This window comes from Poecilia reticulata, chromosome 17 (genome assembly GCF_904066995.2).
Source record: "Poecilia reticulata chromosome 17, P_reticulata-male-v2, whole genome shotgun sequence".
Taxonomy (NCBI): Eukaryota; Metazoa; Chordata; class Actinopteri; order Cyprinodontiformes; family Poeciliidae; genus Poecilia; species Poecilia reticulata.
In genome coordinates, this window is record NC_088846.1 from 12,032,384 (window position 1) to 12,176,562 (window position 144,179).

General features: G+C 40.2%; 2 protein-coding genes across 2 annotated transcripts; one reads left to right on the forward strand and one right to left on the reverse strand.

Moving 5' to 3' along the window:
* Positions 1 to 7,664: 7,664 nt before the first annotated feature.
* epha4b (eph receptor A4b) lies at positions 7,665 to 106,993 on the reverse strand. The gene is made up of 19 exons (XM_081598710.1): positions 106,451 to 106,993; positions 86,943 to 87,007; positions 78,052 to 78,252; positions 76,853 to 76,960; positions 74,903 to 75,254; positions 53,687 to 53,842; positions 50,876 to 51,211; positions 49,221 to 49,333; positions 47,018 to 47,180; positions 44,569 to 44,677; positions 29,606 to 29,673; positions 28,820 to 28,945; positions 28,076 to 28,261; positions 18,808 to 18,869; positions 16,086 to 16,295; positions 14,283 to 14,432; positions 13,967 to 14,160; positions 12,252 to 12,392; positions 7,665 to 12,098 (listed from the first exon to the last, which is right to left on the reverse strand). Exons 1-19 carry the CDS (start codon positions 106,566 to 106,568, stop codon positions 11,999 to 12,001), a joined length of 2,958 nt encoding a protein of 985 aa, XP_081454836.1. The 5' UTR covers positions 106,569 to 106,993; the 3' UTR covers positions 7,665 to 11,998.
* Positions 106,994 to 132,265: 25,272 nt separating this feature from the next.
* LOC108167082 (uncharacterized) lies at positions 132,266 to 138,382 on the forward strand. Its single transcript, XM_081598711.1, has 5 exons — positions 132,266 to 132,722; positions 132,813 to 132,915; positions 133,234 to 136,569; positions 136,662 to 136,767; positions 137,087 to 138,382. The coding sequence occupies exons 3-5, from the start codon at positions 136,503 to 136,505 to the stop codon at positions 137,922 to 137,924; spliced, it is 1,011 nt and encodes a 336-aa protein (XP_081454837.1). The 5' UTR covers positions 132,266 to 132,722; positions 132,813 to 132,915; positions 133,234 to 136,502; the 3' UTR covers positions 137,925 to 138,382.
* Positions 138,383 to 144,179: the final 5,797 nt, after the last annotated feature.

Here is a 144,179-nt window from a genome sequence, read left to right on the forward strand (position 1 = left end):
GCTGGTACATTCAGGAACGATCCGATTCTTCTGGACGGATCTTTACTGATTGCATTTATTTAAGCTCTACGTATTTAATAACTAGTTTTTTATGGGAAAGTGGATCTTTCAGATCAATTTGAGAAGCAATTTTGATAAGTAAAAGTTAATTTTTTTGTGTCACGTAGCGCGGGGTGCTGGTCTTGACTTGGTCTTGGGTCGGTGACCTTGACTACAACTCTGCTACTGGCTCCTTGGTTGCCTGTCCTCTCCCACCCACCTTCTTTCCATCCCCTTTCTGTTGGATTTCTTTAAAAAATAAAAGCTACTAGTAGCAAAAAAAAGTGAAGTTCATGTTATGTTAGGACAGGAGACAAGATGTTTCCGTCCCTGAAATTATGATGCATAGAATCACATATCTAAGTCTAAACCATGTTACAGAGAGTAAACATAATAAAAATATGCTTTATCTGTGGCATTGTTCATTAAAATGGCACATTTCTAATGTATTAAGAGCAACTGGCAGCTCAGAGTTCCCATGCACCACATACCGGTGAAACACCGTTACTGCACCCATCGTCTTTAACCCCTGTTAATGTTACACCGTCGGAAATGATGGGCCGAGTCACTCCGAGTGTAGCATATTTATTCGGTGTAAACTGTGAAAAGAAAATACAGCGGTTACAGTAGCTCTCCCAACATCCGCTGCCACAAGCTGTCCTCTTGGCAATGGCGGACCCCTCCAACCTGCCAGAGCGTCACCCGCTGCCGCATTTAGTGCTGCAACAAATACACATCATGCTCTCTACTAATACCACTGTACATCTCCATCCAACATACTTTCATTAACTCGAACAATACATCAGTTTCGAACACATTTTACGGCCCTATTTAGCCGACCTACCCAGCCCACATAAGCACTAGCCAAGCACGAGCCATTAGCCTCGCTACTTTAGCCTAGTGCTAACTCCAGCTCTATATCTAACTCGGTAATGCAGCTATACTGAGGCACCTTTGTTGTGTCCTTCCGTACCCATCGGAGGCTACTGGTATTATACGATATACCTTCTAATACTCAGCTTACCTGTGAAAAGAAAATACAGCGGTTACAGTAGCGCTCCCAACATCCGCTGCCACAAGCTGTCCTCTTGGCAATGGCGGACCCCTCCAACCTGCCAGAGTGTCACCCGCTGCCGCATTTAGTGCTGAGCGCCCTCCGATGGCGAACCCAAACATTGTTAAATCTAATAAATTCTAACAGCAGCAGCTAACGTCGAAAACTAGCTGCAAACACTCAATGACATTTCAAACAAAAACAGAAAACTCTACCAGTAAACAAGCAAAATGAAAAATGGGGGGGGCTACTAGTTTCAGGACTCGCTTTCATAGTGCCACACTAACAAGTAAATTATTATTATTATTATTATTATTATTATTATTATTATTATTATCCCATAGACATTTAAATGCTCCTTTTTCACTTTTTTTTCACACACCAGTGGGCATCACAAGAGGTTTGTTTGACTGATAGACCGGCCCAGGTCATGTTGTGGTTCCACTGACATTTGCTCTATGCCTGTTAGGAGATGGAACCCAAATAACAAATAAAAATGGGTGGGCGGTAAGTGGAGGGGCCAATGGTTCCCTGGCCCCTCCTGTTAAGCTGCACAAATCACTGCCAGTTCAGACTTGCAGGAATAATGCATCTAGTGCCCACAGATTAAGTTTTTTTTTCACAGCGCATGCTCACTGCGTGCTATTTTTACCCTTAGCAACAGTTGCCATGCTGCTTACAATGACGTCATCAGCATGACTTCAAATGATGTCTGTGTCATGAGGCCCTTCTGAGGATGACTTTATGATGTCATAGAGTCCATGACATCACCAACTGATCAGTTAATTCTCTGATCAGTTACCACAAATCGGTTAACAAGTCAGTCAACTCGAGATTCATTTGGACGTTTTAGCTCAGCACAATAAAGATGAACGACGAAAGCCCAGAGAGAGAAATGGATGTGAAACCTAAGGTTTCTGTTTGGACGAAAGTGAAAAAGACATTGTCCAGCAAAGTTCATCCTGGTCAAAGAAGCCCAGATTACAAAAAGAGAAACTTTCTCAGTGAACTTCTGTGGGAAGTGATAGAAAAGGCTGCAGATGGACCAACTCTGCATCTTGTCCGACAAGTCTTTGAGGAACAACATAGCAAAATTTTGAAATTGCTTTTGAGAAAAACTGGAGATATAAATGTGAACGTACTCTCGGAGATTTCAGAAGAACTTGGTGAAAGGATTTTCCAGAGTCTTGCGAGAGATGCATTCCACTTTGCCAGTGGACTGCATTTAATCGCACTACTGGATTACCCAGAAGGACACCAAGTCATCGTGGAAAAATTCAAAAAGCATCTGGAGAATCCTGTTCCTAAAGAGAAAATGTTCACGTCTACCAAAAGAAAGATCCGAAAGACTTTTTTTCCAACTGAAGACTTGTACGCAGATGAAAACTGCCTGAGTGAAGATTATACTCAGGCAACCATGGACCCTGAACAATTTTTGAGGGACGCAAACAGGATGGGATTCAGACGTGGAACAGAAGATGAAAGGAGAATTATGGTTCAAAATATTCTATGGAGATTGATTTATAAGTCCAGTTACAGATCTACCTATGGGCATTACAAAAGGAAGCACACCGAACCGGTCCAGAGAAAGCTTGCTCCAAAAATATGGAAAGAAGTCAAGGACATAGATTTTGTCTTTTATGACAAAATGGAAAAAAAAGCCTGCCGAGACATCCTGCAACTTCTGTGGGGCAATGAAGACGCAGTTAGAGAACTGCTCTTCAAAATGATTAAAAGCAACAACCCAATAGTGATTCACAAAGTTGTGGAATGCTTTAAAAGAACCCTTGCACGACCGAGAAAAATCAATCTCAAAGACACCTTTCTCCAAAAGGCATGGGACCTCATCAAAAAGGCTGCGGGTTGTGGAGACAATCCAGATGAAGAAGAGAGGCAAGAGCCCACCAAGAATGGATCAAATGTTGTGTTTAGTCCACACTTAGCTGGGCCTCTAAATTTGGTCAACTCAGAGGTTGGTACTGACTTGGAGGAGTCAGGGCCGAACTCAGAGTCAGGGCCCGCCTCAGAGTCAGATCCCGTCACCGAGTCAGGACAGACGTCTGAGACGGGACCCGTCTCAGAGTCAGGACCCATCCCCGAGTCAGGACCCGTCCCCATCTCCGAGTTAGGATCTGTCTCAGAGTCTGGACCCGCCTCAGCGTCTGGACCCGCCTCAGCGTCTGGACCCGCCTCAGCGTCAGGACCTGCCTCAGAGTCAGGACCCGCCCCAGAGTCAGGACCCGCCCCAGAGTCTGGACCCGCCTCAGCGTCTGGACCCGCCTCAGAGTCTGGACCCGCCTCAGAGTCGTGGCCTGTCACCGAGTCAGGACAGAACTCTGAGACGGGACCGACCTCTGAGACAGGACCGACCTCTGAGACGGGACCGACCTCTGAGACGGGACCGACCTCTGAGACAGGACCTGCCTCTGAGATGGGACCTGCCTCTGAGATGGGACCCGTCTCCGAGTCAGGACCCGTCCCTGGACCCGTCTCCGAGTCAGGATCCGCCTCAGAGTCAGGACCCGCCTCAGCGTCAGGACAGACCTCTGAGACGGGACAGACCTCTGAGACGGGACCTGCCTCTGAGACGGGACCGACCTCTGAGACGGGACCGACCTCTGAGACGGGACCTACCTCTGAGACGGGACCTGCCTCAGAGTCGGGACCCGTCCCCAAGTCAGGACCCGCCTGAGAGACGGGACCTGCCTCAGAGTCGGGACCTGCCACAGAGTTATGACCTGTCTCTGAGTCAGGACCTGTCTCCGACTCACGACAGACCTCTGAGTCCTCATGCCTAATCTCACCAACCTAGTGACACCTTGTCAGAAGTATCAAAACTGTTCCTCAGAAGAACTTCGCATCTTACCAGAGCGGATGATTATGGCCTTAAAGATTGCTTACAAGTTTTCAACCTGAGAATACCGGAAACCATTAGTCATCTGTTGTTACAGTGAGAGAAAGACGGGTAGATTAACCCGAAGAATCAGAATTGGAGGCCGAGGGAACGATGGCCCACTGGGAGGCTAGAAGGGGTTCGAAGAAGAAGGAGAGAAGGTGGGGGGCTGACGTATCGTTAGAGAGGAGGGGGAAGCGAAGGATTGAACGAAGGAGAGACATTGTGGGGGGGCTAGTGTATGATGAGAGGTACACTAGCCCCCCTCAATGTAGAGGTAGATGTGAGTGGTCAAAGAGGGTGGTGCCGGTCTAGCGTACCGTTGAGTGCTGGGGGGCGGATGGACGGCGAATTGCAAGAAGGGGGAGGAGGTTTGGCTGCAGAAGGAGGGGGCGAAGGAGAGACATTGGGGGGCTAGTGTACCATGAGAGGTGCACTAGCCCCCCTTCAATGTACAGGTAGATGTGAGGGGTCGTAGAGGGTGGGGCCAGTCTATCATACCATTGAGTGCTGGGGGGGAGGCCGGGCGGAGAATTGCAAGAAGGGGAGGAGGTTTGGCTGCAGAAGGAGGGGGCGAAGGAGAGACATTGGGGGCTAGTGTACCATGAGAGGTGCACTAGCCCCCCTCAATGCAGAGGTAGATGTGAGGAGTCGAAGAGGGTGGGGCCCGTCAAGCATACCATTGAGTGCTGGGGGGGAAGGGGGGTGGGGGGAGGCCGGACGGCGAATTGCAAGAAGGGGAGGAGGTCTGGCTGTAGAAGGGGGGGTGAAGGAGAGACATTGGGGGGCTAGTGTACCATGAGAGGTGCACTAGCCCCCTTCAATGTAGAGGTAGATGTGAGGGGTCAAAGAGGGTGGGGCCGGTCAAGCGTACCGTTGAGTGCTGGGTGGGGGGGCGGCCGGACAGCAAATTGCAAGAAGGGGGAGGAGGTCTGGCTGTAGAAGGAGGGGGCGAAGGAGAGAATTAATCCCCCCGATCCACCTATAAATGCTATTTTATTTATATAATTAGGGCTATTGTAAACAAATATTTTAGTAATCACGTAATCTATCGATTATTCTTACGATTAATCGAGTAATCATATAAAATAAAATTGACAAAATAAAGTTTTGGTTAATCTGGCATAACAGCAGTATTACTATCGGATATCAATATCAGTCCAATTTTTCATTTTTGAGCTTCCCTAGCAGTTACTTTTTTGTTGTTTAGAAAACTAACCTGTAATAATAACAACTCGTTTTCTAAGTTAATCTGAGAAAAAGTCATACAAAAATCTAAAATTAATTTCAATTTAATAAAAAGAGGCAGGCTCACAAATACGCTTATTAAAAATATCTATGATTCAGCTTTTAGTTTATGTAGTCAGTCAGTAGATGAACTATCACGTTGCCCCATACATGTCAAGCTTTGAGTTTGAGAATATGGGAAATGTCACCTGAAGTGGTGGTGGGCCATAATTTAACAGTTTGTTCATGTTAAATTATTGGGGAAAAAACTGTTAAATTATGGAAAAATTCTGCTGAAATTCCATAAAAAACAAGAAAGTGTACTGGCAGAAATTACCAGGATATTTCCCTATTTTTTCATGGAAAACTTTGAAATAAAATACTGTTAAATTACGGGAAACTTCTGATGGAAATTCTGTAAAAAACACTGAAAATATCATGGCAGAGAATTAACAGGACATTTTCTGTATTTTTTTTTTTTTTCAGAATTTCCATCAAAATATTTTCCTTATTTTAACAGGTTTTTTTTATGTCAAATTTACCAATATTTTGTTAACCCAAAACTGAAATTCTCTCTTTTTACTCTGTTTTTTGTGATGCATTCACAAACTTTTTAAAAAACCTTGGACATTTCCAAATACCATTGAAGTCTGTATTCTATACCATATGTTAATTATAGTGTAAAATATATTACAGTTAATGTATTTAATATATTATTAACATAATTTTGATGGTCCACAGGAAATGTAGTTGTAGAACACAAAACACTTAGTTTGAAAGTATCTCATGCAAAGTGATGTAAAAATGAAACCATTCTACAATCAATTTGCAGACTTTATTTTGCAATTTAAGACCATAAATTGACGTCATCTAGTCTTTATAACTAACCTTTACTATTATATATTAAGAGCTAAACATATTCTTGAGCTTGCTAATGTTTATCTTCTGTACATCACAACTAATTTATTGCATTTTACTATACAAATTTTCAATGTATAAATTAAATGTAAAGCAATCTCGACTCTAGTCTTTGAAGTCAAATAAACAGTTTTGTTAAGTTATTACTATAAGATGGAACATAAAAAAATTGCTTTTGAACATGAAAATCATAGTTGTAAACAGGATCAACATACTTCAAAATAAATGCCGAAAGTCAACCATTATTTTTATAAAATACAGGTATAAATATTTTGTTAAAATCAAATGCTACATAAACCCAGCCGGTAACACTTTACTGAAGGCGGGTGAATAAGACTGACATGACACCGTCATAAACATCTGTCATGGACATGAATAAGTCTTCATAAATATTTATGACTGTTGTCATAAAGCGTCATTCAGTAAATCATGACACTTTTAATACAAAGTTGACATTATTGAAAATGTCTTTGTTTTGACAACTTGACATTAATCTAGACAAAATGATTAATGATTGATTAATAGTATTCAGCAGGTTGTTTTCTAATGTATTAAAATTAAATATGATCGGGACACTTAATGATATTAGCGATTAGGTAATCCATTCAGCAAGCACTTTTACTTTTAATACTTAAGTATTTTTAAAAGCCAGTACTTTTTTACTTTTACTTAAGTACAAATGCTAATGTGGTAGTTTTACTTTTACTTGAGTACATTTTTGTCTGTGTATTTGTACTTTTACTTAAGTACATTTTTTGAGTACTTTCTCCACCACTGCTGAAGACGAATAACTCGCCTTTAAAGAAGCTCTGCTTCTTCCAATGTTCAAGTCCACAAACGTTCTAGAAGCTTCCCACACTTTCCTGTGCACCGCTGAGCTGAAACATTCACTCCAGTAACAAAAATAGTCAAATCCAGTTTACTCAAAATAACGTAGTCATGTACTTTTCTCAGGCCAAACATGTACATTACTCACATTCCTCGAGTTGAATAAACAATTTAGTGAGACTTGAATAAAGCATACAAGCCTAATTTAAGTAAGAATAGGTAAGCCAAGATACTGCGCAGAACCCTCAAGCTCCCAGGCCTCTGGTAGAGGACCGAGCTCAGAGGATGAGAGAGAGAGAGACCAAGAGAGAAGGGATATAGGCATATGCTGCCGCCCCTGAAAAAATCCCTGCCCCCCTCTTACCACCCCATTGATATTTTTCTAGATCCGCCCCTGGGCCCAATGTAGTTTATACCCAGACGAGTCCCCGACTGTTACGGTGGAAAAAGTAGGACGAACTGTATAAATGATGTGTAAACTCGAATCTTTGTGTAGGAGTTTGCAGATACTCAATGAAGAAAAAAAAAAGTTCTCTAAGAGCTCTTATGTCCCTCTCGTATGAAGAGACATTTGAGTTTTATATCACTATGACATTTAAATTACCGTCTGCATTGATAGCTGTTCTAAGTGTTTCTAAGAGAGACAGAAAAAAAAATAGATGAGCAGAGAATTTGTAAAAAGAAAAAGACAGTGCAGGCTGCAGGTGAGAAATTAGAAATATTAGCATATTTATTACAGCAACATGAAGACACAAGAATGCCCACACTCTTTACAACAAGCAATGCAGAGCAAATTGGCATAGGAACAAATAACCTTTATTGGTGGGCAACAAAAGAGAGAAGAGAGATGGCCAAGGGAGGAGAGAGAGAGAGAGAGAGAGATTCGACTGAAAACATCAACTGAGAATCTGATGAACATTTAATAAACGTACAAGGTGAGAAACAGAAACAAACACAGTATTTCAGATCAAGAGAACCAGCCCACGTAGCTTAAATTGGCAAGGTGTGGATTGACAGTGGTGTGGGATTTAAGAAAAGGAGGTGGGTATGGATCGGAAGTGCTGAATAAGAATACAAAAAGCACACTAATGATTTCCTTTAGTTTTTGAGGCATTAATTGAAGACACGATCCTTGTGGAGTTTTCCCATTTTAAAACAATTATGTAATGAAAACTTTTTTTTTTTAAGTCAGCCAATTATTTGAGATATGAAAAAAAAAAAACACTTCCTACTTCTTTCGTTTGCTTTCCAGATTGAAGATTCTCTAATATTATTTTAGAAAACGACTGCTGTTCTCTGCTGAAAGGAATCCAAGGGGGGTGGCTATGTGGAGGTTTCTGCGATGTTACATGAGAAGGGTGCTGATGTGAGGTCACCTTAAGTAATGCAAATAAATACAACCTGTATATACACTTTACTCTTAATATCACCTTTATATGACCATGGAAAGCATATAACTCAGTAAATAAGGCATCTAAAAGGCCAGCAGTCCCAGATAGGCCGCTAGAGTGTAATTATAGAGTTAGGAAGAGTAGAATGAACAGTTTTACTTGATAATATTGTCTAGGACTTTGACTTATGTCGTAAAAGAGATGTGAAAATTGTTTGAAAGGACAGAAAAGTAAATGGAAAATTAGTTTTTGTTTTATTGTTGGAAATTTGGATGAGCAGAAAAAATTGTCACTTCACTGCCCTTGAATCCTCCGTCACGTTACACGCTTAGTTTTTGGGATACAGCTGATGATACACCTTATAATTTCCATCATAAGGAAGACAGAATGAGCCTTTAAATTCAAACTAACAAGCCGAACTTACTTGAAATGTGATATTTATTTTATTTAAGTTAACATTAACTTGGAAAGCTGCATATGATTTTGTTATTTTGTTAATTGTTCTGCTTTCAATATAATCAATAAAGTTACAACTCATTTATTATTTCAGCGATTAATATACTTTTAATACTTGACGTAGCATACTGTGCAATTTGCAGAATTCTAATAATTAGTCAAGTTGTAGAAAAACAAACATGTTCTTCTGAGCTATTTTCTCAAAAATAAGATTGAATTTTCTACTCTATATGTTTTAAGTTTGTTCACAAGGCTTTTCTATGCTTTAAATGTAAAGTTGTACTACCCGTCGTATGCGGGGAGTTTCAGCAATAAATCTAATTAGAAGTTTTCTTTTTTCCTTTTTAATCGCCACGCACTATCAAAAGTGCTGTTTTGTGCAGTAAATTGAATGGAAAGCAGGGAATGCGTAAAGTTTAAAGTGGATATGCAAATAAAACAAGCTCGAAAGTCCATTCTACTCATCCTAACGGCGTTATAAAAACTGCAGGCGCCGTCTCCCGTCTTTCAAAGCCGACGCTTTTCTCCTTTGCTACATTCCGTGTTCAATCTGATGGTTCGCCTCATCCTTCACTTTTCACCTGTGCGAGTCGCCCCCTGAACGTAAACCTCGAAATCTCTTTTTCATATTAAAAGCACATCAAAGTCGTCGTCATTGTTGTCATTACAAACATTCTAATATTGGAAATTAACACTGTACATATTTTACACTATGGTACAATCAAATACTATACTTCATGTCACTGTTGGTCCTATGGATCACCACATGTATTAAAACCGAGTTTTGGAAAACATTAAATCCAGGCTCAGTGCTATTAACGCAACGAACATGAAAAGGGTCCCTTTGAGTCTAATCGTGTAATTAATGTCATGAGCGAAAATATCAACAGACGTATTGGCTTATTCTTGTAAACATTGTACTGTAAATTTGTAAGCGATGGGTAGTGACTGAAAATAAGGATGATATAAACAGCAAATAAGAAAATGCACATCAGACAAAAAAAATAAAGTTTTTTCTCTTTTTTATGCAAGATTTACCCTCTTCTGGTGGCACGTCTGAAATCCAACACTTCACCTCGTCAATAAAGGGACGATTCTATCAAACGATGACGTCGGAAAACAACTCTGTAATCGTGGTGAGAGTGCTGCGTGGCCGTAAGGACAGAGGAAATGAAAGTGCACAGCTAGAATTAAGGTATGTCGTCGAGATGAACTTTTTTCATATTTCTGTACATGGCACAAACCCGTAAAAATCAAGTTAGACGTCCTCAACAGTGTCACTGGCTTTGCATCGCCTTTGCGCCGCACAAAACACTACGACCGTCTAAACACACCTGAAACACTGGAAGGCTTCATCTTCAGATGAGTTATTCCTTTAAAGTATGTTGTGAAACAAATATATTTTGCGCGCCTTTCAAAAGGACTCAGACCCTTTGAATTTTTTTTCACATTTTGCCACATTGCGACCACAAACTGTAATTATCTTCATTGGAATCAGCACAAAGTGTAAAAGAAAATGAACTGCGGTTTTCAATTTTTATTTTCACAAATAGAATATGAAAAGTATTGTGGGAAATTCTGGCAGCTCAAAGTAAAATCCAGTTCATATCTGTGCAACGTATTCTCGGTGTGAATCAGGTCCGAGAACAAAAAGCCTAATGAAGACAAATACGTAAGAGATATTTAGAAATAAGTTGTTGAGAAAGCAGAATAGGACCCAAAGAGATCCACAGCTCATGGAAGAATCCATCTGCAGGACAACTACAAGTCATTCACTCCACAAATCTGGCATTTATGAAAGAGTGGAAGAAGAAAGCTGAAAGAAGTCTAATTTTCAGTCGAGTACAGGAAACGGCAGACATGGAAGAAGGTGCTCACGAAAGATGAGACCAAATTTTTGCTTTTTTGCCTACATGCAAAAGGCTTGGTGCGGTGGATCAATCTCAACGCCGCTAATCAACCTGAACACCGCATTTTCCACTTTTTGTCCAATTTATTTTGAGACCAAATAGGGAACGCCTTCATGTCTACAAGTGTAAGACTGAACGGGACCAACTGAATATGAGTCACAGCTACCATTTTAGCAAGAGTTGATTCCACCGAGTACACACTCAGTGGGGCTGAACACAAATCCAAACAAAACTTTTCATTTTTTGTTTTGAAAAAAATGTAAAAACTTTGTATTCTTTTCCTTACACTTCACTGTTATGCATAAGTTTGCAAAAACTCCCAATGCAAGACACTACACTGTGCTTAATGTGAAAAAATCTGAGGCACGAATCCTTTTCGCGAGGCTCTGTAAACTATGTTTATTTTGTCAAAGATACTGGAAGAGTAACATTTCGTCACGTTCTGTTATTTCTTTGCAATCTGTAACACCGTACAGCACGTGCACGCAAACAGCCGTACGTATATCGGATCTGCTTTCTATGGAAGTTTGTCTGAGAGCGGTCTCTAAGGAAGCCCTTTTCCCAGCCAAATAAACTTATTAAAAACATACTTCCATCCTACACAAGCTAGCGAAATCTACATCCCCCTTATATGTCTACAGGTCCATTTATTTTATCTCCTCACTCCCTTCACATTCATGTCATCCATAATCTCTTAGCTTTCTTTGAGCAGACACCAGTGGAAGAGTTCATACATTTACAACAACTGCTGTTAGCGCTGTGCAACCACAGATACAAACGTTAGGTCCATCTCTAAGCTTGTGGCATACGCCGCCCATATAAACATATATCTACACATGTACACGTCTTATGATCCTTTTTGAAAACCTTCGTTATGAAAACGTAAAACAAACAAAATGACGGTAAAACCAACTGTACACCTGACAAACAGTGACAAGCATTATATTCAGTTTTTTTAGTCATTATGTTAATTTTTTTTTTTTGCTTTTTCTTCATTTATGTTTACATGATGTGAAATGGTCTCTGCGTGCGTCTTTGTTCGTCTCTGTGCTGCCCTGACATGGTGAGCGGTGTTGGCCAAAGGGCACGTCCAGGACGGGAATTATGGGAGGGTGAAGGAGTCAAGCGTCAATGTCGTCTCCATCTTAATGTGCCACAAAAAAAACAAAAAAAAATAATTGGAGACCCAAGCACAAAGTATCCATTACAGCTCCATTTGAATAGCGTGGGGGAGACTCTCCACAGGAGCGTCCAGTTCAACTCTGTCTCTCTGTGGAAACTGTTATACTTGGACGTGTGTACCCTGGGCTTGCAGGCTCTGCACGCTGGACAAAATCTTCTTCTGGTGGCCGGCCAGCGTCACTCCCATCTTAGCCAGTTCACTAGATGAAAGATTTAGGAAGACAAGCAAAGATATTATAATGCTGTAAATTGTAAACACACTGTTATGAACGCTGCATTGTACATCCTCCCCAAAAACACTGGAAACATTGAGACCCAGAATTTTAGCAGGATAAGGCCCCTTGTGTCTGTACCTGACGCTGATATAGAGGATGGAGTCCAAGCTGACATATCCGGCGCTGGAAAAGTTCTCCTTGTATTGGCCCATCTTGATGGTGTCCAACCAATCATCCACAGTGCTCACGCTGAACTCTGGGGTGGGCGGGTCCTCCCTGCTGAAATGGAAAGCACATTTCAATCCAGTGGTAGTTGATGCAGCTCACAATTCATGCCAAAAAAAAAATAAAAATATGCAAGTCAAGTTAATAAAACACCCACATTTCAATTTCTCAGAAAAATTATAATCATAATAAATAAAAGCAAACTTTTAGGATAGAAATGGGATGTTATGACCTGTACATTCATGTCACTTCACTTCTGACTTGAAAGCTGTGCAGCAGAGTCACTGACGCTCTCCACAACAAGGACGCTTATTGCTAAAGAAGCGCAATATCCAAGTTTACCATTAGAAAGTTTAGTGGAAGGAAAATGTTTTGTAGAAAACGATGAAACGTGTAGTAGTACAGAGTAAAAGTTGCTCTTTGTCCATTGAGAAGATTTAAGAAGAGCAAAAAAAAGGCTTGCAGTATGACGTGTCATGTTGCCTTGGTTTGAGGCGTTTGTGTCTGCAGCCGTGTCATTTTTTTATGATTTGTGTGTTTTTATTCCAAAACCAGATTTAAGAAATGAAGATGTATCTGCATTTAAACATAAAGACATACATTGTTTTGATTCTAATGTATTCGTGCTCCCTGTGAAAAACAAAACAAACAAAAAAAAAAATACAAATACATTTTCGTTAATGGATGAATATGATTGTAGTCTTTTGCCCCTTGGAAAGCCTTCTGAGTTTTCCATTTATTATGAAATGCTATAAACTATCTTAGCATTCATTCATTTCCATAAATCCTTACAAAAACATGTATGGAGTGCAAGAATGAGCACATTAACAGAGATTTACACTCATGGTCAAAACAGAAATGGGTTTTAGGTATTTTGGAGGCATCCTGGATTTTTTGGGGGAAAACCTTTTTGTCTGGCTTTGTTTAACATTTAATGACATGCAGAAATCTGGGCTTTTAAGCTTGAGGTTCGATTTATATGATTTTAAAACGCGGCAAAGACCGGATCATAAACAGTAAAAGTTTTTAAATTAGAGTTAGTATTTTTATTTTTTTCATCACATCTGCCCTGAATTACTTCCATCGATGATAATGTAAGACGCGTTTTTGGTCCTGTGGTTTATTCAGCCTCTTCTAGACTCTCTGGGGGTTTAACTGAAGTAATTTTGAGCTTCTGCCGTCTGTTGGTTTGTATTGAGCCTTGTTTTTTTCTTTCCCCCCACTTTCTGTTTAGAGCGTTTGTCTCTGAAAAAAAAAAAAAATTCATTGTATGCTGCACTGATTCTGAACATCAACTAAGCGCCTGAGGTGTAAAATGTAAATGTAAAAATAATGATATTCTCCGGGTGCGGGCAATTCAGCTGGGGATTCGGAAACTCTAAATTGAACAAGGAGAGGGAAGATACACCAGCTCCCCCAAACTTATATTCTTTCATTTTCTACTTTCAGAACTAGTTATTATGTCGGAAAACAGCTTTAAAGAATAGAATATATTTGAAAAATAACATTCCCGGCTTACGGATTTCAAAAGCAGTCTCATATTTTTTTTTTCCCACACGTTAAACCTTCAGACCGTCCCTATACTCTCATCCTACAGTACGTTGGTGAAATCCTTTGTTTCCACTGACCACACTGAGCTGTTGGCCAGCTCTCTGAGGCTGGCCGGGTTTCTGATGAGCTTGTCCAGGATTGTGACAATCTGTCCAAACTTTGGCCGGTCACTGCGCCCCTTCTCCCAGCAGTCCAACATGAGCTGGTGCAACACCACCGGGCAGTCCATAGGAGCAGGAAGACGATAACCCTCATCTATTGCTTTGATCACCTTCGCAGGGAGAGAAATGCAAAAAATCTATCGATCTGGTATTGCTTGAGATTAGTAATAGTTTTTTATTGTTTAGGAATGTCTGAAAAAGTGCAAAAAATGTCTGCAGGTTCGGGACTCACATCCTGGTTGGACATCTCCCAGTACGGTCTCTCTCCGTACGAAATCACCTCCCACATTACAATGCCGTAGCTCCACACGTCGCTGGCTGAGGTGAACTTCCTGTAGGCAATGGCCTCCGGTGCCGTCCATCTGATGGGGATTTTTCCTCCCTGCAAACACACCGCATAGACTTTTGCTGAAATTGTTTGACGAAAGAGAGTCTAAATGCTTTTTTTCCGTTTTGTTCTGATTAGTCGAAATTCGACATGAAGCTGTAAACATGTCAGCATTAAATGGATGACATGTTGTTGCCCTCTGAGAGTGGAGGTACTGTCAGTACACAGATTCGTGAAACAGTTCAGTCCTGTGCTGTAGTGAAGTGCAATTGAGTCTTAAGAAGCAATATCCACTAATAAGCTGTCTACAGCTAAAATGATAACATTTTGAAATTCTGACTAGTTTGCACATTACCTAAAAAGATCCTGGGAAATTTAGTTTGTAAGAATGTATTCTTTTTTGTATTCACAAGTACAACACATTACACAAAGTATTTATACCCCACCCCCCCTTTTTTAAACCACAGATTTTAATATATTTTGAGATTTTAAGGTAATGCAGAAGGAGAAAAAAGAAAACTGCGCACAAATTTATACAACAGCCACACAACAGTTTCCTCCACTATTGGTAGTCTTCTGGCTGTTCTGAGTGTGGAAAAATGCTAACCCTCAATTCTTATAGTCTGTTCTCATTTAATGAGAGAGGTGGCAGGATAAAGAGTGTGTGTATCGGGTTTTTTGGGATGAATTCCCTGAGCTCCCCCTGCCTTTGTTGTTGACACGCAGATCAAAAGGATTCCATACAGCCCCCTGTATGTATAGGCACCCCCACCCTCCCCGGTTCACTGACGCACGCAAGCGTCGCACCTCTATAGGCTCGTCTCGGCTTTTTAACATGCGGAAGATGCCTCTGCACCACCTAGCATTCCCCACCTCTGCTCGGTGAAAGTCAAATGAAAGACAAAGCTGCCAAGTTGCGCAGCACTGTACTTTAGTTTCCCCCACTCCCTTCCTTGTCCACCCCTACCCAACATCATCTTTTTTTTTTTCTTCTCTTAACTGCTCTCATTGGATCACTATTCTTCCCCTCCCGCATCCTCTCTCTCTCTCTCCCCTTTTTTCCTCCCCGGGTCTCTGGCTCCTCCGTCTGTCTCTTCCCCATCTCCGCCTTTGCTCCCCTCCTCCATCAGTGCCTGCAGCTCACTATCTAGGTCTATTGACATCAGTGGGAGTTTGTGTGTGATTGCTATAGAGCTGTCAGCGGCTGATCCGCTCCTCCTAGGGCAATGCTAATGCCACATTAAGAATAACTTCCCTAACTTTTCTTATGAATATGAATAATGCCGTCTCCTTGTGGACATTTTTGATGAGTTACTCCACAGTGGTTTAAGCTCATTGATGTTTGAGTTTCTATAGTTTTACTAAAGGGCTGGGAGAAGATGCCGCAGTCACCAAAGACTGATTTGACTGCATAAATACAAAAGTGTTAGGTTTTTTTTTTTTTTTTTTGCCTTTGTCTTCACTGTGTATATGAATTAGTTTTGTGAACAGTATATCTTCAATATCAATGTTATTATTTAAGTTAATACTCTGTAGAACCGCTACAACAGTGACAACATAAATTTAGTCACAAGGTTTTGTTGGACATCTTTTAGCAACAACTATATTGTGAAAGTGGCTCAACGAAAGCCAATCACGTTCTGTGTCTGATTGGCTGTAATTTAGACAGCGTGTTTCGGTCAGCGGCTAACGGCGAGCGGGTCTTACCCTCGTAGTGTAGGCGGCCTCGGGGTCGTCCTCCAGAACTCGGCTCAGGCCGAAGTCGGACACCTTGCACACCAGGTTGCTGTTGACCAGGATGTTTCGAGCCGCCAGGTCTCTGTGAACGTAGCTCATGTCTGACAGGTACTTCATACCCGAGGCGATGCCGCGCAGCATACCAACCAGCTGGATCACTGTGAACTGCCCGTCGTGTTTCTGAAGCAAAGCAGAAACAAACATGAAACGACGTGCGGAAGTCAAGTGTTTTCTGCTGACACCGACCGGTAACGTGGCGGCGCACCGACAACGGCTCCCGCTGTAACTGGAAGGTTTATGCCAGGATTCGAGTTGCACTGGCAGCATTCCAGAGTCCCCAGAGGTTCCAGAGCATGACGTTGTATCGCTTTCAGCTCCTGCTAACCCTGCGCTCTGACCTCAAACTGAGGGGCTAGTGGGGGCGGGAAAAAAAAAAGAGATGAATTTCTGCTTCCAAGGATCAAAGGGTGGGGGCGAGGGGGGATCATGAGAACCAAAAAGTCTCACTTACAGAGGATTGAACCTGACAAAACTTTCCTCTTTAGCACTAAGCTTGTGTCGGCCCAGCTCTGCTTGGATTTCAGGTTTTGAGCTGTGGTTGGCAAAGACTTTGCAGCCTGTTGATCGATGATGGTCCAGCTCACCTTCCTCTGCCAATTATTCCTGCCCTGGGCCAACGATCTCTGTTAAAGAGCCATTCATGTTATCAGTCATCCTCTCTCCCTCATATCATTTCTCCTTCTTCTGTCCCTTTGTAATCTCCATCCATCTCCTTCTCGTCCCGCTTCTCTGTCGCAGAGAGGGGGAAGAACTCGGCTGCACTTTGATTCAGCCTAAGTCTATCTGTCTCCGTTCATCTTTCTGTGTCCATGCACCCCTCCCCTCCCCGCCTGTCTTCTGTCTTTTTCTTTCTCCCGTCCCTCGGCAGCTGCGGAGTAAGTTAATTAGCCGGTGGTTTTGTGAGATGCTGATTGATTGGACTGTCTAACAAACCTACAGACTTCCTCTATCAATCTGCCCACAGCACTGTACTGCCAGAAAGTAGGAGGCATGGCAGGAAAGGAAGGAGAAAGATAGGTTGGATGGCAAAAGCATCTTTAAAAAAAAAATAAAAAAATAAATTAATAAAATGCATATCTAAAAATAAAAACACTTCATGTGATGATAGATTGTGTTGGACCAAGAAGAGGGAAGCTGGTTTTGTTACTTCAGAGGGATTTCTGCTTAATAAATGCTCATAATTAAAGACAACTGTAAAGATACCACAGCTGAGCTGTTAAAACCATAAAAAGCCAGGCTCTGCAGACACTTTATGACCTTCCTTTCAACACGTAGCATTGTACAAAAAAAAAACAAACATGTATGGGGCATCTTTTTATTGCATGTGAGCGAGTAGGGACGGTTGGGAACAATATTCTTGAGTCGTTTTGCATCTTGTCACTTCACTGTGCTTCAGTGCTGCAGATGGGATCTGCACCCACTTAGAAACGGGCCCATCATCACAGCCTTAATGGCTCAGCAGCAGTGCAGTGATTTTACTGGCTGACAAACAAGGCTGAATATGAATCAGGGGAATGTCGAACATGAGGCGCACCAGGAACCGTGTGCCATCTATCTGGGCCGATGCAAAGATGAGTTTCAAGGTTCCCCAGTTAAATCAGTGCAGCATCTTTGATGATCACAGCTGAAAACATATTTTGAATTTTCAAACACTGCAGAGAGTTGGACAAATTTATTGGCACCCCTAAAAACAATGCATAAAAAGCCTGAAAGTAAATTGATTTTTTCTTTTTTTTTTAATTACAGCTGCATCTTCTCATGCTCATAAGAGTACAACCTTTAATTTGAGTACATTTATTCAGTGAGTGGGAAGAAATAAAAGTTATTAAATCACCTGGAGCATAATAATTGGCATCCCTGCATTAAAAGTTACCAATTCTTGTTTTTTATTTATCCTTTGTTTTTTAAGTTAATAGTTTCTAAATACTTATAATTAGTCGTAAACATCTTATTTCACTTGAGTAGGAAGCAGTTGTGACATATTCAATATCTCAAAAGATCCTGGTCTATTCCTACATTCTCTATGTTGAAATTCAGAAAGCAAAAGTGTCCTGGAAGTTTGTGTAGTCTCTTTCTGATATTACAATCATGTATATTCTCAGAGTCTTCAGAAAGTTTTGTCTAACATTTTATGGTCTTTGGAGACTTCTTTTAGCATAATAAGGTCTGCTTTCAGGTTAAACTCTGATTTAAGCATGTTGGTAGCTGTTTTTAACGTCCCTCCATTGTAAAGCACTTTTTATAAAGTGGAATGGCTGATTTTTAAACATTTTGAGGTCTTTTGCAACAATCTTCTTTCTGAAGGATAGGAACTCAACGTGGTGTCTACTCTTACACATTCAGGAGCACACATAATTAAATATCTGAGGTTTAAACAGAGGAAACCTTGTTCAAAATACAGAGTAACACTGTTTCATTCATATGCCCCCACATGTGAAACAATTGCATGTATATTTTAAGTAGGAACAAAAGTGGTGGTGCCTGAATTTTTTCTTTTTTTTTCTTTTTTCATTTTAACACTTCAAGTCACATTCAATAATAACCTGAAAAACTATCTCGGGGTAAAGAGTCGTGTTGCTGCCATAAGAGAAAATGAAAGTGCGGTACTCTGTCCTGCTGAGACCAGACTCACCTTCAGAAAAGTGTCCAGAGACCCATTTTCCATGAACTCTGTTATGATCATCACGGGCTTACCTAAAAGAGGCACAATATAGGGCGGTCGTTAATAAGCCACAGTTACAAGGGAGAAACGCACAAACTATAAAAAGACGGAAAAGAATCAGAGTCCACAGCTGTGACCGTCCTCCCTCTTTTAGTCTCCGTGCCTCTCTCAGGGGGATAACGTGGTATGTCGTCATCAGTCACACTGACAGCTTCTAATCAGCCCTCTCCATAAACGCCAGGAGATAATTAGAATAGACCAATCCACCACAATATATATGTGCATGCATGAGTGTGTGTGTGTGCATGGGAGCCTCCTGAGATCTCATGAATACTAATCAGCCTCGAGGGAAGTGGGGGGGAGGAATGGGGGGCTTGCGGTTTGATCGCTGTGCACCTGCACGAGTGTGTGTTTGTGTGCAACTTTGCGGGTGATGAAGGGGAGCCTGAGTGACAGACCCCGCACCCTATGATCCTCTGCTTGGCATCTGGTGAGGCTTACAAATGATTAACAAAGTACCTGCAATCACACGTATGCACACGCACACACACACCAAAACAGCAGTTGTCCCTGGTTTACAGCTACCACCCTCCCCGCCACACCTCCACCCAGACCCCCCTCCTGCAGTCAGGCATTGCCAATCACCAAACAAACACTCGGCGTGCAGCTACAAATGACGGAGCATGGCTTGTAAACACACAGGCTATGTCACCGATAATGAATAGTTTGCATTTCCCAAATCAGACCTCTATGATGTGAGGGAGAAAAAAAAATCCTGGGGGAGACAACCTAACATAAGGAGGAAGAAAGAAACGAGATGTCTAGACAGGGAGTGCTGTTGTAAATGGGTCTAAACTAAGACAAAGGATGAGCAGAGCTAAAAATAATTTGACAATAAATGGCCCTAAAAAGATTTTTTTTTTTTTTTTTGTGATGGAACCTCCAAATGCCATTTTTTAACATTTGTGGCCAACTTTTGAGCTCTGGTTTCTGTACAGCTCTAACATGCTGATACCTTTTTCAGTTAATTTCTTTAGATACTCTGTGAAACAGCAACATTATTTTTTTTCCAGCATTCTTGCTGTGAGTGGTCTCTATAATTATTTAGATTAGAAGTAGAGGGAGTATCACACCATGTGTCTGGGAGAGCAGGTTTAGAATAGTGGGCTGGTACTCATTTAAAAGATGAGATTGTTACAGTTAAAATACTTCTGTGGTTTATAAATCACTGAATGACTGAGCACCGAAACACATTACAGACCTGTTATCGTCGTGTTAGCCTTCCACACCTCTCTGCTCCTCTAGGTATAGTCTACCCAGCATTCCCAAGATCAGAACCAAATACGGACAAGCAGCATCCAGTTTCCTGGAAAAACTTCCAGAAAACTGCAAAACAGCTGAAACATAGAGTTCCTTTATATTGAGGCTAAAAATCTACGTGTTTAGGAGTGCCTTTGAATAAAGGATCTGAAACATTGATTAATACAGTTTATGTATATTTGATGATGTTTATTCCTGATGATTGTAATGTTTGTTGTTCGTTTCACAATTGTGCCATGTTTGTTTTATATGTAATTTAAAGCACTTTGAACTTCCTTCCTTCCTGCTGAAATGTGCCATATAAATAAACATAACTTGACTTGACTCTCCAAAAAGGAACGCTCTGATTTTCAATGTGAGTTACTGGGAGGTTTAACCACTTTGGTGACTTCGGGTCTAAAATAAATTTGCTCCATTTCAAAATCTACAACTCTTGAACTTGTAAGTAGTTCTAATTTAATGAAAAAAATAAATAAATAAAAATACTTGTGGAAGACAAGTGTGGAAAATCAAACATTTTCCATACTTGCTTTTTTTTCATTGTAATCCTGACATGGGGATTACAGGTCATTTCTTTTCTGCACTACTAAGTATGAACATCAGCCCCTTTGAGTGAATTCAGACCGTTTTCCCAACTTGGATATTACAAAATTCCAGTAGGCTTCTAATGTCCACACAGTAAATGATAAATTGAGTGAATTTATATGGTGGTTTTTCTTCTCAAAATGACTATTTAATTAAAGTGACTAATTAATCAAAGGTGTATTAAAAACAGTCACACTTCTAAAAGTTTCCAGACACAGGATGGAATCTGACATAAGCTTTACTGTATCTACGAATCACACGTGCATTTACGCTGCATGTCTTTGTTTGAATCAAAAGTGAAAGAAAGTTATGACGACTACATAAGTGAAAATGTAATAGAACACTAAAACACATAAAAAGAATGAGAAATTAAATATGTGGAAAGAAGGTGGCAGTAAAAACATATGAAGGAACAGATAGAAAAAAAAGAGAACAATGAAAAACAAAACAAAAAACAAAACAAGAAGTGGCAAGAAGGGAGAGAGGAGAGCAGACGGACTTGAGGGAGGAGGCCGGTCACACGCCTGTCACAGACGGGCAGCAACAACACCACCAAGGCCTACAGTAAGATTGTAGGTAAAGACAGCAATACATCACTTTAAATGAATTCACTATCTTACTGCAGAAAACAGACACACACACACACACACACACACACACACACACACACACGCGCGCACACACACACACACACACACACACACACACACACACAAACAGAGTCGCATGGTCTCTAGTGGTGGTGTCTTCTTTGACAGTAACATTAGTCTCAGGGATAAAAGTGAAAGAGAATTGGATTTTCTTCTGCTGGGGGTGAGGACTGCTGGTCACATTTATCTCCACACAGAGCCTCTGTGCGTGTGTGTGTGTGTGTGTGTGTATACAGGAAAGAGAGAGCTGGTTTCAGGCCATGGCATGAGGGGACGGATGGTGCTATAATGCCAGGCTGATTTGAGCTCTGTTTAGAGAGGGAGAACATTTGTGTGCTCAGTATGCAAATGCAGCAGTAGCTGGGTCTAGTGCTGACTGAGAGGACAGCCGACTTCTTGCTGCTTTCCTGTTGGTATGTGTAGGTTTATATTGGTTCTTGTTGGCGTTCGGTAAACGTGGATACATGTGTTTTGTATTGCATGCACATGCTACACCGTACAAAGTTAACACCCATGAAATGGGAAAAGAGACGATAAAAAAATACCTTAAAAACCAATTATGTGTGTGAGTGTGTGTTGGGGACCACACATGCAGGTGACGTTGGATATTGCCTTTGGGTTCGAGGTGTTGGATATGGTCAAGAGAGACGGACAATGAAACGCATTCATCCTGCTGTCCGGGCTTAGACAGCTACATGATTTGTGTGTGTTCTCACACACATGCTGTCTGTAGCGATAATCTGGCACAACAGCCTTAAAAGATAGAAGGAGCTGCAGCTATCGGAGGGCTTACATTAGCTTGTTTTGTCTTTTCTGTGTGGTGACTGCACAATCACACCAATGCAGACATTTTGAGAACTTAGTCAATCCCTTTTACATCTGGTATACCTTCAAAGACAAGGCTTTATTTCCAAAAGTCACAAACACAAACAGGACTTTATCCACTTTAGGATGTCAGGGAGCTACAACATAATTTACTGATCACACCGATTTTCATTGTATAACTATTACCTTTCATCCGCTTTGGAAATAATGCATTCCTAAAACGATTCTCTCTGCTTCTAATCTAAATATCTCAAAACTTTTCATAGCAGTAAATCAAGCAGTATTTTGAATGTTGTTTTCCTGTAGAGTAAATGTGATTTTTTTTTTTATTCAAAGGTAGGTCAATGCTCTACAAAAAACTGAGACTTGGAATGGGCCACAAATTTCTGCTTAGTGGATTTCTAGTTGGGGTGTACAGTGGCACAGTTGGTAGAGCTGTTGCCTTGCAGCAAGAAGGTTCTGGGTTTGAGTCCCGGTCCCGGTCTCTCTGCATGGAGTTTGCATGTTCTCCCTGTGCATGCGTGGGTTCTCTCCGGGTACTCTGGTTTCCTCCCACAGTCCAAAAACATGACTGTCAGGTTAATTGGTCTCTTCAAATTGTCCCCAATAGGGACAACAGTGTACAGAGGATGGATGGATGGATGTCTAGTTTTGATGTTTTACCCGTTAGCTTGATATGCAGTGGACATGAAAGAAGCTTTCAGTGTGCCGCAGTCCTTTATCATGAGGGTCGAGAAAAAGGCCGCCGTCCTTTGATAATGGTCTAATCATTTAGGAGTGGCACCTATGTGTGAATGCGTTTATCAGCCTGCAGACTAAGCACGCAGTCCAGTAAATTACATTATGAGAGGAGGTTTTGCTTCGCGTTGGTGTGAGTGTAAACGAAAGCGATAGAGTCTGTATACATCCGGACAATTACATTACGAGTAGATATCTGTGCGCGAGCCACTAGGCCACATTACGGCTTTATTGAATGAGGCGGCCCAAGGTACAAATGAGAAAATGAAATAACTTCTGCATTGATTAATGTTAAGGGCCTGGACTAAATGATACAAAGCTTTTAACACAGGGCAGATCTCTGTTTTGGGAAGTGCCATGTAAGGCTGTGGGGGCTGTGGAGAACACGGACCGACAGAAACTCAATAACCTTATCTCCTCTCCCCTCTTCACCTCTCCTCCTTCGTCTCTCCTCTCATTTCCTCACGTTTGTCTCCTCAGCATCTCCCCTCTTTCTGTGCCACCATCATTTAAGCTCAAGCCTCATCTTCTCTCAACTCCTCGTTCTCTTATCTCATCCATCCATGCCCCCCCGTTCTTCCCGCCGTCCCGCACCCGTCGTCACATTTCCTCCGTCCCGTTTCCTGCCTGTGCTTTGTAATCTTCAAATCTCCATGTGTATTCAAAGCATGAATACTTTAAAACACTGACAGGAAACACTGAGACGCTTATTGTTCGGCGGACAAAGACGCGCAGTTAAATCCAATCACTAGTTTCTTCAAACAGAAGACGCCTGGAAAACACGACTTTGCCAGTTTTAATAGCACCTTTGTAGACCAGCCTTTAATGACTGCGTGCATGCGTGTGTGTGTGCGTGTGTGTGTGTCAGATGAGATTGAGTCCTGTAATTGAGGGTTTTCCAAATGAGCCGATTGTTGCAGTGATTGTACGACACATAAAGGACAGATGGATGAAATGAGGGACTGGGGAGATAAAGGGAAGATAAGAAGAGTGAGGAGAGAGGGGGGACAGGGATGAGCGGATGAGGGCAGATTGCTGCACTTTCGTTATGTGTAAAAAGCCCGATAAAGAAAAGAGGGACTTTTTCTGCATGCAGTGGTCTAATTAGCATAAGAATGGCAACAATCAGGTGACAGACAGCGGAGTAGGTTATTAGAGCTGCACATGGCAGCGGCTGGGGGCTTATGAGGTTTTAAGCAGAAAACATTCACCCACCCACATGCACGCAGACAAGCAGAGCAGCTGGAAGTGGAAAATTCAGTTAAGAAAGAGACTCATGCATATACACAATCCCAGCACAATTACCAAAACTATTGCTCCAATAACTACTACAACTTGGTTATTTCAATCCTTTTACCACAGGCAAAAAAGATTGAAAGGGCTGCATGTAATTTTAAAGCTGCTATTAATACAATAAAATCTAAATGAAAAAGAAAAAAAAATAATAATAATTCTGAACTACCGTTAACAAAACTTCTTATTTAGTATGCTGATTGGGTAAGTGGCCCTACATCCAGCTCAAGAGGCTTTATGAGAACAATACTTTCGGAAAAAACTATGGAAGGTTTTTATATTTTCATAAACATGATAAAGGCTACACAGGATGCAAACTGCATTTAATCAAAATGGAACATTTCTGTCCAGGTTGGATTAGTCCACATATGCCCTGAATTATACCCCTGGCATTTTTAGATTTAAGGTAAACATTTACATTTACCAAGATGTTTCTTCTGACTGGAAGCTTAATTACAAAAGGGAGTCATTGTAGTGAGCTGGTGAGTAAGAAAGCTTTACAAACTAAAAAACCCTTTTAGCTCACCAAAGATAAGTTGTCAAAATTAAAGCGGCAACATGTAAAAAGCTAGTCAGCAATTGTAAGAAAGATCTGAGTGTTCTCATGCTAATAGAGTATTTTCCACTAATTACTAAAAAAGATAAAATTTTTGACATGTAATTTTTATTAAACTGCAAATATTTATAAGTATGTTCCACACTTTAATTAGCCTTACGAGGAGCGATGCTTCATAATAATCATATCAGACTAAGTCCTACTTAAAGTTTTATTGTATTAACAACAAAGCTTTTCATTTTTTTTTTGTTCGCTCAACTTCAATCTCTGCTAGTGAGATCAAAAGTCTACTAACTCCTCCTGCTTGATATCATACCAAGGCTACTTCAGCGGTTTTTTGTTTTTTTTCCCCCCAGATTTTGCTGAACTAGCTTCAACGTAGCTCCTACTCCCACCACAGCAGAAAAGCAATTACTCCCAGTCCAACTTAAACCAATACTACTAGGGAGTCTACTTCTACTCACACCTACACAAACCAATCCAGCACACCTGAGTCCAGAGCAATCAGGTCGCCCTGTCTGATTAGAGTGAGGGCAGTGTGAGAGGACCAGCTGGGGCCAGGGGAAAAGGGGCCTGAAGGAATTATTGACCCATCTCAACTCTCACCCCCTTTTGCTCGCACGTGCACACCCTGAGCCGTGACCTGTGAAATTACTGCTCTGCTAGTGAGATTTGTTTCTGCAGGGCTTTATCAGCTCGTCAATGTGCCGTGAAGGCAGGTGAGAAGGGACACAAAGAGACGCGTGTGGAGAGGAGACAAGCACTCGTTACCCTATGGAGAAACAACGGCGACGCACAAACAGAAAAATAATCGCACTCAAAGAACACTACAGAGAACTTTATTATGCTGAAATAAATTGCTTGTCAAATCATTTTTCAGTTATTTAGCTGTTTCTGCCGTCAACCATGTCATTGCTGTCAAAAAAATCTTCAAGCACTTCGCAGTAATTATTGGATTTATTTTGGTGTTTCAAATTAGACTTGTGAGTTATTCAAGCCATAATTACATGTCTACGTGTTGCGCGCCTCTCTAATATCTCCAAGAAGAGGAAGAAAGGGAGTGAAACAATAGGAAGGAATTAATAAGAAGCTCAGTATGGTGTCATTCATAATACACACGCTGCTGAATATTCATGAGGCTAAAAACACAGCCAATTAACTTTCCCCGAGTATAAATATTCATGGTCGATGCAGGCGTATATCCGTTTGCTCTTTTGTTGTTTGGCCCGGGCGCCGTAGAGCACTTCTGCGTGAAGGACTGAAGATCTGAGCGTGTGTGGCAGCAGGGTTGGGTGACAGAGGAGGTGTGGGGGCAAAAGCGGAGCTTTGTTTGTCTGCCTGCGTGTTCAAAAATCCTGCTTCTTTGTACCGCCTCTTTCCATCCCGCTTTCTTTGTTTGCGTCTAGATCCTCTCGCAAACATCTGCATAACAAGATGTCAGAACAGAAGAATGATGGCGCGGCGCACACCGAGTAACAGGAAGAGCACAGGGATACAGGGAATGTACAGTACTTTAGATCGTTAATCTAAAGAGACCGAATGTGCTCACACAATTCTTTCTGCGTAGTTTTGGGATGTTTTAAGGGAGAATTGCATCATAATAAAGTAAAGATGTAGAACACCCCTTAACATCTTGTTTAATCACTGGAGGCAGATAGGTTCATTTGTTGGCAGCTTTTTCATAGTGCACTTGTTGTACTGTAGTTACAAAACAATCCTTCTTGCAAAATAAAGTTTTTTTTAAAGTTAAATGTTATTCACATTCAGCATTCCTTTAGCAATCTTATATGACTTTACGTGATTAAATACACCATTTTTTTATTAGCAAAATGGAATTTGTTTTGGAAGTTATTTTAATGTTTTACTTTTAAATATTACACAAATGTAATAAATTACTATTACATTTGTGTAATATTTAAATATAATATGTTTTTCTTCATTGTTAAAGTATTATTTACCAATGATGGAAAAATCTTAGCAAAATATTGCCTGGTTTTACATTATAGGCCATTGCCGGTGGTTACAGGTGCAGGAAAGTGTGGAGGGTGCTGCATGTTTCATCACTGGAACTAAAATTAGCACAAGCTAGTGATGTCAGTCAAAATGTGGAAACTTTCTTTGACATTTTTACAGTTTTAAAAAGCTCTCCAAAAGCATTTGTCGTAAAAATAAGTAGAAATTGAAGCTGTGTGTTCAAAGGCTTCGTAGAGAATGGAAAGAATGACTCTGTGGTTTGAAGTGGGGAAGAAAAATAAAATTATATAGTGTGATTTTTTAAACTTTAGTCCTTTAAAGTTGTACTTCAGGAAATGTTCTTTGTTACATTCCAGCCCTGAACACAGAGTGGTGCTGTCTTTTTAGATTTACTACCCAATACGTTTCTCATTTTAACTCCCATGCTTGCTTTTTGCAAAGGCTATCATGTGGGGTGGGTGTAATGGGAGCCACAAAATGACGGCTATAATTTCAGATCTATCATTATTTGCTGCTTTTTTCTTGCTAAGAATCAAACAAAACTTGTATTTCTGCTGTTTCTGATTTCAGTTGGCAGGAATACCGATTTGTAAAACCATATTTTTAGCGTTTTCTTGTAACTGGGCGAGTTGTAGAACCAATATCGAGTATTATGCAAAACAGGACAAGTGCATTTCATATGTTGCCAACTTAGCATGTCTAGATTTGAAAATGCAGAAGAAACAGAACGACAAAGTGAGAATGGGAAAAAAAAATAGATGGAAAGAGACACAGAAAGAGAAAATGAGAGACCGAATGAGACGATTAGATGGACACTGACTGGGGAGAGAAGGCAGGAGTCCGAGATAGCGGCATGAAAGCAGGATGGCTGGAGAGAGCAGCGATAACAAATCAGGCTATCTTGTTGAACCAGGCCTGCGTCTGTCTCACCTGCATCAGCAACACACACGCTCACTCTAATTGCTCAAACACAATCATGTGAAGTAAACAAGTGGCCATTTGAGTGGTGGACAGTTGCATCACGTGCACGCTGCCGTGCCATGCGTCACCGCTGTGTTGCCATGGTAATGGGGCTTTTATCTGATCCAGGGTCAGCTCTTATTCACGTCAATGCCACATCTGCTGTGTTTCAAACAGGTATGTGACAGATAGACAGACACCCACACCCACTCATACGGAGAGGAATTAATTGAGCGCTTTGCATGATTCGACCAAAATCTGGTTACAAAAAAAAAAGCATAATGAAGAAACAGGGATTTTTCTTTTTTTTTTTTTTTTTTTTTACGTGTCCACTCACATTTTGTGACGACACCCTCCAGTCTGATGATGTTCGGATGGTCAAACTGTCCCATGATGGACGCCTCGGACAGGAAGTCCCTCCTCTGTTTGTCAGAGTATCCGGCCTTCAGGCTCTTGATGGCCACGTAGATCTCCCTCTTCCCCTGAACACGCAGGCGGCCGCTGCACACCTCCCCAAACTCTCCTACACAAACACACAAAAGGAAGATCAAATCTCAAAATGAATCGTTTAATATTAAACATATACACAAAGTCCTTAAATGTTTGCTTATGAAAGGACATTTTAGTTTATGGTTGTCCGATAACAACCACAAACATTTGTTTATTGACATTTCAGGCAAATAAATAAATTAAAAACTACACATAGTAAGGCCTAATTGTAGAGATAAAATAGGCAACGGTTTTAAAAATACTTTATAAGACACAATGGTTATTAAACTGCTAAATAAATTGGTATCAACATTTATTAGGGTATGCCCCAACTTGTTTTGCGCATGTAAAGAGTAAAATTTTTGATCATTTTTCTTTGTAAAGCAGCTCAAATCCACTCAGTTTAGATAGAAAGCGTCTGTGTGCAGTAACTCTCATATCCGGGAGCAGATTCTCAGTTGAATTTAGGTCTGGGCAGTGAACAGCTCTGAAAGGGACTGCATGTGCTCACAAAGTAAAAAAGCATGCACATATTGATGGTAATGTTGAACAGATTTCTGAGAAATTCTTCAATGCTTCGGCGCCAACTCACCAGCTCCAATGACTCTTTCTATGCGAATGTTGGAAGCATCTATCTCTTTGGCAAAGTCTCGGACAGCTTGGTTTGGGTCTTCGTAGGTGTGAGGATGGATGTACGTTCTGCTGCCTGGAAGCTTCACTGCATAGGAGGAAAACGAGAGAAAAACATAGACATTACTTACTTCCCAGATAAAAATCATTCGAAGTATAGTTTATAAAACTTCTGATCGATGTTACACACGCAGGAAAAAAGCTTTTTGCTGCTGCAAATCGCAAATCCTTTGTTTTTCAAACAAGGTCGTCCCACTTTGTTGAAACTGGAGCTTTATTGTGGACGCTCTCCATATGATGTAACACATAATAACACAATTAGACAATTCATCAGCAATGGTGCTGAAATGAGTCATAATTTTAATAGGAGCCCATATGGAGCAGCACTCTGCCAGAAGACATTTATATAAGATTCTGTGAAAAACAATGACTTTGATTGAGCTGCGGAGTCTGCGCACTCAGAGATCCGGGGGCTCGTTCTGTAACTCAATTATGATCAGCTACAAGACGAGCAAAAAAAAAAAAAAAAAAAAAGTAGTGCTCTTGTACACAAACAAACAGAGTCAAGTTGTGCTGCACAGCGTTGTCACATCAAGCTTTTCCTCCCTCAGTCAGATGCTTCCAGCTCCACATGCAGCACGGAACTGATTCATCTCAAGTGGGTGTAAAGTCTGGTTTTAAGATGAATGTCACCAAGAAACCATTCCTTCATTTATTCATGAGAGCGCGAACGCATTCGTGTCTTTACCTCGGCCATGTTGGAATTGCATCTTTTCTTCGTCGGGGTCCTGCTTGGCCTTTATGTATCCACAGTGTCTGAAACAGAAATGCATGGTTGCGTTTTCAACCTTGAAGGTAAAGGCAGTTCTCCAGCCAAAAGCAGTTTGACAAGACTGAAAATCCACTTACATGTTTGCAGATGATGCAATACTACATCATGTTTTATATGTGGTAGCATTGCATGATGTAGCTCTTACCCAAAGTATAGATCAAAAAAGACTAACGAATCATGCTTCCTGAATGTACAAATATTTATTCTACAACAGTATTTTCATGTTGTACATACATACGTCTTTGTTCTATTCAGTTTTTAAAACTGAAATAAGACTTCAAGACAGGAAGGTAATTTATGATTGACACCAATTTGAGTTGGGTTTCATTTCAGGTCATGTTGCAGCTAAATCAAAGAATACTCTGTAATGAGTTAGAAGCTAGACAAACCATTTTTGCAAAGGATGGTAAAGTAATGGTTAAAGTCCGAGCTGACTGACAGACATGTATTCTGGATTACATTTTTTTGCTGGTTTTCTCTTCCTATGTGACGCTTTCAGTGTGAATTAGTGCAGAAAAGGCTTCAAACTATTTGTGTTTAGCTGTTTTGGTTTAAAATGAAAAACGGGACTTTTTATGACCGTTTATTTAAAAGAACAAAAATTCCTTGAATCACTCGTTTTACCTTTCCCTGACCTCGTGATGCACTTGTGATGTTAAAAAGAAGGAATGTTTGTGCCACAAATTTGTGTATTAAAAAAAACATCTTTTGTTTTAGTAGTCTAACCACGATCATCAAATACAGACCCACTAGTGTGTGCTGCTCACCTGCTACAGCACAGTCGTGAATGCCTTTGGGCATGGGTCAATCAAAAGATCAATACGGAAATACTGACAAATTGATCAACTAAATCCTGCAGTGCAGCTGTGAGGATGTGTTTAACTTATTCTGTTCTGCAGAGCTCGCAGTGGGGATCCATTGCCAGGATGTGTGTTTGTATGTCTGTTTTCTTTATCTCTGCTTTTTAGCAGCTTCTGTGTCAAACACTGCTAAGACGCATAATCAGCTAGTAAAATAACAACAAGAAATCTCTAAGATTTAGGGATCTGCTTTAAATTCTGAAGAAAGCATGATTGTAAAACATGCACTAGCTTACTGCTGCTTGTCTCGTCCTTTTTATTTAGGGAACAGAAAACAGTTTAAACTAACAATATGACAAAAGAGCAACGAGACAAGAAGGATAATGACTCAAGTTTGGACTCAAGTTGCACTCAAGTCAACGACACAACACAAACAACTGTCTACTATCGCTATATGATCCAGGAGGAGTTAATGCTGCAAGTTGGTGACTCAATGCAATCTGTTGGTTTTCCTTGGATAGAAAACTTAGCCAATGTGAATGATAAGCTAAACTTAAATGTATTGTTTGATAAGTAGAATCCATTTGAAAAGTATTTACAGGACTTTGAATCTGTCTGCATGACTGGATTGAATTGACTTCTTTTGAGATGACGTGTTTTGTGAATTGTCACTATTTAAATAAAGTAAGTAGAAGTAAAAGACGCTTGTTTGCCACTAGTGCTTACTTGGTGGTTTATTCTTTATTTCTAAAAGGTCATTTTGTTTTACGTATCAGCAGACAGCTGGTTTAAGGTTGCAGGTCTCCTGGTACCGGGAGCAAAGCATCTAGTCAGTAAACCCGTCCTTCGAGAAGATAAATTGAATTGGGTTCAGGACCAGGGGTAACTGGGAATCTATGGTACACACAGTATGTGATTTAAGAAATCAGCAGAGAGAAGGACAGAAGCGAAAACCGAGACTGAACGAGACAGAGAGCAAAGATTTGATAAGGAAAAGGAGCGGAGAAATGAGATGAAGATGGACAGAAGAAAAACAGAGGGGACGGAGGAGCCTGCTCTGACTGAGAATGAGATGGCGGAGCAGAAACAGGGAAAATCCGTGGTCTTACTACGCTCAGCGGCACTCACTCATTTGGTGTTTAGTTCTTCTGTTGACTTTACACAGCTGAAGGCCTGCTGTAGCCCTAACATCAATAAGCTGCATTGGGAATACACACACGCACACACGCACGCACGCAGGCACATGTGCATAATGGTGGAGACTGCTGGTTGGTGTCTGAGGATAAAGAGGCAGGGGGAGGGGGGGATAATGTTCTTAAGAAGGGCTCATTTGGTCCCACCTGGTTATCAGCTGAGATCAAGCTAGCCGAACACTAAGGGACTATCATTACCCCCTTGACTTCCACTCTCATATACTCAGTGCTCTGGGCCATGTGTGTTAAAACATATGGGGAATGGGGACATGGGTGACACCTCTGCTCCGACTGTGAGAAACCCAAGGGAGGCAAAGTCATACACAAAAACACACGCACTCGCACACACACGCACACCCACACACCCACATACACTCATATGCGTGCACATGTTCTGCAAAACCTGTCGGAAACAACCCCCCACCTCTACCCTCCGCCACTGCCGGGTGTGTTAATGTGTGTGTGTGTGACTCACTGAGTGCATGGCTGCATATGTATATGTGTGTCTGATGGGAAATGAACACATTTCCATAGTAATTAGAGAGCAGCTCATTCCTCCTCTCCAGTTAGAAGTGTCATGACTCATTAACGCAGCAGTCTTAAACATGGCGCAAAATCTGACACGGACATGCTTTTTTGTTTCCCTCGACAGCTGCGTCTGGGTTTATATGTTCCAAACAGCTATTTAATACTTTTAACTGAATGCAGCTGACCTTTGGTTCATCTGTTAAACGCACCAGAATTGGACTCAGGAGGACGATGCGGCGAGCATTTTCCGCCAATATACGTACTTATTTTCCTATTTCTATTCCTTACTCGCACACAAGGTTTCAGCAAGTTTCAGAACATCCAAATTAAAACTGTGTTCTACTCTTTTAAGCCAGTTCCAATTTACATTTAAGTTACACGACTTACTAAAAATCAGTTCAATGACTTTAATTATTAGCCTCATTAATTGTATTTAGCTTATTTAGTATCTTAAGCTAGCTAAAAATAACTTTGTTAACTTGCATTGACGTTTTTGGCTTTGACATACGAGTCTTTAACTCAGTGTCGTCTTACAGTAGACATAGGGCCTCATGATGGGTTATTAAAGCAGATTTTACCCAGCTATTGAAATGTGCCTGAAGTCAAAATTTTTTATTTCAATTGCACAGACCTGTTTTGTCAGAAGTAGGTTCATTATATGTTTGTGAAATGTAGAAAACAGAACAAGCAGTTAGTTAGGTCAGAGAAGGACTCAAACGTCATCGACTACCACTTTGAACTTTATGCTATAACAACATGATCAAACTTCACTGAACCTCTTCCACAGAATTAAATATAAAAGTAAGTTGGTACAATCATGTTAAAGTGTTGTACTGATTGTGTGTCACACGAGGTAATTAGTTTTTTTCACTGCCGCTAACATTACCCTTTGAGTTGCTAAATATTTAGCTACGCTTACCGTTCGAGCTTTTTACCACATAACTGGTCACTAAGCGTTACACGTCGAAGATTCATTTTGTCTTGAGAATTTGAACTTTTTCTTAATAGAAATCTTAATAAACATTAACCATTTGTTGTAATAATTGTGGGTATTAATCGGTGAAGTTATCCACAACTGCTTCCAAACCACCATTCAGAAGAGTTATTTCAGTGTCGGCATACATACAGTCTTGAATTTCCTCCATTTCTACCCAGCTTTCTCCTGCTGCGTGGTATGAACACCACCATCGATGGGGGGAGAAATTATCGCCAAACTTAGTCATCACCCAGCTTCACAAAAAGTAGCACTCCTCCTCCCCCCAACCACACATGGTATACATCCGACCCTGATGTAAAGCACACACTCTTGCACCGATGAGACAAAAACACACACATTAATGGACCGATGTATCGCTATCAGAACCCCAGCTCTCACCTTCCTCTCTGCCTCTGTTCTACTTCAGCGAGGACAACAGGCTGCCCCTGTCCTCCAAAAGCCACACACTCCACATTTGCATATCAATTTACTTTTTAATATAATACTCTGTCACTTGAGACCCATTTGTCATTCCACTAGCAAGCCCCCATCCATATATTATCGTTACTGTTGCCCCTCCTCCATTTTCCTTTTCTTTTCCATCCTGTCTCACTGCTCTTTATCTCTCTTAAGTTTCCCCCTTTAAGCAAAGTATCCCCTCTTCCAAAAACAAGTCTATTCTCCTTTTATGTCTACTGCAATTTGTTTATCCTCTTTAAAGAGGCTGTATCTGCTGCCCTTTTGCAGCTGTGCGACTGTTTTTCCCTCCTATTTGTTATAAAGAGTGGACATGAGTGGCTGGGAAAAGGGATGAGGAGAGAGAGGGAGACGGAGAAAGAGAGTGATGACAGGCAAGGAACGCGCAATGGGGGTTCGAGGCTGCATACCAACTAACAAGCAATCAGATGGAGGGAGGAGCAAGGAGAGGTGGAGAGGCAGATATAGGAACAGAAACTCCAAGGGTATCATAAGAGATGCAGGCAGAAAGTGAGGCGAGGCTGTGTTTGTGCTGCGACAACAAGAGCTGCAAGTTTAAAGGAAGAGAGGGGGGTGGGGGGAGCGCGAGAGGGAATATAGCACAATAGGAAGAGAAACAAACCAGGGATGTTAAATCTTAATAATAGGGACGGGTGAGACAAAAAAAGATGTAGAAGTCAAATACGAGCCGTGTAAATCGAGTATTAACAAGGACAGAGGGCAAGTACAACATAATCAGTACATAACTCAGCCCTGGGAAGGGAAAGCGAAAAGAGAGAATAAATGAGAGGGAAGAAAAAGTATGGTAAAGAATCGCCTCTCTGAGAAACAGAGCACTTTTCCTGCATCTACTATGTTTTTTGAAAAGGCTATTTATGTTCTTGAATCTGTTTAGCATTTTGTCTCAATATAACCGCAAACATCTCTACATTTTATTATGTGTTCATGTGATGCCCCAACTTGTGGTACTGAATGATTGACTGTAAAGTGGGAGAACTTATACTGAGCCCTCCTGATACAATCTTTTGTTGCAGCTTTCCTTTTGCTATTTTTGTTAGGCTCAGTTAGACTGGATGGAAAGAATAAAAGAACATACATTATCAATGTTTCACATCTGGTTGGATTTGAATCTAGTCTGGACTTTGACTAGGACATTAAAAATAAAAAAAATCTTAATTTGTATTAACCACTATTATGAGATCAGTGCAGGGGACAAAAATGACTCCCAGACCCAATTTGAGTCCCCCAGGTCTTGTTTGCTTTGCAGTTGTACTGTTATAGCCATGTTTGGTTTTTGTCTGTCTGTACTTTGAACATTTCCTTGTTGATTTATTTCAGCTTAGCTCTTCCTCATTAGCTGTTCATTCATACGTTTTGTATTCTTTGTGCATTTTTGAGTTTATTAGTGTGAAGCCCTTTCCATTCAGTGTATACTTCCTCCTCAGCTTCCATTAAAGTTTATCAGCAGAGAACGACCCTCAGCCTGCCTGTTTGCTCCCTGCTCTTACTCCTCACCACTGCAACCAGTTCCAATCAGTCATCTGTTTCTCATCCAGTAAACAGGATTCCCTGTATGAAGCCCCTCTCTCTCTCTCAGTCTTTCTCTGTTGGATCTTACCGTCTCATTTCTTCCCTGTGACTGCTCTGCGCTCGTTTCCCCTCCTGGTGTTTTTGCAAGTCTCCTCGTTTTGATGTTTAATAAACATTCACTACTACAAATTGTCAGTTAGTGGGTTAAACAAAACTCTGTTGCTTTATGTTTAAAGCTTTTCATGTTGTTTCAACTTTTTCCATGATCCTTGGTTTTCATTATGCCGTTTATACTCTTTAATATTACCTAACAAACCTCTTGGGATTTCATATAAACAGGTGACGTCTGATGGCAAGATTTTATTTAGGGGTATCAGAGTAAAAAGGATGAATTCAAATGAACACCATACATTTTTTTTATTTGACTTTGTAAAATTACAAAAAAAAAAGACATATCCTTTTCCTTTCTCTTTACAAGCCTGCTCTACTTTCTACTACATTCAAGTAAAAATATTTCAGTGTTTAGGAACAAAAAGTGAAGGACACTATTACATTTCTAAAGCATTGAAGGTACAGTGCCTTTACCGTCACTGTTGCAAGAAACTGCGGAGGATGAAACAAGCCACTGAACAAGCATTTAAAATTACACCTTCATTAACTCCACCTCATAAAACTGCAACTCTCAGTCCATGTTCCTACCCACTTCCTCCAGTTTAAGATAACAGGAAGCTGCTGGATCTCGTCCCAGTGAGCACTACCCAGAAATCATGGAAGCATCCTGGGCAGTTTGCCAGTCCATCATAAGACGAGCACCAGATTTACTCAAAAGCACAATTGGGATTATTCAGTTAACCTGACACTGGGAAGAAGTCTCGACCCGGTGAGGTCAACCTCGTGAACGCGGAGTAGATAATGAACTTCCGTTTCTGCTGCCAAGTGATGGCTCCATGAACGTCCAGCAATGTTGTCAGCTCTTAAATATCTGAAGAATTAAGACAGTGTGGAGCTTGAGGGGTATTTTCTCATAAGATAAAGATTGTGCTGCTAAATCAGCGGCAGAGCCGTACAAAAGTAAAACAATTTTGTTGCAAAAATCAGGATATTTTTCTGGGATTTTATATGACGGATCGACACAAAGTAGCCAATAATTGTGAAGTGAATGGAAATTATAGACAGCTTAGACATAAAAAGTTAAAAGTGTGGTGCATATCTGTATTAAACTCCCTTGACTTTGATGCTCTTCAATAAAACTTTGTGCAAGCAGTCACCTTTACAAGGCAGCTAGTGAACATTTCAATCTGTGCATGATGTAATTTCAGTAGAAACACGTCTAATCTGTCATTGGACGTTATTGTTTCATCAGATCAGCATAAAATTAACCTTTTGCCTTCATGCGTGGCGGAAAGCTAACGCTGCAAATTGCCCAGGACTCACCACCCCAACATGGTCTGTACTTACATAGCACTTTATTAAGTCCAGAGGACCCCAATGTGCTTCACACTACATGCAGTTTTTCACCCATTCACACATACATTCAAACACTGATGGTGGCAAGTTGCTTGGAAAAAACCCACAACAAAAAGTGACTCTGCTTTACCAGAGCTACAATAGACTGCTTGAGGTCAAAGCATATTTGTGTGCTAGAATGGCCTAGTCCAAGTCCAAACCTAAATCTAATTGAGAACAGAGTTTATGTTGGTTCCTTAAAACCCCAATAAAACACACTGAGGTTTGTGGTTGTAATATGAAGTAGTATAATGCATCTGAATACCTTCGGCAGGATCTCTATGGTATTTGTATTAAATAGTTTAACTAAAGAGAACAGAAACTTATTTAAAATAAAACATTAAATTTGATAAAAAAAATAAAAAAAGTTTAATATATTTCATCCTTCGGTCTGCATGGCTAAAGAAGCACAAGAGACAACGTTGGCCGTTTTTCTCTTTTGCTTGTATTTTTCATTTAAACATCAGCTGACCTCGGGCTCTGAGGCTGATTTTGCTTCCCTCTCAACTTGTCTCCTGCCTAACCTGACAGACATAACACGCCCCAGCTCTGACTTGTGTTGGCTGGCAAATCCTGTGATTATTAAAATCAGAACTCCTCTGTTGTCCTCTTTCTGTCCTTTCCTTCCCTCTCTTCTTCCCACCTCTAAAAATCTGCCCCCCCTCTTTCATTTCCTGTCTGTTTACGTTATTTTCTTGCCGCTAATCAAAATAACTGGGGGAAAAAAAATGAAATCAGTTAATCATTAGTCACCCCTCCAGTACGACACAATGAACTGACACATCTACCCTACTTTCTCCATCGCTCTCGCCTCGCGCTCTCGCACACAAACAAGCCGCTGCGCCCTGCTGGGGGTATCTGCTCTCATCATTACTCATGAAAATGGTTATTCCATTTAATATCAAGCCATTGAATCAAAAATAATTACAAGGAATGAAATCAATGGCTTTAATTCACTCATTATTCCACGGCAAAATTAAGCCTCCTTCATCACCTGAAAAAAACAAAGAGCGTTTGCTGCTCGGGGGCTGAAAAGGCCGAACGTGGAATCCGAGGAGCATTGCAAATAAGAAAAAAAAACAAAAAGGAAAAGTGACAAAAAGTCAGGGTGATGTAAGTGAGCGGATCAGAAGTGAGTGAGCTTTCTTTTCCCGGCCTCCTCCATCTCCGTCCTGGCTCCGGTTCAGCACTCTCTGACCACAGTGTAAAAAGATTTACTCAGCTCAGCCTAATTATTAGGAAGGGGAAATGATTAGCTGGAGACTTATGACTAATAAATCTGTCCATGTTTCATTAACACTCTGTTTGGAAACATTTCATTTGGAAGCCGCTCATTAAAGAGAGTGGTAAAGCTAAGACAGGAGGAAGAGGACCGGGGCCAGGGAAAGGAGCTACGTTGCGGTAATTGGTGTAGCGTAGTAGAAGTTTTAACAACCTGGTTGAAAGGTCAAAATGGCAGGAGACAGACGGAAGCAAGGAGGAGCATGTGATCTGCATCATTAATTGAAGTGTATCTTTATATTTGATCTGCACATGGGAGTCAGTGTGAAACTAATTTACCTAATGATTCTAACGCTACTACACCCACGCATCTTGATTAGGTCAAGTAACGCGTCCGTCTGCATGTCTCTCTGAATGCGTTTACAAGAAGCAGACAAATTACTTTCACTTTTTTTCCCCCTGTGACGTTTGCCGGACATTTGATCCATTTTTCTGCAGCAGCTGCTCATTTGCATAGAGCATGTGTGGAGAAAAAGTTCTGCACCTGCTATTATTGCGCCGTTCCTTAGCTACTTTCAAGGCATTCTGCAGACAAAGCTGTATTTAGCTACACCCTGCAGCTTAGCCGCATTAATTGAAAACACCATCGTTCAAGCAAGCACACACAAAATCTGGCTAATGACATTACATGCACCTTGCCATCATTAAGTAAATGTGCACACGCGCACACACACCTCCACGCACACGCACACACACGCACACACACACACACACACACACACACACACACACACACACACACACACACACACACACACACACACACACACCTCTAAACACTGGCCTGTTTTGTTTTTGAATTTGTAAACATGGGATCTTTTTAGCTGCCAAGTCGTTATTAGTGCTATTATCAGGCAAACACACCAACACCACCTAAAGGGAACAAAATGTATTGGTAAATTTTTACCTTCACCTCCTAACGAATCTCTCTCTCTCTCTTTCTCTCTCTCTCTTCTCAAAGGCATGTTTTCATTAGCAAGCTTCCCCCTTTTCAGTCTGCCTTTCCTTGTTTGTGTCATGAAGTTTTTAAGAATAACCCTGGGCTGTGTGGCAGCTGCTGCTGAGGTAAAAGAGCTTAGACGCGCAAACATACAAGCTCGTGAACAAGACTTGTTAATGTGTAAAGAAACTAGAGCAGTTAACACTCTTTGTTAGAGAGACTGAGAAGTCTGACATTATTATAATCAGCCTTTTGATGACTTACTTTGCTTTGTATGTTTTTCCCTCCGCCGTTTTCATGTTCTCCAATGAAGGAACGTCTCAGTAAGTTTTTATATAATAGATACAGTGGCTTTGCAACCACAACTTTGACGTATTTTATTGCGATTTTATGTAGTACAGCAGGGGAAAAGCTCAGAAGTCAGATGTCATGTTTAGACTCTCCACTGAAGCTTTTTCTTTTTTTAATGCATCCTCTCTTTGGCATTTCAGGCATACCATCTAGAGAAGATGGTTGCCTACGTGTCCCAGGGCAGACTTGTTCTACAAAGGTGTGAAGACGGTATTCTAATTTAGTAAACCAAGACTGCATCCTGCTTCAAAGAGGGCAGGCCACATTGATGAAACAGTAACCTGTGTTTGTCTGACCTTCAGTCATTTAATTATATGCATCAGTGCGTGTGAATTTGTGTGTGTGTGTGTGTGTGTGGGTGTGTGTGCGTGCGTGTGCGTGTGTGTGCGTGTGTGTGTGGTCAGAGTGTATGGTAGAAATGATTACTTTACACAAGCAGCTCCCTACAACAGACCCCAGCCACTCCAATGCTGCCGTCAGAGGCCCCCAGGTCGTCCCCACACCTCTTGGGGCACGAGCAAAAGAGAACCATGACACGTCCAACCCCCTCCGACCTGCTTCCTCTGTCCCACAGTGTTTGCTTGTGTAACTGTGGTAATGTGAAGAATTAGGAAAATTCAGATGTGTGTGTCTAAAGTGCTTTACAACTGGGATTGTGGCTGGGTTGTGTGAGACTCTCTTGGCTGCTGAAAGCAGGGTTTCCCCCACCTTAAAACCCAGAGCCCTACATGGCTAGAGAAGTGGTCCTACAACTTCTGGATGTGTCCCCTTGAATTAAATGTCTAAATTTTTATTTGCAAGAAAAATTCTCTGTGCTTTTGGTTCCACTTCACAATTTTGTGTTACACTGTTTGGATGTATCACATGAAATCCCAGTGAAATACTTTTGCAGTTTGTTATAAAAAAAAAAAAACCTTTGGAAAAGTTCAAGGATGTTATTCTTTTTAAAATGGTACAACATGTGGCTTTAAAAATTGTAATATGAACATGTCTGACAAAAACTAATATCATGAATCAGATTTTGGGCAAATTTTTCTTTTGCACTTCTTTTCATTTCTTGACCCTGCCGAATAATCTGCAGCTCAATCAAAAGCTAAAAGAATTTAGGGAACAAAGTAGATAAACCATTTAAAAAACGTGCTACAGTCAAAGACGGAACAAATTTATGCTGACTTGTCTCCAAAACTCCCACATTAAAAAGATGCAGACAGAAAAACACACAGGAATCTGGCGTGCAACTGAAGCCCGCAGCAAATCAGAAGAGGAGACGTCTGATCGGCCGCAGGATCATTAGATTTCAAACAAAACTACGCCCCAAACCTGAGACACGCCGAGACACACGGCCAAAGACGCTCAGAGGCAGAAGCTGTAAGATGTTCAACAAGGAGTGGGAGAACGTGAAGACCAAAGGGGGAGAATGCTTCTTGAGTGAAAGGCCATCTGCTAAATCCATGGCAGTGCCAGTTTCCTAGCCGCTCCCCATCGTTTGCACCTGCCAGCCTGCCAAGGCAACCTCAGGAGGACAAAAGAGCAAAACTTCACATGCAAGCCACACATGCTTGCAATCGCAGACTCGCCGAGCTGAGCAATAATGGCATGCACACAGCAATAACTGGCGTGATTTGTCAGCAGCGTGCTGCGTCTGAGTAGCTTTGGGTGTTTTTTCATGTTTTCCCTCCCGCTGTAACAATAGCATAACAGCACTTTATTAAATGAGAACAGGAGAGAACAGAATCGCCTGCAAATCAGCTTGTTTATGTGGCAGAGTCGTTCGGTACGCTGCAGGCGAAGGCTGCAGCTGATGGTGAAAGTGTTTGAAGGTGGACATGGGACAGGGAATGACAGTGTCAGAAAGGTGTATTTATTTTTGCAATTCAATTCGAAAAGTTCTATTTTACTATTTAATGTTTACGCCACTTGTTTTTTCTACTTAACTTTCCGTTAAAATGCTTGGACAGCGCACCTTTAGGAAAACTTATCCTCCTTGTCAATAGTGATTGATGGATAGCTGTAGAGGTCGTCTTCTAGATGGTTGTGTGCTCCCATTGCTCCCATACTGTAACATTTCTTTGCTAAAATCCCCCCTTTTAAATTTGTCTTTATTTATGACATTCGCTTTTCCATACAAACTTTAATTTTGATCTGTATTAGTTAGATTTTCTAATAATTAAAACAGAGAAATACACATTTGAAATGTATCACTCCCAGTGTAATCTCTGTCCCTTCTTTGAAGCAATTTATTGGAATGAATTTATATTTGAATGCTTTTCTAATTTCTTGTAATAAACTGTATCCTTCAAATACAGAATTGTTGCTCCAAAAGAACAACAACAACAACAACGAAAAACCCTCAGCACTTTTATTCAGTTTAATGATTATTTAAATAGCTGGCATTTTGGAAGAGACGGGGGTCCTTCAAACGCCTGGTAGAAAAATCAATTAAAACCTGGCCGCCTCTCAATGTCAATTTCAGCCCAATCATTGTTCATATTGAGCCGGTCACAGCGAGTACATGTGATTGTCGATGGATTCATCCAAATGCAAATTCCAAGAACAAAACAGGAAATGAAAGCTGGAGAGTCGGAAAGAGAGAAGAAGGGGAAACATGCCAGAGAGGGTGGAGAGAATTTGAATGACGGATGAGAGGGGAGAGATGAAAAACGGGGAGGAATAGACAACACAAGAGGAGATTAGTTTTAGATATTTCCCTCCTCCACCCCCAATTCCTACCAGCTTCAAGGAAGACAGTCCTATTGCACCTAACAGCGCAATCGCCCACCCATCATCTCCCCTTACCCTTTTCTCTCCCTGTTTCAAACACACTCGCAATCTGCCTTTTCATCTTCTGCTCCTTGCACCTCCGCTTTCTTTCCCCTGGCTCTTCGCTTTCCTCCATCAATTTCCTCCAGGCCTCCACCTCCTTCTCTCTATCTCTCACATCATCTGGAAATGTGGCTCTCCGGCGGCACCATTATGCTTCAGATGTACCTCTCCCTCCCCCCCGGCTGCAATCCGTCAATCCTAGCACCTTTCTAATATGTTTATTCTCCACTTGTGTCTCTCCCTTTCTCTTGCTTCTGTCCATCCTGACCAAATTTCTCTAAGCGCGCACGCACACGCGCACGGCACTCGTCGGCTCTCTCGCGATTTGGCTTTGATCTTTATTCTCAGGTCACAAACAAGGCGCACACTCCCACCTGTGAGCGCACGTATTTCGACAGATGTGCTTTAATAGAAAGCAGCCATCACCGCGTCTTCCTCCTGAGCGTCCAAGCCTCTCATCGGACGGAAGATAGAGACAGAGGGGAGGAGGATGAGGAGGAAGAGGAGGAGGAAGGCCTGAAATTGATGGTACGGCATCGACCTCTCCGTAAAACCTAGTTAACACCTCCCCAGCCTGTGAAATCTGATTAGATGAGTGTGAGTCTGTGTTTGTGTCATCACATGTGTTCATAACGCAAAATGTTTCACAGGTTGTTTTTTGTTTTTTGTGCTTTTTTTGGGGGGGAGGGGGTGAACAAGCCTGTAATCCCTGTCTGATTAAAAACACGTTGATGGGTTCCCGTTCGCGTGCTCTAAGTGCTCTGTGTGTGTGCGTGTAGGTGTGTGCGCATGTACATGTGTGTGTTTCACAGCAGCCAGAACAGTCTCCGCTGATTACATCCCTTCGAGTCAATAGTGAATAGAGCACTCAGCCTGATAAGCAATCACATGAATCAATACTAATGTTTTTAGCGTGTGTACATAAGCATGCGCATGTTTGCCCGTGTGTCATTCCTGAAATGCGGGCAATCTAGTCGGAGCGCAAGGTGGGTAAACATTTGGTTACAGGTGTTGTGGTTTCAGGTCCCCTCTGGTCCGTTACTTCCTCTCCAAAGAGCTTTTTCACCTAACACCTGATGCTTTCATCATGTCACCTCTTAGAGATCGGAGCTCTTTTTATCCACCCCCCCACCGCCCTCCCTCCATCACTCCTCCATTCTTTCCGTCTCATCTATTTCTCCTCTCTGGCCTCCATTGAGGCTGAGCATTAACAAACCGTCTAACCTTCAAAGTGAGTGACCAAAGAAGTCCACGCTTGTCACATTCAGCGGAGCCCAACCTTTAATCAGACTTTTTGGTAAATGTCAGAGATGGACGCCCTCCTTTTTCACACCTATGTGTAATCTCTCCACAGACTGATATTGAGAGGGACAGGAGGGAAAATCAGATTCTAAATAGGTGGATGCAGCTTTATTTTGCCAAGCATGGTCCTGGCAAATGATTGCTTTTAGCAGTAAAACGAAGTGACTCTCGAAAAGCTTCCTGTCAAAATGTGTTACAAAAGTATTCGCTCCTCTCGAACATTTCTACATTTTGTTTGGATTTTTTTTGCCTGGTCAACAGGCTGTTATTACGAAGCTGAAGGAATACTCAATACTTTACAGTTAAATTAAACTGTAATGTATTTAGTGAAAAGAAGACGGTGTTGATGTTAACATTTTTTAAATTTTGTTTTACTGTGGGGGCGGTTTGTTCAGGGTTACATGCAGTGCAAAATAAAAAATAAAAAATTAGAATTTTTAACTCCTACCACCACAAAACCCCATTTCCTTATTGGTGCCGTCTCTTCAAGGGCTTTTGCAAACTACAAACAGGAGTTTTTATGGTTTTCCTTTAACAATGACTTTCTTCAAGCCACTTTTCTTTGAAGACCAGATTCGTGGAGTTCATGACTAATAATTGTCCTTTCAGCATAATGTCTCTGTAGTTGTCCCTTACTGTTCCCAGGTTCAAATGGGAACAGCGCTCAAAACATGCTTTAACTTCTCCACTATTCAGTCCTTGACCTGTTTGGTGATTCTCAGACTTCATGATATTGTTTGGCATCATCATGATGTGTAAAACACTTGATAAATGGCAAATACCCTGAATAAACAGCCAAAGCTGCAATGCGATTGCTGAGATCAAGGCATATTCATGTGTTCGTGTGGCCCTGTCAAAGTTCAGAGCTGAATCCAATTGCAATTGCAAATCTGTGGCGTAACAAATACTACTTAAAGTAAAGAAAAAAAAGAGAAAATCAATTTATAGATGAACAAATCTGTCAAAGACATAAACCAAGAGATGTGCTGCTGTAATCGCAGCGTAAGGTGGTTCCAAAAAGTATCTCACAGAGGTCAAATACAAAACAGCTCCACACTTTTCAGATTTTAGGTTTATAAAACATTACCTGTGTCTCATTTTGCTTGCTGTACTGTTAAATTTTACTTTCATATAAGACTTTGAGTTTTTGGGTGCCCATGTCTTTCCCTTACCTTCCACTAACAACGAAGCAGGTCACCAAGAAGATGAGGAGAACAATCCCTCCTGCAATGGACACAACCAGAATGGTGGACTGGTTTGGGTCCCCAATGGCCAAGACGTCTGCAGAGCCAGGGAAGCAAAAAAAAAAAAAAGAAGAAAGTGAACGTTATAAAAGTTTATTAAAGCAGGTCTTGGCGAGAAACGAATGAAGCCCACGGCATTTTCTGTTGAAGGTAAGGTGAGATTAAGGCAGGCTGGGAGTGAAAAGACAGAAAATGATACCACGGACATGGCGAGGGAAAGAGAGAGCATGAAAAATTATAGTATTAGAAAAGACATAAAAGACAGAGGCAGAAGGGAAGGAGAGAGAGAGAGAGAGAGAGAGAGCAGCAAACAGAGGCACAAGAGAGGAAAGGGAGGTGGATGGAATAGTAAGTAAGGCTCTTGATGAAAAGCTTTCTCCCTCTCGGTATCGCCTGTGAGGGTACAAGAGGAGACATGAAAGCCATTTCTATTCGGCCGCGCTGTCCAAATGGATATGTTAACATTGCACATAACAAGGCTAATGCCAAGAACTTTCTGCAAAGACGCATCGATTTTTACGCCACACCAATCGAGCCATTACTCAAAACAAATACCCCCATTTATCTGGCTTAGCTGAGCGTGAGCAGACATCCATGTCTGCAAGTGTGTGTGTGGCACACATATGCATAATACGGCTGGGCATCTTGAGAAGTCATAATAATCCAGGTATTGATCTCCTGTTACAGTTGGAGGCTCACACACACACGCACCGTCCTGTAATGATCAATGCAGCTGATCTGATTAGATAACTTGCACGTGATTGGTACAAGATCAGCCAATTAACATTTTACGACGCCTTTACTTTGATGTGGACCCGTTGTTGTGAGGAGGCTGTAGACCACAGAGACCCATACAGCATGTTGAGGCATCAAATTAATGATATTTGTTGGAGCGCCGGAGAGGAAGTAAGGCTCTGAAATACTTTTATTGACAACTGAATGATTTATAGGGTAATGCATGCCTTTTCTGTGCTGCACAGTCAATGTACTTTGAAGCGCTACACATTTACTGATTCACTCCACTCTCCCTGCCTGTCTAGGAATCAATGATCGCTTTGAAAGCCACATTAAAGGGAGTAAAAAAAAAAAGAAAAAACCCCCAAAGAGCTCATGATGAAGCAATATTAAAGGTGGCGAAATGGATACGTGACAGGGAGTTTGACAACTATATCGTAGGGATTCCACACAGTGTGCATAGTATGAGGCTTATCTGTTCTGAAATAACAAGGCTTGGGTCAGCCAGCTCTGTGACAGGGAGGGGTTGGATATAAAAAAATACCTAAATCCTTGCTCTCTGACTTCAGTTGGAGAAAACCTGTTGAGTCATTTCACTTTGCTCCAAAAGTCTGTTTGAATTAAGATCTCCAGTCCAATCCCCTATTCACATTTTTCCCTTTCTTGTCAAATTGATTTGTCTTTCGTTTACCGGAAAAAAAAGTACTTCAGCACACTTTGAAGCCACTGGCTCAAATGCGCGCATGGCAACACGCGAGACCGCCAGGGCGTCTCTGCCTCACAGCCAAACCGAGGAAGGAGCTGGGGTGAAAAGCAGGGAACTTTAAAACCACAAAGTGAATTCATTTAGTGAATTGGAAGGAACGACTCATCTGATAATCATCATGGCAGCATGCATGTGTAAATATCTCGTGGCATGAGATCTCGCAGTGTCAAAACATCACGTCGGACTTCACCGAAAAGTGGAGTGTGACTGGAAACGAGTGAATCGATTTCTATCAGCACCGTCTGCTATAAGAGATACTTATAAAAATACACACTGTACAAAATAAACTTAGAGTCTTCATTTCCTCAATGTCGGACGTTACATCAGACTTAACGTTTTAAAACATTGGCAAAATCACCAAAAAATCTCTAATAGCAAAATATCAGAATACAGTAAGATGTAAGGCAGTGTCCTGTTTATCAGTTCAAATAATTATATCTGGATATAAAGACTATCCGGCTATTAGAACATTTAAGAAGGAGGCATTCTGTGCCACAAAGTTAAAAATGATTTGATTTGAAGGTTGAAGGTTTGGTAATCCAAAGTGACCTAAAGCAGTAAAGAAAAAAGAAGTAGCCTTATTGTACATGTCATGAAAAATTAAGAAAAAAATGTTCATTTCTGTAAACTTCACTAAGCTAAAGAGATCCAGAAATGTTACATGTGGCACAGCCTCCTTTTCTGATTTTCTTTTATTGTTCCTTTTGGATCAAAGGCTTTAAAATTATTGAAAATTCTGTTTGAAGAACTAGATTATTACTAGTGTAGGTACAATTTGAAGTTGCTGCCCATAAATCATAGAAAAAACTGTCAGTTCTGAGCAGAAAAGACAATGGAAGGAAAAGACAAAATATCTAATACAAAAAATATATATACCCTCATGGCTGGTTTCCAGTTCAATCTCCCCACCGTACGTCCCGTAGCCCCCATCAGTTCGAGCCCTGACTCTGAACACGTAGGTGGTCCCAGGCTTCAGGCCGTCCACTGTCATCATGTTGGATCGAGTCTTTAAAACCGTGTAGTTCTGTTCCCGCTGGTTCTGAAGAGGAGCATTAACCAACAGGAAATAAAATAAATACTCAAAACAAGGAAGACATAAAAATGAGAACGGTTTTGATCTGGAGCTCTGGGCTGCGGTATCAAGAGACGCAGACTGAATAGAGATGTTTAAATCTAATAGAACGTCTTAAATTGTTGAATTTAGCAGTCTCTCGGAATCTAATGCACTTCACGACATTTTCGGCACTGGTCCATTTGGCCACATTTATATTTGAGCATCTGTCAAATCCCAAATCTTATCTTCTCTTAACTCTGGGGCAATATGTGGTTACTAAAGCTGCTTCATTTTGTTCCTCGATTACCTTCCAGGTGCGTGCACGCACACTTAGATGTGTGTGTGTGTGCGTGTGCGTGCGTGCGTGTGCATGTGTGTGTGTGTGCAGAGGGATGATGAGAGAACAAGTTTGTCCGCCAGTAAGCTGATTCCCTGCTGAGACGCTGATACTCCACCTAATGTAAGACCTTCTACAATACGGATTAACAAGATTTTACTGTTAATACATGCCAGCACACACAGACACACAGGTCTAATTTCATCACCTTGGCTGTGTTTTACAAGGTTTGTGGGACAGATGTGTGGTTAATTAGCTTGATGCGAGCAGTGGAGGGGATATGAGAAAGAAAAAAAAAAGGCAGAGGAGCCGGAGCGATAGCGGCACGTTTGTGATGAAAAAGTCATTAGAGACGTGGCCTTAGGCTAAACCCATATCCTGCCAACATGTAGGAGCACAAGGAAAACAGGAATGAACATTTAACTGTAATAAATCTGAAAAAGGCCTGCTGCAGTCATTTTGAAATAGTTTGATTTAGAAAAAAAAAGGAGAAAGAAACAATGAACAAATTTATATTACTTGCACGCTACCTGACGTTATTAACGTCTTTTAGGGTTAATAACTAACATCCCCAACCGCATTTAATATCTACAGATAATTCAAGTCTTCTGGTGTAAAGAACTACAGTATAAAAAATTTGAAATTTATATGCAAATATGAAAAATTTGCGAAAAAAAATCATTTTAATGAGATGCCACAAAAGGTGCTGAAGCAACCACCAATTTCTCAGAGCATACAGCAATGTAAGCACTCCTCCTCCCTCAGCTGGTGCTGCACACGTTTGGTCAGCTGGCTGAAATCAGGCTAACTGAACCAGACAAGCAAACCTGCAAAAACAATTTCAGATTTTACAGCAACAATAAAAACATTTATTTGATAGGAGACATTAAAGGGTTTTTAGTCTGTACTTTTGTTCTGATCTAAAGTAAAATGACAACACAAAGTAGCGCTGCCTTGCATCAAGAACATCCCCGAGACATGGCTTTCCTCCACAATCCAAAAACATGCATGCTGCGTTAATTGTTCTATTCTAAGTTGCCCTGAGGAGCGAATGTGTGTGGGTCCTTCGTGCCTCTGTGTTGGTCTGTAAATGACTGTTGGTCTGGTGATAGTCACCAAGGATACGTAGGTGTAAATAAAGAAAGGATGGACATATGGCATCGATAACCCTTCGAATGATTTATAAAGAAGCTGACGCTGCGCAAACACAGCGATCTGTTTTTTTAGCAGACTCTCAGTGTAATATATAACCTCAATGGACCATGTAGGACAAGTGATCTGTTGTATCCTGTTCTCAACCTCGGTCAATGAACATGCAGGAGTTGAACATTTTGGCAACCTTTTGGACTTTTCAGCGTTCTACATTCACACGCATATAAACTGTGGTTTCAATCATTTTTAACCGTGTTAATGAAAGACGCTAAAGCCAAATTTTGGAGCTGTTCCGATATTATTATGAGCAGGCGAAACCAGACTGCATAAAAACAACAATCTGACGTGGGATTCACATTTCTGATCGGTAAAACTCTACTTTAGAATCTTTAAGAAATATTTTGACACAAATGTTTTGAGTTTCCAGAGAACGAGGGGACATTTTTATACCATAACACGTTTTTTTCTACAATAGAAAAATCTAATTATATTGTCCCTGTCGGCAAAGAACAGTGCTTTTCAGTGCCTCCCCTCACCTTCTCGTAGTAGATGACCTCATACTCCACGATCGCCCCATTAGGTCTCTCCGGACCCTGCCAGGCCAATGTTACACTGTCCTTGCTTCGCCTTTCCTTTAGCACGACGCTCACTAAAACGACAAGGAGAAAGCAGGAGCAGCAAGGAGAAAGATAAGTTAAAATGGTTACAAAAGAGGAACAAAAAAGCAGATGGTTTGGCTAAACAAAGACATCAGATAAAGCATGCCCACGACGCTTTGTTGCACAAAGCCATATTGCAGTGTGTTTGTCATACATTTTGGTAATCACACAGCCCACGACGCGTTATGTACAGTACACGTGTGTTCGCAGCGTTTAATGAAGCGCACGTTTATGCTGCTCATAGGAACATCATGAGATCTAAGCATTATCAACGTGAAACCACGAAAACTGTGTGATTTCCTGTGCAGTGTTTCCACACTGGGACACCTGCTCTGGTGGGATGACGGTGTGGGTTTACTCGCCTGCGCCTGTATTTGTGCAAATGTGTGAAACTCGGGCTTATAGCTGCGAATAGCATGTGCAGCACATAATGTGGTTAACAGCCTCCTCCGCCCCTTTTCACTTTCCACTACACACACATCCACGCGTATAGTACGAGGCCTATTACTCATCAGCACCTTGTCATGAACACCTATCTTTTACACAAATTTGAGTCCCACCAAATGACAGACACACATACTATCATGCCTACACGTGTAAGCGCAGAGGCGTCAGGGTCATTTTGTGATATCAGTGAAATTCCCCATTGCAGCAAATTAAGGTTGTCACTTTTTTTTTTTCTTTTTGACGGTACAGTGCCTTGTAAAAGCATTCTAAATAATTTTACGCATTTTAACATTTTCTCACTTTGCAACCTCGAATTTGAATGTGTTTTAATGTGATTCTGTGCAACAGACCAACATAAAGTTTAACGCAAGTTTGAAGTGGACAGAAGAAAATTAAACCTTTATGCTTAAAGATTTGCAAATCAAAATCTGGAAAGTGTGACATGAATTTGTGTTCAGCTTCACAGAGAATTATTTGCAGAACCACATTTCATTGCCTTGAAAAGGGCACATTTTAGCATTTTATGCACATATAGAGATTAATTTGATCTCCTAGTTGAGCTAGATTAGTGGAAGAGCTTCAGCGAAAATGCACTTTTAAGTGTTACCACAGATTTCTGATAGCATTTAGATCTGGACGTTGAGTCATTGAACAGGTTTTAGCTGCCATGTGTTCAGGGTGATGTGCGCCATACATCCCATTCAGCATGTACACCAAAAAGTGCCAGAGTTTCATTTTCAGCACGTTTGCCTTGTTTGTGGGACGTTGGTAGCTTTTGTTCTTCTTATCACTGTTTCATTGAGAGCACAACTAATCGTTGTAAAGTTTCGGCCCTTTGCAGCTCCTCCAGAGAGACCATGAACTTCTTTGCAGCTTTTCTGATTCATATTTTATTTATCAATAACATGTACACTTTTGAAAGGCGCTGTTAGTTCTCAAGAAAAAGAACATTTTAATTTTACACATTAAAACTCACGCTCAGGAAATATAACAATCCGGCAGATTTCAGGTTAAAATTCTGCTCTTTGTGTTTTATCGACGGTCATGTTTAAAACCATTACTCAAGCAAATGTGCACGTTCTCACCTGTCTGCGATGTTGTAACATTTATTACCACCGTGCCTCTGGGGGTCGGACTCAGATCTGAAACTCCGTTCTGGCTCTCGATCGTAAAGGTGTAGTTGGAGTCCGGCTGGAGGTCAGTGATCAGCACGCTGGCCGACGCGAGCCCGAACTGTCTCGGGACAAAATGGACGCTGCTGCCGCACGGCGCGCACTTTTTGCCTTCGCCGGAGCATTTTCTGCAATGGAGGCTGTAGGTAATGTCCCCTCTGCCTCCCGTGTCGCGGGGCGGTGACCACTCCAGGGTGACGCAGGTCTCATTCACAGAGGAGATGGGATTCTCTGGAGCAGACGGAGGACCTGATGGAACAGAATGGAGGATGTAGGTTTCTGCATGTGGAAAAACTTCATTCAATTCGTAACTGGAAAAAGAAGAAAGTTAAACCTTGTTCCCCACCTGCCCCCTCTTATCCTTGATGCCTACTCCTCAGCTATTTCCTTTTGCATCCTTTTTGAACTCTATCAATAAGAAAGGAATACTTGTAAACAAAAATTTTTAAATCACAGGAGCAGAATAGCCCACAGCGAAAACAAACGCTGCCTGTGAAATCTGACGCAGCCTTTACCTTCTGCCCTAAAGCAGAGACGAATGGTGAGCTACAGAAGAAGCTCTTTCCCTTTGCAACACCAGTTTAAATAGCAACATGTTGCCATTTCCCGTTAAGTCAATTGTGCTCTTTATGAAGCTAAAACACAATCTCTTCTTGTCGTACATCTAACCAGACGTATAAATGTGTAAATGTATTGATACAGAGACCTTCTTTATACTTTACATCTTGTATTTCTGATAGGAGTTTTGATAGTTGAGAACCATTGCTTGAGAGAACTCTGTTTAATTAACGCTCGTTTAAGAAAACCCTTCAGGATGTTATTCCCCTTTGTATTCACACCATCAACTAAGTAGAGGTAACGTCAATTTCTATTCAACTCAAAAAGATATTCTTATCTGCTTATTTCTAGAACAGTTCCAGAGCTGCTCTATGGCCGCCTCGCTCTGCTTTTGAGAAGATTCCAGCACATCATCAATGAACACTGAGCTCATTCAATGCCATTCATTTTCCATGGAAACCACTCGAGAGGAAGCCTCTGATTTTGGCTGCTTACAGCCCAGCGTGGTGTAGGGATCTCAGCCATATGAAAATTTTGCTGGACACAGATGCCAATTTCTCATGACATCTCATCAGGTCCCAGCTGAGCAACGAGCCCCAGGGGGTCCAGGGGTGGGGGGGGGGGGGGGGTGGGGGGGGATCAGTGGGGCCTGGGACCTTGTCTGATTGGTCTGCGCTGACAGTGAGCGCCTCTTCACGGTGGAGGACGGGTGGGTAAATGTTACTGAGCTGCAAATCCCACCATGGTCTTTTCGCCATCCCCCAACTTCACTGAGTGATACTCAAGAGTCTGTCATCACCATTACTACTGATCAGCCTTTTTTGACACTTTTATGACACTTAGATTATATGACTTTTATAGACTCCTATTTCCCCCCCACTGTTCTATTCATTTCCTGGGTCTCAAGTGTCATTCTCCATGTCTATGAATAATTCTTTCACCTTTTCTCCTTATTTTCTCATTTTTCACTCTCAAACCTGGAAATGGTGCTGCTAACCACTCAGCATTGCAAGTGCGTGTATGTGTGTGTGTGTGCGCGCTTGTGCGTCTGCGGCCGTATATATTCGAACAAAACCGTTACTCATTTCCAGCTGATAACACCTGTCATATCTCACCTGCTACAACGATTAATGAGTGTAATCTACCATAACCCGATAATGGGTTTGGGTATATCTGTCCATGCTTGAGTGTGTGCATGTGTGTCATATGTCTGCACGTGTGTGTTCCTCTCCAACATGTCCAACACGCCATTGTTGTAAATCCAAGTCTTATTATTTACTTCCCCTGCGCGTTCTGAGAATATACAAAACGTTAACAAGATTGTTTATACTTCTTGAACTTTTTACATTTTGTCACGCTATAAACACAAATGTTAGAGTATTTAATTAGTATAGGAAATAATTCAGTGGAAGGATGAAAAGAACCATGCTAAGGTGCAATTATACCTGCAGATTCTTTGGGACATGTCTCTGTCTGCATAGCATATCTAGAGAAATTTTTGTCCAGTCTTTGCTTTCTTTGTTACAAAATAGCTCAGTCATGTTGCCAAGACATGGCTGAGGTTGTTAAAAGTCTTGAAAAGATTTACAATTGGAAATACATACTGACTTGTAAATCTTGCACTAACATTTTTCCAGACCATTCCATAAAAATCCCCTGCTCTACTGTATGTTTAGTGACGTCCTGCTGGACGGTGAGCCTCTGCCCCAGTCTAAGGTGTTTTACAGGCTCTAACGGTTTTCTTTCAGGATTGCCCTCTAGTTAGCTTCAACTAGCTTCCCATCTACTCTGGCCAGCTTCCCTGTCAATATTTACACAGCATGATGCTGCCACCACTTCATATTACCCTTAGGACGGTTGCAGTTGAAAACAAAGACTGAAAATGCACTGACTGCACCCACAAAACTATACTCCTTGGATGCATGTGCACTGTAAGTGTGCAGGCTAGGAAGTGTACACACTTAAAATGGCAAAGCAGTCATGCATTGCAAAGTCTTGTAAAAGTTTATCATCAACCTATTAAAGAAGATAAAATGCAATATTTCCATAAAATTAAAATATACACCTCATCACAGTAAACAAATAGCATTAGTGCTGTTGGTGTAAATGACATGTCAATGTAGCAAAGTTGTTGTTTTTTTTTTTTACGGCGTTTGTATTACTCACGTGTGCAAGCCATTGAGCGTGGGTCGGTCTCAGCACGGTAGAAGCCTTTCTCACAAATGCACTCCATGGCCTGTTCATGTGGAGACGAGCTGTGAGGAGGACATTTGGTGCAGTAGGCATCTGTGGCTGAAGCTTTGTACGTTCCAGGTCTGCATGCTGGAGAGCAGAAATAAAGAATTCAATTATATAGACTTTAAACATTAGCCATGCAATATAAAAATCTAGCAGTCCAGTAACTTTATTCGAGCTTTTGAAATTATAATGCCCGCCATGTATATGGGATTCAAAGCATTAGTATTAGAATAAAGTTATTCCTTCTTCAATAAATATTATACGCCTTGTTTGTGCTGCAGGTGCAGTGATGCCCCTCTTGGCCAAAAATGCCCCAAAATAATTTGTATCTTTTTAGCCTCAATAATGATCTGAATAATTCTGCATTATTAAAATGTCTCTCCCACCGAAGCAATTACAGCAGTCTCTGTAGAAATCCAAAACATACAAAAAAAGAAAAAAAAGCCTTTTTGGCTCAGTTGCATGTTATGAGTTATCTTTTAAAAGTGGGGGCTTTTCATTTTTAATGATTCATAAATTAGAGTTCACTAGCATAAAAAGATTAAAGTTTGCATCTATAATATGATTAAATTGATATCCAAGAAAAAGAAAAAAATGTAAAAAAAGTGTTGCCTTAAATAACAGTTTAGGGTTTTTGAAATGAGGTTCTGTTAAAAGGTTATAATGAGTTAACTTCTTATCTTTAGGATGCGACCTTTAAGAAGTCTTAGTGCAAGTCCAGATTCCTTGGACCCAAAGACTGAAGTTAATGGCTAATCCAAGAGAGGCTAAGATGAAACTGAACTTCTAGCATCTCTAAACAGTTCAAGTCTGTCGATGTAGTTCATGCAATGACCATTCAGACCTTCATCACTTTAGCAAATTTGAAAATTTTAAAGTTGCTTAACTATTCACATGAAGGGTTATGATGTTCTTGAGATTTGAATTGTTCCAAGATGGTACAAGGTGATTTTATAAATGGCCCCTTTACGACTAGAAATTAGTTTTACTGTCCGCATGTAACTAATTGAGTTAGACAGATCAGCTGCATGAGAGTTTTCTACTGCAAGTAAGAAATTTAGCTGCTCATCATCTTTCAACAAAACCACATTGAAAAAAAGATTCAAGACGTTTCAATTTGATCATTGCTGCTGGTAACCAAGGGACTGTATCTGTGTCAGTCATGGGCAAAAATGTAAAATGCAATAAATACATAAAAAATATAAAGTCAGAGCAGTGATTAAAAGCAGTGGTTATCTAAATCTGACATATAAAAGGTTAGTTTTGTTTGCATAAAACAACAAATAACATTTTAAACCAAAAGAAGAAAGAATATGTCCACAGGTTAAAAAAGAAAAGAAGAAAAAAACAAACTGCCGGGCCATTCAGCACCCACGGCAAAGAGAAAGCAAACAATGTTGGATTTAATTTATTGTGACATGAGTTCCACAAGAGATCCTTTCTCATCAGGCTAAAGGCTTGCAGAACTACAGGCCGTTTCACTACAATAACCCAACGCAACAGCAGATCAGCTGCCTTTCCTCCTATGTAAGAATTAGATTTTGGCAAAACCAGGAGAACAACGGTACGCGGCCTCGGTCACAATAATAATCGCAATAACATCGCACGATTTTTGCTCTTGGTGTTTCCGTGGTTGCATGTTAGTCGTTACGCGGAGTCATAAAAGTGAGGAGGGAAAGCCCTGATACCGCTCAATGGAAGCAGCCCGGGGACTTGAATGATTTCCCTCTTGCATCCTACGGAGGGAGAAGGAATTCCTGGCTTTCCTTTCTAGCACCATGACTCCAGATTACACATGTATTTATTTACACATCTGCAGGCCTGGCAGTCCCATCTAGGCAAGCCTTTCTTACAGCCGTGCTAAAGCACCGTTGCGGCATGAAATGATGGCGTCTCCAAACACTGTGTACGTATTTACATTTACCGCAGGCTTGCTTGTGTGCATGGATCAATAATGCGACGTATTCCACCAGGTGCTGATTACATGTTTGTGTGCCAAGAAGGTGTTAAGCATGCAGCAGGTGTGTGAATGCAGCAGCTGATTGCTTGTACCGCTGGTGAAGGTCATGGATTTAATCAAGCGACACGTCACTTCTCGTAAGAAAGCTGTAGCTTCTCACATAAGTATAAACACCCACCCACAGGCACGCACACACACACACGCGCACCCCCACGCACACACACACACGCGCACCCCCACGCACACACACACATGCACACGCACACAAACAAACACACACATGTACATAAATTTGCTCGATGTTTCTGTAAACCAAGGGGCAGCAGAATGGAAATAGGGGCCTAAAAGTAATGTGAAATGTCCCTATGGCTGGAACTTCTTCCACCTGGATGATGTACTCTCTTGCATACAGACAGTATTTTTAGGCAAATCATTCATCATACAGGAGCCTAGTCCACTGGTGCAAACCCCCAGAGACCCAAAAGAACAGCGAAAAAAAGGACGTGTGCTGTGTGTGCGAGTGTGTGTGTGTGTGTGTGGAGGAAATAGAAAGTAAAGGAGAAGGAAGAAAGGGAAAGGAGTGATAATTCTCAGGGGCTTTCAACTCTTTCCTCCATCCTGTCGGGTTCTAAGGTATAGGGGTGCCTGTGTGCTGTGCTGGTGACCGTGTTTGTGTTCCTGTTGGCTGGGCTGTAGGAGCGCGGTGGAAAAAGCAGCTTTTCTCTAGAGGCCGAGCATCCGGAGAGTCCTGGCTGTCCAGCCAGAGAGGCACAAAGGATCCCACTGCTAAAGGACAGACATGGCAACACATGCCAGGCCTGGCGACCGAACAACCGCCCGATCTAAAACTTTTTGCGAGAATGGCGGCCTGGCTATGTGTGGAGCCCGCTTAACCTTAATGGTTCTGCTTGCTGCTCCCGTGTTCCACCTGACTCTCGTTACAATTTTCATTAAACATCTAAGGACATCTTAGACTTTTAATTTTACACCGCTATACACGAAAGCTAGGTTTGCAAGCCGTTACACCTGTATGTAAACCATTTCTCACAGTTGTTCATTTAAAAATTCCTTATATTTCCAGCACAAATTTCCAGAGCTCTCTGTCTCTATTAGCCCATGTTTAGGCATAAATAAAAACGGACTGATGGGAGTAAATGGACAAAAGGGTTTGGATGGATGGACAGACATCCAATCAATGGAGGGATGGAATAACAGATGGGTAGGATGGATAGACAAACAGATGAACTATACAACATTCAAACAAGGGGATAAGAGAATAATGTCTGAAAATAAAAAATATGTTTCCATACCCTCTTTTTTTTCCCAGTTCTTATCCACAACATAGAAAATACTAGCATCAAATTTCCCCCGTCTTCCAGGCTATATTTGGAATGCGCTCAATAAATTATTTTCCTACAATCCTGATAAAAATTGGCCTCTGATGCAGGGTCCTATTAATTATTCATGTGGTCACCGGAGAGAGTAAGTGTATTCATGCCAATCGATAGCTCTTAGATATGATATAGTGCTGCTGTTGAAGACACACCCTCAGTCACCATGCTCTGATTGAGATGGGAACAGGACGACTTCTTCCCTCGGGAAAACACTGCACATCCGAACTGATTGGAGTCTGTTGATTCAATTTCTAACCTATTCGACTCTTTATAAGTCTGAAAATGGTTTCATTAACCTTTCAAGGAACATCAGAAAATGGAAACGCTGTCCCAAAAGATTGGGTGATTTACTATCATCCTACCGGTCAAACTGATAAAATGTGCTTTATATATATCCATCCATTTTCTTTACACCCTTGTCCCTTAGTGGGGTCAAGAGGGTTGCTGGTGCCCATCTCCAGCTAACGTTCCGGGCGAGAGGTGGGGTTCACCCTGGACAGGTCACCAGTCTGTCGCAGGGCAACACAGAGACACACAGGACAAACAACCATGCACACACACACTCACACCTAGGGACAATTTGGAGAGGCCAGTTAACCTGACAGTCATGTTTTTGGACTGTGGGAGGAAACCGGAGTACCTGGAGAAAACCCACGCATGCACAGGGAGAACATGCAAACTCCATGCTGAAAGACCTGGGCTGGGAATCAAACCCAGAACCTTCTTGCTGCAAGGCAACAGCTCTACCAACTGCGCCACTGTGCAGCCCTATATTTTTTTTAATCAGGTTTTATACATTTATACATAATTGTGAAGAGGAAGAAAAGAGAATAATTGCTTAACTTAGCACCTTTGATTTTGATAAACCTAATACCACACTATTCGCTGAAGGTTTCAACGGTCAGGGCAGGTCAGGGAGAAAGTTTTGGACGACTGTGAAGCAGGGTTAGGTATGAAATCAAATTCTCGGTTATGAAGAACTCTTCTCGATCCACCATCTGTGATGGATTCACTAATGTAGTGTAAAACAGTTTAAAAGATATCCCAGTCACTGTTTTTGACTTTTTTACAAAATCGTTAACTACATTTTATTGAACTGTCGGCTGCAATTTTATTCATCAGTGTAAGAACTGTTATTTTTATTTCATCTGACAAGTTGCACCACAGTCATTCTGATGTCTGGAAAATTTTAACCACCAAGCGCTACAGAAATCCATAACATGCGTCTTAAGATAAAACAAAAAGAATGTTTTGAGATATTTTTTTCTTATTTGCCATATGACTTAAAATAATGAAACTCAATCGTGTAGTGACTTTTAGTTTATGGACAAACCATAAGCTAAAAGTAAATAGGAAACCAGAAAATGGTATAATTTACTACAACTGAGGTTCTGAGCTTTTCCATAATCATCACGCCGCCTATCAATACAAACCAGGTTTGTGTTTCAAAGTCATTTTTCTCAAACTTTATAAAAAAAAAATACAATTCTGTTTTGTGTGCTTTGCGCATATGCCTGATCAGAATAGCAGCTTCGTTCTACAACGAAGCTGGCTCCATCCTCCATTCCATTCAAGTGCTTCTCCTAGTTTAGGCTCTGATTGATCTGTTTTCCTGCTTTTCGTGGCGCTTGGTTCAAGTCAAACATTGGCCCGGTCCTGGCTTCAACATAAAGGGCAGAACGAGGATGTCTATGTGTGTTTGTAAATAGGCGGGGGGTATAGTTGGGCTGTTTATGTGTATGTATGTGTGTTCAGCGAGTGAAGTTGTGTAAAGCTTGCTGGCCCACGGGAGATGAGCTCCATAATGGTCACTATGGCAACAGGCTTTCAAGATAGAACCCTTCGAGTACCCCTCGAGTGGCACAGCTCCTGGAGCACAGAGCAGTCTGTGTGCTTGCATGAGCGCGCATGTGTGTGTGTGTGTGTGTATACAGGCGTTAGTTGAGGCAAGCTATTTAAAAATTGATACATCAAGCGTCAGTGGAGAGATCTAACAAGATTGAGTCTGACGTCCTTCGCGGCCACCGAGGTCGCGTCTCCGCGTGTGTTTGTGTGTGTTTGTGCCCATGCCCGTAAAAAAAAAAAAAATGCCGCGGATCGAATTGACATTGCACTGAACGAACTTTGCACAGATGCTAATGAAAGTTGTGTTGCAACTTATGGGTGAAAATAAACATGCAGGTGAACCATTCAACATGCAATTAACAGTATAAACAAACCCCCTTAAGCTGGTGTTTGCTCAGCAAAGTGGGATCTTTAGATTTTGTGTCATACATTATATGTAATCCAGTTTCTGATAGGAAATAAGAATGTATCTGTATTTAGAATAAATACCATATACAATTGTCCTGAATCAACAGGAAAAATAAACAAATCAGTCAAACATCTTGTGCTGCTTTCTTGGATGATTTTTTTTTTGTTATTTTAACAGTTTCTCTTTAGTAATGAGGTTCAGTTCTTTGGGTTTAAAAGGTTTAAAAGGCCTCTTTACCATCACCCTAATCTTTAGCTCCCTCCGCAGATTCTCTATGGAACCACTCCAAAGTATTGGAGTGGTTCTTCTGACAGCGTGCTTCACTGTCAGAAGAAGCACAGTGATAAAAGAAATTAAGGACTACTTATGAATGGGTTATGAATAATTTGGGCTTAACGTAGCAAATGAATATATAACTACAACTTAAATATTGTATTGCTGGCAATGACGCAGCAGCAACACTGACCTAGAGCTACGACAAGCATACACTAAATTCACCTGAACATCAGCATGCTGGACGCTTGAAGCTAGCTGTAAACTGCAGCTCAACCCATGACCCACCTTCCTATATATATATATATATATATATATATATATATATATATATATATATATATATATATATATATGCAGACTTGATGTCTTACGAAATCTCTGTCCTTTCCGCACATTTGCACCCTCATGTCATGCACATATCATGCAGATTGGAAAACATTGTGACAGCAGCTTACGGGCACAAGATGTACCACAGAAATTACTTCTGCCCTCAAGAGGCCGCTACTAGAGAAAGACAGGTTAGCTCCACATGTGGAAATTGGACACGGGCGATGACCACATGGACACTACAGCGGTCCATGATTGACATTTCAGAACTGATTGTAATGTTTCCTAAGGAGCCTTTTGAGTCCCCCTCCGCTTCACAAACACGCTGATGCACACGCATGCGTGCACAGGGGGTCAGGCCAGCTTTGAAATGCTTTATGATGACCACTACATGAACCACATGAGTACACGCCGGCTGCTTTCTGATCCACTCCGTCTTCTGGATACCAGCCAATTACTGAGAGCGACCAAGAGGAACTCAGAGGATTCCTGCCTACGAACTCTCTGCGTATCTGTCTGTTCTCGCCATCTTTTATCTGCCTCTGTTTTTATCCTTATTGCTTCGCTTTTCCTCAGTGTTTGTCAATTTTTAATGTTTTTTTTTTGGTTTTGGTCTTTGTCTGTGCCTTTCCTGTGTTACATACTTTCTCGGGATCTTTAGTTGAGTCATGTGTCTGTGAGTCTGCCTTCGAATGTGTGCGTCTTTATTTCCCACTGGGCTGTCTGTCATACTTTGACCCTGACCTTCTCTAGAGCTCCTGCACAAATATTTACTCTCTTGCTGACAGACACACACACATACATAAACCCCTCTGAGGAAAAAAAAAAAATCACAGGGAAATAGAGGAAGCTCAATTTCATTGCAATTACGTGTCGCACACATCCACACAGACAGACACTTTTCTAGCTGTAACCCAAGCTGATGGCACACTAATTTTGAGCCCGGGTGATTATCCCGCTGTCTAAAAACAGATTAAATTGATACCAGGTGCATGTGTTTGCGAGAGTCTGTGTGAAAAAGGGTCATGGACGAGAGGTGGATGGTGAAGGAGAGACGAAGAAGAGGAGGGAGAAAACATGACAGGCCTATAGTGGTCTGCTGGGAGTTAGCTCCACAGTCTGAATAACTTATTCTTCTGTTTGTGAGACTATCAGGCTAAAAGGCCAGCAGAATGAATGGGTAGCTTGTCTCTTCAAGGAACTTTCATTGCTTCAAGATCTCCAAATCCATGCAAGTGCAGATGTGTGCCATTGTCACACAGTTTCCTCATGCAAACCGTTGCAGTATAAACGTGCCGACATCAGCCAGCCCCGTGACCACTGGAGTGCACGAGGAGCGGTGCACCTCTTTTCCTCACCCACGTTATTTTCAGTTCATCACTCTCAATAATTCATCCTCTCGGGTAGAGAGGGAACGGAGAGCTCCATGGTTCTTTTCTCCGTCACTCTCTCTTTCTCACACACACACACACACACACTCAGTGTCAGAGGTAGCTACAAAGCCATGTTCTCTGTGTCCTCAAGCTAAAGTTGTAGCCGATTGAAGCAAAATACGGTCCATGATTTGTTTCTTCTTATTCAATAAACGCTTCATAGAGTTACAGTTCCTGGAAAAAGCTTTCCAACTCCTCCTGAACTTTTCAGACCTTTTTTACATTCCAACTGAAAACTTTGAATCTATGTTATTTTGATTTTATGTGATAGACCCACACTTAGTAGTGTGTAACTGTGAGGTGCGAAGAAATTGTAACAAGGCTTTCGACATTTTTTGGTCATAAAGTTCAATAATGGTCTCATCTGATCAGAGCACCTTGTTTGCAAAGTTTTGAAAGAATATTGCCATATCCTTTCAATTTTCTCTTACATTCTACAATTAAGAGCAACTTTTTGTTGGTCTAATGACTAAAAGCAAAGCACTTTCGAGTCAGAATTGACAGTGACTAAATTTGATTGAGTTTACAATGAGTAAAATTTGGTTAAAAAAAAATTGCTAGCTCTTGACCTTAAAACGTTGAGGTCTTGGCCTTGAGACCTCCTGAGTAAATCGGAGCAGAAAGACTTCAGCCATCATTAGTCAAAGCATACTTCTCTTGCCGCACTCCCAAGTGATGACATGCTGTAAATTTGTTTGCGCTCCCTCTAAAATGCAGTCTAACATCTGCTCACCAAACCTTGTGATCAAAGCAGCGCTTAGGAATGATCTCACTTCCTGTATAGTAACTGGGCTGCCAATTTAATTTAGCGGTGGTGGACAAATGCTTTTGAAAAGCAAAGTTTCGTGTGGCTGCTCTTGTGAGGCCTGGTGTAAAGTTTTGAGCCAATGTTGGTGAAGATTAAAGAAAAATAAAGAATAAGGCCTGGAGAAGATTTTTTTTTTTCATGAAATCCAGTGGGGCTGAAAATCCAATATTGGAAAATCTGACAGCACAGAGTGCAAACAAATAGATAATGAAAACATGACCTCCCTGGAAGAGGTAACTAACACTGAGGCAGTAGAAGAAAGTCACTCTGTCAGACAGTTACATTAGTGACAGATCAAGGGAAATTATCCACCTGGATATTACTCTAAATCAATATGAATGACTCTATATGCTTCAAATATTATCTTAACCCCCCTAGTGTACAGATGTCTGTCAACGAATAAAGTATCCCATAAAAAAAAAAAAACTTTCTACATGCATCTTTGGGATGCATGCCCCTGTGAATCCATTCAGCCGCACACAAAAGAGGAAAATTGCCACTGCAGGTAGTTTTTTTGTGCTAAACAAAGTCCAGCTAAGGCTTTCCATCTGAGTAAGTCTTATCAAAATAATTCTGTCGATAATGCCACCTTGAAAGGTACGAGAACCCATCGAGCCTGATGCGGCTCCTTTCACACAGCAAGGCACCGGCGTGAAAGCAAGTCATAAAAAGAGGCTATGGTGGTGGTAGACATTACTCTCGTGAATAATGCTTCTGTTTCCTTCTCCTTTCACTTGGAATCATCAAGCTAATCTATGTATGCATGAGTTGAATTCAACAAAGTGCAAATCCAAATTCCTGTTTGTGATTAGCATCAAAAGGATGTTTCTTTCTTGGTTCCCAGTAAACACAATTTTGACAATCTACTGTAGTATTTCACACTACGAACAGCAAAGTACTTAGACACATGTAATTCTGAGATGTTGAAGACATATATTTTTTGCATGGTTACCGATTACTCCGGAATGGGAATAAAATGTTACACCGTTAAATTCTAGTTGTTTTCACAGCTGTTAATTTTAATTTACGGAGGGATGTTACCAAAAACCCAGCACACTTTAATGCATTTTAAAAGTGTTTTACATAACAAAAAAAAAATGGTGCATATTTGTGAATTGCAAAGAAATTATATTTTACAAGTAAAATCCTGTAACTAAAGTTATCCTTAGTCTTATGCACTGCTAGTTGTCAATATACGCAACATTTTGGATGAAGGGCAAAACATTAAATGTTGTCATATTCATGGTTTTTATCAAACTGCAAACAGGATTTATTATGCCACTGGTTGAACTGCACTTTATTTTGTGGTATAATAGTAAATTGGGCTTAAATATCAAAACATACATTGAAGTTTGGCTTTCATGTAAAAAAAAGTATGAATATTTTTGCAAGGAATTACAAAAAAAACAAAAAAACTAATAAGCTGGCCATATCAGACTCCTGGTAGCTTTCTTTACACTTTACACAGACAAAAACTCAGCAGTAAACACACAGAGCAAAACTCAGACCCAAGTTAAATGTACCTCTAAATATTTGCACTGAGAGGGAACTGAACTCAACGGACCATTATTAATAGTGACAATGAATTTGCTCCATCTTTCAGCAGTCTTTGTGCTACGTTTGTTTCAACAATTTCTTTGTTTCAATTAATTAGCGGTTTCTTTTGGATGCAGAACAAAGGTGCAGCTGTAACATACTCAAACGCAGAAACAAATTGGATTTCAAACACGGTCACATCTGTTTGTATGTATATTAAAAAAAAGAAACAAAACCAAAAAAACGCCTGTTTAGCGCCGATCCAATCGTACATCTGGAAGCCATCCATGAACTAGAAAGAGAGCGAGGGAGGGGAGTCAGGGGGGGGGGGGGGAGGGAAGGGTCAATGGCTGCCTTCCTGTCCCTCTGTTTCCTGCCCAGCAAACCCACTGGCAGCCCGAACGCCTCCTCTGCTATCTGAATTAACACAGATTTAACACTACGGAAATGTGAAAATTCTTAACTTCCCCATGAGTACGCAGATATTTATCCCTAACTGGAGCTCAGTAGCATATGGAAGACGACCAATTAATGAGAAGTGTACCCAAAGGCAACACGCTCTCCCCTCTACACCTCTCTCCTTTTGTGCCGCGTCTCCCTATAGGGAGTAGAGCTATATAAGGATGTGCAGAGCTGAAACATGCATGAACAGTTCTCCAGTCCTTGGCCTGCTTTTTCTGCTTTTCTCCTGGGGGTTTGCTTGCACAGCTCAAACCACTGCGCCAGCCAGACCCAGCCTAGCTTCACAGTATCCACTCCCCTCCAACGCCAACCTTTTTGTTCTCAGGTTTGGCTTAGGCTAACATCTCAATGAAGCAGACATCCCCCACCTGCCCCCCCATGGTGCTAAGGCGGGGGGAGGGGGGCAGCCTCAGCTCACTGTATGCACGGCGAGCAATCGGCCATGGAGTAAGAGGAACTTGTGCTTGTGGAGAGTCGGTGCGAATTGACATTATCTGGGTCAGTGCAGTGTGGGTATGTAGACTGGGACTACAAGCGTAGGGAGGATACAGCGAGAGCCTAAGCCTTTTTTTTTTGTCATTTATTCAAACACAAAAGAGAGAAGATGAGACCGAAAAGTGGGGAAAGGGATGGCGTTGAGGAGGGACATGTGAAAGAGAGGAGATAACAGGGAATAAAAGAGAAATTAGGAAGGAAAAGGTGGCTGTGATTAACCAAATAAATGGACCTGGACAAGCAGAGCAGCAGCGAGGCTCGCACAGGCAGGTGGAGGACAGATGACTGGCCTTTACGTGGACCATATATTCGTTTGTCCTTTAAGTACATCTGGCTTGTAATAACACCCTGCTGCCTGACACCTCAACAGCTTAATGCCCCAAAGCCTGCAGGAGCGTACACACATACACACACATTCACACACTCCACAGACTGTATACAGCAACAAAAAAAAAATCCCCCAACAAGCTTTTTAAATCCTTCTGTTAGCTGCCCACCACCTTCCTACACACACCTCTGAGCTGTCGAAAAGAGAAGAGCGTGCCTGTCCTTGTGCATGAGAAGAGGCTACTGGAGGGCAGCTTTTAGCACTCAGACGTCTGCATCTGATCTACATATACTGAGGCGCGTACAGGCGGATCAATGCAGCCACAGCTACAAAGACATTTGTAGCTGTGGCTGTTGTTTGCAAAAGTAGAGAAGGAAATACTCTCGTCGGCCACTTTATTAGGTCTGCTCGCATTCAGCAGCTAGACGAGGTAAAGATGACTTGGTGAAGTTGATACAAACAATTGAAATGCAAAAGAGAGGCGATTTATGCAGATTTGAACAGGGCATACTTGTTGATGCCAGTCTGAATACTTAAGGAACTGTGGGGGTTTTCCAGAACAGCTCAGGGTTAGAGCGACTGGTGGAAAAGAGAAATGCATCCAGTGGAGCAAAGTGGCAAACTGCTTTTGTCATGGTTATTTGGAGGAGTAGTAGATGACAACAGGCAACAGGAACCCAATTAGCCACTTCCTTCAGCCAATGTATGCGAAATGCCATCTCTAAATGAACAACCTGCAGATTCTCGAGGAAGGTGAACTACAGCAGCAGACAACCAAACCAGTCACGATTCCTGTCAGGAAACCGAGGTTATCTTCACACAGTCTCACCAAATTTCAAACATTTACAGATTGGGAAGCGTTTACCTGGTCCAATGAGTCTGGATTTCAGCTGCAACACTCAGATGTTTCATGTTGTCACAACAATGGCTCCCTATTTGCCGTTTACAGCTGCTCTTAGGAGTGTGGGACTGAGAAGTAGTTTGCACGCATGTAAGAACCAGAGAAACACTCCAGATATATTTCTGATGAGGAAATAATATCAATATTACATAATACCCTCCCTTATATCCATAATATTCCTCATAAAACTTTCAGTTTTCTCTGGACAAAGTGAAACTTTTCTCCCAGACAACAAAAGTTTTAACTCCAACTTCTTCCCTGCTGGGCTGCCGTCAGACCTTGGTATGATTGACTGAGCAGCTGAGCAGTGGGCCTTTGATTGCTGCATGTTATGTACTTCTTGACAGTTTTTTTCATCTCCATCCCTTAAAGCACAATTTTAACACTGGACTTTTTTTTTTTATGACTCACAACTGTTTCCTCATGCAAGAACTCCTGTTCAGCTTTGGCTGGAGTTTTCCAAATGGAGCCATCATTTGGTTTTGATTTCTACTACCGTCCAAGAAAATAAAAAATAAAAAATGCACACATAATCACTTGAAATGCTATAACATGTGTTACCATACAGTTTATACACAGGTTCAAGGATATAGCGCAAACCTGAAGTTAATAGGTAATTTAACTCCCATGGTTTTTTTAAGCAGAACCACATGAAGAACTGACTGGTTTAGGAGCTTTGAAAAAGTGCAGTGCTTTCTGTCAATACTGGAAGGCAGAAACAAGTACAAAAACTTATTTCACTCCATGAAAAACAGTGAATTTTCTTTTAAATGTTTATTGTAAGAACATGTATTACAAAATCGTTGATACCACAATCGGTGTCACTCCCCACAGTTCAAATAAAGTAAAGCTAGGCGGTGAATGAATTATGTTACATTTTAAGTTGATCACAACGCTTAAGATTTATTATGTGATTCCCTAAATGTGAGCCTGTTTCTTTTAGCTAGTCTTCAAAGCTGGAAAAAAAAAATAAGAGAACACACTCTTCGAGAAAGGCAAATGTGTACTTACTGTTGTGATACCAGAAAAGTGGACACTAAACTCGATCATATCTACATTTAGAGTACTATACTCTGACGCCAGATGAGAATCCTATTTTATATTTTGATCACATATGGTGGGGAAAATGTTTAGGGAGTGAAAAGAAAAGATCAGAGTTAGAGAATTTCAGACGCCAAGACTCAACAACAAATATTTAATTTCATGACACATTAGATTAAAAAAAGGACTGGATTTTATTCAGTAAGGTCTCCCAAGATTTGGCAGAGAAAAGCCAAGAGACAAACTTTTATAGGTGTAAATTCAGAAATGATCCTGGGTCTTAATTTGTTTTTGTGTTCATATTTTCCTTGTATAGCAGTCTGATGTATTCCTTAGTGGTCACTGTTGATAGTAATCCTCTCCAAATCAATCTATTGTAAAAATGGTCAACCTAGAGGTTGACCAAACCTAGAGGTTCTGTCACCAAGAATATTTTTTCCCAAAAGCTACAAAAAAAATAAAGAGTTTCAACTCCCTGAATCTGTGCGACTTCGTTCAGATTTACGTCCACGGCTGAGCAGCTGATTCACACACAACCAAAAATGCACACTGGACTCGTTCCTGAGTGATTTGAACTTTGGGCAGTGAAAAGAACAGCAGGAGCGCTAAGTGGAATCAGTGACAGAAAACTCTGAAAGGGTCCTCCAGTAAACTAAGCTCCCGCTTCATGCTGACAGCATCAAACAGACAAACGAGTAAGAACAAAACGAGAGAAGGGAACCCATTAGACAGCTGTAGCTAGCAGGAACAAGTACAGATAGACGTGTCGTGCTGACCCACATTGCATTTGCCTGCTTTGGAAAAAGAGGAGATGAAAGAAGGAAAACTTGTGTTAAGGTGACGAGTGCCCGTCCTTTAAGCGCTCTCCTCCATCTCTCTGGCATCTGATGAAGTAATTGGGGCTGTCAGACACACAAAACGCACAAACATACACCTGGATAAAGGTACGAACACTTACATACGGACTCACACACACACACAAGCACACACACACACAAACCCTTCGGCATGAGCCCCTGGAGGCTTAAAGACAGAGAGGTTCTACAGAAGCATTCACTACATTCCCTACCAGCTGTAAGAGACAGAGACAGCAGGAGAGGGCAGGGGAGTACCAAGTGGAAACGGAGGTGCTGGAGGAAACAGTGGCAGACAGACACAGAGAGGGCAAACAGGAACAGAATGCACAAGAGACACCCAAGGAGGGAAAAGAAAGCAAGCGAGGGAAAGAGGCAGAGGGCTACACCAGCACAGGGCGGGGAGAGATGGAGGAGAAGTGACAAGTGTGTGTGAATGTGAAAAAAAAGGGATGTCTTTGATTTAGAGTGAGAGGAAGAAATAAATTAAACAGCTCCAGAGGCAGCAAACAAAGCAGAGCAGTGTGATTTCAACAGAGCAGAGAAGCTATGACCTCTGAGTAACAGTGCCTTCGGAGTGAAACTCAGTAAAAACAATTTAAAAATTGTTCCTTTTTTTTTTTTACAGCACAGATTATGTCATCATTTCTTGTTAAATTAGTCTTCACAAAATGTCCTTTTGTGTGAATGCCGCTACACCGGCTCAGCAAATGTCAACCGCTGCTTTAAGCCTGCCAACTGGCTGCTTATTTCCAGCAGCCTGGTTCCCTCCTCGCGCCGTCTGCACGTTAACATTTTCGGAATCCCCTTTTCGCTCGAGAAACGGCAGCCTCAGAAAGAGCGACCTGGAAACTGAAAATGGCAATTGTAAATAGATCCATATCTATCAATACGGCCTTCAAAGGGCAGTGATATGTATTTTCCAGCCACATAGTGCCATTTTATAGAAAAATCAAGCAGCTTTGTCACCTTCAGTTGTTATAAAAATGCTGCATGTATCAAATAATGACTTAAAAGGAAATTGACTGTGTAATATGACGCCTTTTTGAAGCATGTGCTCTTTCTGACATTGCCTTCAGCATGTCATTGTAACACTGATTCTCATGATGCCATTAACAGCTATTCTTAGGATCATTGGACTAAAAAGCAGTTCATATGAAAAGCTCCGCAAACACACAGTTTATATAACACAAGTGTTATAGCGTGATATAAAGATTTAAAAAGTGACTTTTACGTACCGCCTCCCCTTTAAACAACACTGATTAGTCAATCCAGGATAGTTGAACTGTACCTCACATGGTCCAGCGTTCTCTACCCTGCCGTTACATGAAATCTCATAACCCCAACCATGTTGAGGTTCCAACATCACCACAAGTGAACACAGTTTAATACAGGACTTGTTAAGCTCCAACTGAGGTAAGAGTCTTGATTTAATTAGATAAGCCTTTAGTTTGTGTTTGATTGAGCTGAACCTAAACACATAGCCAGTCTACTGATGGATCCACTCTGAAAAACCTCAGAAAACACTAGACAATTCGTTTTTAACCAAACATCCCACAAGTACACTATTCAGGTAATAACTGCAGAGCAAACGTGTTAAAAAAGTCACGATCTGATGATTTCAATCAATCAACAGTCATGTCAAGAGAAATCTTGGAAATGGGGTGACATCAACGAGACATCCTTTTATAAAATGTCTGCAGCAAAAAACAACAGAAATAAAAAAATGGCTTTAATCACCACAAATGCTTGGTTGAAACAAATCCACTTGGATAAATAGTTCAGAAATAAATGAATACGGTATTTTCATTTCCACACAGCTGCCTGTTTTCACATATGTTGCACATCACAAGAACCTCATGATCCAAACTGCGGCTATGTGTGTGAGCTGAGTCCGTTCTTGTCCTGCTGCTAACCCACCTAAAGATTGGCTAACAAATTCAAGACCATAAAACAACATGTACCATGCAAACTTTTTTTATCAACCTATGTTTTTTTTTTTTTACAATTTAATATCCGCCAGCTGGACAGCTCGCACAGATGTTTTCCATGATAATCGTCACTAAGAGTTCTGAGGAACGCATATCAAAATATGAGAATTTCTAACTGGCTTATTGTCTCTAATAAAAAATACTTCAAGCTGCAGATCTCAGACAGAAAACTTGTAATCAAGGTCACTTTATTTCATAGAGAAATAATCATTTTGTCATTTTGATTTATTTTAAACAAGTTGTTTCAAAGGATCATGATTTTATATTTATTGGTATTTGTGTGTTGTTAGTTTTTGCTTCTGTAGCAAGTTAAAGTGTTTTCTGAATGGCCTGAAGGCCATGACGGCTCACCTTTGTTAGTGAGTGAGGTCTTCACTGCTTCAGATAGAATCATTGGGATCATTGTTGATGATTCAGCAAAAACATTCAGACAAGACAAAAAAATTGTATACGTGGGAGAGTTCAATGGCAAATCTATTCCGGAATCTAAAATAAAAGAGCATAAAAAAAACCCCCCAAAAAACATCCAATACAAGCCAAAAAGCATGTTTTTCTAGAAAAACAATATCTGCATAGCAGAGAAAAAAGTGAAACTTTCTAGATTTGTGAAATGTTATAATTGGTGCAAAACTAAGACAGCATTTTCAGAAATAGTATCAGAAATCCTGAAAGACAAAATTAAGTAATTTATTTGTGACCGTACGCTCCAGAGTGTACTTGGGTAAGGCACCAAGACAATGATTGAAAGGTCACCGACAGGCCCATCTTTGAATGGCTAACATTAACAAGACAATAGGATTTAAATCCAATTGCGATATAGTGGCAGGACATTCATGCTTGAAAAACCCATCACTGTGACCGAACCAAAACAATTCTGCAAAGAGGAGTGGACCTAAATCGATTAACAGTGATGCAAGAGATTCATTTACAGTTTTTGCAAATGCTTGACAGTCGTCGTCACCAACATGGTTGGCACAAGTTCAACGAGACATCCTTTAATAAAAGGGGTAATAGGCGTAAGGGGTAATTACTTCGTAGCACAGTGACAGATTATTTAGATAGCTTTTTCTCCTCAATTTTGAAATCAACATTTATAAATTGCATGTTGCAGTTGTTCCAACTATTTATTATTTTAGTGATAACGTTTTGATAAAAACCAGGCAAGTGTGACAAAAACACCACTTTACAACCATTATCGCCCTAAACAGTGACGATTTTTAATTATATGATGATAAAAATGACCATTTTTACTGCAATCTTTAATTAGGACAGCTCTTTCAACAAACTCTGCTTCCGCCCATTTCACAGTCCGAAGATTCTTCATCTGTTTACGCGACAAAGAGCGAGCCAGTTTGTGGGGTTTTCATCTTTGTCCGTGCAACCATCCATCCCATCGACACAAACTCATTTATGCACAGTTCCCTTAAAGGGATTATGAAACATTGGGTTGGAAAAGACAAAAGGAGAACGATGAACCCGTGATCTATAAATGTTTAACGAGAGCAGGCGGTGAAGATAAGGCGTGCTTGAAGGAGAACAGGGACAGAGAGAGGAATGGCGAGGTGAAAAAGGAAGACGGTGCCAGAGAAGATGAGTGAGAAGCAAAATGGGTGGCTGGCAGAGAGCAAGAAGTGGAGAATGGTCTAATTATAGAAGCAGACATCAGAGCATAGCCAGAGAGCAACAGACAGAAAGGGGAAAGAGCAGGAGATTTGGGGGGGAAAAGGGCCGTAATAGGAGGTGTCTGGTGTTTGTCTAACACAGTAAGGCCAGTAATGATTCCATTAGTGCTTCAGACCAAGACAGGGAAACAGAGGGAGAGACGGCAAGAATGGAAGGGACGGGGTGTGAATGAGAGGCACACTAAGAGATCAAAATTCACAAAGAAGATTTCAAGTCCATGTTGAGTATTGGAGTAGGGAACTGATAGAGAGGAAGGAAACCTGGGCCCACAAAGAAGGACAAGAGGGAGAAAACTCGGGCGCTCCATTAAGTGGCTTGCTCACCTCCACGTTGATTATACAAATGAAACTCCAGGCCTTTCTGTGTTCCTCTCTCCCACACTCACCCCTTTGTGTGAAAGCAAACTAGAGAGGATCATTTGAATGCATTAGTGGCGCGTGTCGTCCCCATGGTAGACCTCCAGATTGTGTCGGGGCAGGAACCTTTTGTTCGGAGCCGATGCAGAGCGCTGGAGAGGAGCTCTTTAGAAGGGCAAGCTTCGTTCTCACAGGGACACATTAAAGCGCAACGCACCAAGCTGCCTTACTGCTCTGCACCCTCTTATGTCTTTTATGAATCCGCTTGTTAAAAAAAAGCTGATTATGGATGCAGTTACATTAGCTGGTTAAGTGAGTTTTGACAAGAAAAAGAGGGGGGGAAGGGGGAACACAAAAATAGAAACATTTGTATGGTTTGAAAAAAAGAAACCCAGCACAAACACCATTGTTATTCAGAAATCGTGTGGCATTATTTTTATGAGCAACAAAAACCCCATGGGATTTGATTTGCTGACATATGCGGGGTACAAAATTCTTTTGCTTTGTGGTGGTGAAACTGCAGTTCTGTGCAGATGTTCTCCAATAAATAAAAACCAAATACTTCAACAGTAACACAGCTGCCAAATCCCAACACCTTTCTCAGACCTAAATCCACTCTAAAGTGGCACGATACGAAACCGCCTCTGGTTCACACCCAACGTTATTTTTGGTCGGTGCATGTGCAAAGGTAAGCCCACTCTTCCAGTTCAGGATGGTGCACAGAATAACAAACGACACATAATCTATATGCAAAGATCTCAGAGTAAGGCATTAAGGTTAGGATAAGACATTTGGCCATCAGAGCAGGGAATTTGTGTCCAACTCACAAGCAGCATTATCCAAATCATTGCAGAGGTTCCCAGACCGTTGAAGGCCATAAGTGATATATATATTCTCACACTTGCCCAGGAGGCGTCTAAATAGGATCTATTACTATTTTCAAATGAAGTAAAGCAACAGAATGATGGCAGAATTTCTCATCTTATCTCTAAGTCTTAGTTTGGCCCCTTATTTCAGCTGCTTCAACCATTGGTGAAAGTTTGAAAATAACATTTCGAGTAAATTGAGAGCTTTGCTTTTTGGCTTAGCTCTTTACTCATAACGATAGACAAGAGCACTTCACTCGTCTCGAAGGACCTTCACGCCCATGGGTCAGCCTTTCCCGTAACTCAGTAGACAAGGGCCGCATTTATTTTCTGACCTCTGACCTCAGTGTCAATAAGACTGTATCATTTCAAGTCAATCAAGCACAGAAATATAAACTAGCCGTTTGTCACTGGGTTAAAAAGCAAGCTTGTTAAATCTCGCTCTAATCTCTTTTGGAGTGATAACGCTAAAGGACCCAAGTGATGACTTCACGGAGGTCAACCGTTTCACTCCATAAAGCTGCATCTTAGTCCCAGAAATGTAGGAAGTGACATAGACCAGCACAGCGAGGAGAGTGAAATCATTTGAAAAGCTGTCAGTGAGATCACCTGTGATATAACCACGGCAGACAGACAGGCAGACAACTCAGCAGTCTGTGTCTCATGATTGAGATGCAGCCAGCATTCTGCCACGATCTGTGCGCATTACCAGTCTGCAAACTGCAGAGCACATTTTGTTCTTATTCACTTGTCTCTAAGGACCAACTGCCAAGTTTCTGAGTGTCTTGGCGGCTGCTTCTCCAAAACAAGTGAAATTGCATCGTGTGCACCCATTTCTACTCTGTTGAGATGAATATCTGTGCTCCAATTTTCCCAAGGAAGTGAGTCCTTGGGGATAGGTGACAGCATGAGCATAATGCGGTTTCCTCAAATCTAAATGCACGCATGCACAGTGTGCTTTGCATGCACACATGCTAGCTCGCACTCATGCACCACACATACTATTTGAGAGAGCTTTACAACTCAATAATCTTCCTCCACAAGGCATACCTTTTCCCTCCACAGCACACATCAATGAGCACTGCCTTATTCTCTCTCTCTCTCTCTCACACACACACACACACAGTCTTTCTATATTTACAAGGACTTTGCATTGCCTTCCATTCACTTTTCATTCATTTCTATAACCTAATCCTGACCCTTACCCTAAACCTAACCATCACCAGTACATGTCTAACCCTAAACCTAACCTAAACTCATTGCACACTGTAGTCCTAAACCCAACCCCTAACTCTAAAGCAGCATTTCACCTTATGGGGCCCAGGCTGCGGGCCCCTTAAGATGCAGTGGGTTGTCACAACATAAGCAACTGTTGGAAAAACTGGGCCTTACAAGGTGAGAAATGCTAAGACACACACACACAGGCGACTCTTCTCCATGAACATCAGATATTCCCCTTTGATAAGTCAACACACAAAAAAAACTTAGTGCTTTAAAGAAATCCCTACCTGTTCCTCTCTATTTGCTGTCTGTGCTTTGTTAGGAGTGATGACACACAAAGTATCATCGTCTCCCTTCTGGGTTAATTGTTTAACTCAGAAGGCAGCCGTTTATTTATTTTTTTTCCCCTTTGGGACTTTAACTTTTGTCTATTATGAAACATGTTGGATCTATAAATGTTGGCAACCTTTTGAAAACAATCTACATTCTCTCCATGCAATCCGTGATGCATGTAATCCTTGATTTGCTAGCTGTGCTAATCTGTGACCCTTTTATCTTCCTTTAAAAAGCCTAAAATGCTCCTGTAAATGATGATAGGAAGAGTTTAATGCTATCGTTATATATTTGTGTATTATAGTTCTTAAGGGAAAACTGCAACAAACTAAAAAACTTTATCGGCAGGTCAAAACCTTGGAGATCAGAATTCGCCCGCAAACGTAATTGGTGGATCTACTCTTAAATATTTCCTTAACTTTGACTTGGTGACACCACGACATGTTTATAAGGATTCCTTTGCTTATACCACCTCAGAGCATATTCGGCAAAAGACGTGACTTTCCAGCAATCAAACATATATGTTATGTCTCCATCGTATAATTTCTGTCACTGTTTTCTAAGACACACATATTTATCGTCTACTTCCATTCCACTCAATCCTCGCCGTCCCCACCCGACTCACGTTGGCAGATGTCCTTGTTCTCCTCAAAGCCTGGTTTGCACACGCATCTCCCTATGGGGACCAGCCAGCCTCCGTCTGCGCTGCAGTACATCTTGGGCGGCTCAAACTCCTCAGAGGCATTTACACAAACTCCATGGACCTCCACCAGCGCCGTTTCTCCTCCCGTTATTGTGTCGGGGAACTGGGCCAGGTTGCGCACAGTCAGAGGACACTTCTTGTAGAAGACCCTGACTGAGACCAGAGCGATACAAGCACCCAGATCTTGGAAGGCCAGGTAGAAACCCTTTTTACTCAAGTTGCTGATGTCTCGCACTTCTGTGTTCAGCTTCAAGACTCGGTCACCAACGTCCACCTGCGAATGAACAATGCATTTTCTGTTAGTTTCTTTGAAAGACGTCTGAAGTTAGTGCATAGCCACAACTAGGCAAACGAGCAACAATCAACTGGCTACTTAACAAAGATGACTGTTTTTCCATTTACGATCAGCATTTGTAACATTTAGCTTCACTGATGCACCACGAAATCAACTGGTGACTGGAAATGGGTGACTTTACTGGCTGCAATGAGTGAATAGAGGTTTGCAAACTAAAAAACTTATTTATTGTTGTCAAGTTGTGTTCAGCTTTTTTCTGTGTTATTGAGGTGTTTAAAAATAATCAAAACATATAAGAAGCCATTTAAGGGGAAAGTATATTTCAGGCAGCTACTTTAAACAAGAACAATCTTCAGCAAATAAAATGAAGCTGAAAATACTGCACCAAAGATGCGCTGTCTCATCCTTTTGAGACAAATTCTATCATGGATGACGCGCGACACAGAAATGTTGGGCAGTCTTGGAAATTTTACAATTAAGGTGAGGCTGCTGCTTGCAGCGAGCAACGCTAATGTCACTAATCCAGAAACAAGTTATATATTAAAATACCAAACTTGAAATCATTTTTTCTTTAATTCTGAAATATGTAATATTTAATTCTCTCCTGCATATATTCAGTGAACTTTTACCTTCAGTCCCAAATAAATAATTAATCAGTCATGACAAAAAATTCATAATAAACTAACCCATGAAAGCAAAAATAGTCTCTTTTACACAAATGTTAAGAAGGAGACAGGTTTTTTTGTTGAATTGTTTTGCCATCAAAAACATTTAATAAATTGTAGTTTTGCACTCTTCTACATACTGAGGTGCAAATAAGAGCTTCAGCATTGTCTTGTAAAGTAGTAATATAATGTAATTCTAGCTGGGTTCTTATTTTGATGGATTGCTCTGTCCCATAATCTGAGGATAATGTAACAAATCAGGAAGCAGACTTTTATTTCATCTGAAACATTTTCTAGAATGGGAAATTTTCAATTTATGTAGGATGTGTAGTTTCTTAAGGACGAGTATAACCAAGTTGGAAGTCAACAAAGTTAGTAACTTGAAATTGTCCACAAAATGTCTTGCTCTGTGAATTTTCAATTAATAGAATGAAATCATACCAACTTCATTGGCCAAAACAGGAGCAGTCAAATCACACCTCAAAGACCAACAGTTCACCTCTACCGAGTGCTGATCATTTCACTGATTAATGGAGCAGGACACCCAAGTTTAAAGTCCAATTTTATTTACTGCTCAAGAAATGTTTATTGTTCAAAAGTCTATGTTATCAAGTTTCATTATGCAACCTTTCCCTTTTATGAAAATATAGCGTAAAATTTGCAAAAATATTTTTTTTAAAAATCTGTTCAATTCAAAAATAAGAATTGTTGTAGATGTTTATGTCGGTGGGCATGAAGGCTCTCATATATTTGTTTGCATTACATTGAATCTGAAGAGTATTATCTGAGATATCAGTAATAAGATGACCAACTTTTTTAACAGAACTGATAACATTATCATTTGTCAACTATAACACTAGAACTGATTCATAAATGCCATTTCATCCCAGGTATGTCAGCGTGTGTCCATACCTGTGTAAAGCTCTCATCTGCAGCGATAGTGTCGATCTTGACATACTGGCTTTCCTTGATGAACCACAGGTTGGCATTGTTGGACTCATAGTAGTACATGTTGAAAGTCTGCGAAACAAAAAGCATCTGTCAATATTCAGGTCGGATAAATGTCAGACTTTTAAACTTTAACCAACGATAAACTGGTATTAGCTATTTGTTCATATTCCTGCCATCTGTCTGAATGTTTGGGAGTGTTTTCACTGTAATGCACATGTAGCTGTGTGGGTGTGTTACTTCAAATTCTCACCTCGGCAACAGCAGTGAAAAAAGAAAAAAACAAAAGTTTTAGAAAAACATTCAAATACATGTAAAATTTCAGGAGTATCTTGTTTCATCCTTTATTTTTTTTTCTTGTCTTATAATTCTTTATCTATTCAATATCCGTCAAAGTGCACTTCAGCTTGTATGCGTTTGTTTTTAGTGCTTATTGAAGATAAAAGGCAGACAAAATGAAACAATGCTCTTTTGCTGCTCTGCAGCAAAAATGTGTTACGCTCAAGAGAAGCACTAATTTCATCCAAGTGATAATTAAATTACAAACATTTCGAGTCAACTCTCCATAAGCCTGACATGAATAAATATGTTAATGTGCTGCCTACAAACAAATTAAGAAGACAAAATGTTGTAAAAAATTATCCAGCATAATGAATGAAATGTTTATTTACCATTTAGGGATGCCATTCAGTTCCCATCATAAAAAAAACAAAAAACAAATCTTTTGTCTCTGAAACTTCCATTGCATGTGCTTAGGGATTATTTATTCCCAATTTATAAATGTTTCAATCATAAATATAGAATGTCTCCCCATATGTAAAATGTCAAAAATAAGCCAGATTACTACAAAAAATCTGATTCAAGTAGCCCAAAGAGGCAGATTAACAAATGTTTTTTTTTTTTTTAACTTTGCTTCAGATCTGACTGTGATATTGATTCTGCCTTTATAAAAGACAAAAAAAAGAAAGCCGTTTTTGTTCAAACGGTCTTCACGGAGAGCAGTCACAAAACGGCAGCAGCACTGCTGAACAGTTTCCATGTGTTCAGGGCACCACGAGGGAACAAAAAGTAACAAAAAGAGAAGAACAGGACACAGACGTTTCTTATATATCAAGCTCCCATGGTGTCCCCTTTTATTGCCTGTGTGCAAAAATGACACAGACCTCTTTACAGGTGCCAGAGACCCCGGGCAGGCTGTTGCAGTCTCTCAGGGTGAATTTGATTTCGATGTAGACTCGCTGCGCTCCCTCCCGGCTGATGTGCCGCGTCCGCAGCCAGTTGTTTTGATTGGCCTCCATTACGCTGCACACCTGGTAGGTCCTCATCGGGGTGTTCCTCTCATCCATCACGCTGATCTCCTCCCACTGAGGATGATAAAGAGAGGGATGTGTTATCTTACCGTTTCAATTACATTTCAAAGCTGGCTAAAGGTTTTAGGACACTATCGTTTTTTTTGTTGTTTTTTTTATGTACAGGTGTTTCTAAATACACCACAATATCCATTAAAAACACTTTCTTTCAACAATTAAATAGGTGAAACTTACTTTACATGTACAGTTGATACATTACTCTCCGAGTGATGCATTGTTAATTTTGATGGCCGAGGCTTACAGTTAATTAAAACCCAAAATTCAGTTTTTCATTGAAATTTGGGTTTCTTGCAAGTAACCTAAGAACAAATGAAAACATTTTTTTTTTAAATACGGAAATGTTATTTTATGTCCTAGTTTTGGCTTAGGCCATCATGAGAAACACTGCCGACTTGACGGCCGTCCAGCAGACAGTCAATCACGTCTTCCACAAGGAGCACAAGACATAAAAAGTTATTGCTGAAAAAGCTGGTTATTCACAGAGTGCATATTAAGGAAAGGTTAAGTGGAAGGAAAAAGTGAGAAACAAACATGCGGTAGGGGTAATCAGAGCCTTGAAAGGGTTGCGAAGCCAAACGCATTTAAAAGTTTTGGTGGGGATTCACAAGGTCCAAACTGCAGCTGGGGTTAGTGCTTGAAAGTCGCCACACAGACTGGGCTCGCAATGTTTGAAGTCATCTACTCCCGAAGCCATTACAATGTCTGAAATGTCTTGCCTGAACTTTTGATTTGGAAATTAAGGTTGCAGAGTCTGGAGGAAGACGAGAGGCACAGAGTCCCAGATGTTTGAGGTGTGATGTTTCCAGAGTCCGTGATGAAATTGTTTGCCATATTATTTGCTGGTATCAAGTCAAGAAGCTGCGAAAGATTCGGACTATTCACAGAATACCTGCAATCATCTGAGTAGAAAGTTGAGTGAAAAAGAAAATTGGGAAAAAATGTAAACCAGCAACAGGAGTAACTAATTGTAGCCTTGTGAAGCAAAATCCTTTTAGCCATGTTAGTTTAAAATCAAAACAAACATAAACCTGGACATTTTTCAAGGCTTATAAAGATGCTAGTTTCTTTTTGCAACATGACTTAGCACCACATTAACTGAGCTAAACTATAACAAAACAGCACAGAGCAGGTTAATATTTCTGTAATAAAACTATTTTGATTATTTCGTTTAATTTACAACTGTTCAGAGAAATTGGATTTTGGGCTTTTATCAGCTGTATGCTATTATGGTGGAAAAAATGTTAATATTTATTTATTTTATTTGAATTAAAATCAATAAATTTACTTTTTGGTAACCATCCCAGTTTCCTGAGAGGGGAATTAAAATATAAAAAAATGAAGGACAAAAAAGCGGGGATTGAAAATAAGACGGAGAAGTATGACGAAAGATGGTTTGGAAGATGCAGAAAATGTGCAAGCGATGAGGAGACGGAGAGAGGAAGAGCACAAATGGGAGCGCTGCAAAGGAGAATATGTGTTGAAGTGAAATCTCTTTAACTAAAATATAAATCTCTAATCAAAGCCGATGTAGCTGAAGCACAGCAGACGACCATTCAGCCGCTCACGACTCGCCTGACAAAGGCACCACTCGGCTGTAATCTTGTTTATCATTGCTCAATACACAGAGACAATGTAATTCAGGCGCTGCTGCAGGGAAAACTTGGCCCAGGCTCCTTGAACTGTGGTTTAGAGTAAACCAACACTGAGGCCATGTGTTCTGTTTTCATGTCTGCCTGAATATGAGCGATTATCTGAGTCAGGATAGCTGGAGGAATGTCTGTGACCGTGCTCCACATTCGCTCAGACCTAGCGTGTTTTTTTTTTTTTCTAGAAGGCGCGTCTTTCTAGAACGCTGATTAAGAGCTTAAGAAGAACCAGAAGCAACTTGAACGACCGAGACACAATGAGAGAAACCTGGAGAAGAAGGGAGAGAGAGGAGAAGGGGTAGGTAGGACAGAGCTACTTTGTCTCCTGTCATCTGCTACCATCTGTTTCCACTTCTGACTAAGGCTGTAATTGAGAACACTTCTTGCATGAACAGGAAAACATTTCTATCCACACGCGCACACACATACACACACACACACACACACACACAAAGAGAACATTTCTACTCCATATACTCCATAAAGAAAAAAAGGGAGAAAAGGGAAAATAAACCAATGCGGTTTCAGTGACTTTAGCTATACAAGTGCAGGACAAATGAATTTTCTTCTGCACACACAGAACCTCTCAGACACCATCTGGACGAGTTCTGGTCTGCGGTGGAGAGAAGAGAGAGGACCACCATCTTTGCTCTGAGCTCCTGTCATTGTCATAAGACTGAGGCTTTGACATCTACAGCGATGGGCACATTTCCACCTACAGCTGGCAAATCTCCTAAATCTATTATGCGCATGCACCTGCAGGAACTTAAGAATACATCAATCAATCTCTCTCCCAACCAATGGAAAACTGAGCAGATTCCCAAGATATCAGATTATTACCTTTGTTCTGAGTCTCTTTTATACTATGTGTACTCTAATGGATCTGAATAAAAGTCCTCACAGTCAGCAGAGGAAGGAGGAGAAAGGAGAAGAGGACCTGGCTACTTACAAAGCCAAAATATGAAAAAAAACTACAACGTACTTTTGATTACTAACTCTAAAGAGATTTAAAAAACTGACACAGTAACAATACAAATAGTTTTTAGCTCAGTCAAATTTAACATTTTGGAGTTTACAACAGATTGTTTTATAATGTAGCAGGAGGATGAATGGGTTGTGATTATTCAAGTAGGTGTTTGAGTGGAAGAGCATCCATGCTAATAAACATACAAATGAAAGTAATTTCTTTGTTCAAAGTTTCAAAGTTCTCAATAGGTATTATATGATCTAATTGTTATGCGTTTTGGAGTATTTAGTCGCTGCCTTTAAAAATTGCATACTAATGTCTGCTGCAAGTTAACTACTAATTGCATAGTATACGAAATCCATGAAAATATGTATTTTTACGCAAAAGGAAACACAAGGGAATGCTGTGTTGGTTTCAAAGTTCCTAAAAAAAAATTTGGAAATGAATTTGTTTTACGGCAGCATAAGTCCACTTTCTTCTTGGCCCTTCTCAGATGAACCTGGAGAAGAAGGGAGCTTTAACCTCTGGGTCCAACTCATATGGACTTATAGACAATGAAAATGATATGAAAGTTAACCTCTGACAGGTGGGACACTGGCTGCTTCCAACCTTTCAGAAAAACTCTTCTCAAAAGCACTGAACTATTCCTTCAAAAAAAAAAAAACCCAAAAAAACAAGGGTGGAATCAAAATTCGGAGTTCGGTGTAACAACAGGAAATGGGAGACGAGGGACAGAATGGGCAAGTTCGATGATAGATAAAATAAATCAAAACTTCTGATAATAAAGACAATCTCAGTCTAGACTAAAGTGAATAAAACAGCAAGGCTGCTTCAAAGCAACCATCCGATGACCAGAGTCTGAGCTGAGACTAAATGTCTGAAGTTAATCTGATGCGAGTGCTCACCATCACATCAAAAATTTGATGCATTTCCCTTCAGAGTCCCTAGCACTAAAACACATCCACACACACATTTCGAGCTCAAAACATTCAGATGCTTTTAATCTACCCAGCCTCCGCTGCGTATGAGTTGGAGCTCAAACAAAACCGGCTCCTTCTTGATCCAACTGCTTTCCACCAGAAGCCCAACAGTCGAAAGAAGAAGAAGAAGAAGAAGAAGAAGTAGAAGACACACACCAAAGTCAAGCGGCAACTTAAACATTTAAAGAAAACACAAATTATAAAGCCTGAACCCCTCTGCACGCACAACTTTGATAGCCATTGTGATAGGCAACACTCCATTCAATTAAAAGAACACAACACAAGAAAGAGGAAGAAAAAGGGATTGGCGGAGGGGAGGGGGAAATAAGTGTTGGTAAATTACAGGCGCCTGGCAGCTAAATAGACCCATCTGTGCGGAGCTGAGAGCAGTCGGACATCACAGGACGGTCACACACATCCACCCACACAAACGCAAAGAGCTGAGCCCCAAGGGATTGGTGATTAAAGCATTTATGGGAATAGTCATTGAGGGATAAAGAGGGCTTTATAATAATGTCTTTGTTTATTTCTTTGTGAGCAGAGTTTGGAGTGGCTGGATTACTGCCATTTCCTGGTGAGCGACTTATTTCCCTAGTTGGCGAGTCTGTTCATCATCACTTCTTTTTCCGTCGTGAAGGACAGGTGTGTGTGAAGCAACTTTGTTGCCCCCAATATCGGCCACTGATACAAAAGCCTAAAAGCTGAAAGTACAACTGGGAAATGTTTGGGGAGTTAACTCTCTTTTTGTTCTTCACGTCCCATGTCAACAAATACATGCAATCTTCAGATCATTCAGTGTTCATTTTGCTCACAAGTTAATTAAAGTTGAGAATGATTAAAAAAAAAAAGTCTCCTTGGTCCATCAGCCTGAAGCTCATCTGATTGCTTTGAAGTGAAGCAAAGATGTCAGATTGGGGCTGAGGTTCAACCATTCACCAGCTTATACTAATATCCGACCATCTGATGGCTACACCTACGCGGACATAATTGGCCTACAAGCCTTGGCTTAACAGAATGAGGAGTTTGGGAAAAACAGACATAGAGCCTGGGAAGGAAAAAAAAAGAAAAAAAGGCTGAGGAACCTCTTGGGGAGTTGAGAGTCTGTGGGGGCTCCTCTTTTCAAACATCATTAGGACGTCTCTGTTTTATGTCTCTCGCGAGGAACAACCCCCGCCAAACGGTGACAGAAGTGGGTCGCTCTGCTTAGTCTCGGCCATATCCGGCCCTACGCGACCTGGATTAACGATGACCTGTGAGGGTCAAGTGTCCTTTTGGGCTAATTCAGGGAGACACTGGTCACATATTAGTGGGAATTGGCTCTCACTGGGAATAATCCTCAGGATTATGGTTCAAAGGTCAACTAGATAATCCTCTGATATGAAACACAGAAGCTTCTCACAACCCTGGCACCTCTTCTATCATTTTGTATCTCTCTCTCCATAGTCAAACCTTTATTTTCGCTTACAGTACTTTGCGGAAGTTTTCAAACTTTTTGAACTATTTCACATTAAGTCACGCTACAACAACTAACTTAAGTGTGTATTTTTTGTGGGGGACTCCTTGTGATAGACTAAAGCAAAGTAGTGCATAAACATAAAGTGAAAACACTACCATATTTTCCAGACTATAGAGTGCACCATACTATAAGCAGCACCTACAAATTTTTTTTGGGGAAAAAAAAAAAAAACGTACACATTTAAGCCACACCGGGTTATAAACCGCTGGTATCTTCGCCGCTCTGGGTTTTCCAAAAGGGGTCTGCGTCCTTAATCCATCTCCAACACCGAACCATAGATTTGTTCACGCCGAGCTTCCGTGAGGCGGCTCTATTTCTCTCCTGTACTGCCAGATTGATGACCTTCAACTTAAAAGCTGCATCATATGAGCTTGAAGAAATTTCTCCGTTGTGCCTGCTGCTAGCATATGCTTAGCATTTTCTTCTTTGATTTCCAATGTTGACTTCCAATGATTCACTTGCTGCTACAGAGCCCCCTGGTGGTTGAAGAAAAATCCACAGAAAAGCCACCACCGGGCTATAAGCCGCATGGTTCAAAGCATGGGGGGGGGAAAGTAGCAGCTTATAGTCTGAAAAATACGGTATATGGCTTTTAAGTTCTATTAAGAAAAGTCTGAAAGCAGTGCAAGCCCAACCTTTGTCAAACTGCACTGGCATCTTTTGAGAACAGCAAAATCCCTAAAAGTTGCTGTTCTAAATTGGATATAAATTGAATTTAAGTTGACTGGGCCATTCTAACAAATTAAGGTTTGAATCAATTCCACTGTAGCTATGGCTTCTACTCCGGCCTCTAAAGCTATGTTTGAAATCGTCTTCCATGACAGAAACTCTCTGGTTGTGAGCTTGAATCAGCAACAAGTCATGCAGACTTTCTTCTATTATGCAGAGTAACTATAAAGTTGACCTCCTACAGGTTGATGTGAGTCAAGTAATGTAAAATTTTTCCAGTTGCATAATGTGTGCTGGGCTTAACAAGTCTGTACATAAAAAAACTAAACGAAACTATGCAACTCACACTGTTTAAAGACAGTTCTAGTATACGTTATTGTAATAAAAACACATTCAGTAAAAATCAATCTAAAAGGAAAATCTTTTTCCACATGCTCGTCGTATCCCCTACATGGCTTGAAGAATACATCAAGCAAGAAATATGGTTTTCTTTTTTGACAGGCCTCAGCCTGTCAATTTAAGTGTAAAGTAAATTTACAAGCCCTAGTACTGTAGTTCCCTCTCATCATCAACTTGGCTTCAAAGAATTGGCTTATTTGTGCCAAAAATGATTGTTTTAGAATGAATAATGAGGATACAAGATGGATTTCTGCATAGACTCATAAATTACAAACCCTGTAGCCAATACATATCAGTTCTTGTTTCGTTATTTTTTTCCCCAGTAGTACCAAAAGTCTAGCTTCAGTGTAGCAACTCGGGGGAGATGTTAATGGCTCATCCCTATGGGATTAAAGTGGACAAAGGCATGCATGCCCCCATAAAGGCATAAAACGGCAAACAATAACAGACACAGGAATACTTTTAGCACAGCAGACCAGACAGCAAGACAGCAGGAACGTGTGCAGATGTTCCTGTAACCTGGTTAACTATTAAAATCTTCATAAACAGTCCCTGACACACTTGAGGTCTGTTCTACAAAGTATTCTGATGTCTAAATGATTCAATTGCAGTTTTTAGCACAGAGATGCAACAACTCAGACGGATTCTTCAGGGGGATGTTTGAGAGGAAAATAATGCTCTTGGATAAATGAAAGGTATCCTAGGTTTCCCAGTCGTCTAAACATAGCTTTAATAATTTATCTGTCAGTTTTGTCATTATATTTGGAAATCTAATTTTGCGTTTTGCTTTATTTTGGTATTTAAATTCGGCTCCATAGTTTTCTGCGTGTTTTATCAGCTGTTTCTCTGATTTCTTTGGTTCACCTTCAGTTACTCGCTTTCCCTCACAGCTGCACCCAGTTTCTAATCAACCACCTGCTCCTTGTCCAGTAATCAACTCTCCAGTTTAAATATCCCTCAGCTGGTCAGCTCATCTTGGTGCCTCCATCGTGTCTCCTGATCCCTGTTGCCTTTGTGTGTGTTGGAAAAAAAAAAATAATAATAATAAAAAAAAAAAAAACAAAAAAAAAAAAACGCATGTATCCTCTGTGCAGTTAGGTCCTGCTTTTCATGGCAGCTTTATTTTTGTGAAATTAGGAGTAAGCTTTAAAAACTAGGTTTATCAGGATCCATCATGTAAAAATGCTTAAAGAAAAGGTAAAAAAAAAAGTAGATACTTTGTGACAATATATTAATAAAACACCACAGCAGTTCTAATCAAAGTGAAGTTTGCTACGCAAGTAGTTATGTAGATGCTGTCGGCATGTGAATTTGACTGTACATGTCAGCTGTGTTGTGAATCGGCAACACAGTACTCATTAAAACTGTAACCCAGAATCTGAGTTAAGAAACGTTGTGCGTCAAGCGCATGAACAGCTTGTCAAACTGTTTCAGAGAACTCGGACAAAAGGGCACTGAAAAAGCCTCAACCACTTCAGTTGTTAGTGTTGTAGTATTTTTGTTAGTGGGAAATCTAAACATAAATTTTACTCTTCAGAATTTGTTTTAGGGAAAACACTTAATCACTGAAAATTGCATTCCTAGAGAAGAAATTGACCCTAATTTTGAAAACGTACTCGGAATGAAGTCAATTAGTTTATTTTTCAGAGTTATTTTGTTCGGACGCCGTCAGTCCACGCTCACCTGAATCCAATACATATCCCAAACTAAACTGAACCGCTCTAAACGAACGCACACACCAACATCCACAATATGACCCAACAAATGGAGTACTCCACTCAGGAGAACTTTACACACTTGATTGCTTGGGAAAACAACATTGCTTGGCTTCGCTCACTTTAGTCGTCTCTCAGCCGCACAAAACCATGAAACCGCCTGTGGCATCCTGCAATTTAACACACCGATGCTGAATGGGGAAGCGAAGGATGAGAGGAAATAGAATTAATTCTGAGCCATTCAGCAAGCTACAGTGACATACAGATCTCGGGCCATCGAATGTGCCCTTATGTTTTCCCCCGCTGCGTTCTTACTCTTTTCCTCTCCTCTTCTTGTCATTTTCTGAGCCATGGTGACTGCACTGAAAGGTTCCTGTACCTGAAAAAGGCCAGTTATGCAACAACCCCCACCACTCTTCCCCCTGCATGTTGCACTTGAGCACCAGAAAGCTGTACACACACACATCTTTTCTTATGTAAGAATATTTACACCCTTACAGTGATCCCTTCAACTCATCCCAAAAGATACAGCACCGCCAGGAATCGATGCTTCAACGCGAACGTATTTTCAGCACAGAAGAAATAATCCGTAAATCCCCCCCACCACCACCACTCAAATTTAGCGTCAGGTGCCTAAGATCCCTTTGCATTTTGAAATACTCCCCAGTTGAACTGCTAACGTCATATGCCTGTTTCCCAAAAGGAGAGCACAACCTGCTTGATTTAATCAGTCATACTTTTGGTGGCAGCATCAGCATAAAAATAGTTTGTGTGTGTAGAGCAGATACTCACCCCTTCATTAGGGTAAGCCTCCCAGCCGAGGTCGGCCAGTGCCGACATGGAGTCTAATAAAGTAACTGCAACAACAGAAGGGAGGGGGGAAAAAGCAAAAACATTAGTTGTTAATGTCCAAGAAAAAAACAACTAGATATTTTGTGTTTCTTTCAAATATGTTCAACTAAAAACAACCACATAAATGCTCTTAAAAATGTCTTCATGAGTCACGCAATGCGTCATGTGTTGCTTTGGAGTGTTTTAACACTGGAATCACAATCAGTTTTGGTTTGTAATTTTAACTTCAAAAATAAAGATGTAAGGGGGAAACAAATATAGTCTATGAGAGCATCACAGAGACAAAACAATGTTTTTCCACTTAAAAAGGTAATGTCATGTCTTAGAGCCAGAAAGGATGCAAATCTTCAAAGTGTAAAACATGAATAAATCACAAATTGACTTTCAATTATGTTTCAAAGCATATTAATTATTTTAAAATGCATTTTTTGAGAGTCTTTGGAGTCGAGCATTTCTACAAAATTACTACCATATCCTGATGATCCCTGTGGATATGAAAATGCTCAAATTAGTAGCTTCAAGAGGGGGAGCAACGCTATGAAGGACAACTCCACAGGAGCTAGCATCCAGATTAGCCCAGCAGTCGTTTGTGAGCATAAAGTTTAGCACTTAAAAAAAGAAACTGCATTAATTTGCCACAGACATTACTTCTTCTTTTTCCTTTGTCAGCACATAATGTCTGTCAAGTGTCCTATCAAATCAAAATTCACTGACTCCAAAAATTCCTTCTTCTTGCAGGTGAGATAATTAGGAGCAGCTGTGACTGTTTTCATATTTTAACGAGCCAATTGAAGGAGAGAGCAGATGACTACCTTTTTTGATAATCAGTCCATCGGCTTCACTCTTAACTTCTACATGTGTAGCATTAACTTGACGTGACTTTTAGGGCCAAAGTAGATCTTGTTACAGCTTAACTAGTTTATTATTCCATATGGTGGCTTTGGAATGACATTTCAGTAAGAAGTGAAACCTCACCCTACCACAAGTTTCCATTGTGTTATGTATTGATAAAGCCCTGAGCTACCTTGTACTCCTTTTTTTATTTCCATATTTCTTGCCTTTAGACATTGGAAAAACAAAACTCATAAGCAGCAAGACCAAGCACAGATATAAAAATTTTAAAAATAAAGATATATTCCTGTGAACACTGCATTTGGTATTAACCCAAATTAATTTGGACTATTATTGAAATTGATTTTGTGAAGTACTCGTGTACAAAAATGTTTTTCAAGGCAAAGTAAATCATTTAGCTCGCGTAGAAACTTTTTTCATTTAAAATTAATTTTGAACACAGTTAAATCCTCTGTAACTACGCTCAAGAGACTAATGAATGCACAGTGAATAAGGTAAAAAAAAAAAATGAGTCAACAAAGCACCACAAAGACCCGCAGGAGGCGCAATGAAAACCTAGACAAATTGTCGAGTAAAGTTCAAGGCCAGTACATGCGACTAGTTCTTACCCATTTAGGTGAGGGGATTTATTCAGGACTGACTCACTCGGCACCTAATCAGCACCTCTGACCATCAATAATTAATGGGCATCCATCTGCAGAGACCGCCGCTTCTCTTCCTTCAGTTTTTTTCCTCTGTCAAACGCATCGTGTTTTCTGCCAGGTTGCATGTTCTATATTAAAAATCTTAAGGTTAATACCTTCAGCCCCCAGATCACTGATCAAATTCGTGAGCCAAAGACTTGGTGCAGTTTAAGGTAGTAAACATTTAAAACGAAAATGTTTCGTTTTATGAGAAGCAATAATCTAAATGCATTACACTTTTGCGAATGTGACGAAGTGCTCTTAGAGAATTAAAAGTGCCTGTACTGCTGATGTATTTTTTTCTACTTTCTGTCCCTCTCTGCTTCTGGTTTTCATGCTGTTCATCAGACAGCCTTTTTTTTTTTCCCCAACCCAACACCCCATGACAGCAGGGTGGGCTGCCATGCTGTGGAGATGTGAGCGTATGTGAATTCTGTGCGTGTGATAGTTCACCTAGTCTGTGTCTACGCACACGCTCGCACATCGCAGTCAAGCAATATAATTGTACGCATTGTATAATGAAGCAGACAGAGACGTTGCCCAGCGGAGCTGAGCCGATGGATTAAATGAGAGGGATGAGACCGACAGAGCAGAGGAGAGGTGCTGTGCAGCGAAAGGTCAGGGTAGACCTCCAGCCTGCGCGTGTATTTAGGGCAGCTAAAGACTCTTTAGAGTGTTTTCCTAGAGATCCAGGGCTTTAGAGTGCCATGCTGAAGCAGAACATAATAGTGTAATCATATATGATTTTAAAACGGAGCGGTGAGCTACATACTCCCCAGTATAATCATCTATCAGGGATAGACAGAAAAGAGATTAAGGCTCGTCAGTGCGGTGTCATGATGCCGTTTTAACCGCTTTCACAGATTACAACGCTCTTGAAACAAAGGTGTTTAAGACTACCTTTTTTTTTTTTTTTTCAAAACATTTACTTCAACTGATTTACAATATATGCTAGATTTCCTCAGTGCAGCCAAAGTGCATCTTGTTGTTCTGATGTAAAACAGGATCCGATGTATCACATTGCATGTAAAAAAGATTGTTGTAGACTAGATGTGTCGAGTCTACTTACATGAACTTGAGTCATTGTTTTGACAACGGTTTTGATAAGCAATTGAGCCTGTTTAAATCTTTCATTCATCAAGTCTTCGCAGCTGTCTGGCTCTGCCGGTAAATATGTTGTTCTTTTCGACATTTGGGCTGGTTGAAACAAACTAATTTATTATTTTCTCATGTCTCCGTTCACTGTGTCGGGCTAAACGGTGTAAAACAGATGAAATACTTTACTTGCTTAAAAGGCAACAAAGTTATTTACAAAAAACTACTGGAAGGCAACTACCTGGACTTTAGAGAACTGAACTGGCCTGCTTTACTATCCCGTGAAACAAACCTTTGTGTCTTGGAAGACGGTGCTTCAGCTAAATGATAAATGATGTAGCACAGATAGACACTTAGAAAAAAACCCCAAAACTATGCATTCACACTTACAGACACAATTAATTATTCAAAATGAGAACATTTCAAAAGACGACCTCTCACTGGTACTAACTTACAGTCCCAAATCTGATGAGTCGTTGGCAACATGACTTCTGCAAGTTAACGCAGGATTTTAAAAAACCTGACTGAGTGTTGAGTTGGATTAAATCCACAGAGTGATTTTATACATGTCATAGTACAGTGTAGTTTAACACTTGCTACAACAACCATTTAGTTTATAGCTTAAATCTACTGTATAGCAGTGTGTTGTGCTTCCACACACAAATATGTTTATTGTTCATACTAGAAACACTCACCTCTTTCCAAAGCATGTTGTTAATGTATAACTTCAACTTATTACAGATTTGTTTTAATACACCAACAAGGGTAGCATTACCTTTTCAACTTTTGGACTAGTCGATATTTTGCTCTTCACTGACTTTTTACACTTCATGTAGACGAGTTGTAGTCGTGTGACAAAATGGATTTTTCCAAGATGATTAAAAATGAGGAACTGGGTGGGCTAAATTACAAAACGGGAACTGCAAACCCTGGCAAATGCTATCGAAATATTGTGCCGCAAGTTATTTGTGCACGCTTTACACTCATACAAAAACACTGACAAGATTTTGCAAACGGCAGCAGGTTGATGCACTCAGTTTAACTAATCAAATGTGACTAGTTTATAATGTTCCAGCATCATTGTAATAATTTGACTCTTTGGTGCCGTTGTTCAAAACGACCATATACTCGACCGTTACCAGTCGATGTTTGAGAAAAAAAAGTCAGACTTGACTTTCTGCAACTTTTCATTCCATGGTGGCAGATGATGTTCTGTTTTTTGCTCTTTTTACACTTCATAATAGACTCTGGTGTAAGATGTCATTCTTTAAATGTTTGCTGTAAATGGGTAATAAAACCTGTGAGTTGCTTTGAAGCCGTCTCTCCTGCACTTCAATGATGTCACAGTGACTCTTCAAAGTCAACTTGACCTGTTGACCTTGACTTAAAACGTGAAGACGTGTGACCCCTACTCACCAAACTGGTTTGTGGACATAATAAACAAACCTTTTGGAAATAAAATCCAGATAATCTGCACCTTCGACCAAAGTGCAAAGCTTCCAAAAAGAACTTAGAGCCTCTTGCTAAATCTAAATTGCTACTAATGTCGTTGCATATTCAAAAGCCATTTTGCAGCCCTTTGCCAAACTGCATCCTTACATAAAGCTACACATAAACACTTTTTCTCCACTCTTCACACTTATCGTCAATAGCACTTATTAGTTGCAATCAATGTCTAGACTCATCAATAATGTATAACCTATGGTTTCAAGTCTGCTGACACAGCCAGTATGCAAATAGCCTGTGTGTGTGTCCTGTATGCGTTTGCGTGTTGAAAAGATGAGAGAAAAATGTAAAGCCTGTATTGTGTTTAAGTTTGACAATCATAAATCTCGCTGTCTATTGCCGTGTAATCTGATTACTTCACCTTTGTTCCATGTGTTGAATAGGGAATTGGTTTAATAGGAAATGTGAACCTGGGCAGCAGTGGAAGCAGTGAAAATCACTAAAGATAAGACGGATATCGGAGTCGAACTATTTTCAGCAACAACACTCAAAAATCGAAATAATTTTTCTTTTTTAAAATATTAAGAAAATACTACAAAGCTGTGTTGTCATCTCTGACAGGGAGGTGTGAAGAAATAAAGTCGGAGGAGGAATAATGGTGATGCAAGAAGCTATTTATGAAAAAATTGGGCAAATGTTTACACGTTGTGAGAGGCGAGACTTTGGCAAACAATAAGCCTAAAATGTCTAGTTAGCTTAGGCAGCGAAAAGGTTAGCAGCATATACATCATAAATCTGCAACAAACTAATCCATGGTTCTCTTTTTAATAATCTAAAACATAATGACTCACTCCAAGACATGTTTTGTGAAATCAAATCCCCAGCTTGATTAGCAGCCTAATATGACTTATTACACCCACGCTGCAGCTTCTTTCGAACGCTGCTGCTCTGCGAAGGCATAAGAGTAAAAAAAACGTGAGTCATGGACAAACATTACCTTTGCTTTCCCAGGCTCTTACCAGAGGAACTAAACGCTCGGCTCCGTGGATATACACATGTGACCTGATTACTGCGAAGGCTGTTTGGTTACAGAGAGACAAGCTGTCTCATCGATTTTCAGCATCAAACTGTGAGGTTTACATTCTGGAAGTGAAAGATGAGGAGAAAGTGGGGGTGGACGGTGTGAACCTTTGAATTACAAATTCCTCTACAGACGACACTCTAAAATTCTGAAACCTCAACATCCAAGTGTCTTTTTTTTGTCTCCTCATCTCTCTCTGTGTCTATTTTTTTTTCTTTTATATCTCCTCAGTGCCGTTTCCTCTCTCTGGGGTGTCTGTGTCTCCCGTGTTTTATTTTCCTTGTTCCCTCTTTCTCTCCACTCGACGTCTCTCCTGCCTCTCTCTCTCGTTGGACCCCGTCCATGGCTTCAGCTGGGCCACGAGAAGCTGCAATCCACACGCCAGAAATCAAACAAAGCTGCCAACAGCCAGACTGGCACACAAAAGAGCCGGGACGCTTACACACAATCAGCCACACGCACACACAAGCACACACTCACAAAACAAGACAAACACACACCTTAGGACGGTGCCAGGGCCACAAAGACAAAGACCGCTCAATGAGACCACCGCACAGCCTCGGCAGTGAGCACAATAAGTGACTACATAATGAGTTCATCAGATCTTATCAGCTTAAATCCATGACAGTTAACGTAAAGCAGGTAGATGTGGGTCACCAGGTGGCTCGGCGGGAGAGTTAACCTCGGTTCGATTCCCATCTCTGGACCATTTCCTGCATTTCTTCTCCTTCTCTCTCTGCCCTTCTTTCTGTCCAGCTACTAATTAATAAAGGGTGCCACAAAAACATTTACACCAGAAAGAAAAAAAAATGTAGAAGTGTAAGAGTTTAAAGAAGTTCCACTATGTTCATTATGCAAAGTTTTTTCTTTCTTTGAGTTTCTCCTTCTTTAATAAAACTTGTTTTTTTTTTCTTCAAGAAAATGCTAATCAGAGCTCCGAGTAATCAAGGTCCTGCAGTGAAAATCTTCTGCAAACAGAAGAATTTAAAAGGAAATATAAACGAGTTGCTGATCATTCATTTTGAGATAAACTGCAACACAGTAGTGGGTGTTTTGCAAATGGCATGAGTGTAATTATTTCCATTGGTATGGAGCCTGATGTTCATATTTATGGTGGGGTTTTTTTCAAATAACAAATAACAAAACTTGTGGATTTCACTTCCACAGAGTCTCAGGTTTGTTTGTCAGAAACACAAAAGTTGTGCTTTGGTAATAATTTGACATGCACCTGTTCAATTTCTATTTAACATTCACTGCAAATGAACACAATCCAAGACAACAAAGCTATTAACATCAAATATTATTTCTTCTATAATTTTCATTATTCACTGAATGTCATAGAATCTGTTGCTATTTTCGTGTTATCAAAGAATCTAGATTTCCTCTAACAAACGCTGATTCCCATATATAATATTTTATGTCCTAAACTTAACAAAACCAGTAGATTCTTTTGTAGTCAAAATAGGAAAGCTAGTGATATTAAAAACTTGAAACATGCCGTGTTTGTTTGTGGCGTGTATATATCCGCAGACAGACACACACATGCACTAAAAATCTAATAATTAGCCAGTCACTGGAACTAACACCATGATTGGCAATAATAACACCAATTAATGTCAACCTGTGGAGCAATCTCCAGGAAGTCTTTATCAACGGACAAATCCCTTACTCAAAGGTAGTTCAATGATTTGACATCCTGATCTGATATCAGGTAATAAAACACTTCAAAATCATCTGTCTTTGTCTGCTTTCATGGAATTTAGCTACTTTATAGTTTTGTTTTTTTTTCTTTGCACCATTTCTGCCACCTTAAAACACAATTCCACATCTCTATCAGCACCTAAACTCTGCTGAGTAACTGTACCAGTAGACGGACAGATACACTTTTAATGTCTCCAAATATTCCCACGACACACACGCAAACCTTTCCCCCTTCCTCCTCTCCAGTGAGAGGGCAGTTCAACAGGTGCAAGTGTTGTCAGGGCAACAAATGAGCGGATGGAGAACAGGATGAAGGAGTGGGAGGACTTGAGCTCTGAACTTTAGGAATAAATGGGCATCCTACCAAGACAGCTACACTTGCTGTCTTTTCATCAGACTGCTCCCCACTCATCCACAAACCACTAGAGGCTCTCAATCAGTCCTTGAGCTCTTTCACTGTGCACTCATCTTTTCTTCATCTACTCTTATTGAAGCCGGGCACTGCAGCTTATTCCTCCAATCTCAAGATGACTTATACTATATGTGATGTTTTTGTCAAAATAAACCTTTTTTTTTCTTTGACAAAGAAATGAACGTTTTCGAGTAAGTTTAATAAAATCTCAGCATGCTGGAAATGTGTTACAGTAAAATAACATGCAGAGAAAGCGGCTGCACATAGATATTTGCCAGTCAGAAACTTTACTATTCCACAGTCTTCATCAAGCATTTTAAGTCCCATTTTTAAAAAGATGTATTCAAGACATTTGTTCTCTTCATATTTTATGAAGAGAATTTTTATACATCCAATTTTTTTTATTGGAATTATGATTGGCTTTTTAAGTGTGTGGGAAGTTTTCTTTTTTGCAGTAATGACACTCATTTCATTTCCAAACTGCTTCTTTTGCAAGAAAACAGAATCCAGATTGATTTCAGAGAAAAGAAAAAATAACTTTGAGCCTTTTGCAAACTAATTCTATGTATGAATAATTTAATTGGCAAAAATTAAAGTCTAATCCTGCTTCTGCTTTGATTCACCACATTTTTCAAAGCTTTCCCACTATCTATTCTCTATGATTTTTGTGAAACTCTATGAAGAAAAAAAAAAGTTAAATTCATTTCAATTTGGCCTGGACTAAATTAGGAAAATTAAAATCAATTATAACAAGAATTGTGCAGAGAAATATTACGTCTATTTACATAACTGTTAGACGGGTGCAGATTACTGAGCATGAAAGCTGATTCTGCTGAGGAAAATTCAATTAGGTTTTACCTTGCATGCATAAATGATCGTTTCTGAATCATAGCTGGCTGACTTACAACATCAGAGCAGAAGATAAAAGCTCTGTTTAGACAGAATATCACCTTTAATTTTTTTCCCTTAAATAGCAAGATTACACTTGCAAACATCTGGTTCAACAATTGGCTCCTGTTATCAGATAAATTACTTCACACCAGATGGTAGATTACATCAGAAGACTGAATAAAAAGCAATTTCTTTCAGGTATATAAAATCTAAAAAAAAATGCATTCATGTTTCTGACAACTGCTTATTTGTGTAAGTCATTGACCGTTATTAATGGGGTAAAACAAACAAATGGATGCAAACAGAGAGACATTAGATGTGAGAATATTTCAGCTGCATATGAAGCAAAATGAATGGGACATATTATATGCATTAAAACAGTGCTAGCCAGCTAACAGGTAAAAATAGCACTAGTCAAGCTGTGTCATTTGCAATAGTCTGCAGAGAAGCGTTCAGCACTTTCAACAAGGCATTACTGAATCAGGAGTTTATGTTCCCTAATATTCTGAGTCATAAGATCATGGAAACCACCAAGCCAACACCGCTTTTAAGTAAACACAATCATCACATATGCCTATATGCCTATAAGCTCAATAATTAGGAGGGCAGTACAGTGACAGTATATATTGGTATAACATAATGGACATCATAATTATGATTGTGTTCCGATTTCCATTTTATAAACAAAAGATTCTGAAGGATAGATTTAGTATAGTGCCTCAGCACAGGGTTAATCAGACAGATCACCAGCAGTGCATTTACAGTTTTTCAAGCAGCACATACAACAATGCACCCTGATTCTAAAGAATTGCTAAATCTAGACGCATTCCTTTTTTGTAGTGTGCCTGACTTTAAATGATAGACAGTAAACGGAGATCGCAAGCAGAGTTTAGTCGAGTACTTGACTGACTGAAAATGTAATTATCTGGAGCACATTAAACATCCTTACTTTCAAAGAATGCCGCTTTTAGAGACACCTTTCATCAAATTACAAAAGAGCATCACCACGAAAATGTACCACCGCCCAAAACAAAAAAGAAAAAAAAGAAAACTTCTTGGGAACACGAAATAGATCTTTTGGGCATTTAACTCGGTTCCAAACATTACAGATCCTAATCTGACCAAACATCTGTGGGACGCCCCGGGCCAAACCACATCCACAAAGAACTCCCTCATCCACCCACCCTGTTTATATGCTCCTGTCTTTGCCCAAATCACATTTGTTTTAACATCATGAAGTGATGTTAAAGTACTCTAGACAGCTGGCTTGACGGAGGTAAAGGGTACAGTAAAATTAACAGGGATGTGGCCGTCTACATTTCTTGCCAACCTTCAATTTATTCACTTCAGATCTGCAAAAGTAAAAACTCTGGAATATTTCTCACATGAAAAGCTTGCACCATTGGAGCTCCACTGCAGCAGAAGGCATATTAGCCTGTGTTGCTGACAGCGCTAGCAGGGACTGAAAGGAGGATATTCTTACAGACAATGACAGGAGCACTGCACTAGTTTGTCGCTTGAAGAGGCTCCGGAGTATGTGGGGAGGCGGCGGGGGGGAGATTGGGTCTTCGGTTCGCCTGTGCATGCTTGTTGAATGCGTACAATGTTGAACTCTGACACCCAGTCAGATCCAGACACTTGTTTTTTTCCTTAATAAGCTTCTTCCCTCTGTACGTCCACGACTCATCAAGGGCGCAGAGCAACAAGCGCACAAAACAAAGCACAAGAGCAGCACGCACAAAGAAACCTGGAGGATTCAGAAACAAGTTGCTGTACAAACAAGATGCTGTGGCACGCTCTGCTCAGCTGAATTAAACAGCTATTGAGAGCTGAGAGCAAGAGAATAAGAGGTGGCGTAGGTAATTCAGAGCTAATGGTTTAGGAATGCCTCTGTCGTTTACTTCAAATGTGCATTTTTTTTTCTTTTCTGCTCTTCTTGACCTTTTTTGTTCTCTGTCTCGAGACATTCCGTCTGACAGAAAGAGCATACACACTCGCGCACAGAGAGCTGTCACACAGTGGTTGGTCACAGGAGGGTAAATTGGCCTGGAGTCTCTGGAGTTGGCTGCAGCGTTAGAGGCAAAGAAGAAATCACATGACACATAAAAGTGTGCTTAGGCCAGCTTCTGTTGTGGATGCTCACATCAGTTCAAAAATGAGACTTTGTGACCTGCACCTCATCTCAAAAGTAGCAATTATAGAAAAGCATGCAAATCTAAGGGGTAACATTTATACTTTTAAGAGGTGCCGATCAAAGGTTTGTGGATAACTAGGAATTTCTGGTTAAGAGTTTCCGAAAATGATTTTAGCAGATTACGATTTCGCTTTAAGAACTTCATTAAACAACATTCAAAATAATGTTTTCTACTCTTTCTGAATAGCTAATCAATGTGATATCATATATATTACGAGCAGAAGCGACTTCTCGCTGCCTGTGTGTGAAAGAGCAGCCATGGAAAAACAGGGGACAAAAATAATTTGGACTTTTAAATTTAAACCGTGTTGTTCTTTATAGTAAAGATGCAATAAATGTCTCCATAATAATAATAGGCAGGGCACGTGAGAGGTTTTATTGTGAAACTCCAGTTTACTTAATACATTAATCGTGGATGGGCATTTTGATTCAATCAGTCGATTGTTCCATCAATCAACTATTTTGTGGAGATATTTTCTCATGCAGAACATGCATGTGCAACACAATAAATAGAAATAAAATACTGTACATCCATCCATCCATCCATCCATTTTCTATACACCCTTGTCCCTTAGAGGGTTGCTGGTGCCCATCTCCAGCTAACGTTCCGGGCGAGAGGCGGGGTCACCCTGAACAGGTCACCAGTCTGTCACAGAATAAAATACTAAATACATGTAAATAATTAAATGCTTGCTAAAGTTGTGACTAACTTGAGTGGATTACATGGTGTTTGATAAAACTTTTAATAAATTAAATGCAAATAAATGAAGTTTTCAGATCACAAAACCATTTTCAATTGTAATTAAATGATAAAAATCTAGTCTTTTTTTCGCTGCTTGAGATTTTCTAGCAGACAGACTATACCTATAACCTAAATCTGAAGCTGAACGCTACGCCATCACTCACAGGCGCAGCACAAAACAAGCCTGCAGAGCAAACATGAGAATAACAGAAGGATGGGAAAGAAGGAAGTAAACAACATTTGATTCTAGCAAAAATGTTCAGGGCTAGTTGGAGAGGGAGCGAGGGGGAAAAGAAAGAGAAGAGGACAAGCTTGACAGTGGTCAAGGCCCAGTGATCAGTGATTGGAGTAGCAGTTAAGGGCTTGTTCAGAGAGAGGGGGAAGGGGTCAGTAAACGTGCTGATGGTGAAGAGGTGGCAGCCCACTTACACCCAAACCTCAGCACAGCCATCAGGCACCAGAAAATGGCAGAAGGGCTTCTCTGACATTAATGAACTCTGCATCCTACAGGAATCATTCAACCTTACGAACTGTCAAGACATACACGAGCCCCCTTACTGTGAGAACTGAAGTGGTACTTTAAGTTAAAGCTAAAGCGATTCACTACTTAATTCAATGAAATAGCTTTTTTTTTTTTTACATGAAAAGGTCAATCTGACCAAGTGTGTTCCAACAACGGCAAACATTTCACACAGAAAATGATTGAATAAGAACACTGATTTGAAGTAAAGACAGTCTCTGAAACAATGTTTATATAAAAATGGCAGGAAAAACACATTACAACTGGCGCCGTAGTCACTACCTGTTAATTTGCTAAGATCAAGACAGCAGGAAAGACGGGAGAAATATGAGTTCTCTTCTCTCTAAAAAGATCATGACAGCATCATTTAGGTTTGCATCAAAATGAGCCAAAAGCTTTTGGAACCGTGTCGTTTCAGCAGAGTACCAAAGTGGAGATGCTTGGCCACAAGGCACATCTCCACACAAAGCCAAAACCAAGCATGTGCAGCACATCAGCACAAACAGCTCATACCAACTGTGCAGCATGGTGAGGTAGGAGTGATGATGTGGGCTAGATTGTGAGTCATGGAAAAGAACCAAAACACAACCGTAAATCTACAATGACATGAATGAAAAGCAAAAAAAAAAGCCAACTGGGGTGGGCCCAGACCTCAACCTATTGAAATGGTTGAGGTTGGGACTTTATAATAGCTATGCATCAACAAACACCCACAAACCTCAAGGATATAAATAAAGCGAGTCTGTAATGAGATGTGGGTAAAATGCCCACCACAACACTGTAAGAAACTGATGAAGTTAAATGGAAAATAGCACCATCAAGGTGAAGGCGGTTACTGACTAATGAGTCACTAGGTACACTTTTCCTATGACTGTAGTCACAGTCATGGGAACTTTCTATTCCTATGTTTGTAAGATAGTCATTAAATTCTAAATGATCACTTACTCAATACATCACATTTCATGCTTTTAATAAGGTAGCCAAAAGAGATTTACTTTTCAGGTTCAGAAACAAAGGTTTAGTACACATTTCCTCTTAATCTGGAAAAATTCATCTATCTCAGAAAAGTGACGAAAACACCGCTTATATATGGCAAATGATCAGACAAATTGAAATTCTGAGCCATTCACTTTTTGAGCTCCATTCTGAACGACCCAAATGGCTCTGAATAGTAGCTAATGCCTGCATAAACACGGAGAATAAATTTAATAGCTTGTTTGTCGTTTGCAACGAAACATGAACCAGTCAAGTTGGTCGCTATATTCCAGTTCCTGAAAGGAAATCTGGTACTACCCCCTTCATTACCATTAAAACAAAGTTCAACTGCTACTCTGCCGCCTCAATCTGTCCTAATGAGCGTGACTTGTTGCATCTTTACAATATACATTTTATGGGGAGTGTTTTATGTGCCGAACCAAATTCGGTCCCGTTATTTCACAGCAACAACGAGTTTGAGCACCATAAACCGCACATAAAACCACAAGGAGCTATTTGATGTGTTAATTCAATGAGTTGATTATGTTTCGTGCTTTGTTGTCTGGATTAAAGAATATATTTGATGGTAATGTCATATAAAGCATTACCAGGAAATGCTTACCAAGAATGCTGCTGCGGATGCTCACGCATCCTCGCATTCAAACCACCGCGGTGAAAAAAAACTTGTGCCCAGCACGACAACACAAAGGCTCAGTATGGAAGCTGAGCTGTTTATTTTATCTTGGGCTACCTGTCAGTCTTTGTTCTTCTTGTCCTTCTCTCGTTTGATTTGTGCCCCCTCAGCTCCACACCGTACCGCCCAGAAGCACACACACACACGCACACACACGCTCCCAAACGCACAATGAATCCATGATGAGGCGAAGCCCTCGTGGCAGAATCATTTTCTGTCACCGGCTCATATTTATAACCCCATCTATCAGTCAGCCCCCGGACTATGTGACACTGTTCTCTGACCACCTAACTGCCCCCCAGCCATACATTAAAACAGGATGAGTGGGTGTAGTTATGCATGTGTGCCTTGATTCTGCGGTTTGTGGGGGTTTGTGCTGTTTTTTTTATTTTTATCTTCTTCCCCGTCTTGTTTTCATTTGCTTGTCTTGTCTGTGTTTTGTTTTTCATTAGTTTTGTTTTTTACAGTTCTTTGTTTGTGTCCTTGCTTGACTCCCAGAGTCTGTGTTTTCCAGCTGGTCTAGCTCTGTGCTTCCTGCACACCAGGATTCAGTTTACGTGCTAGCAAGCTTCCCATGGTTACTTTGTCCTTTAGATTCTTGTCCGTCTGTGTGTTGGTCCTTTAAATGTCAAACTCACTTTTGTTTCTGCGTTGTTCTGGTTTGGTCTCGTCTTAACCTACACTCGTCGGTGCATTCAGTTTTGTCTCAGGTGATAAAATGTATCTGTTGCACATCCTCCGTTGGGTCTCATAAAGTCACCATGCCGACTTTATGTGTGTCCTATGAACAGACATCCATCTGGATGTGTTTTGGGGCTTTTGCAGAGAAGCAAAGTGGTTTCAATAGTTGGCTTGGATCAGTTGAACAATGAGAAATTCAAGAGGTAACATCAATAGCTGATCACTATCCAAACTATTGCCAGGTCATGCAAAAACAACACACTTTAGTATGGACACTACTGCTAAGCAGGGTACACTCAGAGTTGGTGGATTTCCATTTGGGTGAGATGATTAAAAATAAATTAAGAGATGAAAAATGCTCTAGGGTGCAAGAAGATATTTAAAAGGAAACTGTAGGTCAAAGCATCTGCAGCTCATTTAGGTTCAGAGAAAGAAAGAGAGATTGAGAATCGTACTGGAAAACTTTGAGGAAGCATTTAGACTTCCAACAACTACTTCTCAAGAAAGCAACTTCCACAAATGTATAGCTTTTTTTTCCATCACAGGGGCAACAAAGAGAGCAAGCATACACATATTCTTGGTAAAGCTTAGAGAGACTAATTGACCTGAAGAGAAACTAAGAGTATCCAGAGAGAGAATATGTATGCAAGGGAAGAACATGCAAACTTCATGCAGAAATGTTTCAGGCTGGAATTTATCCCAAGATGTTGCTGATTGAAGCCAACAGTGTTGGCAACAACAGGACTGTGCACTCTTCTACACCTTAGTGTGAAATAGTGATGACCAATTATACAAACAAGTGGTGATGTTATCTTGCAACTTCTAGACTCTATAAAGATAACCAATAGCTATTTTCCTTACTAATGGTACAGAAAAATTGTAAGAGTTAAGATACGTTTATCTACATTATCTCGAACACACAGGTACAAAAAAAGAAATTGGCTACAATATTGATTGGTGTATCTCTAAGTACACCAATCAGTCTCATTACAGAAGCTGTACCATGTGGCGGCTCTGCCCAACTACTCATCTGAAGTCACAATAAATGTAGCAAGGCAACCAAAGAGAATAAAAGCAACTACAAGGTAAGAAATGGAGGGCACAAGGGAGGGCTGAAAACAGAAAACAGAGAAGAGCAGTTATATAAAAAAAGGGATTAGAGAGAAATTGGAGCAGAAGTTATAAAAAAAAAGAGAGGATGCTCATGCTTTCTGCTCCAGTCTGCTGCTCTCTGATGAGAGGGGAGATCTATATCCTGTTTGGTCCAAGGTCACGGCTGTTACATGGGAGCAGAGCCATCTCTCGGCCTCACTCACACGGACGCACACACGCGCACTGAGGTATGGCTCTGCCGATAACTACAAGCAACCATTATAGATTGAAGCAATTAAAGCAGATGAGACCTTTGACCCAACATTATACCCAAGTCAGGAACTTGTGTGAATCGCAGCGGGCGTGTGTACGTGTGTGTGTGTGTGACTAAAATCGAGGGGAGGCTTAACATAAAGCATGCTTGCCGTTGCACTAAAACTGCTCACCCTCACGTTGACCCTGAGAGGCAGTAAAGCAATTTCCCTGCACACCCTGAGGCCAGTTCAATGAAAAGCTGTATTTTGCCAAATTGCGACTAACATTTTTTTTTCAAGTGTTGTGCTGTTTTTCTCTACCCTCCTTTTCTTTAATTCAGTTTCATGTTTGCACATCCAAAATAAGCAATTAAATTATTCATTTGCTTTTAATTAGTGTACAGTCATCACTGCTCAGTTGCACGAGAGGAAATCAAACTCCTTCTTAGAGTCTGGGGCTTAGCAGTTAAATGAAGCAAAAAAAAGAACATGATTCTGCACAAAAGCAACAAAACTGCCAGAGAATAATGCGCTATAGGCTGAGGTAAAGAGGACCCAGAGATGAGGACACTCCTAGAAAAAAAGGAAGACCTGTGAGCGTCCTCTCTCCAATTACATCAGTAAGCCCTCAGGGTCCGGATGGAGGGTGTTTAGGGCTCCCTCTGCTGGTGCGCCACAGGGTCATCATGTCCTCTTCTTTTTAACATTCATAACTAAGACCTTCCATAAATCACTCCCTCTCTCAGCGTCTGAAATGATCCCTTCCCGCGTGCCGTGGTACCTACACGGGAACAATTCTGTCGCAGCAAATCCACCTTCAGTTTTAAACATCCTTGTAAATGTCAACAGTTTTGGACCAGATCAATGTCTGGCACTAAAGGAAGCTTTTAAAACCCCTACAGTTTTCTGATAGAGCTCCTGCTATCAACTCAGTCAAAGGGAGTACGTTTTTCTTACTCACTTCTTATAACCTCATTTTGCCAGTAGAGAAACTCAAAAGGAGGATTCGCTGGAATACAACAAACAGCGAGAGGAATGAGTGTGAAACATACACACACAGAGAGAGAGAGAGAGAGGTACAAGGTATAAAGGTGTGGCCACAGCAATAACTGGGAGGCCAGACGGTGAAGCCAAAATGGGCTTTATTGAATTATTCTCCCGCAGGACCAAATGAATGCTCGCTTCACTAGCACTTCTGCAAACACAAGACGAGCTGTGGGATTTAAGGTGCAATTTAGCTCATGAACTGACCAAATACACCACAAACAGATAAACACTGATATATTTATATATATACTCCAGCTTGCTTGCATCATTTGATAAATGTTTCAAAAATGTGAAGCAACTTTAACCTGCCAGCGACCTCAAAATGTGTCATTCTGAAACATGAACCGCACACAGACCAAATCAGGAGCTGGGTTTCACACTGTATGATGCTCCTGGGTAAAAACACTAATGTCAAATTGCATCAACATAAAGCTTTTAACAGAAAATATATGACTCTAACTAACTGCTTTCATTTAAAACAGAAAAGCAGAAGTGCAGTCTTAGACTGATGTACTGTATTTACTATTAGTCATATCAAGGTTATCTATAATATTTATTTAACGGTATTTTGATACTGATACATAGCCTTTAAAAAAAAAAGTAATTCAAAGTGTGGTATTGTGTGAAATCAACTTTTTTTTTTTTTTTTTTAGCTTCATATCATATTATATTATTCTCTCATCAAAAGCATACCTGACATGTTCCTTTGATTCATTCAGGGGTGTTTGAGAAACCATTGAATCTCCCTTGGCAACCACTCACGAGTGCCTAAACGTTTGCTCACCCAAAGCTCCGCCTATTTCCACGCAGCTCCTCCTTGGAGCCTCTGCCTCACAGATCACCCCTCCCTCATGTCTCCCCCACTGTGCTCCTCCAGACAAGTGGCAGCAGCAGCAATTAGCAAACACCAGGTGGAACTGCGCATCTGCTGAACCCAGCATAGAACTACTTCTCAGTCCGACGCTCCTAGTAACGGGTGCAAATGGCATAATGAGAATCACTGTTGTGAAGACGTGCTGAAGGCAGAATGTCGGAAAAAGCATAACTTTCTTAAAGAGGCGGAGGTCACTTTTAACGCATCAAATTTCTAAGTTGTATTTGACATACGCTGCATCTTTCTAACAACCTAAAGTAATACAGTTACTTGACTGTGCTACACAATGGCACTACGTGGATGGAAAATACATAATACTGCCCCTTACATAAAAATCCACTCCTCTAGTTCTTAAGTGCTTGATGTGCAGAATACTTGATACCTTTTGGTCATTCTGGTCTCCACAGAATAACACCAAACGCTATGAATCTATATTAGCTTGTTAATTAGTTGGGCTACCTGCTCCAGTAGCCAGCCAGCTGTCCACTGCCTAACAAACATGATGCTCATAACTTGGCAACTAGACCTGCACAATGTATTGAATTCCAGTCATCACTGAAATATCAGGGTGTGCAAATGATCTCAATCACAAGGCATGATACCATAATGCTTGTATGCAGTTTTTGTAAAGATGTTATATGCATTTATGCTCCGTATATCGTTAATATATCTGGCCAGAAGAATGAACTTCTTTGTATCACTAGTAGTTTTGCTAAAGGAAAAGCCTCCTCCATGCCATGATGCTGCCACCACCTTGTTTTGCCATTACCCTGCACTCCATTAAACCTAAGAAAACTATAACTAAACCTTTGGACAGAAAACATGGGCAATTCTGAAATTGAATTTTCAAACCCTGTCACCTTTAATAAGCCCACGCCTACACAGACCAAAACACATGGCTTAATGCTGTTATCTAAATCAACAGGAGTTTCCTTTGGCTTCCAGTTGGTTTCATCATACATGCTCGTCTCAATTAATATTTCAGCAGTGTTTTAGAGTCTCCTTCACGTGTTGTGTCATCCTCCTCCTCCTCCTTGTCCATCTCCTCCTCCTCCTCCGTACCTTCACATCCTCCTGAGTCTTTGTTCTGTGTGCGGAGCTCCGGGCTGTGACATATGTTCAGCACAACGTATGTACAAACATCTTATACAGTTAACTCAGGCAGAGACAGGAGGTCCCATTACACCTTCCGCTGTGCGACGTGAGTCACTTGACTGTGACATCTATCTGTGAGTGAGCCTGGAGTTTATGTTTTCTGTGTGGTTGAGAAAAGAAAGTATCACAGGGATGGAGCGCTTTGTTGAGCAATCAGATCAAGAGTAACTGGAGATTTCAGAGAATATCAAATGAAAAGATTCACAGAGTGACAACTCACAGCTGTATCATCTTCAGTCAGACTGTCTCTTCCAGTTTCCATCAAGTCACCCAGAAAAAAAGAAGAAAAAAAAAAGAAAGCAGCTTCACTGACAGACTTGGGTCACGTTTTTTTTTTTTGGGGGGGGGGGGTGCGAGGAAAATAACTTCTGGATTTAGTTCAGCTTCCCGTGAAGACAGCCCAGCTCCCATGTTTCATTCCAACAAGCAGTCAAGAGTAGTTAGAGAGTAAATGTATTGGCTAATTTCAGGCTGAGCATCGATGTTAATACAATAACCCGGAGAGGCTCAGCAGCAGCGTGTGACAAATTTAATGTAATTGCTGCTCCTCATTTGCAGACTGAGGCAAGAGAAGCAAAAAAGAAAAGAAAAAAAAAGAAAACGAAAATCATCATTTATCTGTATTTTAAAATGAGGATATCAATAATTAAGAAATGTTTTGGCAGATATGTCAATGTTGCTTGGAATAATCATGATTAAGTTAACTCGGGGGAAGATTTGTAACGCTAAGAAAAAGAAAAAAAACCTTTCTCGGTGTCAGAAAGTGAAATGTCTCCAGTCATCCTCTAGCTGTCTCTCACTGTACATACAATACAAATTTAATGTCAGCATGCTCGGGAAAGAGAACGTGACGAACACTCCCCGCTTCTTCTCAATGCATGATTTATAACCGAGACGAGCACTTAACGGGAGTCTGTGCCGCCGCGCAGCGCAGCGCTCCGGTCCTTCCCCGGGAAGAGGGACCGCCGGGATTACGGGGCTTCCCATCCGCCGCCGACACGGCGCGCGAACACCCAAGTCATCCCCACTCAACTCCTTCCCGAAGCCTCGCACACCCACCTTCATTCTCCGGGTAATTCCGTAAGGCCGTGCTCGGCGGAGACGCGTGGAAAACGAGGAGAAGGGAGGACAGCAGGGGAAGGGATGGATAGATCCACGGGACGCGTGGTGGTGCCATTTTCAGGCTGCGCTGCGCCCTCGCTGCATCCCTGTTGGCGGTGTCGAGTCGTTGAGCGCAGCCCTGCGATTGAGTGGGAGAAGGAGAGGAGAGAGAGGAGGAGAAGCTGGGAAGGAGGGTCCACAATCAGCAAAGTCCTGTCAATCAGTCTGACTGTGGTGCGATCCAGAGAGGCCCGTGGGGGACGTGACAGTTTTACACTCTAACAAATGATATTTGATTATCATGTGAGTTTTAAAGTTCTATTTTATAGCTGATGGAAAATAACAACAATTAGGGGGAGACTATTTCTTAGCAGAACAAGTTAAAAAGAGATAATATTAAACAATAAAAAAAAGGGAATGAGAACTGTTATAAAGGAGAAATTTAAAAGGCATAAAGTCAGGATATCTCCCAAGGAGTTAATACTTCCACAAAAAACAGAGCCTTGAAAACATATTCATACCCTTTTGGCTCACATTTGTCTGCAATACTAACACCGGGAGGCTGGAGAGGCGACTTGATGTGGTGTCTGGTTGTGAATAGGATGGAAAATAATGGTTTGAAAAAAATTGTCTACAAATAATTAAACTATGTGGGATTTATTCACATTCAACCCCCTGAATTCAATTTCTGCGGGACCAACATCTGCTGCAGTTACAGCAGCAGGTCTTGTTTAGTAAAATCTCTTTTAGTTTTCTACATCTACACAAATATCTGCCCGTTCTTTGCAGTCTCAGCCAGACTGAATGGAATGCATGTATAACACCAGTTTTCAAGACTTGGTGAGATTCCATATTGTACTTAGCCACGTGATTTGACTGGGCCATTGCAACAAAAAAAAGTATGCTTCGATCCACTAACCGTGCCCCGATTGGTACGTTTAGGATTGTTTTGCTAGAAGGTGAATCTCTGCTCCAATCTAATGTCACATTTTCATCCAAAATTGTCCCGAATTTAGACTATCCATTTTCCCATCACAATAGGTGTCTACAATAGGTGCTGCGTGTTTAGTGTGACGTGAAGCATATAGTTTTCCAAGAACCATAATGTTTTTGCATGTTGCCAGAGAGCCACACTTTGACATCACCTGACCAGAGCACATTTCCACATGTTTGCTGTGCATGGCTCACAGAAAACTAGAAACATTACTTCTTATGTCGTTCTGTCCTTCAACAGTGCGTTTTGTCTTATCACTCTTAAATGCATGACTGATAGTTATCCAATCACCCGATTCTTTTGCTGGTGCAATAGCTATCGTTTAGTATCAGAGCTAAGGGTTGTGAGTACAAATCGATACAACAAACCTTTTAGTTTTTTTTGAAAACCATTCATCTTCTTCCTCCTGTGTTGGTTTATAACCCTTAAAAAGCAAACAAATAAAGAAAAGCTGTTTATTGAAGATGTGACAGAATGTGAAAAAGCTCAAGGGGCACAATTTCTTTTCAAAGGCAATGTTTTTGACAAATCACATGAAATTATCAAATGAATAATTTAGCAAAAAAGCTTCCAAAATTACAGCGTTTGTTGTTGTTTTATAAAAAAAAAAAAAAAAGTTCAGTTCACCAAAAATAAAATCACACCCACAGAACCAGAACATTGCTTGCCAGAACAAACCGTGACAAAACCAGACCTCTCATTACCAATCCTCTGGGTTGGAATCACCTGGATAAACAGTCCCTTCCTGCAATTTTTTTTTTTTTTTTTGAAAACGCTGTCAATTATTTTGATAAGTGACACGGCTCATGGCAATTACTGCTTGGCTCGCCTCGTTCTTCTCCGGGCCTTCACCCAGCTGTTGATGCTGTTCCACTGGATACCAGCAGTATCAGAGAATGCAGATGCTTTATGGAGATTTATTCAACCCATGTTATATGTATGGGACACCCTGCATGTCTGCATGCGCAATGCTTTTGTGAATGTAGCTGTAGGAAAAAAATAAATAATAATGAGTGGAAGTTGTCTTGGAAAATGTTGGAGGAAACACTGAGGTTAGGAGGTTAGGTGTGCAATCCTTACCACACCATGTAACACAGTTATGTTAGGTTTAGCAGCAAAATAAACATGATGGCAAGTTTTGTTTTTGATGCAAATTTACAACAATTACATATGGAATACTATAAATTAAGTTTTAAATGATTTAGTAGAAGTCTTGGATGCCAATACCATGCTGTGCTTTTTGCAGAGTTGTCAAAAGTATTTGACAATGCGGATCATAACCTGTTATGTCTATGTGTAGACATAGACATAACAGGTTATGTCTATGTTATGTTATGTCTATGTCTAAACTAGCAAACCAAACTGTTTGCTAGTTTTCAGTCTGTTTTCCTGGTGGAACGCTGTGTTAAAAACTCCACGATTGCTCCTCTTGTTATCTTGATGTCACAAAAGGTGTGCCTCCAGGCTCTGTATTAAGTCCTATAGTCTTTGCAATTTATATTAAGAAGTTGGGACAAAATGCAGCTGTTACATCTCCATTCTGATGACACTGTCATACAAACTCTGTTGCCATAGTTTTTAATCATTGCATCTACTTGGTCACATGTTTTCCATCTCACATTGGTGCTTATTACAGGTATTGCAGACAGGTACACACATGCAATTTGTGTCTGGCATTTTTAATCAATACAAATCTTTCAAGTCATATATTGATAATATATTCAAAAAGAACAGAATATGTTCATTAATAAGACAGCTGCTGATCACAATATTGTATTACTTTAGCTGTTCCTTCAGTTTGCACAGAATTTGGAAAAGTGGTATTTTCTTATAATGCTCCTTATGCTTGAAATAAATTACCTGGAATCGTGCAGATTAATTTAAGCAAAGGATATTAAACATATCTTAAGGCCAGTGAAAGAAACTCTTAATGTTTTACTCATTTTGTCTTTTTTTATTCTAGTTCAAGCTGGTCAAGATAAGTAGGATTTTAATGACTTTGTATGTTTTGTCATGCACTTTTTTGAGTGTGGATATGTAAAACAGGTCTCTCCTGAAAATGAGACTACATGAGTAAGGTGAAATAAAAAGAAAAAGAAAAAAAAGATGCATTTAAAGTACACTTTCATATCGAATTTGGCATGTTTCTTGCTTGTGAATGTCCTGGGGTGGGTGGCGAGGTGGTGGGATGAAAGAATGTGGACTGACATCCCACAGGTCAGCTGATGCATTGGAATCTTTTCCCCTCACGCTGCCACCAGGCAAATGTGATGCATCCACGCCATGATTTATGGTAAGATCGTGACCACAATTATATTTGCCACGAGTAACGTTCTTCTATCATGCTTCTGTCCCAAACGAGGCTCCTGAAAGAGCAATAAACCTGTCAAACATTTTCTGATTTATGCCAAAATCCTGTCTTAACCCTTGGCAGCTCTTTTGTGTTTCTTGCTGCTGAAGTGTGTTTTGGTCACTGTGTTTTCGCGCGTGTTAAATGGCCACCTTTACACACTTTTAAGGATCCAATTATGATGATGATTTGTTCCCAGCAATTGCTTCACTTAGGATGACCTAATTTCCTCACCAAGCACATGTTGAAGAAACTATTTTTTTCCCCCCTCCCCTTAAACTCGTGCCTTTCTCCTTTCTGCTTCTTTTTCTCCATCTTCCTCTCCTGCCGCGACGCTGCGCTCATCCGTGCAGTGACAAAAACACTGCTGTCATGCATTCCTCCAGAAACGCGGGTGACACGGCCCCTAAAACCCGTATTGCTCCCTCTATCACACACGCTCACACACGCATTCTGCATGGCTTGTTGAAGAACCTGGATGGTGCATAATGACTTGTTTTAGTCTACATACACAGGCATGCCATCTACAGTGACAGAGTGCTGACAGTGTTGAGCGACGGCTCCCCGATAAACATTTCAGATGTGGGTGTTTCCTTATGCATGTATGCTTATTTTGTGCCGTCAGCGTTCTCTAAGGAGAAGGAATTCATATCCAGCTGTTGCTGAAGTGTTTCCCCAGCCTTTCAATTATCTTGAAAATGCACAGTTTCTTTTCTATTGACCCCTCAGTCTAACCCCCCTCACCCTGCTTGGCCTGGTTGGGTCAACCGTTCACTAACCATCTAAACAGTTTATCTTTTGTAAGTTGATCACATGCTACTGTGTAAATGTAGAGAGTCTCACTCTGGTGGGGGGCAAGACGGTTACAAACTTGTTTAGGTGCAACAGGCCGTGCGGCAGGAGTTTGTGTAAATGTGTGCGCCCGATGCATGCACCATTGATGCCGATCGGTAGTTTGACATGGGGCAGAGGTGATGACAGGGTCGTCTGCCTTGCCATGAGCTCCCCCACAGCCTCAACACTCTGTATACACACACACCCCGAGCCCCATTCAGAGCCACTCACTCATGTGGTAATGTCTCTATTGTGACAGCCCAAACACTTTATGGGCAGCAGCTTGGTGCTGGCATTTAGGCAGAGGCATGGGTGTGCATATGAGCGTGTGTGTTAGTTTTTCGAGCCTGCGACCGACTCTCCCACTGTGAAATCTGCACATTGAGAGTTTGACTTGTTGGAGACCCTTAGTTTACTGCTCCAGGGTGCTACCAAGACTGGTAGCGGAGAAAAATGCAAAAAGTTGCAGTTTCAAATAAGTGGAAGGTCTTGAAAAAGTATTCATGCGCTATTAACCTTTTCACTTCAAAGTGTTTTTTTCTTCGTTTTCATGAGTTAAGACAGCACTAAGTGTAGTGTGTTACTGTACAGAGGGAAAATGGTCTGGTTATTTTGTTTTATGCAGTTTGTCTCTTCCTGTCTTTCCTGACACTGATTTGTGTGGCTCATTCTTAGTTGCAGAACAGTTTGAGCCAAGTTGGATTGCTTGGGTAGCAACTTCGATAAACAGTTTGTCTTGCCACAAATTCTCATGTGGTCTTAACTTTGACTGGGCCATTCTAACCCATGACTAAGCTTTGATCTATAGATTTGATTGCATATTAATGATCCTTGTCTTGGTGGAAGTTGAAAGTCTGTCCCAGCCTCAAGTTTTTTTTTAATCACTTCTAGCATTTATAAAAGTTTCTCCCCTCAGCATGATGCTACCACCACCATGTTTTGAAGAGGGCATGGGATTTTCAAGCCCGACACCATCATTGAATTGTATTATTAGCCAATTGTCTGACAGGTTTGCTGTGTTCTTTGGACTTCACTAGTGTCTATTAGAGGTGGGATCTGTTTACTGATTGAGCGGGTGGTCAGTGGTCTTGTCTGTTTCTTCTTTTTGCTGAATTTTATTTAGGGGTATCATTGTAAAGGGAGTTAATGCAAATGCATTTCATACTTTTATATGCAGTATTTATTTGTAAAACAAAACAAAACAAAAAAAGCTTTCCTTCCACTTCACAATTATTCACAACTTTATGTTGGCTTATTGCTTAAAATCTCAACAAAATACATTGGAGTTTGTGTTTGTAAGAGACAAAATAAGTTTAAGGATTTATTTTTATTTTTTGTAAGACATCCTGATATTCATCTTTAAATTCCACTTACTTTCCAGTTGCTGTTGACTCAGTTAAGCAGGCAGAGCAATTCGTCATGTCAGAGAGCCCTGGTCTTTCCTCACAACAAAAGGTGAAAAGGAGTGTGGGAAAGGGCGGGTGCACAAAGCCCTGCCTGCCCCCGTCTGTCTCATCGTCTCGATTGCATACGCGAATCAGGAGCCCGCTCGGCATCCCCCAACCAGGGGCAGCAGACGTGGCCCCTGTCTGCAACAACACAATCAATCTTTCCAAACCTAGATATATTTCTATATTTACACTCCAGGATGGAGTGGCTGTTTTACTTCCAAATTCTTTAAAAAATTCTGACAGTGGCAATCTCTTAACATCAGAGCTTTTCAGCACTCAAAAAAAAAAAGGATGCCTGAACCTCAATAGAGACCGTCTTTCATACAGGAAAAGAGGAAGAGAATGTTGGGTAGAGGGAGAGAAAAAGAGATAAAAAAAAAGAAAGGCTATTCAGGGAGGAAAGTCTGCTGGTATCTGCCAGCTCTGCCCACATAAATACGGGGCGCTGGAAAGAGAAGGAGCCTCTCCTGGAGACCGAAGCCAGCTTTGTAGACAGGGAGGCAAACAAACAGGGCAGACAGACAAACTGACAAAGGGTGAGAGGAAGACATTTACACCATTCCAAGCGTCTTCTCTTTTAGTGCTGCTCATTGACCTGCTAAATCGTTTGGGGGGGGGGGTTGTATACTTTAAATGCAAACCCACCAGCACCGGGTATAGATTCAGAAAATGCTGACTTGGAGAGCAAAGTGGATATTGTCTGTCATATACAGCAATGGAAGCATATTTACCGTAAGTCTATCGTGGAGGAGCAGCCGGTGTCTTCCCTTCTCAAAGAGGAAAAAAATGATTTAGCAATCAATGAAAGCCAACCTTGCCTTCTTGTATCACATTCCCTGTGGACTTGACCTATTATCCAATGATGAGAAAACTAGAAAACATGTAGATTTACCAGCTGGGAAGAGGCAAAAAAAAAAAAAAAAAAATGTTTGTGCTAAGTAGAATGAGGTCAACATTCTTGCTGCTGGATCTACCTGTACTGTATGTTCCACACAAAGAATATCTTTTTTTGAACAAAAGAGTAACGACACAGAAGCAAGTGGGGTGCTTTTCTTATCTTCTCACGTTCTTCAGCCAGTGTCACATCATTTAAAAGGTGTTAGAGGAGACGGAAAAGGGGTGGATTAAGAAAAAAAAGAATGTAGTCATCAGGATGAGCTGGAGCATGCCCAAGGCCTGTCAGTCTGTTGGCAGAGAGAGTTAAGAGAGATGCCCAGCTTTGAAATCTATCACTGTGAGTTCTGTGTGTCGAGGCAGCAGCTTAGATCAAGTAGAAGATAAATCTGGGGTCAGACTTACTTTTAAATACACAATTGTAAAAAAAAGAAGGATATTTGCACAAACTGTATATAGAGGGAATTACCTTTCCCCCCCCATTGAGATTTTTCCACTCAACTTTTTTTCTATTTTAAGTCTTTAACTTTCTTTTTTCTCTATACATAGATTTTCTTATAATTTGATAAATGTTCCTTCTTAGCCGTATGCACTGGATCAAATGTTTTTGGGGTTTTTTTTGGGCAAATTTCATCAAGCGTTTGAAATGGTTTGCTAGAAGTTTGTCCCACAGTTTTGACGTACAGTGAGATGTTGCTTCAATATTCCACGTAATATGTTTTTCAGGACGACATGAATGTTTTGTGGAACACTAGTTCCTACAGCATGATGCCATCACTGATGCTGTAAACATCAAAATACCAGTGAAAACAAACAAAGTTTGACAAAGACTTTGATGTTTGTAAAGTTAATAATGATTGTTGCATTAATGGTAACGGTATACATAACATCAACAATATTTATTTTTTTCCAAAAGGTAAATAAAACAACCTTTTTTAAGTAAAATAATGCTTGATGTGTTTAACTTTAGTTTTTCTTAAAACAATCTAGCAATCCTTATACAGTAGCAGATTTTCCATTTTAAGGAGTTGTAGCATGAAATACTGTTTTTTTGAGTCAAAATATGTATTTAAAAATCCTCTCTCTGCTTTTGGGAAAAAAAAGAAAAAAAAAAGCTAAATGAGTGAAGCGCGTTTCTCGCTTTTAAGGTTTCTGGTTTTAAAATGCGTTGACATTGGCTTTTTGGAAAGAAATTTTAACACGAAAGACGCCACAAAACTGCATGACGTCTTTCAGCTTCTGAGCTCCTTTCAGTCACCCTCCTCCAAAAGTACAGGGCTACATAATATTATTATCCAAGCCATCAATTTTCCTGCTGTTTTAACTTAACTCAATAAAGCGGAGTAACAGACAAGAGTGTTCCAACCTGCAAAAATCCCTTTAACTCTGAGACGTTAAAGCTGAGCTCTAGGCAGAGGTAAGCTACAGGTATGCTGATTGAGATTTAGAAATAAATGACTTTCTAACAGCAGATGCTTTTCCTCTTAAAGCCTATTTTTCTCTTTATACAAAAAGATTCACAATAATGCGCACAGATCAGATACTCACGTTGGCTTGATTTGTCACCATTCCCCTTGGCACCAACAGCCTCTGTGCTAATGGACACACACTCTTTGCCAGCTAAACAAATTAGCTCCATTACTAAGAAGCAGACAGCTAGGGTGAGCTGGAGTCAGAAACAGAAAGGGGACTTTGAGAAGAGCTAGAGAAGCAGATAAATGTAGCGAAAAGGTAAATGTGGAAAGACAGAGGAGCAAGGAGGGGAGACGTGTTCCTCACGGTTTACCATGAAGAAGTCAGAAAGCTGTCTTATCTGACACAATTCTTGGAGAGTAATGTGTGGAGCCTGGCCAGATATTGAAGCTCTCCCCGGCGCTTGTGAGAGGGGGCCAAATGTGCATTATCGTCCATCCATCACTCACTCATTACTGATTCACTTACTTACACCCAGACTCACACACACCCAAACGAAGACCGTACATGAATGCTGATACGGCCTAATACGTGCACTTAACACCAGACTGGATGCGAGTGAGACACATTTATCTCCATGCAGCTGTGTGGAAATGACTGTGAGTGCATCTGTTGATGTGTGCGTGCGCGCGGGAGCGAATGCGATCCGCACGGTTTCAGGTCAAAGCAATTCTCTGTCAAATGATTGGTTCATAATCTGATTGACAAGGAGACTCCCTCCTCGTCTCTGTCTTTTCCCCTTTTTCTCACCGTTTATCATCCGTTGCATCCTTTTCTGATGATCCCTTCTTCCTCCCAAGCCTTTCTTTCGCAACCTCTCACCTCTGCACGTCCGCTGCTTTAAATACTTCTACTCTGCTGCTAAGCCCCTCCTTCTGCTCATCCTCTTTCACCCTGGATGATGTAAACACATTATTCTGATCGCATTACCTGTGCTAACACGACTTACACCTCTGCCATCTGGAAAGAGAGTTTACGTAAGCTCCTTCATTCAGACACGCAAGGTTGTAAAAAAAAAAAAAAGTGTTCTGAATGGTTAAAGTGAGTGGATACACGCTGGAGTGGCCTTGAATGTTTTCTACTGGATTACTACAGTCGCATTGAGTTGTACGGAGGTGAAGGTTGACGCTTTTTGTCGACAACATGCTGGATAACTGCAGAGATGTAGTTCAGAACCACATAGAAATTAAACCCTGCAGTGTAAACTGTTTCCATTTGGACTTGATTGGTTTTAAATTTTGCCACGAGAGGCTGTTATTAACACAGATAAATAAGGATGTTTTTTTTTTTGCGAATTGCCTTGGCATGAAAATAATTTATGGCGTGTGAGAAAATGCCAACCAGTGGAATCAAGACATTAAAGTTTTCTAGTGTGTTTTGTCATTTGTTTTCGTTGAGGCTCATCCACAAGACACTCTGTGGATTAGAATACGGATTCAGACCGACATGTCAACAAACAGCTGTCCAATAAAGTTAAGAAACAATATTTTGTATGGATTGTTGTGAATGCTGAAAATTCTCCTGTTATGATGCACAGTTTATTTCAAAAGTGTTCATACCTTACGAACTTTTTCCACAATTTGTTAGATCACACCCACCAACTTTAATATATTTCACTGCATAATTTTGTGGAAAAGAGGAAAAAAAACAACAACCATGTACACAATTTGGACAAACAAAAACTGGAGCAGTGTGTGCATTCATGTTCAGACCCTTTACTCCAATACTTCTAAATGAAATCTCACGTAACCAACAGCTTTCATTAGTAATTCAATATAAGGCTCAGGTTCAGGCTTATTCAAGGAATACAATACAGTCGAGAGAGAGTACCAACAGCGTACATCGCCATCAGCCAACAATTACGACCAACATCAGTAACACGTGTACCAAATAAAAATGGATGCCATCTAATCAATCAACCAATCAAATTTATCTCCTCCTGTCTTGTCCTATATTAAAGAGGGAAATTGCTGTAGGGATGAAAGAGTGATTGTATATCTTACTTTTCATACAGAGAAGCCTGAGTCGGAGGCCAGCAGGCAGAAACTGGAACTCTCTGTGTAATGGATGAGAACTGTCAGCAAGAATGGCACTAGTTTTACTGATTACCTGTCTGTTGTACAGTTCTGCAAGCATGCATTGTTCAACTCCCAGAATCCTATTACTTTCATGTATTACTCTGCTTAGTGTTTTTTTTTTTCTTTTTTTCTCTTTACCTGATGTTGAGGTTGCAAAACCAGCAGAAAAGGTCAGCACACATTCAATATATGATTCATAAAATAAGATCATCAACGACGTATTGATCTGAAACTCCAGCTGTTCTTCAGGGGCCTCATAGATTTGCATCAACAGCATCGTGTGGTTAAAGAAAGAGTCAGGAGTCCCATGGCAACTCTGTAGGACGCACAGATTGAAGAAACTGACAAATGGTGTATCGGTGGTTTCATTGAGATGGGATGTGGATTTTGGTACGAGCTGCTTTGAGAATAGTCGGAGATAAAAACAGGGCAACAAGGGAAGGAAACTTGTTACAGTTCTATCAAAGAGGTTGAACATCCAGTAAGGCAATGAAAAAACTAATAAAGATCCCATAATTATGCCTTAGTTGTCGTTTTGACGTTAGTATTAAAACATAGCAAAGCGTAGAAAAGTGTGTGGCTTATTAATATATTTGCATATTTACAAAGCACTACATAATACAGTTCAACACAACTTCACATACGACAGTGAAAACTTTGAATATATATTGCAAAGCAGATGACAAAAGATATTTTTATGAAATCTCAAGAATTTGGGGCTGTACTGATGAATGTTTTATATGTCACTTTAATTTGACTACATTTCCTGTTAAAAACATCACTCGGTTACTTCAAACAGCAGCCTCTGCAATGAGTAGAATAGTGTTTTTACCTGTTGGAGAAGTGTTCAAGAAATGGTTAATAAATAGACGAGATGAACTAGAAGCTCTGTTAAAGTTTTTTTTTTTTTTTTTTTAGCAAGGCCAGTGCTTGAATACTTTCATAAAAGAATTGTCCACATCTGACGCTACGTTTCTAGTAGGTTTTATTTTCATTTTTTTTATGTAATCTTGCTGACGGACAAAAAACACTAAAGAGTGACACTCAGAGAGTGCATCCTTTGCCAAGGCCACTGCTTTATCTCCCTCCTTTTAAAGATACAGTGATCTGTATCTGCAGCGATATGTAATAGATTTTTCCTTTGGCCAAGTTCCATCTCACTACTAAGGTACATGAAATTCAATTTGGACCTATGGTGTAATCCTGCTGACAGACTATTGGCAATAAAAAATAAATAAAAATTGGAAACATATATTGATCAACCTTAAGAAATTGAATGAAATTAAATCGACATGAATTCACTGAAAGTTCAGAGATGCGGAATAAGCTTTTTTTCTTTGTGAGTGTGCATACAAATCTTTAAGAGCACAAAGTGACATATTGGCAGAGTAATCTGACAGCAATCAGCAGGGCTGTTTTACTTGATCTGAGATATTCGCACTATGAAAGCAAGGCGAGGACGAGTGCAGCCCTGAACATTGTATTAATACCTTTTTAGTCAAACCTAGAAAAAGCCCTAATTTTTCTCTTGCATCTACTTTGACACCATCACACCATTTTAATTATATGCTACGGGCCTCATTTAAACCCCTTTGCAGCTGCTCGAGATCTATACCGCCATGACACTCAGCAATCAATATCTCTTATTCACACACAAGACCCCAGGAGGAATTTCTCTTATCGGGAAACATCAGATCAAGCAGATACACTTGAATGGCTATTGGGGCCAGATTGACTCACAGTGAGGGGACTGCGGATCAATGTTTTTGCTTGCAAGCCAAACTCATCCTGTTGTTTTCTTGTGTGCTAAAGTGTGTGTCGAGGGAGTGTCCGGGCTGCTTCTCCAGCTGGTTGCTTAATCAAGGCATATTCACATCAAGAATGGAGGTGGCGAGAATTAGTCGACACACGGCAGCTCCCGGGGCAGGCCGAGTGCGTCTGTGGGCCCTCGGAGAGACTGAGGGCCTCTAGCCGAGGTCCTCCCCTACCCCCCTATTCGGATTCAAAAGACAAAGACGGTTGAATGTGTTTCCAAACATGGGCCCCTCTTACTTCCCGGAGGTCAGGAACTTGGAATAATCTCGCCAAACCAGGAGGGACAACGCTTTCTCATGCACACAAATGCACACAGACACACATTTAGGGATTATATGACCTGCTTAACCCAGGAGCCAATGGCGAAATCTCACAGAGGGAAGAGATGGGTGAAAGGACTTTTTTTTTTTTTTTCCAAGGGCTAACGGGGTCATTGTGGGCACAAAGTGGAGGTGGGTTGGAGTGATGAGGTTGAAAAAGGGTCTGATGATCAGTTTTAAGTAGAAAATACATTTAAACCAATGTGTGAATGGTTGGTTGACTGATACACACTGATGGAGAAAGAAAACGTATCAATTATTAATTTTGAGTGAAGATATTAATTTTTGATATTTACAAATTTTCTCAGGAAAAAACACAACCTGCACAGCTAAACTTATAACACATGATTTTTACATCCTTTACTTCCTTACAGTCACATTCAGTCAGTCAGAATTTCCATGAGACTCATTTGTCTGAGCAGAAGTTGAACATAACCTTTAATCAGGTGTTAAACATGCTTTTCATTAGGCCTATGTTCCTCTATTACAATGTCTTTATTGGTCTGATGTAATATTATAATCTTAAATGTCATGTTTTCATCAACTAGGTTGAAAATCAACGTAATCAAAAGAAAGAAAGTCTGGAAAACATTCCTATATGACTGCGTTTCACTTTGTGAACTGTGTTAGAGGAATAAATGAAGTATTTAGTAATATTCTGATTTATTAAATGGGTCTGTGTGTAAATATCTTTTCATATTTGCAACTATCCTCATGTTTAGCTGACAAGTGAAGACATGCAGTATTTTATTATGCTATTTAAAACGATGGAAAAAAGGTGAAAGTCATTCACTTTTCCGACATGTCAGCGTGACATACAGATCTAATTTATCGAGAATACTTTTAGACCAGGCCAGTTTTGCTCAAATGCAACATACATTTGAAATTACATGGATTATGTAGATCTAGATCAACATCTAGGCTACATAGACTTACCACATGTACTGTGTAGCCCTTTTTGTTAAAAGGATAAAAACAACTAAGTAAAATATGAACTGAGTGGACACAATAGTTAAGGCAAACAAAAAGGAGAACAGGGGGACCTGCATTAAGATATGAATGCACTTTTGTGGTGTAAGGAGGCCGTTTGATCTCCCTTTAATGAGGTACTTAAAACACAACCTCATTTGACGCATCTCTGCCGAAAGGAGACAAACGGCCGACAAGCAGACCAATCAGTCAAGTCATCAACGTTTCAACAAATTTTGAAGCACAGCTTCAAACTGGAAGTCAACAGTTTAGGAGAGTCTTTCTAAAATGAAAGCCTAAGTTATTCAGGACCAATTGATATTTTATTGCTATGAAGCACAGAATAATGTCAGCTGTAACCTCAGGGTTCCAGTCGTTGTATTTTATCTCCTTTTAACTGCTGGGTTAAATCTGGTTGACTTTCTCTCTGTCACAGTGCCAGCCCTCCTTTACTCACTGTAGGAGAAGTGCGCCATCTAGTGCTCAAACGTTAAACTCCATGAAGGAATGAGGCGCCGCTCGGTGTGTGCATCTCAATGAAAGAATTAAAGCAGGATGAGGATAGTCGGTTCAATCTGTATCAACGGAGGTCTTTTCAAAGACAAAACTTACAGATGCTGCATGATTACATGATAATCAGATTCCTCAAAACAGAAAAGAAAAAAAAAACACGAGAATATCTGGAAATATGAGTTACAGTATAACTTTAGAAGAACTGCATAAATCATAAAGAACTGCGCTGAAAAACATGTGGCAGCAGATATTATTTTTTCATATCTGTAATAGTTCTAAGGCAAAACTTTGCAATACATATCGGATCGTAATATTCATCTTCATTTTTAGGAAGAGAATGGTCATGTGGCCAAGTTGGAAAAACCTCTTCTTTCTCAGTAAGCTAAAAAAAAATTTAAACATTCTCAAAATTTCTTATTTTGAGAAAGACTTATCTTTTCATAACATGCATGTACAGTAGTGTTTGATTATTTACCTATAATAATATTAAATTCAGTGAACTGACTATAACTCCTGACACATTAGAGATGTGAGACGCTTTCTAATAACAGTTGTTACTCGAGAACAACAAACTGTGAGCTGGAACAATAAAAACAAGCTGTGAAAGCCATATTTGAAAATACCAAACCGTATTTTCAAATATAGTTTTAATATGCTACAGCGAGTACTGCAACAATTCACCACTAGGACAGAAACTGTGACTCGGCAGATATTTAGTCATAGTTTTGACAACTCCAATCTGATTCTTATGATAAGGAGAGGCCATAAGGAGAAAGTATGAACTTCATTTCACAGGCAACAACAGCAACACACGCACACACACACACACGCACATTCACACACAAAAACAACTGCTACTAATGGGCCCATTTTACCAAATCCATAGAGAGGAGTGGACAATTTGCTGTCTATAATGGTGTTGGCCAGAGACAGGTTACTGAAGCGATGAAAAAGTCACTCCATCTGAAATGATCATGCTGGATCAGCTGTGCTACCGTGTGTCTCCCAACCGTGAAGAGCCGCATGCCGTGGGGCCGTTATAATTAAAGTGCTTATTGATTAGACTTTGTGCGCCCCTGCGTCCCCTGAACCGTGAGTCGGTCACTCTCGCAGACATTCAAATCACCTCAGAGCCGCGAGAGCAATGTCTATGCTAATGGGTATGGTAATGTTCCACCCTCTCCGCTCCCCCCGTCTTCGGTTGAAGTCGATTATTGACGCCTTCCCTAAATGGACGGTTGATCCACAATTCAAGCTTCATAGAAAAGTGTCGATATGAGATTGATACTGGGGCGTGAGGTCAGCTCCATTTGACCCTCACCAGTTTCTGGTAATGAATTGGGCATTACTTACCTAATTGAAATATTAATTGGAAAGTAAATGACAATTCTCAACTCCACATGGGATTTGAGTTTATCCACTCATATTGCACAAGAACAGATAAAAGCCTGGGAGAAAGGTCAAAGGCCTTTATCTGTCGAGAACCGTCCGCTCAACATTTTAACAGCTGGTGTGTATGCGTGTCTAAAACAACAGTATTTGTGGTAAATTTCACACAAAGATGCACTGCTTTGAACCTGACGATATCTTTACGCTTTACACAGACAGACTTAAATGTTTTCACAGGGATTTTTTGTGCCAGACCAACACAAAGTAGTGTGTAATAGTCAATGTTTGTCCGACAACAAACTCTAACTGTAATATGAAGGGGCTGCTACTTTTTTTTTCTTTTTCAAATTAGCTAGAGTGCTTCTGTCAACATCAAATTTTGATTTTGGTCCTTACTTTGAATACGCCATTCTAACGTATGACCAGGTCATTTTGCGTTCTGCTTGTGGCAGAAAGCAAATTTAATTTCTTCTGACTCTTCTTGCCACTCTTCCTTAAAGACCATATTTCTTGAGTGTATGATTGATACCTGTCCCTGTCAACTCCCAGTTGAGCATCTTTGTAGGTCCTCCAAAGTCAGTTTGGACCTCAAATCTGCAACCCAGATTATTTGTCTCTTGCCGGTTTAGGTGGCTGATATACATTTGTTCTACAATCTTTCCATTTCAGATGACAGATGAAAATCGCTCTGATAGTGTAAAGGTTGGAAACTGTCAGAACCTAATCCTCGTTTCACATTCTTCCTATCTTGATCCCTGATCTGTCTGCTGTTGTCTTCACTCAAGCCTTCGCAAAGCAACTCTGCATGAGTTCTGAAGTCAGTTGGTGGCAATGAATTTTGCTTGGTAACATTGGACTTAAAGGGGCTTAACATATGTCACACCACACTTTGGTAAACAGAAAGTTATTTATTATTTTCCTTCAACATGCCACGTATATTGTGTCAGCTACTCACTCGGCTCTCACTTAAAATCTTGGTAAAACATCAAAATCTGTGGTGAAAACGTTTTACGGGTGCGAGTACTTTTCAGGGCATTGTAAAAGTCGGAATGAGACATGGTCACACACACATTTGTGCTGGAGAACAACAACAGTGTCTTATGTATTGGTGCTGAGAGCAGAGCAGAACATCATGCAATAACTCTGGGAAAGGTCGGCATATTGATTGGTGTGCATGGCTGCACTGCCCCCCCTCCCACACTTCTGACACTGACCCGCTTTGCTCTGCTCTTTGCAAAACCAGACATTCTCCTTGTCACGCTGAGACGCCATCATCATCCGAACCTAAAACCCTGACATATACCTTGCCTTCACGTCTGGCCTCTTGGAAAGATTTTGCGAAGACAGATGTCTGATCCAAGTAATTCCATCGAAGGATGAATCAATAATTTTCCCGAATGTTGGACACAGGATAAAATTAAACATCGATTCGCGTGGAGATGATTCTTCACCAAGCACGAGTGGAAATAGAAATATGTTCATCTGATCAGGCAGTACTTTAATTACTTCTGACTTTTGTGACATGCCTCTCACAACGCGTCTCTACCGTACGGTTTGTGTTATTTGCTCAGAGCTGCGTAGAAACCGTTTTACACAACGGTGCCACCTCTCTGCTACAGTCCGACATTAGAAACCGTATTTCTGTTCTAATGAACTGGCTCAAAGAGGGCTCAGCCTAAATTTGGCTTAGTGACTCACGTTCAAGTAGAAATGTGTAAAGCGTCATGGCGTTGTGGTTTGAAGCAAAAAGCGAGACTCCGTGAAAGGTGATAAGGAGGTGTTCTGTGTCAATACTAACACATATAATGGTTTTCTGTGAAAGTCAGCATGCGAATCATGCTGTCGAGTCTGCCCTAGTGTGTCTGCATGGGCTTGACAATGTGCGTCTCATTTCCATTTGTGGTTGATGTAGCATGAGGGTATGAGAGTGTGTATTGATTGTAATTTCCTGCAATGCTGCGTTCCACTCTCTTGGTTTTTAAGGAGACTAATTCCTATCTCCTACGCTGTCAGCCAACCGGCGGCCTTGGCTTCAATCCTTGACAACAGCTAATGAATAAAAGAAGAATGAAAACTCGAGCCGGTATTCCTCCTGCAACAAATTAGGTTGCTGGAGGGATGCTGACATTTGGTGGATTGCAGTTTCTGTGCATGCTTTAAATGCTCCTCGTGTTGTAATGTAGATAACCTGCTCAAGTATCTTCTGACATGCTTTGGTTTTATCTTTGCGTGTGCGTTTTGGGTGAGAACGTGCCAGGAAACGACTCTGTTGATATGGACTTGACTTGGTCAAAATATAAAAGTACAAACCTGGGCACTGATCTGGTGCAACCCCAAGTCAAATGTAGAGGAATCACCCCTGATCTTTGAACACAACCTCTTTTCAGAGTGATTCCAGACAGCATATGCATATTTTCCCAGGATATATTGTTGTTACAAAGAGTTATGTGCTCTGCCAAACATTCCCTGGCCAGTGCTTTGAACTCACAATATAATGTATGAGAAAAAGGACAACCTAAGACATAGTTGAACTTTTCTGGTTTTAATTGAGGATATACTTAGAATAATGATTTTATAGTTTGCTTCTTGTTTTACAGACGGTTTGCTTGCCCTACAAAAAGTATTCAAGGTTGCACCAAGTGGGAGTTTGTTGTCTTTGGGAAGTGGATTTAAGAGGGATGGTATGGATATATGGGAATAAAAGATTTCTTACAGATTGACAGCAGCAAGGGGAGTAGATTATAACGAGGGATGAGGTGGGTTATTTCATGAGTTGGTGCGATAAAGACGGAGAGGATGGATTAAAGAGCAGGCCACAAAGAGAAGTGAGGAGGATGAGAGTGGTTGTAAAAACCAGCAAAGATTGATAAACAGGGTTCAAAAAGATTGATGAGATGAAAAGACGTCCAAAAACTTACTGGTTTTAAACAATTGAATGCACACCTGCACGTTGTCAGCCTGAAACATGAAGCAGGTTAGAACAAACAACATAATCTAAAGAAAAACAAGAAAAAGCCTATTGGCCCAATTTGTAAACGCAATTTAACGAGACGTCAAATGTAGCATTGCATATAGAGCAGTGGTTCTTAACCTTTTTTGAAGTACCGAACCCCCCAGTTTCATATGCGCATTCACCGAACCCTTCCTATTCCTGCTCCTCCGCAGCACTGATTGGCTAAGCAATGTAACGTGATCCTCTGCAGCAAGTGATGGCAAAGCGGGGCGCGTCATCACGACTTTACACAAGTGTGTCTTTATCTCCGTGGCAGAGGCTCCGCCGAACCCCTGAGACCGACTCACCGAATCCCTGGGGTTCGATCGAACCCAGGTTAAGAACCACTGATATAGAGTATTGCTCAAGATGTCTCCTAAAATAAAATAGTTAAATTTAGTTTGTATCAGTTATAAGTAAGTTTACCTAAATGATTAATGTCAATAGTCTTTCTCCGGAGCCTAAATTAACACATTAATTGCATAAATGTGCAATGTTAGAAAAAAAAAAGAAAAAAAAACATATTTCAAAGCCAACTTGTAATGATGAACCTCACTATAGAGACCGGTTTCATAGTGAATAGTATTTATTTTGGGGGAACTTTTGAGGTAATTCATGGCCAAGCATAGTTTCAGGTTGACTCAGGTTTTCCTTTCTGATTCACAGAAAGTAGGTTTGCGGTGAGTTTTAACAGAGCAACTGAAAGTATTTAAAGACCCTCCTCCATGACCCCCCACAATTTCCTTTATGATTATTGCACCCATTTGCAATGGGTAAAATAATACTGTCTAACTTCGTTTTTTACGAATACACAATGACCATTTGGTTAAAGTGTTTTGGCTTATTTTTATCTAAACATCTGCAGTCTGTCGTTTCCGGCTTGCGTTCAGTACTGCATACATTTTCTCTCTACTGTGCCGGCAAATTTTTTTAACAACTTTCTGTCCTGTTCTTGTGGTACCCAAAAAATATCCATTTCAGATTTCTGAAAGGCCGTGCACAAATCTAATGATTTCACTTTTTATGAAAGTGAAATTGAGCCGTAAAACATCACAATGCAAGTGATTGTCCACCATCAGTGCATGCTAGACTGGGAGGAATGAATTCTGCAAGTCAGGCACTTGAAACAATATATTGGGCATTCTTAGACTTTTCAAACTTTTTGAAGCAATTTCACAAATAAAATTTGATTGAATTTGATTGCATTGGATGGTAACTAGAATCTATGTGAATATATTCATGTTTGGAGTGAATTTACTTTTTTCTTTTATGGAAAGTGCCTTGAGATGACACGTGTTGTGTACTGGCACATGTAAACAAACCGAGTTGAGCTAAACGGAACTGAAAACTTTTTATGATGAAATACAACTTCTAAATATTTTGATATAATTCTGTCAACAAGTGAAATCTTAATATACAGTCTCAGAAAACTTTGCTCTTCAGTACAATATGCAGAACTGCAAAAAGTTAGAATGAATGCTGGAACTAAATGTAGCTGGGACCATTTTATTTTTCTGACAGAATAAAATTATATGTGCACATCTATTTTGTCTAAGTGAGGAAGTCGACTGTGTGAGTTCAGATGAGGCCATCTCTCTAGTAAAAAGGTAAACAGGATCTTACTGATAGTAAGGCATTTTAAAAATAACAGGCTAATATTGAAGTTAAGCAAATAAAGACTAGACTAGAGCAACAAAATGTTGAGATCCAATTAGCAGCAGCTCAAAAGTTTCAGATAGAGTGTGGTGGAAAGTGACGAAAGCCTGCTTACAAAAGCATTACGAGGAATGCTAGGGGTCATATTTGTTGCAGTGTGGGCAGCACGGTGGTAAATGGACTGATTCACATCTTTGACGTGTGAAAGGTCAACTCGCTGTTTCCTCTCCCCACCATGTGGCTGCTGTGACAATCCTCTTCAGTAGCGGGGGAACGGTTTAGGTGGGAGGGAGAGGGGCTTGTAGTGTAGTACATAAAGGGCTGAGATCAAAACTCAGAGTTTCAGAAGAGTGAAAGCACGCTGCTGCTTGCTTGAAAGACGAACACCACGTGTCTGTCGCCTGAACAAGACCGGTCGGATTCTTCGCTCTTGTATACGTTTCGGTATATGGGGAGATTGTTTACTGAGAAACGGTGCTCACTCAAAGGCTTGACAGCTACTCATTTAAGGGAAAATATTTATCCTGAAGATGCAGTTCTGCTTGATCTTAACCTCTCTTTTCTGTTTCACAACATGGAGGAGCTCGGTCCAAGCCAGTAAGTACAAAAAAATATCAATAAAGATATCGATTAAGTGGTCTGAATATAGTGATAATTAAATTATCTGTCTCTCTTTTTAAAATCTTTTCAGGCAATGGATCTCCTACTGGTTGTCCATGTACTGCATTCTCCAAAGTAAAAATCCATCATTCTAAAATTGAGAAGTACACCAATCAGAAGGACGGCATGTGTACCTTTAGTGCAGTAGCGTAAGTAGTCTATATTCTTACTCCGTCTTGATCAATTTCATCTGATCTCATCGCAACATCGCTGTTCAATTCTGCAAACTTTCAGATATTTATGTTAGGTGTTTCGGAGAATTTTGTTCTTTACCATTGCAATTTGTTTTAATGCTCTACATTATTTTCATTAGATTTCCTAATCATTAAAAAAAAAAAACAGTTGTAACAAAATTATTTTAAAATAATCAAATCATGTGACCCTGTATTTAGAAAGAAAACCAGTGATAAAACTGAATAATAACAACTGACAATACATTTCAGGTTTCATACAGTGAAAGGAAAGATGATTTGCTCCGATCCCAATGATGAATGGGCAAAACATGTCATTCGGCAGCTGGAAAAAAGACGGAAAGAAAAAATATCACCACGAGGAACACCGCCGCAGTCGATACGGACATCAGCACCATCAACATCCCCACCATGGTCAGGACCATCGTCAACATCAAGCACAGGACCATCATTAGGATCAGAGTCAACATCAGACCTAACATCAGCACCATCAACCAAAACATCCACCTCCTCAACAGCATCATCCTCAACAACTTTAACTTCAGCATCTACCCAGTCAACTCCAAATCCAACATCAGCAACAACGACGTCATCAAACCCCGCTTCTAGTACCTCTGGTGCCACCACAGCAAACGGCCGCATACCAGCAACATCCGTGAAAACAAGAAAAGCATCCACACGAAGACAAAGAACCAGGAAACGACCCAAAAAGAAAAATATGAAGAAATGGCAGAGAAGATGCTAATCAAAGTGACTGCTGCCAGCAAAGTTTCTTCTAAGAAATATAACATGCAATACTTAAATATTTCAATGCTTTGCAGCTCATGAACTCATACAATAAGTCGAGGAGGAATAGTGGCAATATTTGCATATTTGATATTTCCAATGTGCATATTTTGTTTGCATTTTTTCCTTCACAACTATCCAACAAGTTTTTCAACTCCTGCAGTGTCCTGACCAGCTTGAATATCAAATCTTTAATGTAGCATAACGAAATAATTGCGGAACTATGCTTTATATCTGTACTATATGCATATAAAGATGACTATTTTTTTATGTAAATTTGTATGTAAAGCAAAAATAAACTATATGTTTTAATTGTTATAATTTATAAATAAATAACTGAACAAGCACATTATTGCTGTGAATACATAATCCTAATACAAATCAATTCAATAAGATTTTTTTTTTTAGCTTTCTTATGAACACAATCAGTTTAATTAGTAGTTCCTGTGTTCCAGATTGTGTCTCGGTGTGTTTCCATATGCAGAAACGAAACCAGGTCAGATATACAGCTGATAAGAGAGACAGCAGTAAGGCTGTAAAAAAAATGCCAATGTCAGAAATGCAGATTTTGTGAAGACTAAAGAAGTACGATGGAGCACAACCTTGAATGACTTTGGTTAGAAAAATGTCTGTAATATACTAAATTATAACTGCAGTTTGAATAAGTGAATGCCCACAATCATCTATGTTGTAGTAATTGTGCTCTGCTGTGTTGTTCGCAAAAGGACCATGACAACCAGAACATGAGCTGGTTTAGTCATAGAGGAGAGAGGGTGAGCTAATGCATCAATTAGAACCATGTTTTTTTTTTTTTTTTTGTAAGGTGCATGCAAATGTACATGACTGTGACAAAGATAAAAAAAAAAGTAAACTGAATCCCAGTTCAGTTTTATGTCTCAGTGTTTACATTTGAGACGACAAATGTGATGCTGCATCTTGTGTTTCAGGATGATGCAAAAATGCTAAACAAAAAAATCTCCAGAGATTCTCACTTTTTATAAAGGGAAAACAAGCATAAAAAACTTTTTGTTGGAATAATATTTCACAGCATTTTGTACAAAATTTTGTCAACTGCTTACATCATAAAACACTGTCTAAGAAAATGTTCTCTTCTAATACAGTGCAGTTAACAAAACCCTTACAACTAAGAAAAGCTCAAACAACGGATTGAACAACACATGTCTGGGTTGATTCTATTTTGACTGACAGACTTAAATTACATGAACACATGAACTTTGTCTAACTGAGAAAGTCTACTGCATGAGTTCAGATGAATTCTCTTTGTCTGGTGAGAAGGTAGAAGGCTATAGTTAGCAATGTATAAGAAAAACCCTAAAACAGTGACTTTGAATAAATAAAGGCTATCTGGTTTTGTGCATAGGGGAAATAGAAGGATTCAAAAAGTGTGTGAATTAAAAATATGAGGCAAATCAAGATTTTCAGAGTGAGCGTGATGGAAAATTATGATAATTTGTCTATATAGTGTGTAGATATCGGAATGTTTAGGCTCAAGTTTATTGCTGTGTGGGCAGGACGGTGGTAAATGGAATGATTCACATCTTTGACATGAAAGGTGAATTTGCTGTTCCTCTACCCGCCAGGCAGCTGCTGTGACAACGCTCTCTGGTCACGGAGGACAGTTTTAGGTGAGAGCGAGAGAGGTTCGTAGTAGAAGAAGAGCTGAGATCAATGCTTGCAGTTTCATAAGAGTGAAAGCACATTGCTGTTTTGAAAGGCCAACACTATGTGTCTAACCTCTGAACAAGACTGAATCGGTGGGGAGATCGTTTACTGAGAAACAGTGTTTACTGGACGGCTCGACAGCTACTCATTTAAGGGCGAGGAGTTATCCTGAAGATGCAGTTCAGCCTGATTTTAAACTCTTTTTTCTGTTTCACAATATGGATGAACTTGGTCCAAGCAAGTAAGTACTAAAATATCAAAAAGTTATTTATTAAGTGATCTGATTATATTGATACCTATATTATCTGTTTCTCTGTATAACATTTTTAGGCAATGGATCTCCTAATGGCTGTCCATGTACTGTGTTCATTCTAACATTGAGAAGTACACCAATCAGAAGGGGAACATCTGTCCCTTTAGTGCAATTGCATAAGTAGATTATTGTCTTACTCTGTCTTCATCATATCAATTATCTGATACAATACACTCCAGCTTTTTCATTAGATCTCCCAATTAAAAAAACCCAGTAGTAATAGTTGAAACAAAAACATTGTCAAATACTCTAATTATGTAATGCTGCATTGAGAAAGAAAAGTAATGACACAATTGAATAATAATAGTAATAATAAAAATAATAATTTATACAACTAACAATATATTTCAGGTTCCGTACAGTGAAAGAAAAGATGATTTGCTCCGATCCCAATGATGAATGGGCAAAATCTGTCATTAAGCAGCTGGAGAAAAGGAGAAAATGTAAACTTCAACCAATTGCAACTTCTCCTAGAGAAGGAACAAGCAGCTGGACTACACCATCAGCATCCTCCAAATTGTGCGGGGCCATTACAATAACACAGAAAAGAAATTTAAAAAAAAATGCTATGGAGGCCATCCAATAAAAAAACAGCAAATTATTCTGCACTTGGAGAAAAGACATAGTGAAACAATAACAACACAAAGAGCACTACCATTGTAAAGACCAACGTCAGCATAATCAAGCCCAACGTCATGATTAGGATCAGAACCAACATAAGAACTAACATTAGCAAAACATCAACCTCTTCATCAACACCATCATCAACGACTTTAACCTCAACATCCAAAAAATCCACTTCAAATCCAACACAGCATCAAGATCATTATCAATGAGGGTAATGGTGGTAGGAGTTCATCAACAATCAGCAGGTTGCTGGTTTGATCCTCGTCTCCCCCACCTCTGTCATTTGTCATCTGCTACCACCTCATGGTACTAGCAACGTAAGTGACAAAAAAGAAAGCATCCACACAAAGACGCCAAACACCCAGGAAATGAAAAAAAAAGGGATGGCACAGAAGATATACAAATGAATCAAAATGACTTCTTTTTGCACAGTTTCTTCTAAGAAATAGAACATGAAATGCTTTAATACTGTGGCTTTTAATGCTTTGCAGCTCATGAACACATAAGATAAGTTGAGGATGAATAGCGGCAATATTAGCAATATTTGATATGTTCCTATTTTTTTTTTTGCCATGTTTTCTTCGCAACTATTTAACACCTTCGGATTTTCTTGCACCGGAGGTGTGTAAAATTAAGCACCTAGGCACGCAAACTGTGTTTACAAACATTTGTGAAAGAATGGCTCACTATCAGGAGCTCAGTGAATTCCAGCGTGGAACTGTGATGGGATGCCACATGTGCAACAAATTGTGTCGTGGAATTTATTTTCTCCAAAATATTCCACAGTCAACAGTCAGCTGTATCATAAGAAAATGGAAGTGTTTAGGAATGACGGCAACCCAGCCATGAAGTGGTAGGCCATGTAAACTGACGGAGCGGGATCAGTGGATGCTGAAGCACATAATGCAAAGAGATTGCCAACTTTTTGCGAAGTCAACCACAACAGACCTCCAAGCTTCATGTGGTCTTCAAAATTTACTCAAGAACAATCTCAAAGAGCTTCATGGAACGGGTTCCATGGTCGAGCAGCTGCATGTAAGCAATAGATCACCAAGTGCAAAGCAAAGCGTCAGATGCAGTGGTTTAAAGCACGCCGCCGCTGGGCTCTAAAGCAGTGGAGGCATATTCTCTGAAGTGACAAATCATGCTTCTCCATCTGGCAATCTGACTGAGGAATCTGGGTTTGGTGGTTGCCAGGAGACAGGTACTTGTCCGACTGCATTGTGAATACTGTACAGTTTAGTGGAGGCGGTTTTCTGGTTTGGGGCTGTTTTTCAGGAGCTGGGCTTGGCCTTGAAGTTCCAGTGAGAGGAACTCTGAATGCTTCAGCATACCAAGACATTTTGAACAATTCTATACTCGCAACTTTGTAGGAAGAGTTTGGTGCTGGCCCCTTCCTCTTCCAACATGACTGCACCAGTGTACAAAGCAAGGTTCATAAAGACATGGATGGCAGAGTCTGGTGTGGATGAACTGGACTGGCCTGTACAGAATCCTGACCTCAACCCAATGGAATATCTTTGGGATGAATTTGAGCATAGATATTGTCATGTTCATGAAAGAACCATGACAACGATAACCTAAGCTCACTGGTTTAATCATAAAGGAGAGAGGACGGGCTAATGTATCAGTTAGAACCATGTTTTTTGTAAGGCACAGGCAAATTAACAGTTTTCACATATTTAGTTAGCAATGTAGAAGAAAAACCCTAAAAAATGTGACATTGAATAAATAAAGGTTTGATGGTTTTGTGCATAAGGTAAATAAAATGATTTAAAAAAATATGAGTCAAATCAAGATTTTCATAGTGAGTGTGGTGGAAAATTATGATAATTTGTCTGTATAGTGTGCAGACAGGAATGTTTATGCTCAAATTTAGTGCGGTGTGGGCAGAACCGGGATAAATGAAATGATTCACACCTTTGACACTGAAAGTTAAACTTGCTGTTTCCTGAGGTCGATATTTTGAGTTTCAGAAGAGTGAAAGCATGTTGCTGCTTGAAAGATGAACACCACATGTCTGTCGCCTGAACAAGACTGAGCAAGCAGAGAATCCAAAACCGGTTGGATTCTCTGCTCTTGTACAGAGATTGGTGGGGAGATTATTTACTGAGAAGCTGCGTTCACTGAAAGACTCGACAGCTACACATGTAAAGGAAAAGATTTATCCTGAAGATGCAGTTCAGCCTGATTTTAACTTCTCTTTTCTGTTTCACAATATGGATAAACATGGTCCAAGCAAGTAAGTACAAAAAAAATATATCCAAAAGTCATTGATTAAATGGTGTCAATATAATGTTGCTTAAATTATGTCTGTGTTTTACCTTTTTAGTCAACTGTCCTTGTGTTATGGTCTCTAAAGCAAGAGTCCATCATTCTAAAATTGAAGAATACACCATTCAGGATGATGGCACCTGTTTCCTTAGTGCAATTGTGTAAGTAGTTTGTTTTTTCTCCATGTTGGCCAAATCAGTTACATCTGCTCTCATCACAACATTCTGACAAATTCCGCAGACTTTCAGATATTTGCTTCCGAAAGACTGCAGAAATACATTTATGAGAGTTGTGTTTTTACCACAGCATTTTGTTTTAATGCACTGCAGCACATTTCAATAAACCTCCCGATCATTTAAAAACCTCTCAGTCACAGTTGTAAAAAAGATATTGTGAAATAATAAAATTATGTAACCTTTCATTAAAAAAAAAGATAAATCTGAATATTAATGATCTTAACAACTAAAAATCATTTTCAGATTTCGGACCGTGGGTGGAAAGACAATCTGCTCCAAGCCCAATGATGACTGGACAAACTATGTTATTCGACAGCTGGAGAAAAGACGGCATTAAAACAGCAGGGTCACAACCAAAATCAACACAAACATCAACACAGTCAACATCAGCATCCCCACCATGGTCTTCAGCTAGAGAAAAGGAAAACACTTCAATTTCAACCAAAAGCAAAATGTTCTAAAGAAGGAAAAAGTTGTTTTACTGCACCATCAGCATCCTCCAAATTATTCGGGGCCATCAAATTAACACACACGCCTAGAAAGAAAAGAAAATTAATAAAACATTTAAAGAAGTCATACAATAATATATATATTATTGGAGATGAGACAGAATTAAAAAATATAAACACCTGGATTACAGTCGCCATCAAAACCAACATCACTATAAACAACATCAGAACCAACATTAGCACCATCAACCAAAATATCAACCTTCTCAATAGCACCATCCTCAACGCCATCATCAACAACTTTAACCTCAATATCTGCCCAGGCAACTCCAAATCAATCCAACAGCAGCATCATCATAGCTGGTAGCTCTGGTCCTCTATATGACCGTATACTGGCAACATCCATGAAAAGAAAAGCATCCCCCTGAACGAAACGACCAGGAAAAAACAAAAAAAGGAGGAAAATAAAGAAATGGCAGAGAAGATGTACAAAGAAATCAAAGTGAATGCTGTTAACAAAGTTTCTTCCAAGAAATATAACATGCAATGTTTAAATACTGTGGGTTTCATGTGTTGCAGCTCATGAACACATAAGATTTTTGAGGATGAATAGTGGCAATATTTGATATTTCTTTTGTCAATATTTTGTTTGCATTTTTTTCACAACTGTACATGTAAAAATTAATGTATTTTCTTCTTAATAAATCTGTATTTAAGGAAAAAAAAAATTAAACTAGAAAATTTCTGAAGAAATTTAAAAGGGGCCTGCCAAAGTAAGTCTGTTCATTGGAATCCAGTGTTCAGATGCTGAAACTTGGTAACAATGCTAAGGTGAACTAAAATTTTGTCAATAGCATGGGGAGTAATATTACCATTATTATGTTGACTAATATTTGGACAACATTAGTCTATGCTAAAATTATGCAAAATATGCTAAAATTATGCAAAATACTAAAGTTAGCTTAAGTAATGTCAGTAGAATGTGGGTTATCACCAGCATGTTGACTTACATTGACTCTCTCATTTCAGTATGATTAACATAGATAATACTTTTTTTTTTTTAAATGAGCAAAATTCTTATTTTAGGTACTTGGCTAATGTTAGCATGAGGGCTATCATTAGCATATTGAGTCACTAGCATCTTGGTACTATCTGCAGGATGAGGGTTATAGCTAGCCTGTTGACTAACAAAAATATTACTCTATTCAGTATGCTAACATTAGTGTACAAAGTAAAGTTATCTAAAATGCTTAGTTTAACTTAAGTACAGTCAGTATCACTGCTCTCCTATGCATGGCTTTAGCAGGTCCCAATAAGCCTGCTAAGTTGGGTGTAGAACAATATGTGCCTGCCGTGCATTTGCATGGTGCAAACCCCAATTAATTCAATAAGATATTCTTTAGAATTGCTTATGAAGACAATTAGCTTAATTATTGGTTTCTATGTTCCAGATTGTGCCTCAGTATGTGTGCTGTGGTGGCGCAGGGCCAAAGCACGACCCACGTATTGAGGCCTTAGTCCTCGTGGTGGTGGTCACAGTTTCGATACATTTGCCGCATGTCTTCCCCCTCTCATTACCATGTTTCCTGTCGAAGTACTTTCAAACAGAAGACAACTAGAGCCAACAAAACCTTAAAAAAAAGAAGAAATGCACACTGTGTGAACAGTTAAGAAGAAAGTTGGAACACAACTTTGAGTGACTTGTATTGTATAAGTGTTAAGTTGTGATGTTCATGAAAGGACCATGACCATAACAATGTTTGATCATACGGGAGAGGGGATGAGCTAATGCATGAGTTAGAATCATTTTTATTTGTAAGGCAAATTAAAATGACAAAATAAAAAAAATTCTAATCTGGGTCCCAGAGTGGAAAAATGCTGGCTTTATGTTTCAATGTTTACATATGTAATGCTTCATCCTGTGTTTTGCACTCACATTCTTTCTTAATCAGTTTACACAAATGTTCTTCTCCATGTGGATTTAGCTTCAGAAAGAGTTTTGTAGCTCATATTTTTATGTAGAGTACTCCAGTTGACAGTAAGTATATCAAAAATTGTAGAAGTCAAACAGTTTAGCTAGATGACTACACAGAAGGGTCAAGGAGGATGAGTGGAAAGGGTCAAAACTATGGTTTAGGATGATGGGCGACAACGGAAAACCAGAGATTCTCACTTTTTCTAAAAATGAAAACAAGAATAAAAGATGCTAATATCTCAAAAAACCTTTTATGTTGGAATAATATTTCACAACTGCTTACATCTTAAGATGGAGTCTAAGAAAACCTTCTCTTCTAATACAGTGCAGTTAACAAAACCCTTACAAGTAAGAAAAGCTCAAACAACTGATTGAACAACACATGTCTGGGTCGATTCTATTTTGACTGACAGACTTAAATTACATGAACACATGAACTTTGTCTAACTGAGAGAGTCTACTGCATGAGTTCAGATGAGTTCTCTTTGTCCGGTGAGAAGGTAGATCGCCATAGTTAGCAATGTATAAGAAAAACCCTAAAAAAAATTGTGACATGGGGTAAATAAAAGTAAGATGGTTTTGTGCATAGGGGAAATAGAAGGATTCAAAAAGTGTGTGAATTAAAAATATGAGGCAAATCAAGATTTTCAGAGTGAGTGTGATGGAAAATTATGATAATTTGTCTATATAGCGTGTAGATATAGGAATGTTTAGGCTTAAGTTTAGTGCCGTGTGGGCAGGGCGGTGGTAAATGGAATGATTCACATTAAGTTCATCTGTCAGTGACAAAGATGTTTCCTCTACCCGCAATGCGGCTGCTGTGACAACTCTCTCTGGTCGTGGGGGAAACAACTACGTAGGAGGGAAAGGGGCTTGTAGTATAAGAAGATCTGAGATCAAAACTCATCGTCACAGAAGAGTGAAAGCACCCTGCTGCTTGAGAGAAGAACACCACGTGTCTGTCGCCTGAACAAGACTCATTGGATTCTCTGCTGTTGTACACATTTCGGCAGGGAGATTGTTTACTGAACTGTGTTGACTGAAGGACTCAACAGCTACACATTTAAGAGCAAATATTTATCCTGAAGATGCAGTTCAGCCTGATTTTAACTTCTCTTTTCTGTTTCACAACACGGGTGAACATGGTCCGAGCAAGTAAGTGAGAGGAAAAACATATCAGAAGTCATTGATTAAGTGGTTTGAATATAATGATACTTAAAATATGTCTCTGTGTTTTACCTTTTTAGCTGACTGCGATTGTGTTGTGCTCTCCAAAACAAGAGTCCATCATTCTAAAATTAAGGAATACACCATTCAGGATGATGACGGCAACTGTCTCTTTAGAGCAATTGTGTAAGTAGTTGATGTTTTTTGCATTGTTTTAAACTGTCAGTTACATCTGATTTCATTACAACATCTCTGTTTGTTAATCAGAGTGCAAATGACTCTTTTTTTATTTTTTTTTTATTTCTGATGTGTAGCAGATTTGTTTTTACCTTTGCATTTTGTTTAATGCACTATGTGCATTTCATTTAATCTCACAATCGTCACAGGAACAACATTTTTGCAAAACAGGCTGAAAGATGCGTTATTCTCAGTGTAATCTTACATTTATAATGTGAAACAACGATAAAACTGAATGATAATGATTTTAACCAAAAATCATTTTCAGGTTTCGGACAGTGGGCGGAAAGACCATTTGCTCCAACCCCAAAGACGACTGGGCAAATCATGTTATTCAGCTACTGAAAAAAAGCCAGAATCCAAACATATCAAAAGACTCATCAGGATCAGAATCACCATCAGGCCCATCAACAGCACAAGAATCAGAACAAACAGGAACACCAGCATTATCACCAGGATCAGAGCTACCATCTGCACCAGCATTAGTGCCATCAACACCAGCAGTATCATCTGGATCAGAACAAACAGAAACACCAGCATTAGCACCAGGAACAGAGCTACCATCTGCACCAGCATTAGTGCCATCAACACCAGCAGTATCATCTGGATCAGAACAAACAGGAACACCAGCATTAGCACCAGGAACAGAGCTACCATCTGCACCAGCATTAGTGCCGTCAACACCAGCAGTATCATCTGGAGCAGAACAAACAGGAACACCAGCATTAGTGCCATCAATGTCATCAATGTCACCAGGATCAGAACAAACAACAGCACCAACATCAGCACTAGGATCAGAAACACCATCAACACCATCAGTAGCAGCACCATCAGGTCCAGCATCATTATCAGAATCAGAATCAACATCAGAACCAACATCAGCACCATCAACTGAAACATCAGCCTCTTCAACAGCACCATCCTCAACACCATCATCAACAACTTTAAATCCAATTTCTGCAAAATCCACTCCAAATCCAACATCAGCACCAAACACCACTTCTGGTGCCTCTGGTACCAGGTCAGCACTTTACCATATTCTAGCAACGTCCTCGACAACAAGAAGAGCATCCACACAAAGACGTTCAACACTAAGCAGAAGATGAAACGAGGAAATGAAGAACTGGCAAAGAAGATGTACATAGGAATCTAAGTGGCCGCTTTCTGCAACGTTACTTCAAAGACTTATGGCACGCAATATTTAAATACTGTGGCTTTCAATGCATCGCACCTCACGGACACATAAAATAAATTCACAATGAAGGGTTGCGATACTTGTGTGTTTGATTTTTCTATTTCTTTGTGTCTTGTTTGCAATTTTTACTCCTCATTTATTCAACACCCAAAGATTGTAACTCCTCCTGTGGATCAACGCTTTAATGTAGCACAATAAAATAATTGTAAAGTTATACTTTATACCTGGACTGTGTGCATGTAAAGATGAATGACTATTTATTTATAAAATTTGTATGTAATGCAAAAAAAAAAACTATTATCACTTAAAATCAAATCATAATTCAACAAATGTGCTTTTGCTGTGAATAAACGTAAAATCTTAATACTACCTCAGTTTGTCATTATTTCTTGGAGTTGCTTATGAGCACAATGAGTTTAATTGCTGGTCTTTGTGAATCAGATTGCGTGTCAGTGGGTTTTGCATATGCAGGCAGGAAACCAGCTCAGACATACAGCTGATGAGAGAGACAGCAGCAACGGTGTAGGTAAATGCCAACGTCGGAAATGCAGATTGCGTGAGCAGTTAAGAAGTAAGATGGAAAAAAAATTTCAAACAACACTGGTCAGAAAAAAGACCTAAAATAAAAGGTCTTTTTTAAGTTAAAATACAAAGTTAAAATAGTTAATGCACGCAGTCATTATTTTTTTAGTGACTGCGTTCTTCTAGTTGTTTTATATTGTCATGTTCACAGAGACCACGTCAACAATGCGAGTTCGCTGGTTTGAGCAGAGGAGAGAGGATGAGCTGGTGCAGAAACGGACTAGACCCGTTGTTTATACAAAACGGTAGACAAACCAAGATCAACTGATTATGCTGCATTTCATTTACCTCATAAAGAGGCATGTTTAAAAAGTTTAATGCATGTGGGTTACACAGGAGAACAAGAAAGGATAAATGGAACTAAAATGTAATGTGAAAAGAAACAAAACAGACCAGCTGTATAGAAAGGGCTGAAGAAAAAGAGGAAGCGATGGTGAGAGGAAATGGACAGGAATAAATGCATGGTGGACATGGATGAAGAGGTTGCAACACATGACAAAATTTGCTCAGTGGGTCAGCCAGCCATACAGACAAACATACAAATTTAACTAATTTCTTGCGAATATAGTATAATTATAAAACAGCTAAGCAAAAGTTAAGTATTAATGTTAAATTCCCCTATTGACAATGGGGGCTCCATAGCCCATATGTGCTAAATCAAGCCTCAGACAGTCTGCAATGGTCCCAATCCCTAAGCTTTTTAACTCAGATGTTACTATGATTTATCTTCAATAACTTTACAAAATGTTTCCATTTTCCACACATCGTCATCCTGTTTTCACTTTTGCATTGTAAATGCAATAAAGTAATTCAACATATTTCCATTTCTTTCTGGAGGTTTTTATATCTTAGCAACTAAAACAGATTAAAACAGAGATCCATTATTCTTTTTTAAAGAGATCAGGTTTTATAATGACAAATCAGAGGAATAAAAAACTGATCATCACTTACTTGTTATTAAGATTTTGCAATGAGCCTATTTATAAACAATTGACCCAAAAGAAGTGGTTTCTGTACCCACAAGGAGTTCCTTAAAACGTCTTTACTCTCTTTCTGGGATTTTCTTGCATTGCACCATAATGTACTTTCACAAGCACTTTACTTACAGAAATTATCACTCCAGATAATGATGACTTAAAATTTCTTGACTACGCAAACTATATTAAACAGAGATATGGAGTTTGCGTAATTCCTTAGGTAAGTGAGCCCAAATTGTTGGCAAAAGCACCTAATGTGCAATCAACTAAGCCACCCACAACTCACTATTTGAAAGTGAGGAAAAAAAACACTCTTTAAAGTGGTGCATAGTGGCTACATTTTTCCGTTATTAAAAAGTTAATGAGTAGCACATCAACGTGGGATAAAATGCTGATTCATAAGGTTACTTTCCTGATGAGTGTAAAAAAAAACAAGAAGATGAAAGTCTAAAGTGATGATTACTTCTTATCAGTATGGAACTGCATCCTACATAACCAATCAAATTTGAGATGAGCATTTCTACCTTAGTTTGGTAAATGGATCAGTTGTGTTAATGCGTAGAAAACCTTTTAAAATTTTTGGGTAAAATTATTTAACACCCCAGAAACTTTCCATACTCTCGGTGGGATGAAATGAACAGATGTATGTATTTATTTATTGGATTTTTACATTTTTGTCTTGATTGAAGAAGATGATGACTATATGGTTTGAATATGATTTATTAAAGTGGACGGGGGTCTTCTCTGATGACACCACTGGGTGAGTATGGTGGAAAATGATGACTGTCTCTGTAATCAGGACTAGGAAGGTTTAATCTTGTGTTTGTTTCACTCTCACTTGTTCTGTGGTTAATGGACTGATTGTCATCTTTGACTTTTGAGGGGTAAAAAAAACTATTTCCTCTCCCCACTCTGTTACCACAGTAACAGACTTCTGGGGACCGGATATGGTTGAGGGAGGAGAGAGGGGCTTGTAAATGACACAGAAGAAGGGCTCAAAAATTGAATTAATGTGATCCTTCGATCTCAGAGTGATCGATGCGCTTGATACTTGCCAACTGAAGGCGAGGTTTGACTCTGAAGATGCAATTCAGATTGATTTTAAATGCTCTTCTTTTTTTCGCTGCATGGATGAACTTGGTCCAAGCAAGTAAGTGCAAGGAAATATCAAAGTGTCATTGACTGAGTGGTCTGAGTGTATTAATGCTTAAATCATTTGTTTCTGTGTGTCATCTTTGTAGCCGGTGGACCTGGAAATAACTGTCCGTGTGTTTCGGTCTCCAGTATAAATATCCCTTATACCAAGATTAAGGAATACACCATTCAGATGGAACCTGTCTGTCTCTTTCGTGTAGTTGTGTAAGTAATCTGTGCTTTTTCACCGTCTTGAACATATCAGGTACATCTGATCTTCATTTGTCCAAATTAATCATTTTTCAGATTTGTATTTATAGTGTTTGTGAAATGGTTTGTTTTTAACCTTTTACACATTTTAGTGAATACAGAATGTTTTATCTGATCTCCTGGTCATCCCAAAAAAAAATAAAAAATAAAAATAAAAACCTAGCAATGGTCTAAAAAATAGTAAATATGAACAAAACTATACCAAAAGAGACCCTTGATATGTCAGCAGAAAGAGAAGAAAACCCAATTTACATCCCGTGGAAGAGGTTCAGGGGTTGCAAAGAATCACTGTCATCCCTTTACTTTGTTGTACAGTTAAACATATTAGCTGGTGAAGAACGATGAGGCTCCTTCCAGCCCATTTCATTGCCGATTGTTTCCAGCCTGTTGTGTGATTGTGTCCTGCAATGTGAAGCAAGATTTATCTGAGTTAGAAGATTTCAATATGTATATATCATCAAATAAATGTCATTTATGTTTAAAAACATTTGCAGGTTCCGGACGGTGCATGGAAGGATAATTTGCGCTGACCCCAACAGCAAGTGGGCAAAGCATGTTATCCAGAAGCTGGAGGCAAATAAAAGAATTCAACACTTCAGCCAATGACAAAATGTCCAAACCAGTGGGACTACACCATCGGACCATCACATCAGCGCACAAACCTGAAAAGGAAAGAAAATGAAGCAAAGCTAAAAAAGTAATCCAAGAGTAAAAGCACGATGTAATGAAAGTGTCTCTTACCAGCCAATTCTATTCTATTTATTTGGATATTTAATATTTTAATGCAGTGCTTTTCAGTCAACTCAAATCACAAGCCTGACAGAATAATGGGATGATTGGTCCAGGCACTTGCTATTCAGAGATGCATATAGTTAATCTTTAATAATCAGAAAACACTAAAAACAATGTCACTTCAAATTAAATCTGAAAATAAACAAACAATGTCAAGTACAAAACATTTGTCTCCTCAGTATGTGATATGTTATAAAACTGCTTGTGCAATTTCCACTTGGTGTCCAAGTGATTGGGTTGCAAGTCGCTGCTTCAGTGATGAAAAAAAAGCACAATAATCTGGGGAAACAAAACCATATATGGTAAATCTGCAATATATTATAATAAAGCTTGGTAGTGTTGGTAATGCATTACTGTTGGCTATTAATCTGGTATGCAAATAAATTATTTATTGAACAAATGTGTGTGTATTCTGTCAATACAAGACATTGCTGCAAAGTGAAATCCATCTGGACATAAAAACAGAGAAAAGGTAACAACACAAATAAGAGCCTTAAGGGATTAGAAGAGTTTGACTATTACATTAAAAACATATCATTTTAAATAACATCACAATTAAAAAGTATTCAACAAACTACTGCATAACCAAATTTCCATCCAAATAACTCGTCCTATCAGATGGACAGTGGTGTCCATACGAAGTAAGCTATGAGGCCACAGCTTAGGAAAATACAGAGGATTTTCCAAGATTTAACACACAACTAGTACTTGGATGATATGAACAGGACTCATATGTGCCTGGTTGGATTTTGTTGACTTATAGCCAGAAACACTACATGGGGGGAGGGGGGGCATTAGGACAATTACAAGGGCCGGGTTCCAACATCGGCCCATTGACCCCCAGTAATCAGGACTCATCGCACATCATGTGACTCGTGTGTTGTGCTGTGGTGCAGCTTGAATGAATCGCGTCCCGATGCTCAGCTCACTGTGTCTCTCATGGACTCTGAAATGGGTTGTTGCTGCTTTAAGAGAAGGACGACAATGGCAGCTGTGCTGCCTAGAAAAATAATAAAATCATGAGATATTGCGAAAATTCAATATTACGAGATCCACTGCCTCTAGTTCCACCAGGGACCTAAAGGTAGCTTGTTATTTTAGATTTGGTCAAAAGTTAGTCTTAGAAAGCAAAATTTCTTCTGTCCTGCAATCCTTTTGCTGTTCAAATGGCAAAAGAAAATTTTTCATCATCATCAAGACACAACATTTAGGTCAGAGGACTTAAATCAGAACCTACTATCACAGCTGGGATCAGCAGTCAGAAAACAACAAGTAAAGTCAGCTTACGTGATGTAGTCAGGAAGCTTGCTGAACCCACACAAACCCAAGATCTTTCACGAGAAACTCAAAATTGCACAGAAACTCTGCATACAACACATCTAAAACTACAGCACCAAACATTCATGTCGCGCACAGGGCAGCCATCTATAAATTTTATGGACACGCAAACTATGGCTGTTTTATGTCTAATCTGGCATATAGTGGTCTTCTGCATTTAAAGCAAGAACTCAAATGCATTGTTATGTAAGTTTTTTAAATCTTTTCTGGGTGCAGGTTGTTGATTTAACATATAGGTGTAAGTAGGGCACAGCTGGCCGTTGTTTTTTTTTTTGCAGCACTTTATCTTGTTCATTGCCATCCTGCCAGTCGCATCGCAACGTATGTTTTTCCTGTTTACTGTGATGCAAATAAAGGACCACAAAATCAAACCTAGTGGTTGCCGATTGAAACATAAAAGCATGCGCTAAGACAGATAGTTGGCTCAAACTCTTAACCATTAAAAACGATGTGTAGGTTGGCTACTATAAGATTGTATCATCAATATACTTTATACTTTGTATTATTACACTTTGTCTTTCAGGGGTGTTTATTTTTGAGATGGTGGACCTGTGCTACCACACCAATTACCACATCCTGCGTGCTGAGTTGAGCAAATGTGTACAACCCTGCATGTGCTTCTGGGGGTCTGATTTAGAAGAATAGTATTAGAGGGGCTGTTTCCTCTCTTCTAAGAATTATACAAAACTTTTCAGAAAACCTGCCTTGCTGATAGGCAACACTCAACATGTTAAAAGCAACAGGTGTTGCTTTTAAAAACTTGCTTTGGAGCTGTGGTAAGTAACGGTGTGCAAGCAAGTTTTAAAGAAACCTGTTGTATAGGTAGAAACTCATTTTTTTTTCCTTTTTAAAAGTGTATTGCAATACAATATCACTGTGCACGCCAGACAGAAGTGCCTATAAATGTTGTTTGTTTTGGGGGGAGGGGCAAACATATGACCTTTCATTTGTATTGTGGTGCATCCTAGGCAGAAAACCGTGTCACCCATTTTAAAAACCACAAGTGGTGGCAGAGTTGCTCTAAGGAGAAAAGGAGTAAGAACAGTGCCAGTGGGGGTAGGAGAGCGTGCTGG

What these genes read in the sequence shown, in the direction of transcription:
- epha4b (XM_081598710.1), bottom strand. Translation starts at nt 106,568, where the DNA reads ATGGCACCACCACGCGTCCCGTGGATCTATCCATCCCTTCCCCTGCTG. An exon ending in GAATTACCCGGAGAATGAAG is followed by an intron (nt 87,008 to 106,450) that starts GTGGGTGTGCGA and finishes CTGTTGTTGCAG; the next exon opens with TTACTTTATTAGACTCCATG. An exon ending in TGCTTCGTTGTTAGTGGAAG is followed by an intron (nt 29,674 to 44,568) that starts GTAAGGGAAAGA and finishes TTTCTGTTTCAG; the next exon opens with ACACTGTGGATACATAAAGG.
- LOC108167082 (XM_081598711.1), top strand. Translation starts at nt 136,503, where the DNA reads ATGCAGTTCAGCCTGATTTTAACTTCTCTTTTCTGTTTCACAACACGG. An exon ending in GGTGAACATGGTCCGAGCAA is followed by an intron (nt 136,570 to 136,661) that starts GTAAGTGAGAGG and finishes TTACCTTTTTAG; the next exon opens with CTGACTGCGATTGTGTTGTG. An exon ending in TGTCTCTTTAGAGCAATTGT is followed by an intron (nt 136,768 to 137,086) that starts GTAAGTAGTTGA and finishes AATCATTTTCAG; the next exon opens with GTTTCGGACAGTGGGCGGAA.